The sequence below is a fragment of the Balaenoptera acutorostrata genome, chromosome 8 (genome assembly GCF_949987535.1).
Source record: "Balaenoptera acutorostrata chromosome 8, mBalAcu1.1, whole genome shotgun sequence".
Lineage (NCBI taxonomy): Eukaryota > Metazoa > Chordata > Mammalia > Artiodactyla > Balaenopteridae > Balaenoptera > Balaenoptera acutorostrata.
This window is the reverse complement of record NC_080071.1, coordinates 83,533,266-83,677,444: the sequence shown is the minus strand read 5'-3', so window position 1 is coordinate 83,677,444 and position 144,179 is coordinate 83,533,266. Positions and strand designations below refer to the sequence as shown.

At 38.6% G+C, this 144,179-nt stretch overlaps 1 protein-coding gene across 12 annotated transcripts; it reads right to left on the bottom strand.

The window, feature by feature from the left end:
* Nucleotides 1-26,514: 26,514 nt before the first annotated feature.
* Nucleotides 26,515-96,344, bottom strand: AGFG1 (ArfGAP with FG repeats 1). 12 transcript variants are annotated; one of them, XM_057551310.1, is made up of 16 exons: nucleotides 95,892-96,344; nucleotides 77,168-77,261; nucleotides 61,684-61,761; nucleotides 53,817-53,932; nucleotides 49,976-50,138; nucleotides 48,781-48,934; nucleotides 43,199-43,318; nucleotides 42,468-42,539; nucleotides 40,923-41,132; nucleotides 39,647-39,827; nucleotides 37,120-37,199; nucleotides 36,814-36,906; nucleotides 32,061-32,108; nucleotides 29,992-30,150; nucleotides 29,026-29,117; nucleotides 26,515-28,261 (listed from the first exon to the last, which is right to left on the bottom strand). In XM_057551310.1, exons 1-16 carry the CDS (start codon nucleotides 96,056-96,058, stop codon nucleotides 28,202-28,204), a joined length of 1,887 nt encoding a protein of 628 aa, XP_057407293.1. In that variant the 5' UTR covers nucleotides 96,059-96,344; the 3' UTR covers nucleotides 26,515-28,201. The 12 variants fall into 12 exon arrangements, with proteins under 12 accessions (XP_057407293.1, XP_057407294.1, XP_057407295.1 ...); XM_057551311.1 differs by having other exon boundaries at nucleotides 29,026-29,111; XM_057551312.1 differs by lacking the exon at nucleotides 32,061-32,108.
* Between the last annotated feature and the right edge of the window lie 47,835 nt (nucleotides 96,345-144,179).

The following is a 144,179-nucleotide window of genomic DNA, read 5'->3' as shown; positions in this document are numbered from 1 at the left end:
CTTGGGAGAAGGGAGAGGAAGCAACCCAGGACTCCTGACCAGTGGTCACTCCCTCGTTGTTGCCATTGCAGTTTCCAAATGGGGTTGTCTGGGGTTATTCCTTGTTTACATTCTTATGGACTATATTTGACCCAATACATTTGCTAATTTTAGCTTTTCTCTTTAAAGTTATTTTAGAAACAAACCAAGAGATGCTAACATGTTGGAAGGGATCTTCATTTTCACAGAAACACAGTTGAATCTTTGAGATTTTGAATTAAGAAGGCACTTGATTACTACTAGCTCCTGTTCTGTTTCTCCTCAATGGTTTTCTCTCCAAATATTCAGTTGAAATCACCCTGCTTTAACAGAAACTTCGAGATGCAGATGAGTAAATATGAATATACAAATTGAACAAGCCATTCTCTTTCAAAATTTTCCCATTTGTTACTACTGTGTGCCTTCCACCTCATTAAATTGGCCATTTTAGTTCTTGTGAAGTTACATGTTCACGGCTATATTTCCCAAATTTTTGGAATGAAGTGCAAATAAAATTTTTTAATGAAATGACCCTCTTTTCTTTTTTAACCTCAAAAGTTGTCTATTGAAAGCCTGGATCCAGTGCTCTCCTCTCTCACCCTGCAATCCTTCCCTTAGCGCTCACATCCACACCCATGGTTTCCACTTCCACATGTATGTGCCTGGACTCGTTCCTTCAGTGTGCACGTCCAGCTTGGAATCTTCTCCAGACTCCGAACTTAGCCAACTCGCAGTCTACCTTCTCCCTGCGGGTATCTCAGAGGCACTTCCAGTGTCGATTGCCCCAGACTCAAGTCCTAATCTTCCCTGCCCACCGCCCACAAAAAAGTAAATTTCTCCACTGTTCCTTACCCATCAAATTGGCAATCTATTTCAAAAGTCATCTTTGAATCCTTCCTTTCTCTCAGCCCATATCTAGTCTCTCACCAAATTCTGTTGATTCTGCCTCTTTAAAAGCTCTCACACCTATTCACATATCTCTGCTCCACTGTGCCGCTCACCCCTGTACAAGCACCCCCTGAGCAGCTGAAATGCTCTTTGGTCCGCATACCACAGAAATGGTTTGGGATCATTGATAACACCACAGTCAGCCCTGGGGACGACACAGCATTTCCTCTCACTCAAATTCCTGAAGAACAATCTTACCAGATTGGCAAAATGGGTTCTGAACAGCAAGCCTGTTGCAAATGAAGCTTGGGGGAAAGTCAGCCACCAAATATCCCCACCAAGGTCTCTGAACTCTCAGTGATGTCTAGAGATGCTCCTACACCAGCTTGTGTGATGAATAGCCCACTTGCACTTTCATTTTTCCTACCTTATATTTTTACAGCCTCCGTGTTGGTCACCAACCCTCAAATCTCACCGGGATCCACAACTACATGCTTTACCTCATAGCCACAGACTCCTTTTTTCCCAACTTCCCCTACTTCTCTGGCCTCTGCCCCCGCACTCTTCATGGTAACTGCCCTGCTGTCAGAATCCCCTAAGTCAGGCTACTTAGCAAAGTGTTTCTCTCAGACATCAACTGATGTCGTATCATCAAAGACAAAATTAGTTCCTCATCCAAAGCTAAACATACCAAGAACTACATCATCAAAATTCAGACTCGTCGGAGGATGTATTTCTGTTTTTAAAATAATCATTACAGCCTGGGTGTGAGAAGACAAATCACAATGGTATGCTTCAAATGAAGAGGTAAAGAATAAAAGCTTCTAGTCTCAGCAGTTCCCACTGGTCACAAAGCATGATCAGGGCATCTGGCCTTGGCGGTGGACTTTGACTCTGTTGCCATTTTCACATCCCCATCTCCCAACGTCACTTTATTGCAAACTCTTTGAGGTCAGAGATTATACCTTAAACTTCACTGTACTGACCCCCTTGGAAGCTCACAGACCACCTGGCCTAGGGGCTGTCCAATGATGGGTATGGTCTGCAGACCCCCTGACAGCCCCCACACACAGTAATGTTCCCTGGGCAGTGAGGGATGATAGAGAAGTCTGCCCATCCCTGTTGACAGCCTGGTTCCCAGCATGCTTCCCTAGAACTTTTATGCCTTTTCAAATTGCATTGGAATATAGGTTTATGAAAAAATTAACAAAACTGAAAATGTGATGAAGACAAAGATATCTAAAAGGGAAGTAATAAGAGATGATGGATTCTTCCATGTAAATCAAGCCAAATAGCAACAGGGAAATGGTCATGTGTCTTCCCTCTCCTGTCCGCAGAGTCAGTATATAAGGGCCTCCCCCCGCAGAAGGCGGCATCAGACCTCCCTCCCCTCCTGTGTCTCCCTCCTCACCTCTCTCGCGTCCTCCCTACTTGACGCCGTGGGCAGCTGTGGCTGTGGAAGGTGCGGTGGCTGCGCCCCGTGCAGACGCTCCCGGGTCGCCTGCGGCCCCAGCTGCGGCCCCTGCTGCTACGGCTGCCCTGGGAGCTGCTGCAGCGTCCCCGCGGTCCGCCGCCATCGCCGCACCTGGAGCTGCAGCCCGTGTAGCTGCGGCTGCGGAAGGGCTGCTGCCAGCACGAGAGCTGCTGCCGGAAGCGATGCTGCTGCCAGGTGGGCCAGCTCAGCTGCTGGCAGCATTTGCTGGTATTGGGTTTGTCTGTTGGCAAGTCTTTCCTCCAGCCCTCCCCGTCTCTCCTTCTGTGACCTGCAAGTCACTCCTGTGCACTCAAGGGTTGTAATCTCTGCCACATCACAAATGATAATTTCAAAAGACCCTGCTATTGAGGTGAATAATAACTGTGCAAACAAGACAGCCCAGCCGCTGGAGACAATTCACATATTGAACAAACTTGAAAATCGAATCATAGTTACTTATTTGCTTTTCTGAAATTCTTTTACACAACTTCACTGCCCGCACTTGTTTTCACTGTGCCCGTACATTACATGCCATTTCTTCCGTATTCTGCTCAGCAGTGCTGTACTGCTAAAAATGAAATCTTAAAAAGAATAATGCACCATACATTGATGGCTAAAGATTTTTTTTTTTTTTTTTTTTTACTTTTATTAATTGTCTTGCTATGAAAGGACCTTCTGTGGTCTCTAAATTCAGGAAAGCTAAATAAAGAAACTCTTGTTGGGAAGGATTTCCCCAGTTGTAAGATTCTTTTCTTTTACGATCATAGTTGCACTGATGCGTTATGGAACAATCACAAGCAGGTCTCAGAGCAGCCTGATTTACCCACATTCCGTCTCCTTATCTCATTGTGACACTCATTTCTTTGAAGTCAATGGGAATGTTATTATTCTTTCCAAAAATTCCTACATCTCACCTTGGTTTGAAAGAACATGAACCCAGCTTGAGTTGTTGCCACTCCAGAATAACAGCTGGCGTTTCACCCCAAATCAGCCTACCCCATCCCTGAAAAGGATATATATATATTTTTTAATCAGTCATCAATTTTATACACATCAGTGTATACATGTCAATCCCAATCGCCCAATTCAGCACACCACCATCCCCACCCCACCGCGGTTTTCCCCCCTTGGTGTCCATACGTTTGTTCTCTACATCTGTGTCTCAATTTCTGCCCTGCAAACCGGTTCATCTGTACCATTTTTCTAGGTTCCACATACATGCGTTAATATACGATATTTGTTTTTCTCTTTCTTACTTCACTCTGTATGACAGTCTAGATCCATCCACGTCTCAACAAATGACTCAATTTCATTCTGAAAAGGATATTCTTAAGACAAATGTAATACATTTCCAAATCTGCCTTAAATCTTTTCTTTTCAAATCTCAGTTGGATGTATATGGCCTCTGACACAAAACGCTTATCACAGAGAGTGATTTTTGTAAGAGGCCATGACCATGGATGGCCTCTGGCTCCTACATAGCAATGGCTCGGTGCCAGGATGTGTTGCGATGGATTGGGAAGAGGTGTATGCAGGTGCTATCAAAGTTCACTGACCCAAGGTTAGGCCTGCACCTGAAGATTTAGGTCCTAATCTCTTTGTTTTTACTCTGGTACTACTCTTAGAAATGGTGAAAATGTTTTAATTCTGCATTTGCCAGTTTCTGAGAGAGATTCTCCACCCCATTCTTATGAGAAGAACAAATAAATGAGCAAGACAGATCTAAGATGTTGATCAAGGCCCCCCCCACCTCTATTTATGCACATTAATGTGCAAGAGGATGACGATTTTTGAAATTTCTGTGTGATATGGGGATAAGGATTACAATGACTCTTAGCCAAGCAATGCCAGGAATATACCATGATTACCTGACTGTCAAGACGCAGGAAAATTCTCCTTGTGTGTAACTAAGTGAATGCAAGTCTAACATAGAGAGAAAACGTCTACAAAATTGAAGGATTCAATTACTATACTTAGTAGTTTTAGAAACTGGGAAGAATTCATCTGCAGACTTGTGCCATCTCCTACATTTTTAGAAACTTAATCATTTACCTTTAAACAAGAGACTTTCTCAACAATTCAGAGCAAAGGATGGCCTCTGGCCTATTTTCTTTAGAAGGACTCCAGGTATAGAAAATCCGTGTCCTCCACTGTTGGTCCATCCCAATGCACCCTCACCCTGGTACTTCACATCTTCCAGAGGTACAACTGGAATCTTCCCTGCTTTCATGTTTCCCCTGGTCCACTGTAGACCTAGACGAGAGTCTGTTCATCGTAACTCTTTATAGACCTGAGGACAGTCTTCAGTCTTTTTTTTTCCCCAATAAGCAACAACCTCAAATGTTTAACCTCCAGTAGAGTTAGAATACATTAGTCTATCTCAAAGTGTAGCCCCTGGAGCCAGCAGCATTGGCATCCTGGGAACTTGTTAGAAATGCAAATTCTCAGAGAGTCTGGAGGTGAAGCCAGTAATCTGGTCTAACAAGTCCTCCAGGTGATTCTGATGCATGCTTGAATTTGACACCTTTGGATTGTATCAGTATAGGAGAAGAAGCTTTTTTCCATTTAGATTTAGAGAACCATCTCATTATAATAGGCGTCTAGTTAACTATTTCTATCTCATTTTTCCAGTGAAGTTTTTTTTTAATAGAGAAGATAATCTTTGGAAACTAAGGCTAGATGAAGAGTTCTTAGATTTGACACCAAAAACACGAACAGTAAAATAAAAAATTGACAAATTGGACTGCATCAAAATTAAAAATGTTTGCTCTGTTAAAGACCTTGTTGAGAGGATGAGAAGACAAGCTATAGACTTGGAGAAAATATTTATATATACCACATATCCGGGAAAGGACTTATATCTAGAATACATGAATAACTCTCAAAACTCCACAGTTAGAAAGCAAGCAACCAATTAGAAAATGGGCGAAAGTCGTGAACAGACAATTCACTGAAGAGGATATACAGATGGCAAATAAGCACATGGAAAGGTGTTCTACATCATTAGCCATTAAAGAATGCAAATTAAAACCACAATGAGATATCACTATATACCTACCAGAATGACCAAAATAAAAAATAGTGACAACCCAAAAGTTGGCAAGGATGCAGAGAAACTGAGTCACTCATACACTGTTAGCAAGAATAAAAAATGGTATAGGCATTCTGGAAAAGTATATGGCAATTTCTTACAAAACCAAATATGTGTTTACAATACAGTTTAGCAATTGTACTCTCAGACATTTATCCCAGAGAAATGAAAACTTAATGTTCACAAAAAACCTATACATAAATGCTTATGGCGGCTTTATTCATAATAGCCCCAAACTGGAAACAGCTCAGAAGTCTTTCAACAGGTGAAGGGTTAAACAAGCTATGGTATATCCATCCTCGGAATACCGCTCAGTCATAAAAAAGGAACGAACTACTGCTACATGCAAAATGTGGATGACTTCGATGGAATGATGCTGAGGGAAAAGCCCAGCTCAACAGGATACATAGTGTATAATTCCATGTGTATAACATTCTTGCCATAACAAAAGTACTGAGATGGAGAACAGGTTAGTGGTTACTAGGGGTTAGAGTGGAGAGAGGGAAGGGAGTGAATGTGACTGGAAAAGGGTGATGGGAGGGGTCCTGGTGACAGACAGTTGTGTCTTCACTGTGGTGGTCACACATGTCTACACATGCAATAAAATTGCATAGAGGTAAGTACACGCAAATGAGTGCCTGTAAAACTGGTGAAATCTGAACGCAATGTAATGTCAGTTTCTCAGCTGTGATTCTGTACTACAGCTACGCACGATGTTACTATTGGGAGAAACTGAGTGAAGGGTGTGCAGGACCTCTCTGCATTATTTCTTACAAGTGCATGTGAATCTACAACTATCACCAAATAAAAAGCTTAAAAATAAATAAGCTGCAAAGAACACGTCTAGATCACAGTGGCACCTAGGCTGACTGAGACCCCCAAAGCCCTGCTTTCCAGCTCTTCTCTGGCTACTCCATTTGCTCATTCTCAGTCTAGACTGTGAAGATTATGATCCTCCCACACTTCCTCCTGTGTCTGGATTGTCCTACCTTCACCATGTATACTGGGTGAATTCCTCTTTCAACAACATCCAATTCTTTCTCCAGTACCACCAACCCCGCTGCTAGCCACTGTCTCTTTTCTGAGCTACAGGTATAATCTCCCAATTACTCTCCACGCATCACCCTTATCCCCGATGAATTCCCTTTTCCACACAGCAGCTAGAGTTTGGACCACATCATGCCCGAGCTGACAACCCACCAACGGCTTCCCTTCATGCTCTGGGTTTGTCTTAATCTCTTACCCCAGCCCACAAGGCTCTACATGATTGATCCCTCCCCTTCCCTTCATCAGCCCCACCCACCAGCCACACTTGCCTTCTTTCCATTTCTCAAATACATAAAGCATGTTCCAACTTGCACACTTTTGCCCTAGCTGCTTTCTATGCCTGGAAAAAAGTTTTCCAAATCTTTGCACAATTGATTCCTGCTTAATTTTCAGGTCTAAAATTAAATCTCACCTCTGTAGAGTGATCTTTTCTGATCACGCACTCTGAAGTAGCCCTTAGGGTATGGTGTTTATAAACACCAGAATTTTGCTTCTCCGTTGGCCCTTATTTATTGTTTTTCTCTCTCCCTCCTTGAGAGTTGAGTCCTACCTGCCTATCAGTGCTGTGTGCCTGGTGCCCGCAACAGTGCCAGGTACACCCTCAGTAAACACCCACTCAGAGAAAGAAAGGGAGCTCTGGAGGCTGTCTCTGACCAGCTGTCCTCCTCCCCATCATTCACAGAGTCAATTACTCCCTTACCTGTGCGAGCAGCTGCCTTTTACATGATCCCACTGGTACATCAACACAATCACGCACGTGCTTGTTTACAAGACCTTGCAGTTCTAGATGGCAGGAGCCACATGTTTTGGTTTTGAATTCCCAGGTCCTTTCACAGTATGAGGCATCAATTAATATTTGATGAATGAAGGACCATCCTCTTTCCAGGGGATGACACCAGGTGGTCACGTCCCCAGGAATCCATTTAAAGCCATTTACAAGGCCAGCGAGGGTGGGTATTGAACAGTGTCTCACGTGAGGTATAAGGGTCAGACACTGACGACCTGACACTTCCCTTCTCATTAAAGCACGTAATTCAGCCACGTCCTTAAGCTTCTGGCCAAAGACATTCTTCACAGAAAACTCACAAAATAAAGGAGCAAAGCTGAAAACCAAAAGCACAATTGCATCTTCTAGAAAGATTTTAAACTGGAATGCTTTTTAAAAAGGTACCTCATCTAAAACAGCAGGGAAAGGAAAGCCCCATAATAGTCATACAACAAATTTCATTCAAAATTAAATCAGTGATTTTCATAAGGGATGCCCAAGTGACCTTGCTTCTGGGAGGTCACCAGAGCAGATAATGGAAACTCAGAGAATAAAGTCATCTTAAAAGCAAGTATTCCTTTTTTAAACCCATAAGATCATGCTAATGCCCTTTTAAAAAGACATTAAGATGATCTCCCAATTCATCTAGAGTTTTTGTTTTTATTGTGGTTTTTGTTGCTTGTTACAAAAAAGTGTAGTAATTAGATAGAAGCAAAACTGAGCTACCAAAAAAAAAAAAAAAACATATATATATATATATATAGGCCCCATAGTTGGACAATAAAAAGAAAACCTTTGGAATGAGGTACCTAAAATGTCTAATCTATGTGGATTCTTCTTAACACCCTCCGTCTAAGTGTCTCAACAGGCCAGAAACTCAGCTTCCAGAGAGAAGACTTACCCCCAGTGCTTCCCACCAGCTCCACACTTGCAGACCGAGCTTCACCCAGCCCCACCTAGCCCCAGGGGCAGGGCCGCGGCTCAGTTCCATCACCAGCCTCTTCATCCTGGGGTAAAAAGACTTGCCAGCAGAACCAAGGCAAGACCAAAGAGATATGCCTAATTCCCTGGGACCCAAGATCTTCAAAATGACTTTTGACTATTTTTCAAGGAGAGCATTCGTGGATATTCTTTTCCCTTTGAGCTATTCTGACACAGGATGGAATAAAGAAATTAGAAACTAAGAGCCACTGAAAGGAACAAAAAAGGGGTGTCTGGGACACATCACTAACCCACCAGGAGCCAGCAGAGAGGACCAAAATCTTCATCAAACACTTCTCAACGAGACCATAGGATATGGGGCTGAGAATTTCTACCCAGAAATCACCAGCTCTGTAATTGTTTGTAAGACTCTGGGAATAGAGGGTGGGAGGCTATAATTACCACTGGTGCCTCTACGATGCCTTTTAAACTTGAGGTCAGAAAAGAACCTGAGTGTTGTAAGACTGATGGGCTAGTATGGTCAGGAGGCTGTGAGAGATGGAAGATGTACATTGATTGGGGAGTTCAAATAGGTAATAGAAGGGATAACATAAAGTAAGACCTTAAGGGCAGGTGACCAGTATCACTATTTGTCTTTTTGTTAATACAGGAATTGGTGCCTTGGAACAAGTATTGAGTGGGAACGGCAGGCAGAGCCATCTGGTTTTGTCCATATCGCAGTGCAGCTGTCTGCCTGTCAATAAGTCACTAAACCTCTCTAAACAGCCATTTCTTCCCTTGTAAGCATTGGGCTCAGGCTCTCCCAAGGGTCCGCCCAGCTCTTAATTCTTCAGTGAGTTTAATGATAATACAGAATGATCCATTTTAACTAAACATTCTCTAGATATATGCTCATAAAGGGAATTACTGATTTATCTAAAGAGGGCAGAAGTTACTTTTATTTGATCTGGATTGATGGTTTCATTTTTTTTAACTTAATGTATACAACTATGTAATTGTGAAATGATTTCAGTCAAATTTACTTATATGATGAGAGGTTAAGCAGATGATGCTAGAATTGTAATTTAAGCACATAGACCCAAATTTTATTCTTAAAAGTTAGACCAGACCTAAAAGAAATTTAGACTCTGAACAAGAAAAAACTTGAAAACAAAACCCACGATGATAATAATGAAGGTATAATAATAGTCACCACTTACGGAGGGCATACATACATCAATCTAACTTAATTCCGATGATAATCCTGAAAGACCAGTATCACGATCTACATTTTACAAAGGGAAAAACTAACGTTCAGGGAAATTAAATAAGCTGCCAAAGGTGCAAGGCTTTCTGAGGTGTGGAGCTGGAATTTCGATCCAGATTTGAGAGTTTTTATAGCCCATGTTCTCAGTTACTGCACTGCCAACACCAGCAGGGTCACAGAAACAGTGGGTTGCTCGATAAACTAAGGCAAATGGTGGGGTAGGGGGACCAGATGCCTCCATATATTTTAGCAGTAACTACAAGCACTGTTCATTCTCTCTGGATAAGGACAATCAATTTATCAGGAAATATTTGAGGCCAGCTAAATTCTTTCTTGATTTGGGCTGTCAGTGCTCTATCACATTAAAAGCAGCAAAGAAACATACAGATATCAGGTTCTTTCCAAGCCGAGGACAGGACGATTTTCCCTTTGTACCTTAGCTAGTCCATCCCTTGCTTTTCTCACTGCCACTTGTAGCTTTTCGCGTCCCATGCCACCTCAACCCAAACGTGACCCGGCAAAAGTCGTCAGATTCTTTCATCACAGACACAACCCACCTGGTGTCTTCATCCATGTTATCAGAGCATCTTATATGAAGTCTGAGAATACTCGTCAATAAAGTGCTGAAACAATCAGTTATGGCCAGACTGCTTATCACATCACTTGAGCAAGTGGATAATATTTGGTAAGTGGCTGATGGCAAAAGCCATTCCAGGGGCTTCCCTGGTGGTGCAGTGGTTGAGAGTCTGCCTACCAATGCAGGGGACGCGGGTTCGAGCCCTGGTCTGGGAAGATCCCACATGCCGCGGAGCAACTGGGCCTGTGAGCCACAACTACTGAGCCTGCGCGTCTGGAGCCTGTGCTCCGCAATGAGAGGCCGCGATAGTGAGCGGTCCGCACACCGCGATGAAGAGTGGCCCCTGCTCGCCGCAACTAGAGAAAGCCCTCGCACAGAAACGAAGACCCAACACAGCCAAAAATAAATTAATTTAAAAAATTTAAAAAAGAAAAGAAAAAAAATTAAAAAAAAAGCCATTCCAGGAAGGGAAGCAGTGGAACCGCCAGCCACATCATCATTGGGAAATGAGTCACAGGGACCCATTTCATCACCCCTGCAAAATGAGTCAAAGGAATTCAATTTAGGATGACATATGTATTTAGTTCACTTGTTGAACTGCTCAAAAAAAAAAAGAATGAGAGCCTACTACTTGCTAGCACTGGTTTGGTGCTAGGGATACAGAGGAAGTCCCTATAGTCCAGTTAGGGGAGATTAAATATTTGAATGACTTACCCATGCATACAGTTTTATTTTATTTTTGCATTTTTAATTGTGATATCATTCACATACCCTTGTACATTTTTCCTTTTTAAAGTGTACAATTCAGGACTTCCTTAGTGGCGCAGTGGTTAAGAATCCACCTGCCAATACAGGGGACACGGGTTCGAGCCCTGGTCTGCGAAGATCCCACATGCCGTGGCGCAACCAAATCCGTGCGCCACAACTACTGAGCCTGCGCTCTAGAGCCCGCGAGCCACAACTACTGAAAGCCCGCGCACCTAAAGCCAGTGCTCCACAAGAGAAGCCACTGCAATGAGAAGCCCGCGCACCGCAACGAAGAGCAGCCCCCGCTCGCCACAACTAGAGAAAGCCCATGCGCAGCAACGAAGACCCAACACAGCCAAAAAAATTAATTTTAAAAACTTTTTAAAAAGTGTACAAATCAATGTTTTTTAGGATATTCACAAAGTTCACTATTTTAGAACATTTTTATCACCCCCAAAAGAAACACTGTGCCCATTATCAGTCATTTGCTATTCCTCCATCCCCACAAGCCCTGGAAACCACTCTTCTACTTTCTGTCTCAATGGATTTGCCTGTTTTGAACATTCCATATAAATGGAATCATACATATGTGGTCTTTTGTATCTGGCTTATTTCACTCAGCATGTTTTCAAGGTTCATCCATGTTACAGAATGAATCAGTACTTCATTCCTTTCTATGGCTGAAAATTGTTCCATTGTATGGTAATACCATATTTTATTTATCCATTTACCAGTTGATGGACATTTGGGTTGTTTCCACTTTTTGTCTATTATGAATAACGCTGCAATGGACATTTCGTGTACAACTTTTTGTGTAGACATATGTTTTTATTTCTCTTGGGTATATACCTAGAAGTGGAATTGCTGAATCATATGGTAACTCTATGCTGAACTTCTTGAGGAACTGCCAAACTGTTTTCCAAAGCAACTGCATCATTTCAAATTCACACCAGCAATGCATGAGGGTTCCAACTACATCCTCGTTAACGCTCGTTATTGTGTCTTTTTTATTATAGCCATCCCAATAGGTGTAAAGTGATATCTAACTGTGGTTTTGATTTGTATATTGCTAATGACTAATGATGTTGAACATTTTTTATGTGCTTATTGGCCATTTGTATATTTTTTTTGAATAGAAAAATATCTACTCAGATCCTTTGTGCATTTTTCAGTTGGGTCATTTGTCTTTTTATTGTTTAGTTAAGAGTTGCTCCAAACAGTTAAAAGTACAGAAAGGAATGTATTACACTTATGTTACACCGAGTTTGAAATACATGTTTAAAACTCATTATTATATGGGCATATTTTGTCTTGCAATTTAAATAATTTTTAATGAATATTTAGAAAATTAAGTTCTATCCAGTTATAATAAAAAAGGAAAATATAAGAAGTGCTAAAAGCTCTACCAACTCTTAAACAGACAGCAATAAAAATGTGCCAAATAGGGTGGGAGGGAGACACAAGAGGGAGGGGATATGGGGATATATGTATACGTATAGCTGATTCACTTTGTTATACAACAGAAAGTAACACAACATTGTAAAGCAATTATACTCCAATAAAGAAGTTTAAAAAAAGAAAAAAAAGTGCCAAATAAATTTAATTTTATTATACAAAGATAATTTCTCTATTTTATATACTATTAAGTCACTATTAATCTCTTCATTTGTAGACTGGCCACATGACTTTCTCCAGTGATAAGAAAAATTATCAATGGTTGCAAGATGTCCATCAATAATTGATTACTGTCTTCATCTAATTTGAACCACAAACTGTTGTTCAAATTCAGTAACACTTTATCCCAAGATTCCAAGACAAATGTCATGTGTGTCTATTATATTTCATACCATTAAAATGCCTCATCAGGGATGTGACAATTCCTTTCTAAGAAGATAGAACATCTTCCTCCCATATAATTTTCAACCTTCTAATACTTGAGATATTGTCCTATCTTGGAATCTTAGCAGAAATAATTTCAAAGTTTTAAGATGGTACTTTTTTCTCAATCATCTCAAATAGGGTTAATACCTGTACTTTAGTCTATAGATAATTCTTAATTACCCAAAATGGTTGAGTTTTTCTGCATCATGTCTGCTAGCCACCTCCTGGCTCCCAAGTGAGTCCAGATAAGATACCAGGCAGGGGCTGCCCACTGGGGTGAACAGGGAGATTCTTTTCAGGGTCCAGTCAGATGGGAGAGAGGTGTCCCCAAGATTTCTTAGAGATGCACTAAACCAAGGACAACACATCTGGATGGAAGCCAAGATCAAAGCCCAACGAAAGCCCCTCTCTCACTAGAATAAGTTCCAGGAAGACCGGGGTCTTACTTTTCGTCTACTTCCGTGTGTAGCACAATGTAGGCACATTGTGGATAAACAGTATTTGCTAAATGAATGAATGAACGTCAAGTTAGGAGCCTGGAGTTTGGGGGCGGAGTGTGGGCTGAAAGAACAGACATTTCCCCCCTGCGTGCACTGAGGGTCCAGGGGAGAAGTGGCCAAGAGCCCAGTCCGCGTGTGCTGACATCTGTGGAAGTAGAAACTCCATAATGAGTGGGACATCCACAGTTCACCACTGAACACAAGTCTACATTTGAAAGAACCGCCAGTTCTCCTGTCGACATGTCGTCAACATTGAGTATGGATCACATTTCCCTACTTGTTTATATATTTCAGGGGTTGGCAAGCTATGAGCTGCTGGTCAAATCTGGGATGTAGCCTGTTTTAATAAATAAAGTTGTATAGGAATATAGCTATATGCATTGTTTACATATTATCTATGGCTGCTTTTATGCTACAGGGCAGAGTTGGGCTGCTTGTTGTCAGCCTTGTGTGTACATAATTCAATCAGATGTTTAAGTACTTCTAAAAATAAGTTTGAGGGCTTCCCTGGTGGTGCAGTGGTTGAGAATCTGCCTGCCAATGCAGGGGACATGGGTTCGAGCCCTGGTCTGGGAAGATCCCACATGCCGCGGAGCAACTGGGCCCGTGAGCCACAACTACTGAGCCTGCGCGTCTGGAGTCTGTGCTCCGCAACAAGAGAGGCCGCGATAGTGAGAGGCCCGCGCACCGCGATGAAGAGTGGCCCCCACTTGCCGCAACTAGAGAAAGCCCTCGCACAGAAACGAAGACCCAACACAGCCAAAAATAAATAAATAAATTTATTTAAAAAAATAAAAATAAGTTTGAGCTGCTCCACATGAAGTCAACTAGAGCCTGTGCTCAGGCCAAGAGCTGTAAAAGCAGGAAATTCAGTGTTCCCTTCTTCCAACTGTCAGCTCCTCTCAGTAGGCAGCAGTTTCTACCTGCTATTGGTTGCTCTCCAATGCCTTCAGATAACTGTTTTCAGCATTTTTCCAGAATTCAGTTATTTGTGCGAGGGTTGGTCACACAGGAATTACTGAAAGATGGAAGTTCTCTCATACATTTAATTTACTTCTAAATGCTATGAGTGTCCAGACTCAAGTGCGTATCTCCAGGTGAGACCTTTCACTTGAATCTCTGTAATAACCTATTGGTTATGTCTGCATATAGGACCCTCAGGAACAAATCTAAAACTGAACTCAACACCTTTTCATCCAACTGTGTCTCTAAATCAACAGATGTCACTCCCATTCATCCAACTACCTAAGCCAGAAGTCATGTGTGATTGTTCTCTTTCTCTTAAACCCTAAAACGTACTCCATCTCCCTATTATGCTGGCTCAAGTCACCATCATTTGTCACATAAACTACTAAAAACCTCGTCTCCCTGCTTCCACTTTCGTCTCTTCAGTAAATCATTCTTCACACTGCTGCCTAAGCCATATTTCTTTTTTCTTTTTTTAGCATGGGGAAGTCACTTTTACTAAGCCATATTTCTAAGCAAGTCTGATCATATCATTCATCTCCTTAAATCTCTTAATGCTTAATCACTCTTGTCACCAACTTCTACCCTAAAACAAGTCAAAGCCCCTCAAATGGCATAAGTAAGAAGCCCTTCAAGACCTGGCTTCTGTCTATTCAATCTGATCTCTCACCATTTTGCCCCCAGTCTCTGTATTCCTTATACTTTGAGATTCTCCTCGAGTTTCCCATAGCCCCAGATTTTTGCACTCAGTGATATCAGTGCCTGCATTTCTCTAGGCACTAAACTAGATAACTCTTCCTCACTCTTCAAGTCTCAGCTGGATGTTTATTTTTATAGAAAGCCTTTCTCAAGGCTCTAATTTGAGTTGGGTGTATCTCCTACCTGTATCCATTGCACCTTAGACTTTATCCTAGTTCTTATTTCATTGAGCACTTGTGTCTATAACCCCCACTACACTGTAATTTATATCACACTGTAATTCCAAGTTTCCCTCTAATTTTCAGGACAGGCACTATATGTTATTTACTGTTAATTCCCAGTCGCTAACTTGGTTCCTGGCTTATACTCCATACTTGACATATGTTGATGAAGATAACAAAATTTTCAAAAAGTATGGAGAGGTATCTTTCTAAAGGATTGTTATCTCAACCAGTGCCAACTCTTATTTTCCCAGAAGTTGATCCAAGCAACATTTATTGAATGTTTAGCACGTGCCCAGCCCAGTGGTGGTTACAGTTATCCAGAGGTAACTGAGACAGAGCTACTGCTAGGGAAGAGTCCACTGCCTAGTGGGGAAGCAAGTGAATAAATGAATTATAGATATCATGCTAAAGCAGAAGCATTCATAAGGTGCACTAAAAACACTGCCGAGAGTAATAAAGTGACATTTGGAATGAGCTTTGGAGGATGAATGGTTTCCAAGCAGGAAAAATGTTGCATTTACTAAGCAATTAAGAAACAGGCTAAGGACATCAACAGGCAATCAAAAAAAAAAAAAAAAAAAAAGGAAGCAGAACAAGCAAATAACACTTGGGGAAAAGTCAGCTTCTCTGGCAATTTAACTACAATTTAGAAAATGAGATACGGTCTTTTGCTTATAATAATGCCTAATTCCTAAAAGTCCCACATCAGTAAGGATCGGTGGGAGTATAAACTTGGTAAAATCTCTTTGGAATGCAATTCGGCAATATGAAATACTTTGAAAAGATCAATCCCAAAAAGCCTACTCCTGGAAATATATCTTTCAAATAGTAACATTAATATATACACACAGATTTATAAGAATTTTAAAAAAATTATTTGTAGTAATGCAAATAGGAAACAAACTAAATGGGGTAATGTTTAATAAATTATTGCATATCTATGTTACAGAACACTACATAGATATTAAAAATCTTGTTTTCACAGTATTTAATAACATATGATTATTTATATAATATTGGTTTGGTTAAGAATTTGAGTAAGAATTCAGAATTAGAAATGATAGAAAATATCGACAGATTTGACTTAATAAAAATACAAAACTTCGAAATATTTGCAAAATACCTAAGTGACATAAAACTTCGAAATATTTGCAAAATACCTAAGTGACTTTACTTAACATCAATATACAAAAAGGTCTAACAAAACAATTTTTAAAAGATGCACCTACTAGAATAGAGGGATAAATCTCATGAAACAGTAATTTACAAAGCATGAAAAGATGATCAACCTCACTAGCAATCCAAGAAAAAAATGAAATATTAGATAACATCTTTGGCTTATCAAGTTGACAGGTTTTTAAAGATAACCAGTGTTATCAATGTTCCAGAGGAATAAACACTAGAAAACTTGTGGCAACTCTAAACTGGAGAACTATAACATGACAAGTTAAAGTTTTGCATATTCTTTGGCTCAGAAATACCCATTCCAGGGATTCATTGATGGAACTACAATTGTGCAAAGATGCTGAAAGTACGGTTCATGATTACACAGAATGCAAACAACCTACAGCCTGCAAGCGTGGTTTTGCAGTTTCACTGGGACAGAGCGGAGCCTGCTCATTTACATATCCCTCAGGGTTGCTCTGGTTCTACCAAGGTGGTGTCCAGTAGTTGGGACAGAGACCACATGGCCTGCAAGGTCTTAAATAAATACTATCTGTCATTTAAAGAAAAAGCTTACAAACTCCTAATCTACAGAACTAGCAAAGAAATATACGATCTGTCCAAAAAGAGATATGTATCAGTTACAGCCATTAAAAATGACTTTACACGCCATTTAAAAGGCACTTGTCAATTGTTAAAATTTAAAAGCAGTCAATATACTATTTGCATAAATTGTATACAAAGAGAATTATAGCTAGGAAAAATTCTACACCAAAATTTTGATATTGGTGATCTGAGATAATTGGGGGAGGGGGGGGCTGTCTTTAAAAGTTTTCTTCAGTGGAAGAACAAGTTTTCTTCAGTAAACATATCTTTACTTTTGTAAAAATGGAAGAGAATGAGCTGTGAAGTAATTGCTTTCAAAATGGTTAGGGTGTAAGAAAAACAATTTTAAACACCAGTTCTTTAAAATCACCATACACTGGCCCTCTTTGGCCAGCTTCCCGCGCCTGGGCCATACCTTGGCCAGCAGGGGATGTGACACGCGTGTATCTTTGTCCTCTGAGCCAACCACTCCAAGGTGGACCGGCAAGGTTCAACTACTGCCACCCAGAGATACTTCGGGCGTCCCTGGTGCTTCTGTTCTGTCTGCAGAGCCGCCTCCCCTTTTCCAGTGACTGGTTTCATGGTGACAGTGACACCTGTGCTCCTTGAATTCACCTCTTCACACAAACCTTCTAATGCCTTTATGTGCTATGAGGTCAATACTGGTATGTTTCTTTACTAATCCTTTTTAATAAATAAAATGGCCTCTGCGCTGACTCTTAATTCCTAGAAACTTAGACTGAACAGTCTTAAAAGGGAACTTAATTCAAATGTGCTTCTACATAACATCTTTTGATGAGTTTTTCTTAACCTACCTTTTAAAATTCTCTAGGGCAATTTTTGCGTAATAAACTGACACATAAAGATTTAAAAAGCTAAATACAAAAATGATTTATCTAATACATAGTACCTAAATCAGTGCTTCTTGATCTTGAATATGCATACAAGTCACCTAAGATTTATTAAAATGCAGATCTTTTTTTCTTTAAATGAGGTGTTTTTTTTAAATTGACGTAGAGTTGATTTCCAATGTTGTTAATTTCTGTACAGAATGATTGTTATATTTGTTTATATTCTTTTTGCATTATGGTTTATCACAAGATAGTGAATATAGTTCCCTATGTTATACAGTAGGACCCTGTTGTTTATCCATTCTATACAGACTAGCTTGCATGAAATGCAGATTCTGATTACTATCCTGGGATGGGAATTTACGTGGCTAACAAGCTCCCAGGCAACGTCCAGGCTGTAGGTCCTCAGATCACACACTGAGTACCAAGTGGCCATAATCATCTTTAATGCAATAGGTGCAATATATGCTTTAGAGCAGCGGTCCCCAACCTTTTTGTCACCAGACACGGGTGTCGTGGAGGCCATTTTTTCCACGGACGGGGGTGGGGGGATGGTTCAGGCGGTAATGTGAGCGATGGGGAGCGACGGGGAGCGGCAGGTGAAGCTTTGCTTGCTTGTCCGCCGCTCACCTCCTGCTGTGGGCCCGGTTCTGGTCCACAGCCTGGGGGTTGGGGACCCCTGCTTTAGAGAATTCCAAACTAATACTATTTTACACTAACTTTAAATACAATTATTATTATTGACTCTTACACTGCTTTCCATGTTCTTCATGCCCTAGGAACCCGGAAGTGTTTGCAACAAGTACTCCTACACACACATACCCCATCCTTTATTCAAATGCTGGGAGGACAAATCCGTCCAAAGTGCTGCAAATTGCGGCTTCTCCATCGATACAGAGTTCCCACAACATAAATTCCTCTCTCTCCTGCTTCCTTCAGCTCCTGCTCAGCCTTAGCACTCAGTCTTACATTCTACTATTCTTTCAAGGCGGCTACTCCTTTATATGTCTGCCTTAGGCAGGACTGAGATCCCTCCTACTCTCCAGAGCCCTTTCCCCTGCCCTTGGCTTGCGTGTTTGTATACATCAGCCTTTCCCCATCTAGACGATCAGTTCTTCCGGGGCACTGCGGTGGAGAGGTTCTGAACATCTGCTTGGAGAGTTCTGCCACTTACTTTCCTTGAGCAAGTAAACTGCCATATTAGCCTGTTTCGTCTGGTAAAATAGAAGTCATATAAGGTTGTGAATTACAGGAAATAATGTTTAAAAAACATTTAGCAAAGTGGCACCAAATTAACACCGACTAGATGGAAGCTACTATGACAATGACATACAGCATTCAGTATAATTTCTTTCACATGAGAAATTCTCAAACGTTACTTAAAAAGTCAAATTTGTTCTGCATTTTAAAAGGTATTATTTCTGAATAGGGGAAACTCAAAATATTGGAAGTCTCTGCATGGTGCACTAGGATTTGCAAGGTCCTCTCATCTAAAATTCCCACAGTTTAGGATGCTGGACATCTTATCTGGAAAGCTTGGTAATTCCTCTCTTCTCTGAGGGAGCTACCCAAATATATTTAGTAACTGGAAAGAACAATAAGGCTTGAAAGGAACTGTACGGTTCTAAAATTGTTAACTACTGTATTCTGTAAGTTTACAGTATTCTTTGGTGATAACCTTATGGAAATTTAGTCTGAATTGTTATTTATAACCATAAACATTTCAATATTTGAAATTCTATGATTCCACAAAATTTTATTTAGTTCCCTCATCAAAAATTCTCTCTCTTAAAAACCTTAAAGGTTTTTAAGAAGAGCATACTGCAGAGATAACATTTGAAGACAGAACAGTCAAGAAACTTGCAGAACTGGTAAAAAGAGCGATCCAGACTCAAGAAGCACATCAAATTCCAAGCACAAAATAAAAATAAACACCCACATACAGACACATCGGAGTGAAACTAATACCCGCCCCCCACCCCCCACCCCCGCCAATAGCCATTTCTAGGTTGCTATGTGTCGCAAATACAGGGTAGGGAGAAAAGATGAGCTTCTGAACCTGAATAATGATCAGTTCAACTAGAGTATCTGAATACATTCATCCTTCTCTAACTGGTTTAAAGGGGGAAAAAATTACGGCACTAAAAGGAAATTTCTAGATTTCAAATTCCATTACAGATGACGTTATTCAGCCTGAAAGTTAAATGACATTATTAACAATAGAAAAGTCCTTGATTGTGCCTCTGTAATTTCAAAACAATATAGAATGTAATAAATAAAAATACAGATTTAGGTGATCCAATTAATATTTCCAAGTTAACTTTTAGAACAATTCATAAGTGAGAAAATGCAACTAGTAAACCATGGTAAAATCAACCCCACCAATAAATAAAGATAAAGCATTATTTCATATGCCTTAAATTAGCAATCATTAAAAGGAATTCCCTCTGACAACTGGAGGTTGAAGAAAGAATGGCCCACATGTCTTTTTCGTATTTGTAAATATTAAAATAATCCCTTTAAACAGTAATTTAGTTGAGAGGATAAAATGCTAATCCTTATAAGCCATCAGTGTGATTTTCTTTTTCAGAATTTATTCCAAGAAATAACATAAATGAAAGGTTATATACAGCAAGGTACTCAATTAACATTAAACTATGAAAAATGTTAAATGACCATGAAACTACATAGCAATACAGAAAATATCTGAGACATACCCAAGTTCTTAAGATGTACATTCTTCACTCAGCAATTCCATTTCTAAGAAGCACGACGCCAAACCCCAAGTGTGCAAAAGTATAGGTAAAACTTCTGATGTTGAAAAATTGGAAACAATCTAAATGTTTATCATAGGGATGAAACATCACTGTAAGAGAATACAGATATTTGAAATTGAAAGAAACCCATGATATATTGAGAAAAATGTTACAAAGTAGTAAGCATAGCATGATTCCATTCTGGAAGAAGTCTTCATATTCACTTATACATGGAACAAAATCCAGAAGTACTTACAATATACCTGCACAGGATTATAGTTTTTTAAAAAATAATTTTCTGTATTTTCAGATTCTTTACAGTGAGCATATATTATTTTTACAATCAGGAAAAATAATAAATGTTGTTCCAGTCTGGAAGAAAATTATCTGGGAAAAGTACAATATTAAAAATTAACCAGCTATGATCACAATGCAAAATTTCATATGGGCAAAAAGCAAATACGGAGAGAAAAAAACCAAAATTAGATCACTGGGGATAAGAACTCTGAGTTTGAGTTCCATTAAATGTTTGTGAAAGGTTGTTTTTTTTTAAACTCACAGTGTTCTTATTAAAACTGCTGGAACTAAGAGCTTCAAGGGAGGAATACAATCTGAGAGGATGAATCTTAAAGTCAGGCAGACTTCTAGTCCTGCCACTTACTAAACAGCTGTATAATCTCGGAGAAGTAGACACCTAAATGCCAATTTTCTTGTGACAAATACTGCCTGGAAGTTGTTGTGGCCATTAAATGATATCAATTTTATGAGGTTCACCTCACAAAGTTGGTAATTAACAAATAGTGGCCATAACATTAAACTATATGATGTTGTTGATACCTGGTACTTTCAACCTACAAAAACACAAGTTTGTTATGTTCAACCGAACAGCTGTTATTCTGAAATGTCTCATTCCAATTTCCAAAGCTTAACTGTTCTCTAAACATGTATACCAAACGACTGACGTTCTACCATGTTTTACCATTTGGAAGAGATCTCACTTCAAAGTTGGGGAACTGGCATCTAACTTACCTGCTTGAATGCCAGTTAATGGCAGAATTTAAGACTGAGACACAGGAAACTTGACTCTGGGTTAGTACTTTTCAGACTCCCAATCCTAAAGTTCAGTTAAAAAAAAAAACCAAAAATCATTAGCATACTACTTAAGAAAAAAGTAAGAATTTGAATCTTTCCTCATTAAATAAGTGAGACTAAAATAAATATTAGCTTCCCCCTAGGGGGAGGGGAGGGAAGAGTGGTGGTAGTGGTGGTGGAATTACTGATTCTAAGGAAAGTAAATTTTCTTCTGGGTTCTGGTGATGATTAATGAAAATAATTTAAACAACAAAAATGATAGAATAACTGAGACGGATACACAAAAAATAATGGTGACTACTACCAGGAAATAAGATTAGGAGTGTGAAGAACTAAAAATAGTTCACTATTTACCTTTTAAATTTCAATAGGTAGTAGAGTAACTAAAATCCAATTACAAAAAATACTGTCTTAAAGCCAAGCTAGACCAACATGGATTTCGAGAACACTGAAATATACGGAAAAATAACCAAGTTAAACAAAGAGAACCAAGTTATAAAACCATACATTTAAAATAAGGGAGGACAGTGAGAGGCATTTAGAGAAAGAGGTATATAAAATAAATGTTAACATTTCTGAAAGACTATACAAAAACACAAGAAACTGTATTTCTCTGGGATGTGGGAATCAAGTCACAGGAAGGAGATGTACTTTTTCACTTTGTATATTGTATACTTTTTAAACATCATAAACCTGTATTATTCTATGGTAACATATAAAAAAACCTTTAAAGTCTTTAAAAAACCTGATTGTACCCACAGCATTCTATGAAACACTGTATAACATCAATTCGCAATCCTTTGCTGCCTTTTACTTGATGGTCATTTAGTCAAAATTAGAAGGTTCCTTGGGTTGTTTGCTTTCTCTGTCCCTCCATTCAAGATTGAGGGAAATGTTGAGAATTTAGTTGAAGTTTTAACTCTCATTGCCTAAACTGTAATTAAAGAATTAATCAATGGATATCTGAATCACCAATTAAAATATTTTATCTAGGATCACTTTTCCTTGTTACAAAAGCCTGAATCACTGCACTCTGTTTTCGTTAAACTCTATAGCCCTGTGAGTTGGACAAGCACAGATTTCAAAAATATAGTTAAATATATATTGAATTTTTATCCATTGGCATAAAATAAGCAAAATACATAGAGGTTATCAAGTTTGAAAGGAAATACATTTTTGGCAAGAGTCTTCACCAGAAAATATCATCATAAATTCAAATCCTACAGGACTCCAACATTAGAACAGTTAAGAGGTGGCATAAGAAGAGCCCTTTTATGTCCACTAATGATTTGCCAATTCAAAGGCCTTAAAACATTTCTGAACGTTTGAGGCTCAGAACACTGTGAGTGGTAGGCTAGTGGCCACCATGAGAGTATGAACACCCTTCAAACTATATAAAATTGGAGTTTTTAAAACACTGTGATGGTCAAACAAAACACAACTGCAGACAGAATTCAGAGTATATGCCATGAATGTGCAACCTCTACATTAGCACAATAACTGGACTTTTTAAAACCAGAATTCACAATACTTGGGTCTTTCCAGATTAAATACTTCAGTGCCCAGTACACTTCTAGAAGTAAACTAGTGTTCAAATGTTTTCTGGATTAACAACATAAAACAAAAAGGTTCTTCAAATATTGGATACAATCACCAAATAACCAGTATATTTAATGAACTGGGTTGTGGGATTACACATCAGTGCTGTGTGCTGGAGCTGGCCTGCAAAGAAAGGCTGGTGTGTGTCTCTTTCTAACGCCAAATTTAATATCAGACTGGTAGGTGAAATCAGCCATGGTGAGAGTATTTATAACCACAAATGTCAGTAAACACTACAAAACAGGGCACTTTTTCGTAAGAGAAGAGCATTCACCAGTACAATATATGACCAGTACATCTTGGTCATATTTTCATTTGTTCAAATTTATCACATAAAAAATTTTAATGAATGACATGTTTTAAAATATACAAAGAAAAAATTTTAACTAATGAAGATAAATTCAATACAACAGGCTAATGTAACACAAATGTTAGTAACAGCATCCTTTCAAAAGTAAATTTTACTACTGTGTAGGGCACAGACTTTATCAATAAAGTTGAAATGTTTCACAAAACAGGAGTCCCTGTGATACTTCAGATGTCTCTTTAGTTTAAAACCTGATCCACTAATTATCCCATTAATTTACTTGTGAAGTTTAAATAAAACCCTAGAGAATAAACCGTACTGATTTCAGCAAATTATGAAGAGAACCCAAATTAAAAGTGATTAAGCTTATTTAGGTATATAGGATATAGAAAGCAATTCTCTCAGAATTTCCTAAGATTTTGTAAAAAATCTACTTACACGTAAATGTAGACAGCATTTTAATCCAACAATAAAATATTTGCTCCCCAGAGCAAAAGCTCTGTTAGCCTGTGCCTTGCTTCTTTCATCCTTAAAGTATGAGTGCACTTTAAGGACTGTATGAGATAATACATGAAAAGCATTTAGCAAGTTTCTGATACATTGAAAGGGCTTAATAAGCCACTCTGTAATACCACCACCAGGTTCTTTTCAAGTCATTATTTTTGAAGAAATATATCTTTATAAAGTCCCCTAGAGATTAATTTTCTGATATAAGTCTGAGACTACAAGTGGAGGCCAAACATGAGGTGAGTCACTCTGAACGTGAGTTCAGCAGAGGAACACAAATATATGGACAAAGAGGCCCCAGAAGGAAGGCACAGGCCGGCCTGGGGACGGCAGGCAGGCAGCGTGTTCTGCGGTGTGCCAACAGCAGCAGCAACAGAGCCAGAGCTTTTTGTGGTGACTATGTACCTACCATAAACTACCTTTTACAAAGTCACTCTGTCTTCAAAAGAATTTTAAAACATTCTGTTTAAATGAGAAGCAACAAGTGCTCTCTCTAAAAATGGACAAGGTATAAAAAAACCACTGGGGAGAAAACCATAGCAAACCTCTTTCTTAAGAAGTAAACACATTCCTTTAATTGTAGCCGACTTCCTGGAGGGTAGTGATTTCTGTTAGAGAAATCCAATTCTCATTTAAAACATATATATACATATACAAACAAAGCTAAAATTCTTTGTTAACTATAAGCATAGGAGAGAGAAGAAATTATTCTTCATTTTGAACTTTCTTTAGCAAGGTGTTTTAATTTTTAAATAGCTATTTGATACTCCCCTGAAACAATTAAACAATTTCAAAGTGGTCAGAATAGTAAATAATTCCCAAATAAACACTCATAACCAGGAGTCAGAACTTGTAATATCCCTTTTAAAAAGGAGCTATTCACTAATTTCAGCATTATTGAAATACAGTCAAATAAAAATAAAAGAAAACTCAGAAAACAGTGTTTAAAAAGTTTACAATTTCAACTGAAATTTCAATTCTTCCCACCAAGCCAACAAAAACACTTAGAAGTTCAGGGAGTAGTATACTTACCCTGAAACTAAACACTGTTGTTCCAGAAAATACAAACGTAAAGTGTAGTGTGGTCTCAGGACCCTTGAGGGTCCCCCCCAAAACGCAAGGTCAAAACTATTTTCATAATACTAAAATGTTACATGTCTGTTTCACTCATGGTTTCACAAGTGCACAGTGGAGTTTTCCAGTGCCCACATGCCATGTCATATAAAAAGAACTGTCATGCAGAAGTAGTATGAGAATCCCACTGCTTCTACTGGGCCAGATATTAAAGAGATGTGCAAAATGTAAAACAATGGTCTTCTAAATAACTGTTTGTGGAAAACAGTAATTTGTCATCAAAAAAGGTATTTATGTTAACATGTAATGGGTTTATTATCGTTATATTTAAATGAATAAACATGTTTTAAAAATATCTCAGTATTAATTTCTAATACAATAAATTCTGAGCGATATAAGTTACATAAACAAGAGCTCTTTGGGGATCTTCAATAACTTAAGAGTTAATAACAGTCCTGAGACCAAACTGTTTCAGAACTCTTGGTACTGTGACAGGAAAGCAGCCAGTTACTGCTTCCATTTTACCAATTTACAGGAACTGTACCAACGAGGATGTGTACTGGGAGCAGGGGCAACGCCCAAGTAAAGAAAGCACTGATATGCTTCTTCAAATTTACAGGAAGAATTATTCTACAGAAGAAAGTGATTACCTAATCTCTATTTTCACAAAAATGAGAGTAAAATATGCCTTTAAACTTATCAATAAAGTTTGTCATCCTAAAAGAAAAGAAAATTTTCTTTCCTCAGCAAACAGAGAAGACCTGATTCAACTGGTAAGTCAGGAAACTCGAGTCTTCATCCTTGCCACCTCTGAGTATTTTCTCCTCTTCAGTTCTCAACACAATTCTGATGGTCTGTGCAAAACCAGAAGCAAATCTGAATATGAAAGTCTAACTGAAGATTTTAATCCACATCAAATCTGGATCACTTCTTACACTAAGCATTTCAATTTCACAAGTTTTCATTTAAAGTCAACAAGAGTTCCCACTTAATTACAAACCTCAAGATTTACCCAGAAAAAAATAGTCTTTAAAATTATTTTATTAACAACTGTTTAATTTACTTGTTTCTTAGATGGAAAGCCTGGTAGGTTAACTGAATAATGGCCTACAATTTTATAGCATAACTTTGTACATGAGTTGATTGGGACCCAATACAATCTAAAACATAGGAATTCAAAGACATTTCTTAAGAATTCCCTCCGTGAGAAGGGGTCTGGAAGGACACCCCAAAAAAATGCAGACATTTCAAGTATACACCAACACACACCCAGACCTTTGCAGCATTCATTTAATTCTAAGAGGCATACTGCTCAGAAAAGGGGCAGCGATTTCCCAACTTTCTTACCAAAATAGTTCAGATAACCATACATTCAGCTAGATATGCACTGGACAGCAATGTTTCAAGAAGTCTGGAACTCTACACAGATTTTAATATAGTATGAAAACAACTCCTGTAGTCACCATTCGAAAAGGTATTCAACATGAATAAATAATGTTTGAGGAAACTGATGTTCACCTCTTTTAATACCAAGCTTTAAAAACAATTTAAATCATTACAAGAAAGTTTTTCAAACATGTATCACATATTTATATATGTAATCTCACCTTTTCTTGATGACACAGAGTCACAGTAATAGACAATTATCAGAAGAAGATGTAATATACTGATGCCCTCTAAGCTGGGCTGGCTGTCCCTACGCTAACTGGTCTTTGACAATATATGCTCTTTTGGTCTGGGAAATCTATTAATCAAAACTTCACATAAAGACAAATGCATGAGCTCTAATGTATAGACATTGTGACTTATATGGGCTGCTCAAAGGCATTTTTTAAAAAAACTATTACAAGTTTCTCAGTTGTGTTCTGTTTTGATGAGATTGCCAGATTATCACTGGATGAATGAGGCATTATATAAATATTTAAACAAGTTCATTTGAATATTAACATAAAGCTATAACTAAACATTAGTATTGTTGCCTTTTTAAAACAAAGTATTCTATAACTTTAAGGTAACACTGGGTTCCAGTTTCTTTCCCCCTAGAAATGAACATAAACAAATGTCCTATTAATATCAGTTTGTCCAAACAAAGAAAAAAAAACTGAGGTGCAATCATGTCACAGTTAATGCATGTCTGCTTCCAATACATTCAAAGACAGTATTAAAAAAAAAAAAAAATCAATAGTTAAAATAAGCCTTTTGCAGTCTGAGAATTCAAGATACTTTAAAAATTTTGTAAATACACATACATGCAAATTCTTCATATATACAAATTTTCACAAAATTAAGAAGTTGCAAAGAAATCAGAAGGATTGCGGTGAATCTAACAAGCTACATTTAAATGCTTTACCACTGACATATTCCTGAACATAGCAGTTTTAATAAATTTTCTACATGGCCTTTTTATAAAATTTTCTCTTTTAGACATAAAAGTTAGTCACTAGAAGTCTTCTGAAATTCTAATTTAAGAATTCAAGATGTTCTCAATTCACTACTGATATTTAAGGCCACTTTGGTAAAGGCATTGCAGCAAGAACACAAAAACAATAGCATATTTTCTAGTATTTATTTTTTTTCACCTGCAAACTGTAGCAAAACATGATCAGCTTTATTATGCAGACAGGTATCCCTCTACATTTTTAAAGAATTTAGGCAGGTATAAATAGAAGAGCTCTTTAGAAAGGAAAAATTCAAGAATGAATAAAACCTTCCAATTTTGACTCTAACTTTCCAGAAGCAATGGTTAAAGTGATTTTAGGTCATTCATTCCAAGATATATGACAGCACCTTAAAAGTGGCTGATCCATTTCCCCAGTAACATTTCTCACATAACAATGTGTTAAAGTTACAAATACTGATATGCACAAATAGCTAATTTCTAAGAAAAATATGTACAGTACTGCAGCATAATGAATGTGGTATCTGCAATAACTTAATATTAGCCAATTTTTAATATACATGATACCGCTACTTTTTTTGCCAATTCACAGGTTAAAAGTTGTTACTGGAGCCCTCTGTTTTGCACATATTTCCTGGTGTTTAATACACAATGCAGGCTTTTTAAAGACTTCTCTTGTGTTTAAAGCTAAGATCAGTGAAACAAGACAACAGTGCAAGAGGCGGAGAGATGTAATATGTGACCATGTAAAAGTTCGTTCCAGTAAAGTGTCTATATAAGGCTATAAGAAAGGATTGGTTGATGAGCTTCCTGTTGGAAATTGTCCTGTCGGTGCACCAGTCTAAAGGAAAACATAAGACAAAATAAATAAACAAACAAATAAGAATGTGTGGAGAAAATATGAAAATATTTAATGTTATTTAATTAAACTAGATTTAATTAAATAGTATTTAGATTAGGAATTGTTTCATAATTATTGGCAATCATATTTATTCATTATTGTTATTAGCAATATACTGTAATAAAGCGATAGGTTATCAGGTACTGTGTTGTGCCTCTTATATCCATTATTTCATATAATTCTCATAATAGATTCTAAGAAGGGACCTGGCTCTAAAAAAATGCATTTATGATTGAAACCAAACCTGGCTCCAGGATTCCTTTTTCACATTGTTCACTAAATCTACAGCCTCTCATAAAGCATTATTTTGACAAGAAAGCAGACAAGTTTCATGTCTAAAATAGCTTATTTACTGTCAGTGCTTTGATTTGCAACTGATTAATGTGTTTTCTGGGTTTTTTTTTTTGAATTTTATTTTTTTAATACAGCAGGTTCTTATTAGTTATCCATTTTACACATATTAGTGTGTATATGTCAATCCCAATCTCCCAACCAATTCATCACACCACGCCCCCAGCCCGCCACTTCCCCCCTTTAATGTGTTTTCTTAAATCAAAAAGAGATCGTGCACAATGGCTGCCTCGATTTGTATAACCTTGCAGAATACCAAAGAGCATCTAGGCGGAATCACATCCTGCTTTTCCCAATTTGAAAACAATGCAACAACTTATAAAGTGCTTAAAATTGAATTGCGTCTCACTTACCATAAAAGGATTACTAGATACTCCAGCAGCTGCAACTTGACCGAAAGGGGTTACCACTGGCTTTGTTTGTCCAAATGCTGCAAAACCTGCACCTTGTTAAAAAAACCCACCAATTATAACCATACCTTTGAGACAATCTGATGCTTATAAAGCTTCATAATGAGTTTCAGAAAAATTCCTACCAGAGTAACAATAATAAAAAAATCAATGTTAAACTGTTGAGTCTCATGCTCTTTCAAATAGCAGTTAAACTTCCACTGGCATGTCTTAAAGAGCTTACATTGACTCTCCAGAAATGGTTAATTCCAGTTTGTCTCAGCTATGTGAATTGCTGACAAAGGATTTAATCAAGAGATAAGCTTGTGACTATTTGAGAGGGGCTGTGATCCAGGAATTTCAAACTTTAGCAAATGAGTGAAATGGGCTCCCCCCCACAAAAAAAACCCAAACAAAAAAAACCCTAAAAACAAAAACTGGTCTCTAGTGAATCTTCCTGAAAACAAGTAACAAACTCCAACCACAACAGTTACCTATTTAGAAAATGAGTTTATGTCACACAAAAAACCCCAAAACAACAACAACAAAAAACGTACACAAAATGGAACAAAAACAGTTCTTCCAATGCAAAACAAACAAAAACACTCTAAGTCTATAAAGTTTCCTTTTAAAAGCAAGAGGCATATTAGAACACAGAAGATATAAGAAAGACACTGGAGATTCTGAGAAAGAAGAGGTACTCTTTAGTTCCTGATTTCTCCTAAACCTATAACCTGGTCACAAAAACTTACTAAATCACTCAATTTTCTGTGGCCCAAATCACCAAAGGCTTCCTATATTTGTGTAGTAAACATTCAGCAGATAATGCTAAAGCATTCTCCAGATAAGTCTTTTTGTCCAAACATTCACATTATGATACATAAAGGATACCTGCAGTGGACCTACAGCTAGCCACATGTTAGATCTTACCATTGGGCTGCTGAGAAAAAGCTGTCTGTTGAGGGAAAGCTGCTTGGGCTGGGAAGGCCGGCTGCTGGAAGCTGCCGCTGAAGCTGGTGGGAAGACTGTAGGGAGCAGGAGTCCCGAACCCCGCAGGCATGCTCATGGATGCGGTGCCAAAGGTCGCCGCTGGCAGGAGAAAAGGCAGGCTGATCACTTACAAACGAAGGATAGGTTTTCGTATACTCATACTCAACATTACGAAACAGACATCATTTACCTTAAAAACAGCACAATGTATTTTAAATTCCAAAACTCCCAACAAACTTAATAGTAAGTGTTAGCTCCAGTTTAACATAATCTATATCTGTTCTCCTGAAACCAATGACCAGAATGAAACTAATAAAGCTATCATTTGAAATCACAAGAAAACTTCTCAGAGTAATTATATAGTTTGAGTCTAAACAGCAGTCTACTTTTAAAGTCCATCATCATGCAATTCACATGTACACTAGTATATACACTTTTAAGTTTTGTTTTGCTATATGCAGTAAAATAGTCAAATATTTAACTGTATCCAGTGAATTGTCTGCTATAATGTAATATATGTGTTCCTGGAAAAACATTTAAAACCTCTGCAAAACAGTTCACTATAAATAAAACTGACAGGAGAAATGCGGTCACAGGCAGGCCACTCAAAACCTATGCAGCTTTCTAACCCAAGGCAAAAAAAGGGGTGGGGCGGGGGGCGGTCCTAATAAAAACACTAACACAATTAAACTGAAAACATATGGACTCCCATTCCTTTTTTGGGAAAGTAAATGAACACTGCTTTGGATAACAGGTATAAGGAAGGTTAGGTTAGGACTGATGAGTTACAGAAACTGGGGCAGAGTACATAAAAATTGAACAGAAAGTGAAATAAGCATTCTTACAAGAGACAAAGACTGTAAGGTGAATGACACTGTGTCCAATAACTTCTCCATGGCTTGCCGTGTCCAGCCACCATAACTTGATGGAATAAAGCATTCATTCACAAGTTGGGGAAATTCGTGTGTGAACTACAGCTATATATATACATGGTATGCTGCCATCACTCCCCCCATTTATGAATTACTTATGAACTAATTCACATTATTATCATATTATTATATTATTTATATAAACACACACAGTAGCAGAACAGTATATTACTTTTTGCTAGTGAAGATTCAAAATAGAACCTTCCAACTATATGTTGTAGGAAAGGCCTAAGTGAAATAAGAGCCGATAATGGTGCTTTTAATACAGAACACTAGTAATTACATAGTGAAATATTTTCAGCATGATGCTATCAAAAAACATAATTCACTGTATTTCCTGATTTTAAGAAAAAATTACCAACTTGATTGCTGATTTAAGGCACAAGAAATTAATACTAAAAGTGCTACACAGAATTATCTTTTATTAAAAAAAAAACCTAAAAATCATGTTATGGATGTTGCCCAAAGTAATTCTCATAATCTTAATTTTTACAACAGTGCAATTCTCTGCAATGGACCTAATCAGATTTTCCAATTCTAAATATTACTTTTTATTACTGGTAAGAAAAAAGGGGAACTAAGCCACTGGGAAGCAAGTGAATTAAAGAATAATAAGCACACTGCAAGGGAAACAGGAGGGTTTCAGAACAGACAACAATGCACTGACATAACTTTGACAAATCACTTTTAAGAAAGCAGTATAAAGCAAAAGTTGGATACAGTTAAGCAAAACCAAACTCCATGGAATAATGTGGTAAAATGGTTTGGTACACCGAAAAGGTGTGTCACTCAAAGTACTATGAATTCAAACTTAAGAAAAATAATTGAGAAAGCTATTAACATTCTAATGTGACCATGGAGGTAAGCAATATGCTTTTCAGTATTAAAACGCCACAGAAAATTTTCATGTAACTTTAAATATAATGTATTCCCAATGCCACACATCCATGACCACTCCATTTTAAAACATGGAAAAAACTTAATTCCACATGCAGGGATCCAGAACACCAGCAGAAGCTTCCACAAGCAGGTAGACAAATTGCCACACAAATCTAGATATTAGTTGTGGCCACCTACCAAAATGAGCGTGAGGAAACACTTGAGAATGCATTGCTCCAGAAAGGCCTTATGGAAAGCCATAAAGAGACCAATGTCAATTAACTTATGAATAACTACTGGCAAAATAAAAGTAAATTTGTTTCATTAAAATGTTCTAAAATTAGAATATACTGTTACAAAGTAGGTAGCATCAGAATACATAATAAAGACACATCCAACAGTCTTTTTATTTCAACTATATTCATGACAGTGGTATTTACACTGTTTGAAATAAAGGGGAGATTAGAATAATACCAGAAAAACAAATATCAAATGAAGAAACATTTACGAAATCCATCTTTTAGACAAATAACATTTTTTTCATGTGAAGATACAATAATATCCATAAAAAGACTTTCTAGGCCTCACCACTTACACCCAAAAATGCTATTCATAGGATCATCTAAAATGATCTAGCATCTACCTTTAGCATCTAAAAAGTCAAATCTAAAAAAATAAAATAAAATAAAAACTCAAATCTTGGAGAAAGCACTTGAATAATGTTTGATTGTTTTATTTATGACTCCATACATTAACTAGAAAAGCCTAACGATAACTCAAGTGAACTAATTAAATATTACGTAGGGAAAATTATTCAATGTAGTTCATTAGAAAGGCGAGCAGCACTTTCAGTTTAAAATATGATGGCTAAAAAGAGAGAGAAAAGAAAGATACATCTTGTGCAGATCTTACCTGGCATGACTGAGGTCAGACAGGTTACATATAAACAAATGTAATTAACAGAAAACAAATTTAGGTTGTTAAGTACCAGAACCGCTGTTTTAACCATCTGGAGTGGGGTTGTTTCTAAAATATATGGCCATGCATTTTAAATTAACATACTTAACACCAACTAAATTTGGGGAAACAAAGCGATTGAGAGATTAGAGTGGTTCTTCTGTCTTGGTTCTGTAGTATTCTAATTACAGGATACCACAACTTCTTTAAGCCTCAGTTTCCTCATTTGCAAACGGGGTGGAGGGACAGGGATAGTATAATACATATCTACTTTACAAAGCAGCTGTGATTAAAAGTGCTACAGAGTAAATATCCAAGGAGTGTTATTTTCTCTTGCTAACTTAAAAAGATGTTTACAGTGTGTTCTAAATTCAACAAAAGGTTGATTGAGGGGGAAGGGTTCTGAAACAAGTTTGGTCACTTTATCTCCTTTCCTAGAGCACTTTATAAGCTCTGAGAAATCCTGCATTAATAATACTGGTTAAATTTTGTTTAACTCAGCATTTCCCATATATATTTGGGCATAGAATCCCTTTCCACGAAGCACTGATAACACCATCTCAGGACACATGTTCTACAAAATAGGCTTTGGCAAAAACTGACTTTTAGTCAACAGTGATTGTTAACCAGTATTAATTTCTGTACCTCAATCTGCAACAATGATGCCTAGTCCTGGGCTGCTATAAAAATATTTTAGACTTGTTTTAACAAGCTTTTTGATATATAATTCACATATCATACAATTTGTCCACTTAAAGGGTAGAATTCAGTGTTTTTTTTTAACATATTCACCAGGTGTACAACCATCATCACAATCTAATTTTAGAACATTTCATACCCCCCTCACTAAAAGAAATTCCATACCTATCAGCTCTCCATTTTGCCCCACCTACTTTCTATAGATTTGCCCATTCTGGACAGATTATAAATGGAATCATACATTATATGTCACTCTGTGACTAACTTCCTTTATTTAGCCTAATGTTTTCTAGGTTCATCTATGTTGTACCATGTATCAGTACACGTCGTTACTTTTTATTATCAAACAAATTCCACTGTACGGCTATACCACCTTTGGTTTATCCATCCATCAGTGGATGGACACCTGGGTTGCTTCCACTTTTTGGCTATTAGGAATGATGCTGCTGTGAGCATCTGTATACAGGTTTTTGTGTGGATATACGTTTCATTTACTTTCCTATGAGTGGAATGAGCAGAACCAGTGGAAACAGTGCTGGTTGAGAAGCACTCTGGGTACTAATACTAGATTAGTCATTGATTAATTGTGGACCCTTAAGGCAAATCCATCAAACTGGTTTCCACCTAAGTAATAAAACAAAGACACCTGGCTAAATGCTACCATGATTCTTTCAGCTCTACATTTCTACAAGTTTATCTCCTTGGGGGGGGTGGGGGGAATCTTTTAAAATCATTTTTTCATTAAATGAATGTTAGAAAATAAAGGTACTCATTCAGGGACAAAGGAGAGATTTAAGAGTTACAAGAGAATTTCCTAATAACTGAAAATTATATTAACTTTATTAATTAGATTTAAGGGCTCAAGTGCTCTGGAAAAAGAATGCTAAATATTATAGAATCCTAAAATAAAAAAGGTCTTAGGCCACAATGGCTAGTTTACTGAAGGTTTCTATATAACATGGTAAAAGAAAGCCCAAAAGCTTTGTAAATGCAGGAAAAAAGTTATTATTAAAATGTGCATTTTAAGAATGAAATGCATCAGTAAAACTTTTTAAATAGTTCACATTGAACTATTATCAATACCCTCTTTCAAAAGCTACCTCAAATGGAATTTAACAATACTAATATATTTGAGAACAACACAAAATATTTCCTAAAGAACTAATATTAATTTTGATGGTATAAAAACACTGGAAATACCTAAGCACAGTGTATTTGTCAAAGTGTTGTTTATATTTCAGCTTCAACAGAAACATGTTATATAGTTAACATTTACTTTGACTTAGTCAATTCAATAATAACCTAGTAAAGATGATCAATGTGATAAATCAAAATGGTTTATAAGGGGAAAAAATCTTTTACCTTGAAATAAAAATTTGTGGACACAGTAGATTTACCTTTCAATAAATTTTGCTTAGGCTAATATTAAAATTACTTTATATCATCTGAACATACTTTATATTATTTCACATCCCATGTAGAACCTTAACTTTAAAGGACTTTCATACTCCAAATAATTAGGGTGGGGGGGGGCCCTTAGCTCTAATAACAGAACCAGTCTGGAGGTACAGTCATGAAAGGAAAATAATAGGAATGATTTACCAAGTATACACAATAATGCAAAGACCATGCATGGTGATTTACATCACCTAATTCTCAAAATATCCCTGCCAGAGAATAGTGTTCACATCTTACAGAAAAGGACAACAATAAGGTTCTGAGGAGTTACATCAACATAACCTTGGTCAAGGTATAACTTGAGTTTCCATCCTTCAGTTGTCAAATGGGGTTATAATAGCTATAAACATCTCAACAGTATCTTGCAGATAATATATCTTCCTATCACTTTTCCTCCATTCATTAAAAAAATAATATACAGAAAGCATTTTTAGGATTACCTAGCAAGTAAATCTAAATCAGGATTTGAACACAAATCTGGCTGTACCCAAAACATACGCACTTAACTTTTCTGAGCCTCAGTTACCTCAGCTGTCAAAGAGTGATTAAAACATTTATTAGATGAGAGTTAAGAGGACTAAATGAGAAAATGTAGAAAACCCTGTGTCATGAGACATTTTATAAATTCATTCCACGAAGTCAAAATAATATGCTTAGAAACAGAAATATTACATATATCACAAGTGATGTATAAATATTTTGTCCAAAACACAACAGAAATTTGAAACAATCGCTGATTATGTATATTTGAATTAAAATAAACCATTTTAAAAAATCAAATTATGTGCAAAATTCAAATAGTTATTAAACATCTATTATGTGAGATATCAACAGATTATGACTGAATACATTTATATGAAAAGGAAAGTTATGGTTCAAACTCCCAATATCACATATTCTCAACCTTGCCAAGCACAAAAAGATATGCTAGTAATTACCAATTCTTAATGGTGCAAATTTATTGTGATGTTACAAACACCTTAATCTCTCAAAATACCACATCAACAAAGGCTATAACTGAAGTTCAAGGCTTTAGTTCTAAAATTATCTAAATCTAAAAACAAAACTGACAAATTCAGTTTAATGGGTATTGGGCCATACCACATGCACTTGCTAATATTCCAAGGTACTGGCAAATAACTCTGGTGTTCAGGGTAATAAGACAAAAATCAGAGAGGTATAATACAAGAAATATGTAGCTGGCTTACACTGTGAACCAAAAAGTAAAAAGGGGGGAGCGATAAAGAGGATTTTAAAAAAATTATCAGAAGAGACAATATTCAAATGTTATACCACAAATTAAACCAGTTTCCCACAACCTAAAAAAATGTGAACACCTAAAAGAAATATGTACTAGAAAAAGACCTCATTATTAAGATCTCATGTAATAATGCCCATCCATTCCTTGCAATCCCATGAAAAGGAAAAAAGCAAAAAAACTTACACATTTTTTCTATTAAGATTGAGTTATAACCAATAATTGTGAAACCAGACCAACAAATAAGCCAGAATTACAATGTTCAAGTACCATCTCTGTCATATATTGGCTGTGGGCTTTAAGGCTTTAACTCTCATCTCCATGCTAGGGCTTCCGCACCTGAAAAACGAAAGCTTTGACTGGTGGGTGCTAGATAACTTCTCCGGTCCATTTTCAAATATTAAATTCAAGGATTCTATAAACTTTCAGGTACTATATGTCTTTACGGACAAAACTAATCCACTTTACAGTCACTTCAGTAAGAAAGGAACCTTATTTTCTGATGTTCTTCACATGATGTCTTTGCAATATATACCTTTTCCAAAGCTTACTGTTCTATAATTTATATTTATTTCTTACCTGTTGCTCCTCTGGCATTGGTCTGAAATGGATTTGTAGAAGATGCCACAGAAGGACCAGCAGCAGCAACAAATGGATTTGTGGAAGGTGTAGCTTTAAAAAATTATAAAATACACTATAAAATCCTAATGCATTTGTATTCAATTATTTAAAGTATTTGTTCATATATTTATGAAGATAGAAAACTAGAGCTTTCTGATAATAAACTGGTGCTTTGATTGTCTTCTGGTATCCCTAAGAAAATGCGATACAATATGTATTAGGGTTCTTTATAAAAACCAGTATATACACACCAGAAACACGTACCTCCAAATGGAGCAGGCACACTTGAAGAAGCAGGCTGTGTCTGTGCAGAAGCACCCACTGGCACTGTTCCAAAAACATTACTGAAAACAAGTATTGAAAGAGTTCATGTTTTAAGGGGGAAAAAAAGCAACGGTAATCTATCTACAAGGTTGCCATAAAATATGGAAACAAATAATATTGAACATATCATGTATCACATCAGTTCTCAAACTTTAAGTCTCAGAACTCATTCACATTCTAAAAAATTACTGAGAACCCCAAAGAAGTTTAAGTTGCTATATTTACCAATATATATTGTACATCAATTAAAACAAATTTAAATAATTTTATTCATTTAAAAATAACAATAAAGCCATTACATGCTAACCTAAGTAGCATTTTTATAAGTAAATATATTTTCTAAAACAAAAGGAACCTAATGAGAAGAGTAACACTGTTTGATACTTTTACAAATCTCTTTAATGGCTGGCTTAATATAAGATCAATCTGTTGTGATATGTTGTTTAGGTTGATGCATATGAAGAAAAACTGGCCTCACATGGTAACATAGTTGAACAAAACAGGAGAATTTTAACACCTTTTCCAGATAACTGTGGATATTTTCCTTGACATCATACAAAAAACACCAGGGATCGTTTCCTAAAGGTTAGTTGCAATGTGGAAGTTGAAACCATATCAATGGACTTCTATGTAAAGTAACATCCACTAGTCTATCTTACACTTTAAATGAATCTTTTACTAACTTTATATCATTTGGAAAATACTTGATGCCAACCTTCAAAATGTCAACATATATCCCTATGCAAAATAAAAAATTACAATCATTAATATCACCATCCATCTCATCAGAAAAGTAATGGGAAGCTTAATTTTAAGCCCACGGTGGCCCCTAAATTTTCCAAAACTCTACTATTTGCTTGAGAGTATGTATTTTAAGTAGTTATTTTCCTTAAAGTGACAGACTTAAAATTTCATTTTTGAGAAAATGTCTACCAAATATCCAAATCTGAATAACCATGGTTTGTCTATCAATCATACTTTCAAGGAAAAATGGTGTTCCATAAAACAAGTGGCTGGTTCATTCCACAACTCAAACAACCACACAAACTGATTTTTTACTCAAGACAGCTTTATATTTCAGTATATAGCAGAACTACCTGATGCATACCTTACTTCAACACACAGAAAATTAAGAAGACATATTTAAGGGTCAAGACTTAAATTCCTTTACTGCTTCATAAAGCATATTCATAATAAAAACTGCATCAAAAATATTCCTAAGTAAAACTGAATGTGTGGTGGTAAGGAATATAATGACTATTAGATGACTGTACGGCTTGGTGCCAAAGCTGTAAATCAATGCTAAGGCACCAGCAAGTTTTACCTGTCATAGTTTTTGCACCATCAATACAAATGTCAATTACTGAAAACACAAATAACCCCTCAGAATTATTATGAAATTAGGTTTTAACCTCACAGACCTTTTGAATGGGTCTCAGGTACTTCAAACATTCCATGGGTTACACTCTGGGGACCACTTATGATTATAATGTAATACCAATAAACCATTTCATTACATATACCTGTCTATGCTTCCAGACTTTACGACCACCTTGCTATAGTCCACTATTATATATGTGTAATGTAGACAACATTAATAAAGCAAAAAATATATAAATACTCTAAATTTTATTCTTTGGATTCAATTTTTCCCATCTGCCATACAGAAAATTTGTTACTGGAGAGTGAGCCAAACTAGTTAATGTTACAATCCTACCATTTCTCTCTGGAAAAGGTGCTAAAGGGAAATAAAAAGCTACTCAGATAACAAAAAAAGAAGAGACAATCTGTAGGAATGGAAAACTAAGAGATGGGTAAGACACTGTACAGGTAAGTCACCTGTACTTCTAGGTCTGCTTCCTTGACCCAAAGATGAAGAAGTCAAAACTAGAAGAGTTTTTAAAGACTGAACACTGTTAAAATGCAGTAGACTTTCTGCTGCCAAGAATTTCTTACACCAGATCTATCTGAACACAGTAACAGATATGTCTATTTATAAATACCAGTATGACAAAAGAGATGTAGAATTGGTCTTGGGTTCTGGTGCAAACATTTCTAAAACTGCTTATTTACAACTAAGGCTATAACATGCTACTTTCAGTGTTTAATCTTCATGACTGAGAACTGTACATTAAAAGCAAATAATTTTGTAGATGGATTCTCTGCTGAGTACAATTAAGTGTGTATATGACTACCCATTTCAAGATGTGCACATACTCTGAATTACACTTTAGTGTTCAAGGGAAAAAAGTAACAAAGCCTTCGATTAAATAAAAAAATAAAACTATGGCACTTACTCAAGGATTATATTTTAATTAGAAAATTTAAACAGTTTCCTCAAACTTACAAAAATATTCAGGAATCTTTAAGCCCCAAATGATCATTACTTAACAGCATTATTATTCAGAGTTGAAAAAAAGTTTAAAAGATAAAACACAAAGCAGGAACACAGACTAAGACAAGCTACCTGCTAGCATTACTTGTGGAAGAATATGCGTTACTGGAGGTGGCCGCGGAGCTGAAAACGCTGTCCAGTTCTGCCAGGGCTGCATACTTGTCTGAAGATGCACTTGACTGACTGGGAACTGAAACCACAGAACCAACAGGAGCTTTACCTGTGGTCCCAAACCCACTACCCTGATCACCACCTGTGAACAAACAAAAACATATTACATCAAAAATTTTAACTTATGCTTCACTTACACTTTCAACTTACAACCACATTTGCCATGAAACACATGTAAATTTAAAACCGATCTGGAGCTTAGCAAATAAATGGACATGATTCTAGAGTCTTATCCAATAAATAATCCAGAAAATATTGGACAAGATTAGTGCTATACATACCACTCTGATAAAGACAAAATACTGTTTCTGTAACAAAAACTAAGATCCAGTACCAATAACATGTCTAGATTACACATAAAGAAGAAATTCTCAAAGTGCTACATTAAATCTGCAACATGGGGACATCTCATTCAAGTGAACATATACACTCATAAAATGCTTGAACTATGTGAACAGTCTATTAATAATATCATTTTCCCAGGGTTGTTCATGAAAAAATTAGAGATAGTAGTAAGAGGAAACATTCACAGAGCACTTAACAACGTGCCAGGCACTGTTCTAAATGCCTCGCATGCAGTAACACATATAATACAACTTTTTAAGTTCAATGCTATTACTACTGCCCTCGTTTCGGAGGGTGGATGAGAAATCAGGCTCAGAGATCAGGATGCAGGACCCAGTCTGAAAGGAGACCCCCTGCTGTTCCCCCACTACGCTACGCACTTTGAGAGGCAAAAAAACTAGCCTTAAGACCAAAACTAGGTATAAAAACACACTGTAAATATCTTGGTTTTTTTAATAAATACTAAAATATTAATAGAACATAGTTCAAAACAAATATATCGTGGAAACTACCAAATAATCCTCTAGTCGTCTCTATTAATAGGATTTCTTGGCCCTTTATGGCCTTAGAACAATAAAGCAAGCTTTCTATGACAAAATTAAATTTTTGTCAATTATTTTCTTTTAAATCTAGACGTTTACAAATTAGTTTCTAGGCCTTCCATTGTGTAGTTATTTCAGATCCAAAATATGCCAAATAGTCATGAACATTTAGCGTAAACTAAACGGCTATATAACTAAGGAAAGCACATCCTCAGATTTTAATAAATACAACCAAATTTAGAGGACTGTTTAATATACAAATTTGTATTCGTTTGTTTAAAGCTTGATACCTTGCCCGGCACTGAAGATATTGTCTAAATTAGCAAGTGCCGCATATTTGTCTGTAGTCTGTAGACCAGCTTTGTTCGCTGAAACTTTACTAACAGCTGATGCTGTCTGATGACTCTGGGAAGTATTGAACGTTCCAAAATCAGCACTGGAGGATTTGGGGAAGTTATCAAAATGAGCAAAATTAGCATTTACTGATCCAGCACTTCCACCTGTAACAGAATAGACAGAAAACTTGAAATTGCTAGACTTTTTCCAATATCCTTTGATAAAGATTATATGATCATTTCTTCCTAAATTAAGTGTTCTAGAAGCAATCCTAAATTCCTAAAATTAAAAACTGGCAAGTGGCATTCAACTTTAATTATCTACACGTGACTTTTCATAATTTACAAAACTAGATTTTCAAAGGCCCTGGCAACATATAGGGCAACAAGTTTCTGTGTGTAATTTTCTACCCTGGAATGAAGAAAATAATTCACAGGAGAGTGTCTCCATGCTACCTAATTTGAAACTCAGTTACTTCATAGAACATTCAGCTATGTATACTATGACTTTTTACCAATTCTCCCTAAACAAACTCTGTAGGCAAGATGCAAAATATCTTACACTACATAAGTTTTTGTAGTTACAATGGAGACCTGGTTGAAACAAATCCCAGGGTAGAGATTTAAAATGTTTACAATGTACTATTTTGATCCAAATTTCTTAAAAGGTGGTTTTTGAGCTTTAGACTTATTTTTACTTGAAGAGCTATTACTCAATGCCACGTAATAATTTAATGTACACACAACACCACAATGTCTTCAGTAAAATTATGCCCTAATATATAGTTCAAGGAAAAAATTATAGCACATAATATATAAATAATATAAATATTACATCAACTTTATCCTGCTAAGATTTTAAAGACTGTTCTGTATTCTAGAGTACTCCCTAAGGTACTACTAAAATACTAAGACCAGTATATATTCATTCTACACTTTTGGTGCTACACTTTTGATGTTGGTTCTTTATGCCTAAACATTAGTCTCAGCAATCAAGATAGTAGGTATAGATATAGATATTTATATATTAAAGTGAGAGCAAAGCACACTTATAGGTATTTCAGAAACAGAAAGGTTACACCCTATTTTTTAAAAAACCACAAACACTTTCCATCAATCAGTTTTTTATGCATTCTAAAACAAATATATTTCTTTCAGGAATTAAACTCTAGTTGTTTTCGATTAAAACTAAGTAATGTTTGTATTTAAAAGACTGTGATCTGTTACAAGGAGCTGATGAACAAAGTACATACTGAGCTTTCAAAATCTGTATGAAGAAATTTATTTCAAATTAATAAAAACTGAATTATTAAATCAACTAACTCTGCTATGGTATACTACTGTGTTCTCTGAGTTTAGCAATAGTGGAGAGAGTAAAAGTGAGAATTTCTGAAGGATTATCGTTAAAAGATGATTAACATTCTATAATTGAAAAACCTATAAAATATAGCACAAAACATACAAATTAGTAAAAGATGCCTACTTGACAACAGAACTTACTGTTGGAAGCCTGGAGAGGAAAAGCTGAAGTAAATTCACCAAAACTGCAGCTAGATGAAAGCATTCTAAATGCTGGACAGCCAGATATTATGTAAATGATGAAATTTAAAGGAAAAAAAAAAAAAAGAAAATTGAAAGAAAAGGCTTTAAGACAATACAGAGTTAAAAGTTGAATGAAAAATAATCAGCCAAAAGATCTAAACAAAGGTTCAATGAGTTTCTGAAAACAATACAGTTTATGGGAGAGTATTCAATGTTTAAAGACCAATTCCTGCACAGAAAACTATTTAAAGTTTATTGAAGTGATTGTTAAATAATCTACTCAACTAATAATATTTATTTTCTGAAGGCTGTCGCCCTGAAAATTACTTAACGTTTTTAGTTCTATGGAAGCAATCAACTAGCTTCCTTTATTCAGAGCCTAAATCGTAATGTGTTTTGTGAACCTAAAAAACTTTTAGTACTTTAATACCTCTGTGCCTAAGAAATTTAAGGAAGATTCATGTGCAGGAAAAGGAGAATAGATGTGAATTAGACAAAATACTAGCGTTCAGAAAAACGAACAAAGAAAAATATAAAGATTTCAGGTTTCCCCAGAGCTTTGTAAGACAGAACTATTTTAGAACCAGATAATCGCAGAATTTAAGTTTAGAGTAAATTTCCAAAACTACCTCTAGAGAGTTTTTTATTTTTTGAAGTAAACATTTAAGCATAATGCTGGAGAGCTCTACCTGTAGATTGGGGCTGAAAAGAAGAGTGGCTTGCTGTGGGGAAACCTCCAAAATTACTCGAACCACTAGACTGTCCAAATGCATCAAAGTTTGCAAAATCTGCATTTGCAGAATTCTGAGCTGTAAATGGTAAGGAACAATATATGTTAATGAATATGAAAATTATAAATGAAAAATATGATAAATGAATTTAAGAATTTTATGAAAGTTTCTATGTCTCACAACTTACTTTAAAGAAAATTCATTTAGAAATCAGATTTTAAATTCTACCAGTGTTTATTTCACCCAACTTCAAGCAATTTATTAAAGGGTATCCAGGAATTTCCAAAAACGCTTTGTACAATGATAAATTTGTACACAATAGCCTTTGAGTGACCTCAGGAATAGTACTGTAAAGTGCCTCTATTAAAGGAAACTCTGAATTAAGAGCACTAAATATTTAGTTACAGTAAAGCAGATAGAGATGCAGGATACAGGATACATTTGGAAAATTCAGATTTAAAATAGTGATAAGTGATTCATCAGTTATGTGAATCTAAAATAATGACACAAAGATGGCTTAATTACATTAAATCTTTTGGTTGCTTTTTAAGTTTATAACTATGTCACACCACAGCATATTTAAAAAAAGAAAACTCGAGTGTATAAAAAGAAGGACATGATCACCAAATAAATTGAAGATACTCATATTTTACTAGGAGCCTGCCATTTTAAAAAAACATAGTAAAACTTAAGAAACGATAGAAACGTAAAAATCATAGCATAAATGCACCTCATACCCAGTGAAAAAGACCAACTGGTATTTCCCAACTGGTCACCAACCTAAGAGCAAAATTCTAGGCTTCCCTAAAGTTAAAATATGTAAGTAAAACGAAATAACTCAAAAGACTTTTTTTAAGGCCAAAACAGATGCTGGGTAAGATTTTTATAGAGGATAAGATAAGAATAAGAAGTGGTTGGTATGCAGGAAAGGGAATGCTAAGTGGTAAGAACGAAAAGCATGTCCAAAAGATGGAGAAAGGTTATATGTCACCAACAAAGTGAGTGAGCCACTTAAACCCTCTGCAGGCAATTCTACTTCTAGGTGGTTTTTGTAAAGAGATAATATTGCAAATGAGCATGGCTGAATCTAACAGCTAAACAATGTGTTTTTTATAATAATGAAAAACTTAGAAACTCAAATGGCCAACAAGAGATCACTTAAATATATTATGGAACATCATACAATGGAATATAATGCAGCCATTTAAAAAATTCATGTAAAAGAATATTTAGCCCTATACAAAAATACTTACAGCAAAGTAAATAAGATAAACAGATTAATAAATTCCAGATACATTTTCATCTGCTAATTTCATTAAACATGGCATCATGTGCATAGAAAATCTGCATTTTAGTTAAATCGAAGTAGTGAGATTTCATGTAGGTATCATTTCCTTCTTTGTTTGCCTGAGTTCGCCAAGCTTTTTCAATGAATATGTACTCTACTTGTAAACAAACCAAAAGAAGTCACTAAGCAAAAAAATTTTCCATTAACAAAGTAAAACATTATTCTAGGAAGAAAATCAGGAAAACTTAACAGTATTTCATGTAATTGCTGTTTTATCTATCTAAATGGATAAGATGGGGGTGGCTGGGGGCAATGTACCTAGAGTAACCCCCTTTTCCTACACACCTGTGCCACTTCCCTTCTAGTGTCTTCGAACCCACCACTTCTGACGAGTGGAGTGCTATCCCCACATGTCATTGCTCACACTGCGTTCTTGAAGACTTTTTTGAAACACATCTGACCTGGCCCTTAAGCACCATACAGAAGAACCTAAATTAAAAGGCTGCTTACTGCTTAACAATATAAATTCTGTATTCTGGACTCCCTACAATATTTTGTCTGTTTTTACTTAATATGATAAAATTCAACTTCTTTACAGGCTGAAATTTTACTTTCCCCAAAAGAAATATAATGGAAGAAATACTAATAGGTAAATAATAAATTTAAAAAATTAATTTCCTAAAAAATATTTTGAAAGGAATATCTATACCAGTTTAAATATAAGCTTAAATACAGTTACCATTTAGCATTGCTGAGAACACCAGTAAGCAAGTACAGTTTAGTGAAAAGGGAATCTAAGATAAGAATCAGGGAACTCCATCCTAACATAAGTAACTGTAAACCGTTGGACGAGTCCCTCAATTGTTCGGGCTCTACCAATATTCTCACTAACAAAATGAGAAGATTTGCTAGACGGTCTCTACTAGCAAACCAACAAACACTATGATTCTACAACTTATGAAACAACAGAAATAAATTTCTTAAGAGCTTTGAAATACTAAGCCAAAGAGAAGAAAATTCTACTAAAAGACAAAATGAGTTTAAGGCCAAAATAGATAATAAATAGATAATATATACAACTATAAACCAAATGAATAGAGAACATGATATAGGAAATTCTCAAATTTAGAGTGGATTATATTCCAAAACTCAAGTTTCCAAGTTTTTTGAACACTTAGCTGTACAGTTGAGAACAACAAATGAAACATCTGTCCCTTGCAGAAACAAGAACTGGATCCCTAAGCTAGTTTGTGGCTTATAACCTCGAACATATATGTAGCCTATAATAATAACATACTCTACATTTAACTTATATTTAGAACATCATATGGGAAAATTTTGCATTTAACATGTTTCAAACATCATCGGGGAAAAAAATCAGTTCAATGCAATCCATTTTGTTGGGCCAGCCTATTTCGTCACATTTATATTTTCCCAGTGTTTTCCAACCAGAGCAGCACACACACTCCTCAAGTACCTACTCACTACAGCAAGATAGGGCTTTGTAATGCTACTATCCGTTTTTATTTGTAGACACTGAATTTACTGTCTTCAACAACTGATTATAGTAACTTTCTAAATTTTTAAAGTGTTGTGGAATGAAAGTTTGATAAACACAACTTTGGAAATTAAACACTAATAAATTCAATAAACAAAAATTACTATCTGGAACCTCAATCAATCTCTACACAAAGAAATCCAAACTAAAAAGAATGTGACAAAATAATAAAGATGCTTTTTACATAGTCTTATTCAAAAAGTACAAAGGAGTCAACTCAGAATTTAGAATTTAAGGCACCAAGTTCATGAGCCTGAATCTTGCCAAGAGTTGTCTTTACTCTTCGTTGAGCAACAGATACTCATGAGAAAGGAAAAAAAAAAAATGTAGAGACCAGAGGATGGAAACAGGCAACCCTCATCAAATTCAGCTAACCAACAGACTTTGTTTCACCTATATGATAGTTTATTTTCATTAATTCCTAACATTTAAAAAGAGAGCATTTCACATTACATAACAAGTTTTCGTACTTCTCTTAAAAGAAAATCGGTGTATTTAGTAATCCTGAGCCTGTATTTTCATGTGGCAACAGGAGATTATAGACCATCCCTCTTTGAAAGGGGCACTGCATTATATTATTCATTTGTGTTAACTGGGTGGCAAGGCAATTGAGTTTGACATCCCTCATATAAGGTGTGGCCAAAATCAATTACAGTTTACAGTTCACAGGTTTTGTGATACGTTTATTACCAGGCAAAATAACTATTACATGCTGTAGTAAATTATGTTTCTAACTGCATGCCTATTTCTGTAGAAGATGACTTTTCCTGAACGTAATACTGACCCCACCACTGACACATATCCACACACACACCAACTCAGCCAGAATGTTCAAATAAAGAAGGGTCAAGACTTCTGGCTTTTAACCCATTTGAAACTGCAAAAGAACAGTTTTCCCTTTAAAACAATGCCAGCCAGATTGGCGTATCTGAATAATTACTGTTTGCTATTTAAAGTTCCATTTGTCACATCAATGTGCTCAGGAGAAAATTTTCACCCAATGTGTTTTTTTTTTTTAAAAGTGATAATTTCAGGGCAAAAACTCAGCTATCAATGACTTTGTATCTATGAACCATGTATGGAAAAGTAAAAATTCAGAGTGCTTGCAAAGGCTCCGGAAAAAGACATTTCAGATTGAACCGTGACACCAATTTAAAACTTACTTAAGGTAAAATGTGAAAGATGGTATCAACTATACTAGAAGGAAAATAAATGGGTAATTTTATTAGCTTGTTCTTGCAATATCCATATATATATTTTATGCTCCTGGGATCAATCAAATGAAGTAAGAAAAGAGTGATGTAAGTAGTCATCTGTAAGTACAAAAGAACTTCAGGCTAAAATACTATTACTCTCAGGCAACCTGACCTAATCTACATGGTTATTCAACTACTTCCTCACAGACACATCTGTCCTACCATTTCTGCCACGTGTGGAAAAGAGACAAAATAGTTAAGATATACTACCTTCTATCAATCTGATAAAATCATACATTTCTCTCTTTTAACATTTTCTACAATCAAATAATGACAATTATTTTCAAAAAGCATTTTAAGGGAGTTATTGAAAGTATGAGGGTAATCACGGTACAAATTAGCCTGTGGAGCTGCACTGTCTTGTCTATTTTTGGCTAATATGATTACACAGAAAAGTGTAACATCAATTCCCTGACTTGCAAATATTCACAAATTGCGTTTAGAGACAAAAACACAAAACAAAAACACACATACACACACACACACAAGGGAAACATGAAATAAGTCATGAAATAAGCTGAAAATTTACAAGAGTTTGGCAGTTACTTTTCCATCATTTCAAATTACATTTCCATAAACCTAAAACTGAGATAAATGCAGAATACTCATAAATTACAGAAGGTTCACTCTCTATTCACTGAGTCTTCCACCAACTCTTTTGGCCACCATTCAAAAAGCAAGAGGGGAAACAGAGCTAGAGCTCCTGTCTGCTCAGAGAGGGAACTGGCTTCCCACCTACAGTATGAAGGGAAAAGAGTCTCCTCAGTCTCCTTCTGGACTTCTGGGCTCAGCTAATGTAAAGCAGATGGAAACCTACCACAGCCCTAACAGCGTGAGCCTCCCGATTTTTACCCTTCTCAGTATAATCTCTCCTGAAAGAAATTCTCATCCTAGAATCCCTTCTGAAAAAGCAAACACACACACACACAAACATACATAAGTTGCACAACAACTTCCTTCTGTAGCATATTCTTACAAAATGTTTCCACTGGTATTTAAAACAAAAAATTCCTTCAATGCTTGATAGAAAGAAATGTGGCTGAAGAGCAGGTTTTCTATAATTTTCCAAACTATCTCAAAAGGCACATTTCTGGATGCATATATACATGACATACTTTGTACCATTATTATCCAACTATAAGCCACGACATGAAATTGAAAGGAAAAAAAAAAGTGGGATAGCATCACAATTTCATAGGTGAATAAAAGAAGGTAAAATAAATCCCAAAATACAAATAGGAAATCAATTCAGTAAGCACTGGCTTCTGTTATGCTTATAAACCAGTGAAATATATACACGCAAAAAACATAAAGCAAAGTTTCAAATTATCAAATAAAACTGCTTCAAAATGACCAAATCAATTCTTAAATTAGTGTACAACATTTAATGTGATGATTATTCACTCACTCTGGCAAAAGCTGCTGGGAAAAAACTTACCTGCATGACTGTTGAAATGTGCAAAGTTTGCAAAATTGGCTGTAGCTGTTGACTGAGGTGCTGGAGCAGCAAAGATGTCTGAGCCAAGATCACTTAAAAGGTCAAACTGCTTCTTTTCCTGCTGCTGCCCTTGAGAGCGACCTACAACAGGGGACTATAAACCACATATTAGCTATAAAGAGCTTCCAGTCAGATCTGCTGAATTTTTATAACACTATTTCCAATTCACCAAGCTTAAAACACAGTTTAAAGATTACATAATCTTCCATTTGTAGAGTTTTGAGTTCTTTGATTTTTGAAAAGCACAAATTTTCAACATCTATTCCCATATTATCTTTCAATGTTAAGTACAGAGTCAAAAGCAATGAAATACAATTACAACAGTTGTTACACCTCATGACACGAGACAGACTTACTGCTAAGACAGTATGATGATAAGGCTTTCACAGAACAAATCTTTTATCCATGGGAAGAGTTACAATATACTGACTTTACCCTTCTCTTCATTTTCTACTCAAACCTTTGATGAAAGTGGAGCAACTTATCTAGATGCCCTAGTATACGCATTATTAAAAAAGGTGGAATTTAATTCAAATAGTACCATGCCTCAGAATCATTCTTGTGTGTGACAGACATTGTAACGCCACACAGTAACAGATCTGTCACAGCTCCCTGGCTATCATGAAGTACATACAGAAGCATAAACTCTAGACACCAACTGCTGAAAAGACTTCAGTATTTTAGAATAAGCTATGTAATGCAAAGCCACCTGCGTTTCAACGATAAACACGCTTCACAATCAGGATGGAGAAAAAATTCTATGCTTGAGAAATCCTTTCCTGTAAAAGAATATCACAGAGGCCATACTGTTCTAACTCTGATGGTCACCACAGATTCATGTTTTACCACTGTATGTTATATGATACATATGATACATATATGTTGATAGATAGCTGTAACAATGTTCCTGTACAGCTTTACAAACTCGTATTCGCAATAGCATTCGCAATAGCAAAAAGAACAAACATAGACACATTCTAACCACTTAACCAAGTACCTTTTAATGTATTATAAACCATTAGGACATAATGCTACTGGTATACAAGGTTATGCAACTGTCTTAATGAATTTCCAAATTCATGGTACTCAATCCTCCTTAAATAGAAGCCTCTGCAAAGACTTAAAAACTACTCACCTGACTAGGTGTGCCCTTATTTAAATGCAGTGCTGGTGCTGAATCTCCTAAAAGAGATTTCAGTGGTTTGACCTCAGGTGTGCTGCTTGTGCTACTGGCAGAGGACCCTGAAATAGATGCATGAACTGATGCCACCACTTTGGCTTGTTCTGGTGGGACATACCTAAAACATACGCAAAGTTGAACAGGCAGTTAACTAAGGAAGATGTAGGGAACACTAAGCTCAAAATGATAAGCTTAGTTCTAATTTTGTACAAGACTGTTTTGATATTAATCTTATTTCAAAACCATCTTAGAATTGATAGCTTAAGACTACACTTAATTAAAATATTCAGAGAAAGGGTAATAAAGACTAAACACAAAACTTGTTTCGATTATTTACTTACAGTTTTTCCAATAAATACAATATATTAAATAACTGCTTTTTTAAAAAAAGAGAGGACTCGTAGTTAATCATGACGATAGTTAATAACTCTAATTGTTAAAAACCAAAGTACCATAAGCTCATAAATAACGTTTGAAAACAGAGCAGAAGGAAGGAGAAACATTTATTATATTACAGTTAGTAGCCCAAAATATAAAGGTCTATTACAAATCTGTAAGATTAACAACCCAATTTTTAAATGGACAGAAGCAATTCACCAAGGGAGACAAAGAAATGAAAATACTTGTAACCGAATAAAAATGTAAATTAAAATGACAGTCGCATTTGATCTGAGTATAAACTTTACAAACTGTGTCACTCTCTATTAAAATACATAAATAGGTATACTCTGTGCCCCAGAAGTACCATTTCCAGTAACTTATCCTTAGGAAATAACTGACTAAGTGTACACAAATAAATGTATACGTAGGTTATCACAGCACTCTTTAAAATTTCAAAAAATTGGACAATAAACCAAAATCCACCAGGAGAAAAATGCTTAAAAGGATTATACTACCATCTATATAATAGAATTAATACATAGCTACTCTGTCTTGACATGGAAAGATGTCCGTAAGACTTTACAGGTCTTTCACATTTGATCTCAGTCATGTAAGAATTCATGGGATCAAGGGAGTAAAGGAAGGAAAGAGAGGTAGTAAGAATATAATGCCCAAATATTGGCAACACTAATCTCCAGAGCTGGGATTATGTGAGAGTTTTTGCTCTCTGTATTTCTGGGTTTTGTTCTACCTACCCTCCCCTTCCCCATATCACACAGGTGGGAGAAGTAGAAAAACAGAGCTTTTCTACTCTGTTCTAGAATCTGAGTTCAAATCCCAGCTCCATCACTCGATAGCTATGAAACGCAGGGCAAACTACTTCAACTCTCTGTGCATCCAAATTTTCTTCTAAAACACTGACATATGGTTGCTATGAGGTATAAACAAGTTAACATTTATGGCACTTAGAACCGTTTTCTGGTACAGGTGTTAGCTACACAAGTGTTGGCTATTATCAAATTATATAATAATCACGAACAGTAAAACTGCTTTGTTTTTTCCAGTATATGGGAGAAAACAGTAAGTCACACTTTCCCATAATTTTTGGTCTATCAGTGATAATGCCCATTTCTGAGTATAGCCAAGTCTTATTAAAGGATAAAATCAGATAATAGTCTTTGGCTCAAAGTCTTGCTTAACTAAAAGTAAAACAGCTAAGCATGTATAGCATAGGAACTGAGTCTGAAAACTGGTTAAAAGAACAATTTCAAAATCCCTTTAGATGATGGCAACAGGCTCAATGTTTTAAGTGTAGTTGCCCATAGTCAGGGTTTTTAGGGAGACTGCATTTGGACAGTGCTTATGTCCTGTTAAAAACCCACTGCACCACTCTAGTTACATGTCACAGGTATGCAGGTATGCAGGAGCGTGAGTTTAAAATGCACAGGTCCCAGCCTCGCTGAATGTTGGTCACTCCCTCTCGCCTACCCACCAACTGAAGTTTGTATTTGTATTACTCTTATTAACTATCCTGTTTCTCAGGACAGAAAAGATAACACAAATTATAATTATTGGAGGTTTACAATTATTGGAGGTTTACAATTATTTGCTTACTGTTTGAATGAATAATTTTTATTATTATTTTTATTTTGTTGTTATTATTATTCATGTGGGGGGGGGTTCCTGGTTTTAATTCTATAAACCTTATTCACACACACTTTTCTCTTACTAGTTGAAGCTAAACTACCTGAAATCCCAGCTAAGTCCTATTCAAACTAACTCTGAGCTGGTAAAAGTAAAACTGTTGGGAAAATCAAAACTTAGACCAAGGCTACCAAGCAGAAAGGTCTTAACCACAGGAAAGGGTCTGGGAAATTAAGAACTAAAATGATAAAAGGATAATTATGCACTTCGTCGTAAGAGGGTCATTTACGGCACCACGTCTCGACTATCACCGCATCTGCTAAGTTTCTTCTTTCCTGAACTAAGATCTTACTGATATGTTTTCTTCTACATTCATACTTAATGTTTCTAGTAATGCTGAATATAGAGCCCTGGCAAAAGTTAGTCTCCTCTAGGGAACAGCAAGAATACAAAGTTCACAGAACATACAAATCAGCGCCACTTCTTTCTACTATGCTCACCTAATGAAGGTAGAGATACCTCACTCATAACCACGGCAAGTATTCCCTCAACCAAAACAAGCTCTTGAAGATATTCTCTGGGTTCAAATACAGCTCCTCGGGGAAACAAGAGGCCATGTACTTCCTCATTACCTATTCCTTCTATTTGTGACTCTCTCATCTTCTTAACATCCCAAGAAGGAAAATATACACTACTGAATATTGATAAAGAAACAACCAAGAATTCATCATTAATGAGTCTTAGGAAACTGACTTAAATTGTACTCATACAGGTAAAAATGAAGAGCTCAAAGTAACTGAACACTACTAGTTCTACAAATATGCCCCCGCTCTGCTTTAAAAGGCTTACTAGCCAATATATACCTGTTTTAATTCCTTTTTAAAAATTAACATCTGGGCTTCCCTGGTGGCGCAGTGGTTGAGAATCTGCCTGCCAATGCAGGGGACACGGGTTCGAGCCCTGGTCTGGGAAGATCCCACATGCCACGGAGCGACTAGGCCCGTGAGCCACAATTACTGAGCCTGCGCATCTGGAGTCTGTGCTCCGCAACAAGAGAGGCTGCGATAATAAGAGGCCCGCGCACCGCAATGAAGAGTGGCCCCCACTTGCCGCAGCTAGAGAAAGCCCTCTCACAGAAACGAAGATCCAACACAGCCATAAATAAATAAATAAATAAATAAATAAAAATTAAAAAAAAAAAAAAATTAACATCTGACAGATTTAGTTAAAAAGGTATAAAAAGGTATAAAATCTTCCTTCTTAAACAGGTAATAAAATGACTTCTTGGTTGGGCAGTGAGTGATATTTTGAGCAAAGAATTACTACAACATGCAATTAAGTGAATGAATAGATTGCTTCATGAGTGCTTTAGCATAGTGCCTAGTATATAAAAGATACTAAATAAACACTTGCTAAATGAAGGAAGATTTTAAGAAAGGAGACTTTATAAGACTAAAATGTCTAGAGAAGCTAACAGGGATAGAGAAGGTTTAGAAGGAAGAATCCCTAACTTCCCAAAAAAGGGTAGGAGGCCTGGTGATAAGAAACAGGCTATTGCTAGGCACAGATGAGTTAAGATAAAGCAGAAGTAAAGGTCTGTGGAAACCAAATTCAATAAAAAGCCAAAGTATAATGAGTATCTACCTATTTCCTTATTCCCTATCTACCTACCTACCTATTTCCTTCCTTCCTTCCTTCCTGTTATACTAATCTTACCCATAATTAATGCGATTTGGGGCAGCTTTGCTCTAAATACAAACTATTCACTCACCATCTTTTCTTTTCATATTTTTCTTGTAGGAACTCTTTCACTTTTTGTGGATCCCTGAAGTCTGGAATTGCTGAAGATCTATCATCAAATAATCCTAGCCAAATCTGTTTACAGACCTTTGGAAAGAATTAAAAAAACAAAAGTGTTAAATTCGACATCTTAACTTAATGAAATTTTAAGAGATAATTAAGATTCTCTCAGAAAGATAACCAACTTAATTTTAATAATGTTGCTTTCAATGAGGATATTTATCACAATGAGCAATGAAAAAGCAACAAATGAAGGAACTGAATTGATGTTAATGTTACAGCAGTAAAATCTTACCAACAGCATCACAAAGAGCTGCTCCTCACAGGGGAACAAACAGTGAGATGGCATTTAAGAGGACCTCAGATTGCTTGGTCTTAAAATAATCATACACTGTAAACAATTAGCAAAGTCATGCAACCTTTATGAACCTCAGTTCCTTCACCCCGTAAAACAGGAATTAGACCAGTGAGTGGCAATTTCCTGAATCCTTGACAAGTTTAAAAATCAACCAAAAAGAACAAATAAAAAGTACTAGAATCATACGTAATTTGCTATTAAAATATAACATAACACAAATACAACGCAGATACAACTCTAGCTTTATAATTACCTCCTATGCTTTTTTTCCCTAATGGCTAAAAAATGAGAATCTGAGATTTAAGTTTTCAGTAAAATCAAAGAAATGAAATGATGCAGAACTCAAATAAGACACAAAGCATAAAGAGAACTGTAAAGAAAAAATTTATAAGGTGGGCTTCATCAAAACTTAAAACTGCTGCTCTTCAAAAAAATTAAATGAAAAGGCAAGCCACCAACTGAAAAAAGGTAGTTACAAAATGTATAAAACCTTGAATTCTTAAAACTCAGTGATAAAACAGACCCCAAATCAGTATTTTTTTCAAAGAGTGGGCAGAAAAGTTGGCCACTTCACCAAAGAAGATATACAAATGGCAAATAAGCATCCCAATATCATTAGTCATGTAGAAAATGCAAATTTAAAAAACACTGAGACCCCACTACACAGACACCCATACATACCACTAAAATGGCCAAAAACAAAAAGACTAAAGGAAGGCAAAGCAAGGATTTTTTCATGAACTATGTTAATCAAAAATGCCATGGAGAAAATGCTTCATTAGAATTTCCCCTAGAATAATTTTCCTTCTCTCCTCTATAGACCATTAACTCTCTTGTGCCATTTGTAAGTTTTTTTGATACATAAGAACTTTTAGAAGTTCTTATGAATGAAATAAATGTATGATTATTGAGATACTTGGTGTTTTGACAAATATTTATTACAGTCATCCAGAAATAACTATTCTAACCACCTCAAGTTACATTGGATGGTTATTTCTGAAATAATAACGTTTCTAGCCAGGAAAAGAAAAAAAGACTGACCATATCATATGTTGGTGAGAATGTGGAACAACTAGAACTCTCAAGAATGTAAAAATGGTACAACCAGTTTGGAAGACAGTTGGTAGTTTCTTAAAAGTTAAACATATACCTACGATATGACCCAGCCATCCTACTTTTAAGTATTTACTCAAGAAATATAAAGGCACATGTCCATACTCAGATTTGTACACAAATGTTCACAGCAGCTTTACTGCTAGTAACTCCAAACGGAAAACAACCCAAATGTCTATCAACAGGTAAATGGATTAATTGTGGAATATCCAAGTAAGATACTATCCAGCAATAAAAATGAACAAATTATTGACACAAGAAACTACGTGCATAAACCTCAAGACAATTATGCTGATTGAGAGACCTCAGAACCACCCTCTACAAAGTACATACTATGTAATTCCATTCATTTAAAATCTTAGAAAATGTAAACTTATCTATGGTGATGGAAAGCAGATCAGGAGAAGCATTACAAAGGGGCACAAAAAACTCTTGGGGATGATGAAAATGTATGTTATCTTGTTACTGTAATGACGGTTTAACATATGTCAAAACTCAAATTGTACACTTTATATATACACAATTTATTATAATTATTCCTCAGTAATGCTATAAAAACACATCCACAAGTTTCCAAAATTATATTACTTTAAAGAATAACCAGTTGTAACACTGTGAAAAGAAGGCAGTATCTAACTTCAAAAGCCTGACAAAGATTTGAGAAATCAGAGACAGAAAGGTAGCACCCTTCTCAAGCTTACCTCCTCACTGAAGTGGGTAAGAGAAATAAAGATAGGAAAAAAGGATTCACCCTTTTCCTCTCTTATTATGTACCCCAAGCATGTTTCAAAACAGCATTTCTTGTGGTTCCTTCCTACTCCAGGCTCAGTACAGATACTACAAAGTCATTAAGGCAGTACAACTGACACAAGTGAGGCCTAGGTGAAGGCACAATCTCATTATAAAAACATTTCAGTGGCAAAGCCCAAGAAGTTCAGATACCCAGGAATGGTAATGCAACTTATGCTAGAAATACTATGTAAACCCTGTAGAGGGCCAGCTTCTCCAATAAATATTTAGCTACTTTTAAAAAACCACATGATCCAAAAGGATACATGCACCCCAATGTTCACTGCAGCACTATTTACAATAGCTAAGATATGGAAGCAACCTAAATGTCCATCAACAGAGGAATGGATCAAGAAGATGTGGTGTGTGTGTGTGTGTGTGTGTGTGTGTGTGTGTGTGTATATATATATATATATATATATATATATATATATATACATACATACATACAATGGAATACTATTCAGCCATAAAAAAAGAATGAAATAATGCCATTTGCAGCAACATGGATGGACCTAGAGATTATCATACTAAGTGAAGTCAGACAGAGAAAGACAAATATCATATGATATCACTCATGTGTGGAATCTAATTTTTTTAAATATGCAAATGAAGTTATTTACAAAACAGAAACAGACTTACAAATATTGAAAACAAACTTATGGTTAAAGGGGAGAGGGGGGATAAATCAGGAGCTTGGGATAAACAGACACACACTACTATATATAAGATAGATAACCAACAAGGACCTACCGTACGGCACAGGGAACTCTACTCAATATTCTATGATAACCTATATGAGAAAAGAATCTAAAAAAGAATGAATATACGCATATGTATAACTGAATCACTTTGCTGTACACCTGAAACTAACACAACATTGTAAATCAACTATACTCCAATAAAATTAAAATATTAAAAAAAAAAAACCAAACCCCACATGAGACTCTCCTCAGGAAAAGATTCTGTGGCTTTACAATTACATTCATAAAGCGAGAACTGGTAGTTTCTAATTCTTTTATTTTAAAAATTCCCAAGTGAGAAAACAAGAGAAATTTGCTCTAAGACTTATTAACTGTAATTGACAGAATTAGTTTAGGACGGACATTTAGTCCTTCACGACATTTAGTCTTTGCATTCCAAAACCCCTATTAACTAACATATACAATTTTTTTAACTAAAAACAATTAATGAATAGTAAATAATAAACATATTGATACAAACAAATAAAAAGGAGATAGGTTAAAGACAGATCATAAAGTTACTGTCTTGGCACTCATCATGGGAACACAAAGCAAAGATGGAGTGCTGGATGATACATTTTATAGCTATTTGACATTAGCAGCCTGGACGAGTCACTCAAAATTCTGTACTAACTGCTGGTGGTTCTGATCCTTCTCTCTGACAGCTCAAACTGCTGGGGAAAATCATTAAAACTCACTGCTTGGGTCCACTACAAATTCCTGCTATCCTACTATCAAAGTTCCATGCTGTTGTTAGTCAGCTCTTATTTCTTCTGACTATGCTATCCCACAATAGCTATTTGCTATATTGCTCAGAATCCTAACTCTACCTGCCACTCTTGGCAGCTGAATTCTTACTCAAGTGAAGTGACTCTCAAAATGGGATTCCCCAATTTCCTGGACTGGCGGCATCAGTGTCACCTAAAAACGTGTTGTAAATGCAAATTTTTAGGAGCCACCCAAGACCTGTGAAATCAGAACCTCTGGAGGTGCTACCCAGCAATCAAGCCCTTCAGGTGACTGTGAAATAGGCCAAAGTTTGAAAACCAATGCTTTAGTAAAATCTAGGCCAGCAAATGGAAACTTCCTTTCCATATAAATACTATATAGTTTTCCGCACTTCTCCAATTTACTTAGCCACTAAACCTCTTCTTGAGCAAGATTCATTAAATAAAGACAGTGTTCCAGAGATACATCTGTGAAAACGTCACAGTCTCTCTCTCTTTTGATCCATTCACATTTTAGTCCCTGAAAAGTTGGCTTCTGCTCCCACCATTCTCCTGAAACGGCTCTTTCAGGTTTGTAGATCTGCTGATAGGAAAAGATAAAGTTCTCTTTTCTCCATGTTTGTTTTGGGTTTTTTTTTTCTTTTAAAGTAAAATAATAAATACCACCAACTGAAAAGGGAGGGTTTTTCAGAGCTGAAGAAAAATGGGAGAGTGAACCAACTAAAACTGCAGGCAGCACTAAGGTTTTGAGGTCACGAGTATTTAAAGTCAAACTAGTCAAGACAGTGGTGTGTTTTCCACCAGTCTCATCTGGTTGTTTAGGTACAAAGTAGGTAGAGTATTGGCTTTAATCAGGTAAAATACAACAGGAGTTAAAGTGAGTGGTTATAACAACAGACCACAGAATCAAAGTTAGGTTAAGAAAAATGACAACACAGTAAGGATGCTACACAAGAAAGAAATTCAGCGTCAGAGGACTGGAGGCCTCCTGTGGTTGACCCAGAGCTGCTGGAGTAAGAAATTAGAGGGAACGAGCTGGGAGGAGAGAAGCAGTGATGGTCAGAGAACAGGATGCTTACACCTGAAATCTGAGAAGTAATACAGTTACTGCTAAATAAAGTCTAAAACAGAAGGAAGGATTACTGGACATAAGAAGTCCAAGAATTCCAGAGGCTGAGTTACCTGTGTAGACACTAGGATTGGCAGAAATGATTAACACTACTGGAAGAAAGACACTCACTACGTGAAGTGCTGAAATCTATACTGAATGAGGGGGGCTAACTGGTATGACTGCAACAGATGACAGAGCAAGTCTGCAAGAGGAACACAGGGCTGCGGGCCTTGAAACATCACCGAGGAGCAAGGAGGACGCCTAAAAAGCCAGCATTTGAAAGGGCTGCATATGTGATGGATTCGTTTTGATGATCTCTCTGGAGAGGTGGATAATTAGTTTTAATTAGAGAATAATATTGTAGGTATGGTAGTTATGAGCCTAGACTAGGAAATCAGACTGCCTTAATGTGAATTCCAACTCAGGTAAGAGAACCTGCTGCGTTGAGATGTTGGAAGGGTTAAATGAGTTAATATGTTGTCTACTCAGAACAGGTATATGTAAGTGAATTTTAAACAATATTAGTTATTATTACTTTGGGGCCTGGTATCTTATGTGGTTTGCATTGGTGTGTTATGGGGTGATGAAGTAAGCAAGGAATGGGAAATAGAGGCCTTACCAGAAACACAGGAAACTGCAGGTCTCTCTTCAGTCCTGCTGCAGATGGAATCAAAGTGGTCTTAATGGAACAATCACCCTCTCTGAACTACTATAGCACTTTGTAATTCTCACATGAAACTCACCACAAACTGCTTTTTATTGAAATTACTGAGCATGTGTCTCACCTACTTCTGAATTCCCCACAATACTGAAAACAATGGGTTGTGCCACATTAAGTGTTCAGTAACTAGGCCGATACTACTCAAAACCAGATCTTATGGAGGAATTAAAAATAAAATCACACATCAACCAACAGAATAAATTCATGAAACTGTCAGAATAATTTTTTCCCTTATTCTAGTGTTAATCCACTTTAGAATTGCAATCACAATAACCACTGACGGAATCTAAAATACTTTAAAGTATATTTATCAGTCAGGGTTGCCTTAGGAAACAGATGGCACACTCAATTTGGGTAATTTGAGAAGTTTAATAGAGACTGTTTAAAGCGTAGGTAGGCTGTAAGGAAATCACAAGTGAGAGTATAGTGTCCCAGGGTTAGCAACGGGAGGACCTGCCACCACCCGTTGGCAGTGAAGGTAGAAGGAGAGGAAGTGGTTGGCAATCTTAAAACTAAGAGGGCTACTTGATGGGAGTTTTGACCTTCAATGAAAGGAGGCAGCCAGGCTACAGAAATCCCACATGAAAGAAGTTTAGAAAGTAAATATCTTAACCTTTCCCTCCTTCCTTTCTTTGATCTGCTGACAACATTCTCCCATCAGCGGAACCCCCCCCTCCCAGAAGCCAGGAGGCAAGAAAGCCCATTCGCGTATCCAGACAAACCAGGTGCTTGGAGACAGAGCAGGATAAAAGCTAGAGTTAGAAGGGCAGCTGAAAGCTATGCAGCACTGAACCTAAATCATGATAGTAAATACATGCAGTGCAAGCAATTTAACAAACTCAATTATGAACACCAAAAATAGGGAACATCCATACTAATTCTCAATTACTCACATATAAAAGGAAGAGTAAGAAAACAGTGTTGCATCAGACAAATAGATATGAATAGAGATAACATATTATAGTTTTATAATCCTCTCAGGGACAACAAAATAGAGTGGTGGAAACTTGCTGGAATAGATGCTTACCTTTAAGATTCAGACAACCCCTTATTTTCATAAAAGAGATACAAAGAATAAACAATGTGACATGACCTGCTTGCAACATCTAGGTCCAAAGATATAAAAATAAGGAAAGGACAGAAAGATGCTCTGGAAGTAGAGAAACTTTTTTCATTAAGCCAATCTATACACATCAACTAGAGTTCAGACTCTTTTCTGTCCTTTCTCTCCTCAGTAGAGAGATGGAGTGCCTTTTTCTGTAAGATATAATTACAGCAGTTAACAGTACTGCCCATAAAATATAGGAACAAATAGGAGACTTAAAGAACTGAAAAATTCATGAGCAAGTAACTAACATCCACTTTTTGGAAGCAGAAAGAAAAATTTAACAGAAATAAATATTAACATTAGAAGCTCTCTGGAGAGTTATGATAGACCTACACAAATTCTATCAGCAACATAACATTTTTTCCTAAAAGGGAAAACAAGGTTTGTTTTTTTTTTTTGCCTTATTTTGTCCTAAAAACTAACAATCAGAAACAATATCTCATATATATGTCATGATTTAAGTTAAATACTGAAAAAACAAGTACATTATTAAAATTTTCTACACTCACCGAAGTCTACATGAGCATGACTATGCTAGTAGTCTAGGTCAACAGCTGACAGGTTATTTCTCAGTGATGACCTATCTATAAAGGATTTATACTCATTAATAATGCTTAAAGAAATAACACTATCCATGTGCCTTATGCAAAGAAACAGACAGTCTTGCAATTATTTACATCTTTTTAGGACTGTATGGTATATTCCATCTTAAAATTTGGTTTTAAAAAATGTTTTAGCAAGAATTAGAACATATGCAACTGAGTCATTGAAAACAGGCATGCACAAGCTGTATGTGCAGGCCACTGAGACACCAGAGCCTTTGTGAACCAGACAGATAATTTGGGTATGTGAGGGAGTATCAGATTTATGAGACATCAAATCCAATTTATTTAATCCTAGTTTGCTGTTGTTGTTATTTAATTTAAGCACGAACTACCTTATAATGGCTTCCTTAGCCTAAGAATCAAATTCTTCATCACCACCTGTTTAGGCCCCATAGGATCTTACGCCTGATTAACTCTCCAAACTCATCTTACATCATCGCTCTTTCCAGCCACAAAGGCCCCCTCATAAAGTCTTCCCTGACCACCCATTCTAAAGGAGTAACATTCCCCACACCAAAACTCATATACACGTTATCACAATGTATTATTTATTTTCACAGACCTTTATCTCACTTCTAAATGTAAATTTCACGTGGCAGGAACCTTCTCTCCGATTCGCCACTATCTGTTTTCTCAGTGCCTGCCAAACATAGAGCAGACACTAAATAAATATCTGGTGCATGAGTGGAAGCAACTTCCTAACAGCCCTGAAATAGATGTACAGTAGAAATTATCTTTTTTCCCCCTTCGTTCCATCTAAAATATACATGCTGACCTAGAACATTCAGCTTACCAACTTACGCAGAAGTAATAAATTCACTGATCCAAATTCTCAAATCAAATTTAGGCCAGAGGTTAGCAAATTATACCTCCCAGGCTAAATCTGGCCTACAGCCTGTGTTTATAGCTGAAGTTTCATTGGAACACAGCCATGTCCGCTTGTTTATCTATTGTCTAGGGCTGCTTTGCTAGGTAGTTGCAACAGAGACTGTATGATACAAAAGCCTAATATTTACTATCTGGCTCTTTATAGAAAACGCTTGCCGATGCCTGAATTACGTGCAACGTGGACTTACTATGATACCATCCCAGCATCCAAGAATAATAATGATTTAAATAGTATAATAAATAAAAGCCTGTTTTTGAGGTGTGTGTTATAATGTGCATGGGGAATAACAACAGAGAGATGAACATAAAATGAAAGAAGCCTTTCCCTGCAGGAAGAACTTTCCAAGAGTGAGGACTATCTAAGGGCCAATTTATAATACATACCCATTCACTTGAGAATAAAGGAGAAAAGTACCAGAGTTTAAGTTTCAGGGAGAGAGTAACACTTTTCAAAATAACTGATAATTACAAAGAAATAGAAAAGATAAAAGAAGAAAATATTTAGGATACTAGACAGAAATTAAATGAAGTGGAAATAGCAATAAATCTTAATTTCAAGTGTTTGTGAGTTGTAAAGGAGACCAGCAGATCTAATTCAGACACCTATGGTAAAAGTCAGTATATACGACTCACAGCACACTCCCATGCCTTGTTTCATTTAATGTCTCTAATGTCAGAATTGCATTCCAGGTAGGTTGCAAAGAACCAAAACTCAGCCACATTTGATCAGATAAAACAAGTCTATGCAAAGTGAACAGTAACACTTAAAACATGGGAACCTGCGCTGCAAACAGGAAGCCATCTGGGACCTAGGCAGTCTGATAACCTGTTTCCAAAGCCCTTCTCCACAATCCGCCCCCTGCAAACACATAGTTTATCGCTTTTGCTTCTCATACTATGTCTAATCCCTGCTCTTGCTTATCTTAGTACAATTTGTTTTTTCCTGTTTACTTGTTAAGACTGCACATGGCCCAACTACATACTGCCTTTTCGGTTAAGTGATTCATCTTTTCAGTCCAGCCTCTGTGAACCTTAATTCAATTTCGTAAAAGAGAGAGGATCTGATTAGTCCCTGGCCCCTAGGGTTAGGCATCCATTCTTCCTCCAAACAGCTGTGTGTTTTGTGTGTTGTGTGTTTTGTGGTTTTCCCAGGAGAGGGGGCCTTCCCCCCTTTCTTCAGTAAGGAGCATGAGCTTGGTAAGCTGCCCCCCACCTCCTAAACACACGTTTATTCATGAATGTGCTTTATAAATTATAAACAGCTTTATAAATGTAAGATTTCGTATATTAGCAAAGGGACAAGTAGTTTGGAGAAAGATTATCAACTGCCCTATTTTATCAAACTAAGATGACATATGTAAATTACCCTGTACCCTGTATTGCTCTTTCAATTTTGTATGCTATTCCATGTTTTAGCTAAATTTGCCAATTTTTACTTTTGTGATTTCTTCTATTGCTTTTAGTCTATAAAGTCTCCACACATTTAAATGTTAAATATGTAGTCAGCTAACCTTAAACATTACCATTTAGTTTTGCCTGCCTTTTAGTTATGAAATAATCTGTTTTACAGAAAAGTTGCAATTGTAGTGGAAAGAAGTCCCATGTACTGTTTACCTAGAGTCTCTAAGATTAACATTTGCTTTATCATTCTCTCTCCAAAAAAAGTTTTGGAACCATTTAAATTACAGACATGAACCTTTTACCTCTAAATGTGTATCTCCTAAAAATGAGGACATTCTTTCCTATAACCGTAACACAATTATCAAAATCAGGAAATTAACACTTTATACTATTACTATCTAATCTACAGACTAACCATTATCTTAACAGTATCCTTAACAGCAAATGGAAAAAGTTCTCCTGGTACAGTATCCATAACTGTCTTGTCTCCTTTAATCGGGAACCGTTCCTTAGTCTGTTTTTGTCTTTAATGACCTTGACATCTCTGAAGAGTACAAGTCAGTTATTTTATAGTATGTTCCTTAATTTAGGTTTCCTCATAATTAAATTTGTTATGCATTTTGGGAAGGAATACCACATAAGTGATGTTGTATCCTTCCCAGTGCATCATATCAGGAAGCACATGATGTCAGTTTGTCCCATTCCTGGTGATGTTAACTTTAATCACTTGGTTAAAACAATACAGGCCAGATTTCTCCACAGTAAAGTCACTATTTTTCCCCTTAAGATTAATAAGTATCTTGTAGGGAAATACTTTGAGACTATTTTCTATATTTTTATGGCTTCCTAACTCTAAAATTTTTCTGAAATTTATTTTGGCATACCATGTCAGTTAACATTCTAATTGACTCTCCATTTATTGAATAACAAATTCCTTCCACAGCAGACTGCTGAACTTAATTTATTTTATAATAACTTCATATACATATTTAATATACATAAGGATTATAGTATATCTCAGGATCTATTCTACAGATCTAGTCTACTAGGCCCTGCACTAGCTTCAGATTACTGTAATTAATTACTTCAAGTTTGCATTGCAAATTATTGCCTACAAACATAGACACACATTTAGTATCTACTAGAGCCAATCCTATTTACTCTTTGCTTTATAAATTCTTTCCAGCTAGTTTTACTTTTTTTGAGCTTTTGGATAAACTTCAGAACCATTTTCTAAAATGGTATTAAAAAAAAAATTCCCACCACCGTTTTGGTTCCATTTGTTCTAAACTTAATTTGTGAAGTCTCTTAAAGCAAAGCATTCTCATTCCCTAAGACAGTATGAATCTGATAAGCAAGCTTGCCAAGAAGGAAAAATTACCAAAGGTTTATGTTTCTCTCCCTACAGGGCAAGTTTTACATTTTTTACATTTTTCAGAATATAACAAGAATAAACACAGAGGTGAGAAAGGGAGGAGAATGGGCAAGTTGGTCTGATACTTCATTTAGAACTGAATATTAAGAAGTTTTATTTACTTGTCTTGATATGAAGTAAGAACTGTTCGTGGATTATCAATGTTTAGGGATAGCATCAATACCAGAGCACCACCTCTAGCATGAACACTACTCATCCACTGTTCAGCTTCATCTAAGGCTCAATAATAGTGATTGATTTGGACTGACACTCTATTGTCTGGTTGTCCTGGTGACTGAAGGTATGCATTTGCCAGGCAGTTGACTAAGGTTGGGAATGTAGCCCTTGGCAAAGGAACAGAGAGATTAACTGGCCCAAATGCAAAACAAGTCTCTGAAGTAAACGTGATCTGTACCATATTCTACATAAATCAATCATGAGAAGAAGAAACATTTAGTTTTCTTTGAATATTTGCAAATAGACAGATGGCTCACAGGTTAATATAAAAAGAGGAAAAGGAATATTTAGGGAAAGCTCTTCTAAGTAAAAATGAGATTTGCAGAAGTGGTAAGTTATAGTAGGTTTCCAAAACAGATTATCTAACTGTCCAAAGGGGACAACTGAACATCAACAAGAATAACTGCTACTGACTAAGTCAAATAAACAATTTCACAATGATGTATATATGACTAATTTATTGTATACACACACACACACCCTGATTGGTCACTGTGGGAGATGCTACAGAACTAACTCTTTTTGAAAACAGTTAAATGTTGAGGATCATAAATGGCTTTGTTTGTTTGCACTCTATCTACTGATATTTATGAAAAACAGTTTTAATGTACTTTTTTTTGACTTTTTAGAAGCTTTATTGAGATATAATTTGTATAACATATAATTCACCTATTTAAGTATACAATTTAATGTTTTTAGTATATTCAAGAGTTGTGCCACCAGCACAGCTCAATTTTAGAACATTTTTATTATAGTCTAAAGAAATCCCATATCCATTAGCAGTTGCTCTACATTACCCCTACTCCCACATCCTAGGCAATATTAATGTACTTTTAACACAATAAAACTATTGTATGTTAATGTAACTAACTTTTAATCGTAAAAATAGCTATATTTTCTAAAGCAAAAATTAGTGAGAAGAGTGGCACTGCTTTACATTTTTGCAAATTTCATTAATACCTGTTTAAATAGAAGACAGCTGATTTCTGATCAGTTTCTGCATTATGTTATGTAGCTTCTGGAAAACTCCACTGTATACTCATGAGACTGGGAGTAAATACAGCAAATCAAGTCTTAGAATTATTATTAAAACTTTTTCTGACCTCAGAGAACCCCTGTAAAGGTCTTTAGGATCCCCGTACAGGTTCCCAGACTAAGTTATCACCCTTTTACAATCCCTACTCATGGACGTAGGCACAGAGTAGTAGCCACCCCCTCTCAACACAGACAGAAACACGAAAATGTGTTTCTCCACAAAAGAACACACCACCCACCCTATGAAACACTCAGTCTTCCCTCTTCCCTCAACTAAATGTGAATCTTAGGAAGCTACTAGATCCGACTATCAATTTATAGGGAACTGAGATGACAGAGGAACACTGACACTGCATGGATGGAATCAGCAAAATCGTGATACTGGGACACTACTGAAAAATGACTGAGCTGAGAGAGGGAAAAAGGGAGGGGGAGAGAGACTAGGAGTAAATAACTGAAGGGGAAACTTATAGAATAAAAAAAACTTAAAAGACAAGCAGAGCAGGTTCCACTTCCAGTAACGTCAGTATAGCTCAAATTAAAACCCAGCTCCCAGAAATTAACAACTATAAACTCAGCACACATTATAAGAATTATCAGAAGACACTAGAAAGCAACCACAAGGTAAACAGATTCTGGGGAAGAGTCAACACCTGTAAGAAAGAAACAGCACTAAGTATCTACTCTTTTTTTAAGGATCATCATTTGAAAGCAGAACTCTGCCAAGCAGATCTGCCAAAACTCAAGGAGAAATCCACAAATCTAAAAGCTTAAAGACAGTTCACAACCACAGCAACTGGAAAGTGAAGGGTATGTCCAAGAAGGGAGAGCTGCAAAATTTGCATAACAACTTTGCACAAATCTCTGGCTCACCCTTGATCGAGGTGTGTACAGGGACAATTCAAAGCAGTTCAATTAAGGACTAAAGAACTGAACAGAGATTTCAACTGGCTCCCACCAGGAGAGGCAAAGTTTGCTAAAGTAAAAAGTGAACAAAACAAACAAACAAAATCAATACTTTCTGGACAAACAAAACAGAACCCAGAGGCTCTACAACCTACCATTTGCCGATGCTCTAGACATAATCCAAAATCACTAGATACACAAAAAGAAACAAGAGAGCGTGATCCATAATCAAAAGAAAAGGCAATCAGTAGGTCCTTGTTGATTATCTATTTTACATATTACAGTGTGTATATGTTAATCCCAAGCTCCTAACTTATCCTTCCCCCTCACCTTTCCCCTTTGGTAACCATAAGTTTGTTTTCTAAGTCTGTTTCTGCTTTGTAAGTAAATTCATTTGTAACATTTTTTTAGATTCTACATATACTTGACATCATACGATAAGTCTTCTGACTTACTTCACGTAGTAAAATAATCTCTAGGTCCCCCATGTTTGCTGTAAATGGCATTATTTCATTCCTTTTTATGGCTGAGTAGTATTCCATTGTGTATATGTACCACATCTTTATTCATTCATCTGCTGATGGACACTCAACGTTGCTTTCATGTCTTCGCTATTGTGAACAGTGCTTCTGTGAACATAGGGATGCATCTATCTTTCTGAATTATAGCTTTGTCTGGATATATGTCGAGGAGAGGAATTGCTGGATCATAGGGCAACTCTATTTTTAGTTTTTTGAGGAACCTCCATATTGTTTTCCATAGTAGCTGCACCAATTTACCTTTCCACCAAGAGTGTAGGAGGGGTCCCTTTTCTCCATACCCTTTCCAGTATTTGTTATTTGTAGAACAAAAAAAGCACATTCTTAATTATTTTCTTTATACGAGTATGAATAAAAATCAAAACAGTGGTTGCCTCTGGAAAGGGGAGGGATTGAACAGGAAGAGATGTTAGGGGGACTCTGGGGGAATGATGGTCATGTTCTGTATCTTTATAGGACTCTGGGTTACCAAACTGGATACATTTATCAAAACTCTTCCACAGGTACACTTAAGACTTTTACATTCACTGTGCATAAATTATACCTCAAAAAAATCTTAACAAATATCGAATTCTAATTAATGATATACAAAAGATTTTAGGGGTGATATGAACTAATGTTTGCAAATTACTTTGAAATGCAAGAAAAATATAAGGTGGATGATCAAATGGAGACACACACAGATATTTGCTAGTGCAAATACAGCACCGTGTTTAACGTACCTGCATACTTTTTAAAGTTTTATGTATCTCTCATAATAAAATGTTGAGAGGTGGGGGGCAGAAGACAGCCAAATATTGCCATTGTGCTGTGGCTTTGAGCAGCCTCTGCCGGGCCATCCACGAGGGGGTATGAGAGGCACCTCAGCAGATAACCCGAGCGGGCCCGCCGCACGCAGAGCAGCGACAGCGCTCACGCTACCAGGAGACCCTGCTCACCTTCAGGAAGACTTATGGCACCGTACTGCGGTTAGGTGGCACAAAGCGGGACAGGCTCTGGTGCCAGAAGATGACTGCTCACAGCCACCCCATCCTTGGAAAAATCCTAGCATCACAGGCCAGTAAGAGATCATCCCTGGCGAACTGGTGGAGCCCATCATCTAGGAGAAAACTGACAAAAGATACCATCTAAATCTCTAAGAAGTTCCTGCCAGGCATGGCCTATGGCTACTACTACCCAAAGATGATCTTGCCTGTGCAGGATGGCTTGAATTTCATGAAACAGAACCAAAAAACCTTCGATGTCATCACCAATTCCTCAAAAATCTATGGCTCCAGAGCTTGTCTTAAGTTCCTTCTTACCAGCTCATAAAGCACCCTGCATCCAGATGGCATCTTCTGTTGCCAAGATGAATGCCAGTTGTTGGTTGTTGGTTGGTCCTAGCAACCAACTAGCATTCCTGCTCTATAATAAGAACCCAACATTGATTTTCAGCAGCCTAGTAGCAGGTGATGCTGGAGCAATGGAAGACACACGTGAAAGACTACAACTCAGATATGTACCGGGGGAACTTGTACTACGAGTTTCACTGCAAAGCTTGGAATTCACCTCAACTGCTATGTTTCCCAGGGACTTGAGCTGGCAGGGCCCCCAGTTACAGGTTATCCAGCCCCAGAGTAACCACCTGGTCTGAGGCCCCCACTGTCCTGGCACAAACCTGACTCTAACCCATAGACCAAGTGGTACAGGCCCCAGGAAGTTGCCTGGTCCCAGCCAGGCCTAGGCAGGCCAAAGTCTGACCCATCTAGCCTCCAATCCTTTGTCAGAGTTTCAAAACCCATATTAACCACTCATAACATGTGAGCCTTACTTGCATCTCTATTCAAACATATGCTTAAGGGAAGAGAAAAAAGGAAATTTATGAAATAAAAGGAAACTTGAACACTAGCTATGTAATTAGATTACTATTAATTTCTATGGATATGAAAACGATATGGAGTTATATATTCTTTTAGAGTCCTTTTTTAGAGATAACATCTAGTTCCTGAATTTACAGAGGAAAATTGTATGTATCAGATCTGCTTCACATAATAAAAAAGGGACAGGAGTTTGGTACATTATTCTGTCTACTGTGTAGACATATGAGCAGCTCCACAACAGAAAGTTTTAAAAAGAACAAAAAGAATGAATAATTTTATTTTTAATTAGATTCAAGTAAGATTTTTTTTTTAAAAAAAAAAGATAACATACTTAATGGCAAGAAAGAAAGAACAAAAGCTGACAGATAAGAGGAAGCTAAAATGGCTGAAGCAAGGAGTTAGAAGGAAATAAATAATGTGACCTGGGATACAAATGCAATAAAAAGTTAAATAAATGCTCAGAGTAGTTACAAACTACCTTCCAGCTCCTTCTACAATACTCTAGAGTTTTCAGTCATCATTCAGAAAGATCCACATGCTACAATATGTACAAAACAAAGATAACATTTCCAACATTCTTTTTGTTAATTAGTATTATTAGATATTTCTCTGAAAGCCAACAACTAATATCAAAGAATACACTCTGAATATTTTAAAGATTACTATGTCATTACTGATTTGATTCAGCAGAATTTTTAGAAACTCTTAATACCTCGCCTTTCTTTCAAAATAGAGGCCAGACTTTAAAATATGTGTTTCTTCATAAATATGCATAAGTTTAACAAATAGCCTCTTTAATACAGAACATGCTTCGATATTTTAGCTAGATGGTTTTAAACCTCAAATATCTCACTAGGAAGCTAGTCTCTCAAATAATTACATATTTTTAGTTAAAATTTTTTGAAAAAAAAAATTTTTTTTTGAAATGTTACTATTATTGAATTAACTTTTCATACTGATTAATACCATCATATTGACTGTAATTCTGCAAAAATCTCCCTAAACTAAATTCAGTTCAAAGCACACCATTTTCCTATATGATACTTTTTTCCCCCCTGAGCTTAGAAGTCAATGAAAAAGTACATCTGCACTTAAAACTGACATCTTACATCTACATGATACATCAGTTTTCAATATGTTTTCACATATACTACCTTCAAATCAACCTCATCAAATAGAGGCAGGACAGGTACTTCCCATAGAGTACAAAGGAAAATGAAGCTCAGGGAAAAGTAGTTTCCCCAAGGTAACAAGGCTTATCAGTTAGTGGTGCTGAAACTAGACCACAGATTATTTTGAGTCTAGACAGGATGGAGCCTTTAGTTACTATACTGGTTCTCTCAAAAGGTGGTCTGTAGCCATCAGCAACAGAATCACATGGGGCTTCTGGCTGAAAATGCAGACAGACACTCCTCTGCCTCACCCCACACCCAAGGTCAGAATCTCTGAGGAGTAAAGCCCAGGAATTTTTACAAATATAATAATAATAAAATAAAATAAAACAAATAAACTAAAAATAAAATTAAAAATAAAATAAAATAAAAACACACACATTTACATATACATATATGTACACACACACACAAACACACACATTCATCATTCTCACTGCTCTAGGTATAATGAAGAAGTATATAAGATTATGCCTTGGAAATGTCTATAATGTTTTGAGGGTAATAAGACCAATACAGAAGAAACTATGAGAGCAATAAAAAAAATCTGTGTAAAATCTTAGAGTCAATGCTATATTAAAAAAAAAAGTTTAAAGTATGGAGGGGGCGGTGTTAGTCCCTGTGGGCTAAAATACTCCTGAAAGACTTGATGGAAGGGTAAAAACTTTGATAGGTCTTGAAAAAAAGATTCAGGATAAATGATTCAGCTTGAGCAAAATGGCAAGAAAAGTGGGATACAGACAGCATATATAGAACACAAACCAGAAACCACTGGCGTTCAAACATTTCTATTGGTAATGAAGCAAGAAAAAGATTAACTAGGAAAAGAAGCAAGGTTATAAAAGAATTTATATTGAGAACTGAAAACTTTGGAATTCCATAGACCAGGAGTCTATAACCAACCACCTGCAGATCAAATTTGGGTCACCGGCCTATTTTTGTACTGCCCCTGATCATTTGGTTTATGCATATTTAAAGGGTTACTTTTTTTAAGATTTTTTCTAACAAGAATATACAACAGAGACTGTACGTAGGTGGCCTTCAATATTTACCATCCGGCCATTTACAGAAACAGTTTTGCCAACCTCTGTACAGACAGCAAGGTAATTGTAGACCCTGGAGTAATGAGTATGTAACTTAACTCTGCCACGCAATAATGACATTTAATATGCTGTTACTAAAATAACTGCCAAATTTTACTAATATTTTTTAAGCTCAGCATATAATTAAAATGCTCCAAGAGTTTAAATACATAACCTAAATATTAATGTAAATGATGCTACTGTAGTCTAAGAAAAGTGAAAAATTCCCCTAATGAAACCACTCTGAGCAAAAAGTCAAAAAAAAAAAATAATATTGATAATCCTTCTATACCTTCTACTATCTTAGATTCTGATTCAACAAAAATCTGAATATCTATATTATTCTATAAGAAATATGCTGGGAACTTTCACAGGTTGCTTGAGCTCAAATTACTCTAGCCTTTCTATGTTAAGACACTGTTATAATTTTACACTTATAGAAACTGAGGCTCAGAGGCATCTTGTCCATCGTTCTCAACCTGCCAAGTCCAAATCCTATCCTTTCTGCACAAGACCACTGCACTTCAAGGACTCTTTTAATAGGCCCAGCCCAAATTTTATCAATTTCCCTACAGAGCTGCAGTTTGGGTTAGATTGTTTAGTTTTTAATCAAACTTAGAAGAAATGAATACAACACTTTGAAACTCCCTGACAGTTCCATGCCTTGATTCAGGATTAATTCAAAAGCTCACTGTCTTTACTACTATGATAATGGCCTACGGGCTCTTTCTGATATTGGCCTTCTACTTTACAGAGTCCACTGTTCTGTACTGAGAATGACCATCACTTATTATAGTTTATAAGACAGGATGATTTAGGAAATAACCACTAGTGTCCAGTTTAACAGCATAATAGATTGAGTATAACATATCATAAAATGATACCTGAATATTCCAGCAAAACTGTCACAGCATGTGGATTTGGAATTTTAAATTTTTTAGATATCAAAATATTTTTCTTTGTGGCGATGCTTGTTTCTGATTATAAAATAGCTCTAATCTTCCCAAAGATGCAATTTAACTACACAAAAGGCCTAAAGAGCTGTCTCATAAAATAAAGCCTATTTAAGCCATAAGTGTAACTTCTTGAAAAAAACTATCTGCATAATCCCAAGCATTTACAACTCTAAACTGAAGCCCCTTCTCACTCTTATACCAAAATGGAACTGAAAAAAATGATTTTTACTGTCTCTCTCCCCTACTAGACTGTAAGCTTTACCTGAGGGCACGAATCATGGACAGTATCCCTAGCACCCAAGGACAATCCCTGGCACATGGTAGATGATTAATAAATCTCTGCTTCAAGAATGAAGAATGAATCAATCATGAATGTTAACCAGGGAAAAGCACACCTTACCTTATGGGTCTACTGTTTAAGAAGGATTTTTTTAAAGCTTTAGCTTCTGGGTTGGGGCTTATTTTTTTTCATCTAGCATAAAGATGATCAAATACTGTCAATCAATGCATGATTTTATTTCTACATGTAGATTTTATGCCTGTGGAGCATCAGCAGTAACCCTTTTACTCTCAGTCCTGAAACATAATTAGGAAGATTAATTTATTACTAGAAAAGAAAAACTGTATGGTTCAAAATAAAATTACTTCTACATTTTCCTTTTACTGAATTATCTATAGCACTGTTAGCCAGCCTTCCTTCCATTAAGTTTGATAATCAGAAGTTAACCCAATAGTGAAATTCCTTCAACTAGAGGACCATGGTTGACCCACAACATCATAAAAGAGGACATATGGAGCAAACCACTAAAGATTTTTTTAAAGTAACATCATGATACAAAAGAAAGCATTACAAGATAAATACGTGAAAATTTTTTGTGAAATATTTGACTTTTGGAAAAAATGTCAACACCAATAAACACAAAGTGCTTTGCTATAAAATATTTTACTAACATCTGGCAGGTATGTTCTAAAACCTGATAATGTACATATCTCCTCCAATGAACACACTGTAGGAGTCTAAGAATTCTAAAGTAATATTCAAGTAACTTATAAACTATATCTGTAGATACTAATGATATGTTATAAACATCAAGGGTGTCCGTGATACATATTTATAAATACTAATAACATCATCTGCTTACCACAGCTACCAACTCAGACCAATTCAGATGTACTTTATTAATGACTCAAATATCGTGAGTAGTGCTGCCATCAGTTTTGTGACTTGCCAGAAACAGTGAACAATTCTTAGTAAAGTTCTCAATGAAAAGTGAAATCTTTCCCAGATATACAAATGTGTCAAGTCACTGCATCAATGGTCTCAATTAATGGCTTCCTGTATCCAAGCCCTCTGCCCTGTAACTTGGTAGTCCCCTCCCACACTTGATTCTGGACTTGGCAGCATGACTTCTGGCAATAAGTTGTTCACAACTATTAATGAAAGCATATAAAACAGATTTAAGTTATACATGCAGACCGACTGTAAGAAGGTTTTTCCCACTTATAAATGTCTGGAGGAACATCCAAAGCATGTGGAATATAGGTTAACTCTATTCAACACCTTGTGAATCATCCAGCAACCAGCAGGTGCTTGCCTGCTTAAGCCAGCAACATTTCCTAATCGTGACAACCAAACATGCCCCTCACAACGTTAAAACTTCCTCATGGGGGTAGAAGATCCAAGACTTCTGCCAGTTAATATACTTTTTGATCTTTTAACTTCGGGCATGAATCCATTCATGCACAAGATGTATGACAGTACCTTCTTTTTAATCCAAAATTTATATGATTGAGTATGATCCCTTCCAGACTACTGAGAGATAACACACAGTGCAAATATGGCAACATAATTTGAAACAAAAAATAAAGATCTGTATTTTTTCTCTATGCACGTTATACTTAAGATTTAAATGTTTAACTAAGATAAACTGATAATAAAGCACTTGCACTTCAAGTCTATAGTTTTTTATTAAGTTGTACCAATCATCCTGCATTTCATATCAATCCTCACCTTCTATTCATCTCTTGAAATTTTAAGAACACAGATGTTGCTAATATTGTAAAGAATCAAATATACCTAGTCCAATATTTTGGTTCTAAGATGTCCTTAGGGAAACAAGAAAGTATATTTTTCTCCCTTAACAAGTAATTAAATGGTTGGTACACTTTCTAGCAGTAAGAACCATTGCAAATTTCTCTTTTTCTTTGTGCACTGTGTCTGCTCTGCCTGCAATATCTTTTCCTGCCAGCCTAAGTCCTAGTCACCCTCAAAAGCCAGCAAATGTTCAGCCCCCTCTGTGAGATCTTCCCAATCCTCTCCTTTTCACCAACAGATTGAGTCCCTCCTTCCACATTACTTCTGAAACTTCTTATTCTTTATCATTAATTATCTAACACACTGTTGTAATTATTTGTTACATACCTGTCTCCCTAACTAGACCATGAGCTCTATGTCAGCTAAGCCTATGTGACATTTCTATAACTGTATCCAAGTACCTAGTACAGTGACTGCCATGGTGAGGGCTTTAAATGGCCTATTAATTTGCATGACTCCTTTTAGGATTTAAGATTCATAAATCCATTCCAGTCATCTCTATTGTTTGTATTTTGTTTCTACTATTTGATATAATGAGTTACCTAAAATTTCTTTTCATATATTCTAAATTTATTTTGATATTACAGTCTTAATAACTGTTCCTTCAGAAATCCTGTCATATGCAACAGCATGGCTGAACCTTGAGAACATTATGCCAAGTGAAATAAGCCAGTCACAGAAGAACAGTACTACGTGACTCCACTTAAATGAGGCAACTAAAACAGTCAAACTCACAGAAGCAGAAAATAGAATGGTGGTTGCTATTCAATGTATATAAAGTTTAGTCATGCAAGATGAGTAAGTTCTAAAGATCCATTTACAACACTCTGCCTATAGTTAACAATACTACATTTTACACTTAAAAATTTTTTAAGAGAGTAAATCTCATGTCAACGGTACTTTCCACAATTTCAAGAAAAAAAGGTCCTTCAATCGTAGTATTCGGGAACCAGTCTCCACCTAATCTTATCTACTGACAGGTTTGAATGTTTTTTACTTACTTCTCCAATGCATTGTTTGTTACCTCTCCAGTTCTACTACTCTGACTTTATCTACTGTCAATAGATTTTTAATCTAAGAACAGATAATATTTTTTCATTTCTGACTCCACTCTGATGTCCAAAATTTTGTATAGAAGGCCAAAATTCTAAGAAAGTAATTTAAAATATGCACTGCTAGGCTAATCCCAAACTTTATACAAATAGTTCAAATTGTCCTTTAATCCAAAAATACATTTCTACACTTACTGTCATTACACACCTTCTGCCCTTTCATCTTGCTTTAGATTTTCCTGTAATGTACCTACATCAGTCTGGAACTTGATTACTCAAGATAATTTTTTATCGGCAAAATCTGGAAACTTCAAAGTGTGTGCTCAATTCTCTAAATCATGTATTTAAAAATATTTCATAATCTTAAATTTACACTTCTTTACTACTTTAGAACCATATACACACATGAATCACAAGTAGACAAGCAAGTTCAAGACGCTACTATCAAAGTGTTAGGGAAAAAAAGAGGAAGAGTACAAAACGCTTGCACATATCTTCTGAGGGTGAAAAAGAAGATTGAAATTAATAAAATCTTAACTTAAATTCTTTTCTGTGTCATATCAAAAACATGCAAAAAAAACCCCCAAAAAACAAAAACATGCAACCACTGTAGTACAACTAAAGTAATATTTCCTTTCTAGGAAGTGATTAAAGTGTCTATTAAATAATAATGGCTATTACTGATCAATTGGGTTGACTGGCTCATCCTTGCCCCAAGATTATAAAATATAAAACATGCTTGCTTTCGCTGTTAATTTTATAGATTTTTAAAAAAATAGTAGACCACCACTTTTAATAAAAAAAACATGTAACTAAAATAAGAAAGCAAACAAACAGAATGGAATTTCTGGAAGCCCATTAAAGCAGAGCAGGAAGAAAAGGCTCCCCCGTGAATCTTTACCCTCCTGAGTTCCTCGTGACGCTAGGCTGCCCCTCAGAACTACGAGCCTCCTCCCTACTGAGCACCTGCTCAATACTAAACATCACACACACCTCTAAAGTTAAAAACATAAAAAGGAAAGAGGGGTCCTTAAGTGAAAGCGGATCATACAACAGCCTAACAAAAGTTTACTACAATACCATAAGGTTAATTCCCTTTCTCCCTCTCTTTTTTTTGTCTTTTAAAGCAAAAACTAACAGTTACTCCAATACTAGATGTCCTCCAAAAATGCCTTTTACATTCAATACTGACAAAGTTTACACACAGGTTTCATCTCAGGTTTAAGGCAAAGTATTTATGTAGTAGACATTAATTCTAAACACATTATTAAATGAGTACTTTCTACAACATCTAAATATACAATAAAAAATAACTTTTTAGACAGTGAAAATTCACCATTCTAAACAACTTATTAAATCTTATTAAAATGACTACCAACAGAAAAGTTGAAAATTGTAAAAAACACTTACTTCATTTCCATGTTTTTGAAGGAATTCAATTTCCTGTTGTGTGAATGTTGTCATGGAGATGGATTTCACCCTGTGTGGTGGATTTAACCCTCGCCTGAAAGATAAAATATTTTACAGATTTACTATTACAAACTATAGTATTTTAAAAATTATGTATCAGATAATTCAAAACATTTTTAATTAGCACATTTAAACTTGGAACAGTGTTTTCATTCCATAAACTACAAATATTTAAAAATTATCTTAAACTATTAATCCCCACAATAGATATGTCAATGTAAATTTAGTCAGACCCACACTAAATAATATATTTAAAGATAAATTCAAGTAACCACCTAGTTAGAAGCAAACAGTACCTGTAACACATGAGCTTCTTGGAAACACAAATATTGCTTTAGTGTATGTCTGATGGAAGGAGAATAATATATATACAACGGGCTCAATGGTAAAGAATTCAAAGTTATTAATTATTAAATATTTTCATATTTCCTAAGAAAGTGACAATGATATGTCAGGTTTGGACGTTATCTGTTTCACATTTCGAAGTAGAGAAACGTTAAGTTAGGTTTTGTTGTTTTGCTTGAAGTTTTAAACTAATAAATTACTTTCCTTCCAGCTCTTGGTAAGTCATAAAATACAGAAATGAAGATTGCACCGTAGGAAAAACTGAACACAGCAATTTCATCCTAGTAAAACTTCCAAACTTAACTATGAAGAAACAACTACCATATGAATTACTTTCAAGTACCTTTACAACTAGCAATCACAAATTAAGGCTTTAACGATATCATCTAAATTTCCGAAAGTGAAAATTTAGCAAAGTCATTATTATTCCTTTAAAGCAGGACATTTTGTTTTACAAATTCATCTGTATTATGAGAATAAGACTAAATTCATCATATTCACAGCTTATTCATTTATGATATTTATCCTAACAAGTCCTATCTTGTTCCAAAACAATTTAAAAAGGAATTGACTTATTATTGTTCTCTCAAATTCCTCTGCTCCCTCCCTCAGTTAGCATCTTTGTCTCTCCTTATTCCCTAATACTGCCTCCTTGTTCCAGCCAACCCTCTACCCTTCCATCTCCCTTATAGTATCCTTTCAATAAAAAAAGCAAATAACTTTCTAACAAGGTAATGTCAAACACTGCTACAAGGGTGTATGTTTTGAATAAGAAAGTTGGAGCAATTAATTATATCCCTGTACTTCTCAAATCATCAAATGAGGGAACCCCCTGACTCTTAAAAGTTACATACAGATGTAATCTCATGAAAGCACTGAACTGTATAGCTTATTCTCTCATACATCTCAAGGCCCTACCATACCACAATGTCCATTTTTGCATAAAGAAGGTATTCATATTACTTAATTAAGTGAACAAAATTTCTCACTTATGAAACAAACAAAACCATAACATACTCATAACCAAAATATGACAGGACATTTTCCCACTTAACAAGAAGACCTATTACAGAGCTTCTTTAAATGCGCTCTCTCAGTGCACTTAAAATAAGATTCAATTTACAAAACTGGTAGACACAATTTTGCAAGGCCAGATTACTTACATAAATTGAGTAACTCCAAGGAAATTTTACATTTGTTCATATTGATTTCTCTAATTACTCTTTTATATTCCATTAATTCTGATAGATTAACTGTATTTTCAGTGCAAAAATTTTTCCTTTTTTAGCTTCCAAAAGCTTTGTATGTGGATATAACATGACTATAAAATAGTTTGGTGGGCTTCCCTGGTGGCGCAGCAGTTGAGAATCTGCCTGCCAATGCAGGGGACACAGGTTCGAGCCCTGGTCTGGGAAGATCCCACATGCCGCGGAGCAACTGGGCCCGTGAGCCACAACTACTGAGCCTGCGCATCTAGAGCCTGTGCTCCGCAACAAGAGAGGCCACGATAGTGAGAGGCCCGCGCACCGCAATGAAGAGTGGCCCCCGCTTGCCGCAACTAGAGAAAGCCCTCGCACAGAAACGAAGACCCAACACAGCCAAAAATAAATAAATTAAATAGTTTGGTAAAAAAATAGAAGGCTGACTCTATCAATTTCTTAAGAAGAATGCAGACTGATGAGGCTGTAGTAAAAAATGTAGTCTCATACACTGATGACAGTAGGATAAATTCACCAACCTTTGAATAATCCTATTCATGCGTTTTGACCCAGTAATAACCTTTTAGGAATCTATTCTAAAGGAGGAATCTGAAACTTAACTATGTATAAGATGTTCATCAAACATCACTCATACGAAAAAAAAATAAATAAATAACATAAACACTTCATTATCAAAGGGGAAGTGGTTAAGTGACAATAAAACTGTACAACTATGCATACTTACGCTTGCTTTTTTTTAAGACGAAAATTATATAATATTCTCAAAGCTATATTAAAAATATCTTCAAAGAAAACAGACAAACTAAATACCCCAAAATGTTAACAGTCTTTGCTTATAGATTATGGAACTGATTGATTTTTTTTTCTATTTATAATTTTCTATTCTCTCCAAGTTTTCCACAATGAAAACTTGTTACTTATTCTGTTACTTATTCTGTAACAGAAAAAAAAAAAACTGCAAGAAATAATAAACAATTCAATTAACTAGTAGTAGTCAAAAAATTTGGACTTTTAGTCCTGGTTTTATGGATGTGAATGTCTGTGCTGAAGAATTACAGAAAGAAAATGAAAGAACAGTTCTTAAGGCTTTCTTTCAGTTTTTCTAAAAAACCTGGAAAACTTTCCTCCCAAATATAGCCACCAGCATCAACAATTTATCTTTACCTCATTTCTCTAAATCAGGCACTACTGACATATTGGGCCAGAGAATTCTTTACCATGAGGGGGTTGTCCTGTGCACTGCAGGAGATAGGGCAGTATCCCTGGCCTCTACCCACTAAATGCCAGAAGCATGCCCAACCCAGTAGGAATAATGAAAAATGCTTCAAGATACTGATAAATGTCCCTCAGGGGTGTGGGGTGGGACAGCAGAGACCTTCTACTTGAGAACCACTGCTCTAAATATACCAAATATGTTAACTACCAAGTGAAGAAAGAAGCAGAATTCCTTTGGATCACTACTGAGATATAAATTCTACCTAGGTTCAATCTTCTACAGAACATTCTATACATTTACCTCATATACAACAAAAAACTTAAATTTTCCCATAAATTTACTATTTCCAGAATAAAAGAAAATAGAAACCCTTAGAAGAGATTAAGGAAAGTGTCCACAAAAAGTAACCATATGATGTCAAGCACTTATACAAATTGGTAGACAAAATATAATTTAATAAGACAGAAAGAAATTAATATTTGTAAAGTAACCTAGACTGGCACTTTGCATATCTAATCTCATTAATTTCTACTTATAATAGTATAGCAGACTAGATATTTTGAAAGGTTCCTCTGCTAAAACATGATACCCCATAAATTATTTAAAAGAAAAAAAAAACCCTAATTGTTAACATTTCTAGAAAGTAAGGGGGCTCTCAAAGAATTCCCCCTTCCCAAAAGAAAGAAAAAAGACCAAAAAAAAAGAGTGAGCTGAAACCAGAAGAGTGGCCCATGTCATACAAGAAAATTCAGTGTTGCTCAGAAGGCAAATACCAACAATAACTAAGACAAGATGAGAGGTAAACCTGAGATATCCCTGTTAAACCCAAGACCCTGGATGGAGAATTAAGTAGCTTCAGGGTGGTAGTATCCCTAGATCACAAAGAATATACAAATCCTCTCAAGAGAAATGCATTTCTAATTTATGAATTATGCTATCAGGATTTGGAAATATTAATTTCAATAAAAGATGAAATTATAATAAAAATCATCACACAACAACAAAACAAATCACTGAGCTTGAGTCAGTAGAAACAAAAGCTTTATGCCACCTCTTCTCAAGACTTTAGCCATTGGATTTATCAAATACAAAATACAAAGTAAATATAGCATGTAGGAAACGTTAAAACAAACAAAAGATGGAATAAAAATGAAGAGGAAATGTGTAATTATCAGAATAACCATTAAATTTAAAAGTCAGAACTTTCAGAAATGAAAAATTATAAATGTGGAAATTAAAAATTCAACAAATTAGTTAAAGAGCAGATAAGACACACCAAAAGAGAGATTTGGTGAATTAGAAAACAGAAATAAGAAATAACCCAGAAGGCAGCACAGACACTTAAGGAGATAGAAAAAGCAAGCGTTTTTAGAAAAGGAAAAAAAAACGGCGGTGGGGGGGCTATTCTTGCTTTTGAGAGACAGAATTGAAAGAATGAAGGAGAGGCAATATTTGAAGAGCTAATGGCTGAGATTTTTTAAAATCCAATGAAAGTCATGCATCTACAGATATAGGAAGCACAGCTTATCAAAATCAGGACAAATAAAATTCACACTTAGAAACATTTGGGTGAAACGTCAAAGATAAACAGCACATCTTAAAAGCACTCAGGGGCTTCCCTGGTGGCGCAGTGGTTGAGAGTCTGCCTGCCAATGCAGGGGACACGGGTTCGAGCCCTGGTCTGGGAAGGTCCCACATGCCGCGGAGCAACTAGGCCCGTGAGCCACAACTACTGAGCCTGCGCGTCTGGAGCCTGTGCTTCGCAAGAAGAGAGGCCGCGACAGTGAGAGGCCTGCGCACCACGATGAAGAGTGGCCCCCGCTTGCCGCAACTGGAGAAAGCCCTCGCAGAGAAACGAAGACCCAACACAGCCATAAATAGAAATAAATAAATTTTTTTAAAAAATCATTTAAAAAAAAAAAAAAGGGGGACTTTCTAAAGTCTTAAAAAAAAAAAAAAAGCACTCAGAAAGAAAAGACAAAGGAAACAAAATCTGACTGAAAGATTTTTCAATGGAAACCAGAAAATAGTGGAATATTATTATCTTTAAGTAGTTAAAAAAAAAAGTTGTGAACTCAGCAAAAATATCTTTGAAGTCTAAGATCAAAATGACATTTCCAGATAAACAAAAACCAGAGTTTACCCCCAGGAGATCTTCACGAAAGAAACATGCAGTTGGCTCTCTGTGTCCCTGGGTTCTACATCCAGGAATTCAACCAACTGCAGATCAGAACCACTGGGGGAAAAAAATTCCAGAAAGTTCCAAAAAGCAAAATTGGAATTTGCCATGTGCCCAGCAACTATTTACACAGTATTCACATCGTATTTACACCTATTTACATAGCATTTACATTGTACTTACGACCATTTACATAGCGTTTACATTTTATTAGGTATTATAAGTAATTAGAGATGATTTAAAGTAAACAGGAGGATGTGTATAGGTCATATGCATCTTATATAAAGGACTTGAGCATCGTCAGATTTTGGTATCTGTGGGGCATACTGGAATCAATCCCCCATGGATACTAAGGGATGACTGTATACACTTTAAGAAGAAAAATAACCCCAAGAAGGTCGTGGAATGCAAAGGGGTGAGCAAAAAAACTGGGAAACACATTGGCAAATCTAAACAAATAGCATCTGATTTCAAAATGTCCTATGTATGGTGGAGGGGAGGGCGCAAATTTAACATTTTACCAAAAATAACACTTAAGTGAGAGTACTTTGTATTTTTAAAGACTTTGTATTATTAGGGGAAGGTTAAAATACTGATTAACTCTAGAATGTTAGGATGGATAATAAAATTTCAACAGTGAACATAAAATAACATAGAATTTACAGCTTCCTAACCAGTATAAAGGGCAAATCAAATCAAAACAAACAAAAACAGTCTTTTTTTTGAAAAAAATTAAACATACACTTACCATAAGACCTAACAATTCTACTCCTAGATATTTACCCAGGTGAAATGAAAACTTGTGTTCACCAAAAAATCTGTATATAAATATCTGTATGAAACAACTGGGTTGTTTCATATGTATCAAAAACTGGAAACAACCCAAGTGTCCCTCAAATGAGGAATGGGTAAACTCCCAAGCAACGACATACTACTCAGCAATAAGGAGAAATGGACTACTGGAATATGTATTGGGTGGGCCAAAAAGTGCCTTCAGTTTTTTAAGTAAAAATAGAAGACACATTTTTCATTTTCACCAAGAACTTTATTGAACAACGTATTCACCCTTTTGTTCCACTACCTTCTGCCATTTTTCAGGCAACTTCGTAATTCCATCTTCCCAAAACTTTTAATCTTTTTGAGCAAAGAACTGTTCCAGGTGCCTTTTACAGTCTTCCAAGGAATTGAAATATTTTCCATTAAGAGAATTTTGTAAAGACCGAAATAAATGGAAATCCAAAGGTGCAATGTCTGCTGAATACGATGGATGAATCAGAACTTCCCAGCCAAGCTAGAACAGTTTTTGCCTGGTCATCAAAGAAACATGCGGTCTTGTGTTATCCTGATGAAAGATTACGCGTTTTCTGTTGACTAATTCTGGACGCCTTTTGTCGAGTGCCGCTTTCAGTTGGTCTAACTGGGAGCAGTACTTGTTGGAATTAACCGTTTGGTTTTCCAGAAGGAGCTCATAACAGAGGACTCCCTTCCAATCCCACCGTATACACAATGTCACCTTCTCTGGAATGAAGACCGGCCTTCGGTGTGGTTGGTGGTGGTTCATTTCGCTTGCCTCACGATCTCTTCCATTCCACATTGTTGTACAGTATCCAATTTTCATCACCAGTCACAATGTGTTTTAAAAACGGAATGTTTTCGTTACATTTCAGTAGAGAATCGCATGCGGAAATACGGTCAAGAAGGTTTTTTTCACTTAACTTATGTGCAACCAAAACATCAAAGTGATTCACATAACCAAGGCTGGTGCATATGATTTTCAACGCTTGATGTGGATATTTTGAGTATCAGCCATCTCCTGCATGGTATAACGTAGACTGTTCTCAATTATTGTTTTGATTTGGTCACTATCAACTTCAACTGGTCTACCTGACCATGGAGCATCGTCCAACGGAGAAACCTCCAGCATGAAACTTTGCAAACCACTTTTGACACGTTCGATCAGTCACAGCACCTTCTCCATACACTGCACAAATCTTTTTGTGTGTTTCAGTTGCATTTTTATCATTCTCAAAATAATAAAGCATAATATGCCGAAAATGTAGCTTTTTTTTCTTCCATCTTCAATATTAAAATGGCCAATTTTGGTAAGTCTTTTTAAATGCATGCTGATATGACAGCTGCCACATATAATCTAACAAAATTGTTTCAAATGAAATTAAAGACAACTAAGTGCTACTAGAGCCACCTTACAGAAAAAATGGAACAAACCTTTTGGCCCATCCAATAACAACTAACCTGAATTAATCTTAAAGGTATTATGCTGAGTGAAGAAGGCAATCTAAAAAGGTTATATACTGTATAAATGACATTCTCAGAAAGAAAAACTATAGTTGTTGGAGAATAGATCAGTAGAGGCCAGGGGTTAAGGAAAGACAAGGGTTAGAGAGTCTTGAGGGGTAACTGAACAGGTCCATTCCATGTTCTGATTGTGGTAGTAGTTACATGAATCTATACAGATGTTAAGACTCCGAAAACTACACAACAAAAAAGTTGGTTTTAATGTATGTCAACTTAAGAGTCCATGTTACTATCTATAGAACCACAATTTTTACACAAACTAAATTTTTTTCATTGACAGACTACCTTCTCCATCTACCAAATTTGATCACTTAAATGAATGAAATCCTCAATCAAAACTGAATTATTCATTTATCTAGTTATTTTCAAGATATATTCCTGGAAGCTGGTGCCACTTCCCCTTTTTTGCTAAGCCAAGTTTAGCTATCGTGTGAATCCAGTGTTTATAAGACACTTTACTGTAATGACATTAGTCATAACTATTGGATGAAAGTGTTAGGCAAGTAAACCACATCATTTTTACTGTGCCAATATTGAAGTACCACCCATTCTGGATCCTAAAATACACGTTTTAAGTCTCCAGTTTAGTGCAAAAAAATTTTTTTAATGACTCATTTAATAACAGCAGTATTAATATTTTGAAAGCATGTCTGTCACTTAATTGGTTTCAAGAAGTTCCAAAGTCATCTACTGGTGGAGCCCAATATGCTTCTGCAGTATAATTAAGTCATATGCAGATTCCCAGGAGTTTTAGTTTTAACGACCACCACCCAGGTATGACTGCAAACAGATGGTGTGACTCATGCCATATGTCCACCAGTATGCTACTCTTAACTATGCCTCAAACAATCTTCCAAATAGCCATTTGTTCAACTCAAATTACAATGTGTGCTAGATGAACAGGAAAGAAAGCTTATTTAGCTAGTTTTATTAATTGTTTTTCTCCTGCTGGGGGAAAAGCTGGTTAAAATATTTTACTAGGCTGTGGAAATTTAGGTGGTTGTTAATGTTGGCATAAAGTAATAAAGCTAATCTGACATTTAAATCTATTCCAATCTTAGTTATTTAGTAAAAATATTACATACAATGTTTCATATTATAAAAATTATACATTTAAAATCTACAACAAATGGAAGATGCCTTTAACAGGTTATCAAAAATCTACAGACTTTTGATACCAAGATATGTATGTATTAGATAGTCCAGAATATTAGTTTATCCAGAACCCAACTTTAAAACACTGAAAATACATACACACACACACACACACACACACACACACACACACACACACACACCCCCATGGTGCAAACTATAATTGTTATTTTGGGTTTTGGTTTTTCAAAGCCAGAAACACTACACTGTAAGGTCCTTGTAACATTTAGGGCAAGCACCTAAAAAATAATACCAAGCAACAATTTAAACCTAATTAAGGTATTCTTGCTAAAAGTGGACAAAACCCAAGAATGTCTTTACTACCTCTCTAAACTCTACTGAAATGATAGCAAAGTAATAAAAAGGCATTAACCCACAAAGAGAAGAACAGAGAACAAAGAAGGAACCCAAAGGCATACCAAAATCTAGAAAATTACCAACAGTAACTGACTGTGCAAACTAAAGAAAGCCAAAACAGATGCTCCTGTAGAGGTGGGAGAAGCCAACTAAAGATGATTCCCACCACAGAACCCCTGGAAGATTCATGAAAGGAATCAAGCCACAAGTTGGGGGATTTACATAGGGTCAAAAATAGATTCCCAGTTTCCCTACTTCCATAAGACTACCCCTAAGAAGTCCTAGGCAGAAGTCTGAAGGAAAATCTGATCTGGAGAGGCTAAACCAAACAGACTCTGGACTCAGGCACAGCTGAGGATCACTACTGGGTACTATGCTAAAAAATGGAGGCTTATCTGAGACTCTACACACTGAATGATAATAGGTTCTATGCCCCCAGTTCCCTCCCTCAACTTGCGCCTAGAAGAATGACAGCCAGGTTTTTTTTATTCCCCAGTAAGAAGACTGGAGAAAAAATATCTATAAACTAGCCAAGCGTAAGTTTCCAATCCGACAAGTCCAAAATAAAGCCCAAGGGCTTCCCTGGTGGCGCAGTGGTTAAGAATCTGGCCGCCAATGCAGGGGACACGGGTTCGAGCCCTGGTCTGGGAAGATCCCACATGCCGCGGAACGACTAAGCCCGTGAGCCGCAACTACTGAGCCTGCGCGTCTGGAGCCTGTGCTCCGCAACAAGAGAGGCCGCGACGGTGAGAGGCCCGCGCACCGCGATGAAGAGTGGCCCCCGCTCTCGCCGCAACTGGAGAAAGCCCTCGCACAGAAACGAAGACCCAACACAGCCAAAAATAAATATAAATAAATAAATTTACAAAATAAAGCCCAAGACATTGAACAAAAAGACCTATACCAAAATACTTCAATATAGGTTCAGAATAGCAGGGATAAAAAGATCATATATACTCCCAAAGAGGGAGTGGAAAATAGGGCACAAAGAATGAGGAATAAGAATAGAATCAAACTTCTCAATAGCAGTACTGAAGGATTAAAGACAATTAAGCGGGACTTCCCTGCTAAGAGCAGTGGTTAAGAATCCGCCTGCCAATGCAGGGGACACAGGTTCGAGTCCTGGTCCGGGAAGATCCCACAGGCTGCAGAGCAACTAAGCCCGTGAGCCACAGCTACTGAGCCTGCGCTCTAGGGCCTGTGCTCCACAACAAGAGAAGCCACCGCAATGAGAAGCCTGCACACCGCAACAAAGACCCAATGCAGCCAAAAATTAATTAATTAATTAATTAAAGACAATTAAGCGATGCCTTAAAAATTCCAAGGGTAAAGTATTTTCACCTTTATGAATGTGAGGGCAGAATAAGACATTTTCAGCCATGTAGCTCTCAAAACTGATCTCGCATTAACCTTGAATCAGGAGGCTGATGGAAATGCGGGGGTCCTGGAAAAAGAGGTTTCAACACAGGTTAGGCATGAAGGGAATTTCCACAATGAAGGCAGGAGAAAGTCCCAGGATGACAGCTGTGGAGCAGGCCTAGAGAGCAGCATTTCCAGACCAGAGGATGACAGAAGTACCCAGGAAAAAAAGAAAAAGTACCTGACATATCTGGTCATATTGAAAACAGTTATATACCTCAGCCAGAGATAATTTATCTGGGGATATATTAATGATACACACATGGAAAACAATGCAAGTGAAGAAACCTAGACAATTACAAACTTCAGGGGGAAAAGGCTGTACAAGAAAGAAAATGCAGTAGTAATATACTGTACGACTTAGCTGAGAACAGTATGTACATAATGCAATAAGGTAAATACTAAACAGTGATTTAACCAAAAATTGTGATGTTATACTGAAGGAGTAGATGCAGAGTATAGGTGGAGAGTGAGAGTGAGAGGAGTGTTAAGAGGGCCAAAGCCTTATCTTCCCTCTTGTACAGCAGAGAAGTCAACAGATAAAAGCAAAAATTGAAAAATCAAAAAATTGCTGTAAGCACGTTAGCTAGAAATACCAAGGTTAATAAAGAACAAAAGAACCGACTGTCTATGGTAATCAGAAACAGAGAAAGGGAAGAGGCGACTGCTGCTGCTCGCTGTAAGTCCTGGCCTTTTTAAACTACGTGCATATATTCTTCTGATAAAAATTAAAATTCATTTGAAAACTAAACATAGGGGCTTCCCTGGTGGCGCAGTGGTTGAGAATCTGCCTGCCAGTGTAGGGGACATGGGTTCGAGCCCTGGTCTGGGAAGATCCCACATGCCGCGGAGCAACTGGGCCCGTGAGCCACAACTACTGAGCCTGCGCGTCTGGAGCCTGTGCTGCGCAACAAGAGAGGCCGCGATAGTGAGAGGCCCGCGCACCGCGATGAAGAGTGGCCCCCGCTTGCCGCAACTAGAGAAAGCCCTCGCACAGAAACGAAGACCCAACACAGCCAAAAATAAATAAATTAATTAATTAATTAAATTAAATTAAATAAAAAACTAAACATAAAAAAGAATGGAAAATAAATGGTTCTTTCCCTTCAAAATCAAATTTAACTGACATATACGTAGGCTGGTTTCTTTGATGAAAAAACATTCCTAGAAAACATGAGGAATTTTTAAAATTTTAAATCCCTCCTATTTCAAAAATATCAGGTCTCTTTACGAGAAACTAGCAATCTTTTTATAGAAGTACCTACTGAACACAACTGTTCCAAGTTAGAGCCACCAAGATTCACAGAGTAAGAGATAAAGGTTAGAAGAGAGAAATGAGGAAGTTTTCACATCTTCCCACATTATTAGTTCTGCTGATTTTCATACTTCCCCCATCAAAGATCTTGCAAAATTTAACCAAAAAATGGGGGAAGAACAAGAATTTTTAGAATCTGACACTACAAGGAAAATTCCTCTTCCTTTTCTAAACATGTATGTTTCTCTGTAACTTCCATACCTGGTCTTGTATCTCCCCCTACAGAATAAACCTACTACCTTTTCCACATAAAGGCCTTAATTTACCCAAAGACAGTGACTACATGAACAGCGCCCCACCCTCACTCCCTAGTTTTTTCTTCTTTAAGCTAATAACACTTCTGGTCCCTGCAAATATTCCTCTCATACAGAATTTCAAATCTCCTTATCCTAATCAACTTCCTTACACCATGCTCCAGTTTGTTAATTCATCTCTTAAAATAAGCAACTAGAATAAAAGCAAAGTGTAACTATGACTTCCCTCCCTCTAAAAAGCAGTTATGGTACCAATCAAAAAGAGACCATGTCTTACTCAGGAGTCTTTGGAAAAATATGTTCTAACTTAAAAACAAACAAAAACTCATTCCCCATACATAGAACAATGCAAATAAGGTTCCTATCCCTCCTATAAGTTAATAAATTTCATTCTAATCATGTCCAATCAGGTGTCTTTAGGGCAACAGCTCTAATGTGTGAGGCTGTAAAGAATGTCACGAGGAACCTATCAACAAAGTACCCAAAGTTATGAATGATTTACTTTTTTAATATACATTAGAAGAATCCAAGGTTTATATTCCTGGATAATCATCGATTTGACCACGTAGATTGGGAAAGGCATTACTGAGCGGAGGAAAACACAGGAAGGGTAATGGCACCTAGTCCTGAATATCTCCACAGACGCTTCTCAAGAATGTAAGCATTATGCATGTTGCACAGAGAAGACCGAAAATTATCAGTCTGGGGATTTGCTTATTTTCCAAAGAGTGTACTGAAATTAGATACAGAGGTTTCTAAAGAGGCAATAAATTTTCAATTGAGGTCCAGAGATCAGCAAGTTCCTTAAAAGAATGTTTTAATTCTTTTTATTTGTAATCCAACTCACAAAATTTTAATATAGATTTAATCTAGACAAATTGTACAACCACTACTTTGAAACTGACTAAAGGTCAAAGTGTTTACAATCACACTGATCCAAATTCACAGACAAATGAGAGAAGAACAGATACAAACTTGATATAAAAGTGCCTTGGGGGCTTCCCTGATGGCGCAGTGGTTGAGAATCTGCCTGTTAATGCAGGGGACACGGGTTCGAGCCCTGGTCTGGGAAGATCCCACATGCCACGGAGCAGCTGGGCCCGTGAGCCACAACTACTGAGCCTGCGCGTCTGGAGCCTGTGCCCCGCAAGGGGAGGGGCCGCGATAGTGAAAGGCCCGCGCACCGCGATGAAGAGCGGTCCCCGCACCGCGATGAAGAGTGGCCCCCGCTTGCCGCAACTAGAGAAAGCCCTCGCACGAACCGAAGACCCAACACAGCCAAAAATAAATAATTAATAAATAAATAAAGTAGCTATAAAAAAAAAAAAAAAAAAAGTGCCTTGGTACCTAAGTGCCAAACTCAAAACACTCAGTATCAGAACCAGGCAGCACCATATCCCATTACACTCACAATACACAGCAACAGTTTCTAAATAAGTCAATGAACAGACATTTGAAGCTAACTAAAACTATTTAAAGAAAAGCATGACCTAACTATAAAACAAAAATGCATGATACATCCGTAAAGTACCTGTTCTGCCTTTTAAAATCCAATGAAGTAAAATCCACCATTTAAATCCCTCAAATATAGAATTCACAACAATTTACATCAAGCTGTAAGTTCTTTAAATTTAAAGAACATTTAAATCAACTGTAAGTTCTTTTACATTAAGAGTGTAAGCTACATTTTACAATTTAAAGTTGTGGAGAATAACAGTACTTTCCTTATATGATTGTTACCAGAATAATCCCTGACACAGAGTGAGCACTCAGTAATTCTAACTAGTAGTTATTATTATCTTATTTTTCATTTCTTTAATTTTTGTATCCCCAACACATGTACTGGTGCCTGGACTTAATGAATATTTGTTTAAAAAAGAAAAAAAACCTCTGCCCTTCACAACTGAAAAAGTATCAGTTTTCCCACTCACACTAAATGGAAGTTGTCAAAATATCTCACTGAATGTAGCCAGGTTAGAGTACTAAAAAAAGTGAAAAGGGAATTAAGGATATAAATCACCGCCAACTGTGAGCTCATGTAGTACTGAATATTATAAACAGAGTTCCAAAAGGGTATTTGATTGCAATCCACTCAAATGCTAATGAGTGTATAAAAACAAATGCCTCTTTTCATCTGTCCAACTTTAAAGTCAAAATTCTTATAAGATTCACCAAAAGACTCAAAATGCACACAAAATTAATAGAGTATAAGTTACTATCTGTCTACATTTATCCTCCTGTGAAATTCCAAGTTTAAATGCACTGTTCACATAAAAGGGCTGGTATTAAGTGGGACACGGTGTTTCTCAAATTTTTTATTTTTATCTAAACTCTCTCTGAAAAGTTTATGAATCATTTTTAAAGGATAGAACAATTCTCATATTATTTACTGTTACACAAATGCTAAAACTCTGCACAAAATAAATAATTTGGTCTAAACGTAGTCTTTAAATCTACCGTAAGTTCTTTAACATGAAGGTAATATTTTATGTTGGCTGTAACAGAATGCCATTCATAATTCTAAATATTTCTGTAGACAGAAGCAGAAAGAGTGACAAATCAATCTGTTAGAACAACCCCATTCTACCTCAGTGATTAACAGTTTAATACATCTATCTCAAGTCTATTTTAAAGTTTCACGATCGGAATTCAGTTACATATTCTAAATAAGCATCATACAAGCAAAGAGTGCAGTCATCTGGAAAAAAAAACAGGAAATAAAAGATCAGCTGAGTCTAGTAACATTAACAATAAGATACTTGTTCGATTTATTTAAACAAAGATACTGCTAAATAAATGATAAAAGGCATGTGACTATCCTAAAATTTTAAATTCATGATAGTAGATACTCTTTACTGTGTATCAGCATTTTTTAGGCACATCAAGGTTTCTGACCGGCAGCTAACATGACTCAGTTCATATATGTATATCCACTGCTTAGCCCCATACTCAAAAATAATATATGTTCAATAAATATTCAATGGATTGTACCATTTAATCCTCAGAACAACCTTAAGCTATATATTATCATCTTTTATCACAAATAAAGAAACTGAGGCTGAGAGGATGGGTCCAGGCCAACCTACACATAGTGGCCTTAATACTTTGCCCTAAGTCACAAAGCTAGTGGCAGTGTCAAAATGTGACTTCAAAATTCATATTCTTTCAATTATACCATGTCATCTAAATAGCAAAGACGTGATTATTAAATCCAATAGTTATATTATTCTTAAAGTATTTTCCTGTATTACTGCTTTCCAAAGAAAAAACTCCTCAGGAATTACTGTCCTTTCAATATTTCTGCAACAGACATTTGATCCAGGATCCATTCTTTCCTTCACAAGGATCCCAGATTTCTGATTTGGGAACTCTATTTGGAGTTTCTTGTTGTTCCAATAACGTCATCATAGAACGCATCCAATGAGGGCACTGGTTCTACTTAGCCATATGACCTAAGCTAACCCAGACGGAATCACAACTTCTGGAAAAGTTGTAACAATGAAATAAATTAAGGCAGTATGTAGCCCCAGGAGCTGGGAGCAGCCACCTTTGGATGAGGAAAATCGAGGCAACATCATTAACCGCTGGATAAAGTCTTATTTAAAAACAAACAATAAATTCCCCTCATATTTTTAAAGACTTTTTGATGTGGACCATTTTTTAAAGTCTTTATTGAATCTGCTACAATATTGCTTCCGCTTTTTGGTTTTTTGGCCTGGAGGCATGTGGGATCTTAGCTCCCTGAGCCGCGATGGAACCTGCACCCGCTACACCGGAAGGCGAAGTCTTAACCACTGGACCGCCAGGGAAGTCCCTCCGCTCATATTTTTAAACCAATTTGAGTCAGGTTTTGAGTTACATCTAAAGAATCCAAACTGATAGATTTTTTTATAAAGCTGCTTCTCATTTCAGCATCTTTCACATACTGTTCCCTACTCATGGAATATCCTGTCCCCCTTGTTAATAATGCCCCTCATATACTGGGGAGCTATTGATATTATATATCCCAGGCATCATGTGAGATGTCAAACATACAATATCTCTAATATTGAAAACTAATCTACATCCCAAATGTATAAGGTAAACCTTATCCTCACCTTGTCATAGATGAGAAACTTCAAATTCAAAGAGACTAACATTCTCAGTACCACACAGTTAATAACTGGAGCCGGGATTCAAAACCAGGTTTATCTAGCTCATAAGTACTCGTTCTTTCAACTACATGAAGCCACCTGCCATGTGGATCTTGTCTTTAAAGGTCTTTGCTCAGGCATCAAATCTTCTGTGAAGCTTTCCCTATACATTTACATATTTCAGGGATAGCTCAAAGATATGAAATATTACAGTGTATCATAACTATGTTTACATACTTAGAATGCAAGCTCAAGGATAGTGGGATCCAAGGACGATCAGTGCCTCCCACAGTACATGATAGACGCCAAGTGAGCAATAAATATTTGTAGAATCACCACTAAACAGAGATGTGGAGTCCTATCTGTTACAGATTAAATTCCAATAAAATAAACAACTGTCATGTATAACGAGATATCCTTTCATATATAATGTTTCGGAAATGTGACCTCTAGGAAGAAATTTGTAAATATTTTTCATATTACACATTTGCTGCAATAAAGTAAATTTATACTTGCAAATGGCTACACAGAAATGTCAGAAATCCAGAAGAGTAAATATATACATACTTTTCAAACTAAATACTTTAAATGTATCAAAGGACCTTGTGTTTAGTAAAAACACTGGCATACTTATTATGCACATAATAAAAGTATACTCAAAACAAACTGGACTACTGGCTTCATTTTAAAACCAAAAGTTACCCACAAACTAAGTCTTTACTTGTAAATGAAAAGAATGAACCAGACTATCTCCTAAATACCACCTAGCTCTAGGATTGTGTTGTACTTCAATAACATCACTAATTATCAACTTCTCAGAGTGCTTTCTTGACTCTAAAATCTAAAAGTAACCTCTGCGGCTTCCCTGGTGGCCCAGTGGTTAAGAATCCACCTGCCAATGCAGGAGAAACAGGTTCAAGCCCTGGTCCGGGAAGATCCCACATGCCGCGGAGCAACTAAGCCCGTACGCCACAACTACTGAGCCTGTGCTCTAGAGCCTGCGAGCCACTACTGAGCCCGCGTGCCACAACTACTGAAGCCCGCAGGCCTAGAGCCCGTGCTCCGCAACAAGAGAAGCCACCGCAATGAGAAGCCCACGAACTGCAACCAAGAGTAGACCCCGCTCGCCGCAACTAAAGAAAGCCCGCGTGCAGCAACGAAGACCCAACGCAGCCAAAAACAAGATGAAATAAATTAAAAATATATATATATATAAAATAAAAGTGACCTCTCTGAGAAGGTCTCTCCTATCATACTATTTTAGTGCATACTTGCCCCTGACATTTTTCTCATTTGATTACTTATTATGTGTTCCCATCTCCTCCACTAGAACGTAAGCACCAAGAGAACAAGGATTTTGCTCTAATCATCAGCACAGCCCAAGGCTTTACAAAGAACCTAGTAGGCACCCAATAAATGTTTGTTGAAGAAATAGTAGTCATGGAAGAGTAATAATGCTTCTTTGCCCAACTTAAGAAGAAAACAAAACAAAAACAAATCGTACACTACTAGGCATACCTTGCATTTTCCAAGAATGAGTTTTCTCATATATCCATTGCCTCAGTATTACTCTTACAAAGTTTTTTGGGGGAGAGGTGGGGTACCAAATTACTTTATTTCAAAGAATGGTACAAGTGAAAGAACTTAAGCAGATGTTTGGTAAACCAAAGGTTTTACGAACATTTAGTAACTACCAATTCATCAATACCTTAATACAAAATAATTTAGCATATAAAAGCAACTTATTCGGTTCCAAAATCATCTGCAAACTCTCCAAAAGAAACCTTCAATCACAGCAACAAAAGTCTTATGAAAACGCAGCTTAATGGAGCAAAGAGGAAGAAATACAAACCATCCCAGTAATTCAAGACGGTGGTCTCCCTTTTTCTGAAACAAAGCTGTCTTTCCGTCTCTCCTCATTTCTGTACACAGCCAGGACACTTAGCTATTGACAGAGAAATCTTACAGATACCACCACCATATTTACAATGACACAGCTCCGAATCAATACCTTATTTCCACTAAAACTTCCCCCAAACTCCTCAAGACTCTCTTTGGACCATAAAGCTAAAGCCCCGCAACCTCACGTCTGCTTTCTCTGCCTCTCTCTCCCGCAATTAATCTTAGCTAACTTTTCCCTTGGGAATCACATCTCTGCCATCAAGACATTTTAATCCCGCTACTATTCCTAAGTGCCGGCTTCCCCGCACTGACCTAGGTACTCTCGACCCGAGGGAAAAAAGCCCAAGCTAAGCGTCCCTGCTCTCTCCCACCCCAGCTTCGCCCCCCACCCCGCAACGGCGCCCGGCAGGTGTATCGCTCGGGACCGCCGCGCCCCGGCGGAGAGGCGGGGCACACAAAGGACCCACACGGCCCTCCCCAGCCTCCTCCCGTCTTTCCCCTGCAGCCCCGTCGGGTAAGCGCCCGGGAGAGCCGAGGCCCGAGGGAGGCGGCGCCGGCTCCGCGGGGACCAGAGATGCTCACGCCGGGAGCCCCCTCCGGACCCCAACCCCGCCCACGCCCCACCCACAAAGGCTGCCCCGGGCCTGGACCCTCGCCCGGCGAAATCGAAAGCGCATCCCCAGCCCGGCGGCCCGGGCCCTGCGCATCCCGGCCCCTGGCCTCAACCGCCCCGCCCCGCGAGCCCGCGCCCCAACCGCCGCCGCCGGCCGGACCCCCGGAGGACCCCCACCCAGCCGCCCGCTCCCCACGCCCGGGGAAGGGCCCCTCGCCCGCCCGGCGGCCCCGCACTCACAGGCTGCCGGAACAGGAGGTACAGACGAAGGAGCCGACCGTCATGTTCACGTAGGTGGGGCCGCGCTGGTCGCAGTCGAAGCACTTTCGGTTGTGCGGGAGGCCGGTCATGTCCCGCAGCATCTTCAGGTGCTTCTCCTCCTGCTTCCGCTTCGCGCTGGCCGCCATGGCTGCGGCGCCGAGAGAGGAGGCCGGCAGGGCCGGGAGCCGGGCGGCGCTGCGCCGGGGACCCGCGGTCCCACCGGCCGCCCTGGCCGCGGCCGCCGCCCTCCGTCAGCGCGCGCCGCCCGCGCCGGACCCGGCCGCCGCGGCGGGACTCGACTGGGCTGGGCGCGGCGCGGACGCTGCGGAGCGTGGGCTGACGGGCCACACCAACCGGCCCGGCTGGGACAACCGCCGCCGCCGCCGCCACCTTCCCGACTTCTCCTGAGGGGAAAAGACAAGGAAGGAGGACGGCAAGAGAAAGCCCGCCCCGGGCGGCCGGAGGCCAAGTGTCGGCCGGCGCCCTCTGCTGGCCAGGAGGAGTTACTGCGGCCACGCATACAGGGCTAAGCGCATTACTTGGGTTGCCTTCCCCCGCTGCCTAAAGCTCTCCAAGGGCTGCCCACTGCTTTGGGGATAATTCCAAGTTCCTCACCGTGCGCCCTAAACAGCGCTCCATCATCTAGCCCAGGCTACCTCTCTCACTTCATCCTGGTTTATTCAGCCTCAATGGATTTCCATATGTATCCCGAACACAGCAAGCTCCCTCCTGACTCAGGACACTTGCCCTTGCTGTTCTCTCTATAGCGGGGTTTCTCAACCATGCCACTGTTGACGTTTTGGACTAGTTAATTTTTTGGTGTGGAGGCTATCCTGTGCGGTGTTAGGATATTGAGCGTCATCCCTGGCCTTTATCCACTAGATGCCAGAACGACCTCCCCATCCCTCCCACAGCTGTGGCAACCAAAAATCCCCTGACATTGCTGTATGTGGAGCGATGATAGAGGGAAGTGAAATCAACGGGGCTGAGGACCACTGCTACACGTGGAAGGCCACAGCATCCATGCATCCATGCAGCCTGGAAAGTGCAGTATTTCCATGTGAATATTTCCACGTTCCTGGAAAGTCACTCTCCATGAAATGGCTGTGTTGTATTGTCTTCATAGTTCTAGCTGTTTAAAATCCTACTCCTTTAGTGTTTACTATGTTTTATCTGGGATCTCCCTTCAGGCTCCAAAAACAGCCTGCACCCCAGTGTTTTCTTCACGACTCCACCCTCTGCCCCTCCCAGAGCTGGAGGCTAGGTGCTCAGTATTTATGGAATGAATGCATTATCTCATTTAATCTTCACAAGATCTCTTCGAGGTAAGCATTATTGTTCTTTCCATTTTACAAATCTGGAAGCCAAAGCTCTGGAGGATTAAGTAAATTTACCCTAGGATACACGTGGGTTGGCCCAGACAGTCAGACTGCCGGACTCAAATCTCTTAATCACTCCAAGAATCCACAACCAGCAGGACGTTAAAAATCATCCCTGCCCCTCATTTCCCAAAAGAATACAGGGAGACCCAGTGAGTCCAAAGTCATTCAGCCGGTGAATGACTGAAAGTAAGATTAGAATCCAGGTTTCCTAATTGCCAAGGCCAGCCTCCAGATCTCCCATGAAAGTGACTGGATAAATCAACCAAATGAGACTTCATATTAATATAATACTGAGAAATGGAATATTGCCTGCCATATCAGTAAACAAAGGATGTCACTGTCATCAGTGATTGCAGCCACAGCCGATGGTGGGCTGGTGACCCCTGAGGAAACTCAGGAAGGAAAGAATACCTGCCGTCTAGCAGCCATCAGACTGCAGCCACTCCCTACAGGGAGCCCTGAGGAAACTGAGGATGTGACAACATGGGATATCGGCCCCAGATAGCTGAGGTGCCTATCAAAGGAATGATTTCAGTGAGCCCAGACTCTTGCCTTTTCCCATACATAGAAAAGCACTAAATTCCTTAAATTGGGATATCTGGTATTCTTTAACAATAATTTTTGATGTTCAGACTACCTTCCCTTTGTTGCAAAACTCCTATATACCCTGGCTTCCCCCCTCGCCTCCTCGGAGCAGTTCTCTCAGGGTTACTTGAGATGCTGCCTCCCGAGCTTGAAGTCCTAAAACTTCCCGCTGAATAAAACATAACTCTCAATTTTTAGGTTGTGAATTTTTTTTCAAGTCAACAATACTATTAATAATAATCTTTTTAATATTAAAAGAAAGGGATCGACAGATTTTGGATTGGCCAATGGATTTTTAACTTAACCACAATACCATTAACACACCTAAAAAATTAACAATAATTCCTTAAAAACCATCAAATATCCCATCAGAGTTGAAGTTTCCGATTATCAATGTTTAAAAAAGGTTTTTACTGTTTGTTGGAATCCCCACCTTGCAACTGGGTAATATGTCTCTTAAAATCTCTTTTAGTCTACGGTTGCCCCTCCGTCTCCTTTTTCCTTGCAATTCGTTTTGTTTTTAGGAACTGGACCCTTCGTCATGTCATTTCCCACAGTCTCTGTCATTTAACATTTTTCTCTGTCCTCTCTGTTTCCTAAGACTATGTTGTTGGATCCAGTCCACGTGTATCCAGTTCGATTTTTTTTGCTGTTGTTTTTTGGCCAAATTTTATCTTTGTGTTCTTCCGTCAGGAGTCACATAACGGGGCTGGGGGGGGGGTATCTTTCTATCTTTTTATGACATTGGCAGCCATTGATGATTCATGTCTAGATTCATTAATTCATTAAGGGTTCAAAAATGGTGATATTCTAACTCTGTTGTTCCTTCTTCATGTATCAGCTGAAGGAAAAGTTTTCCTGTAAAGAAAAACTCTCCCTCAGCTGCTCTTTGGCACGGTTCACATCAGAAAGGCAGGGTGAATATTTGATTCCTTTCATTTATTCACAAATTTTCAAAATAATACATTGGTTTCCTAACACCTTGCAATGGTGATCAATATTTTTTCAGTGTCGTTACAAACTCAAGAATTTGAAAACATATTTGATATATTTCACATCCTTGGCACTCACATTGTCTCAACATCAGATAGGGGGAGCCTCTTAAAGTTGACTCCCGAGTCTTTTTGACAAAACCCTTTAGTTAAGGTCAACTGGAGTGTCATTGCCACAGGATCCCTGGCTGTTTAGCAGAGGAGAGTACTGAAATGTTCAATCCTGAACTGATCAAAACAAGGCTTACTCAGCCCCCTCTGACTAAACGTGACACCCAGCAACCTCTTTTTCATCACCAACAAATGCACTCAACCCACAGCCAATGGCTTACTTGTTTCTATGTTTATAACGCTCACTTGTCATTTGTATGTTTTCTGTTTGTTCACCTGTGCATGGTCTATCGTCTGATAAATGCCAAAATCAGAAGGCGTGACCATAGCCCCGGTACAGTTTAATACATGGTTGTTGTATTATTGTGTTGTTGTTTAGAGTCAGAAGGTACTTCCAGACTGTCATTCTGTAGGAAGGTGAAGTTCAGGTGAAGTCCAAAATGTTTTCTCCAAATAAAGCCGAAAGTGGTTATGACCTGCTGAATTTTAGCTTTCTTATACCCCATATAATATCAAAGTAGGCTTCTACTTTCTCAGATCCCAAGGAGAGTTTGCAGCGTGTCAAGCAAAACTATTTTCTTTAATTTTCTTAACCCTCACAACAATGCAGAAGGAGGTATTATTATCCCCATTTTATATACGAGGAAGCTGAGGCTCTGAAATGCTGGCTTGCCCAAGGCCTCGCCATAAATGAAGCATGAAGCTGGAATTCAAACCCAGATCCGGCTGCAAGGCGCCACCTTCTTCTTCCAGTAACTGAATACCGATCCTGCATATTGGATTTGCAAAGCAGAAGTTACCTTCAGAGAAGTTAGCTCTGCAGCCAGAGTGATCTTTCCAAGTGCAAATATGATTCAGGCATCCTCAGTCTCCTCCCCCTGCCTTTCAGAGACTTCGCATTGCTGACAGGAAGATAGAGACCCTAGGAGACCCAGAGGCCCTGTGGTCCAACCCAAGTTCCTGTGCCCGATGCACAGTGAGGCCAAACAAACTGAAACGTTGAAGTCTGGAGCAGGGAATAGTTTATTGCAAGGGACACGCAAGGAGAATGGGTGGGTCATGCCCAAAAGACCTGAACTCCTTTTTTTTTTTTTTAATAGATTTATTTATTTATTTATTTTTAGCTGCATTGGGTCTTTGTTGCTGTGTGCGGGCTTTCTCTAGTTGTGGCGAGCGGGGGCTACTCTTTGTTGCGGTGCGTGGGCTTCTCACGCGGTGGCTTCTCTTGTTGCGGAGCACGGGCTCTAGGCATGCGGGCTTCAGTAGTTGTGGCACGTGGGCTCAGTAGTTGTGGCTCACGGGCTTAGTTGCTCCGTGGCATGTGGGATCTTCCCAGACCAGGGCTCGAACCTGTGTCCCCTGCATTGGCAGGCAGATTCTCAACCACCACACCACCAGGGAAGTCCAAGACCTGAACTCTTAATGGTTTACAGGGAAAAGTTTTTATAGGCAAAATTTGGGGGGAGGTCTGCAGGGTGCATGATCTTCCTCTGACTGGTTGGTGGAGAGGTAACACAGTGGTGTTCCAGAACTCTCAATCATCAGCCTTCTGGTTCCTACCAGTCTGGGGTCCATGTGCTTGTGTTCAGCCTGAAGTTACCATCCTCCACGTGGGTGGTGGCCTTAGTTCCTGTAGAAGAGCTCAGAGATTCGTATCAGATTGTTGTGTATATCCCTTAAGGAGGAACTAGGACCCTGCCCCATCATTGCAGTATTGTTTCTTGACTGCCTTTCCCTTGTTTCTGCATTCCCTCACACCTCTAATTAGTAACAGCATGAATTTGCCCTTTGGAACTCAGGAAAGATCTAGGAGGCTGAAACCTTTTTCCTACAAACAAGGAATAGGGGACAAGCAAAGGCTTTTGTGCCCAGCAGGGCCCCACAAGGTCTTGCTCGGTTTCAGCCTCCTTCCTGCTACCCATGCTGGTCTCCCCGACCCTGCCCCAGCTCCACCCTAAGTCTCCACCAGTCTGCTCCAACCCCCCTGCCTTCTGAGTTTTTTATATTCTCTTCTCTCCCACTGCAGGGGCTTTGCAAATGCCATTGATGCATCCCAAAACAGCCTTCCCTCTCCTCTTTCCCTTCTCATTTCTCAGATCCAGCTCAATATCTGTTTTTCAGAGATCCTTCCCTGTCCTGCCCAATCAAGTCAGACCCCATAATATGTGCTCATGGTAGTGAAACAGGAGGGAAGGGGGCAGGGCACAACCTCTAAAAGAATGACATAGCCCTTGAGGATACGACATAAACTGGTTAGAACCCACTAGGTCCAAGATGGCGGAAGATTCCACTTCCAGTGGACCTTGAGCCTCATTATGCGCTCACTGTTATACATTAGCATCGAAATTACATGCCTACAGGTGCCATGACAGTTCCTAGGCTAACCATAAAAGGTCAAAAAGTGGGCAGTAGCCCAATTCCTGGAAATATCCGGCCCTTCCCCAAAATACTTGGAATAATCCTCCCACTCGTTAGCCTATGAAATTACCCAGCCCATAAAAACTGCCCATCCCATGTTTCGGGGTCTCTTGCCTTCTGAGTGGCCCACACTGTCTGTGGAGAGTGTTTCTCCCAGGACCGCTCTTGTGTTTTTAGACAGACTACATTCTCTCTATGGAACGTGTATCTCTCTAAATAAATCCACTTCTTACCTATCATTATGCCTCTCGCTGAATTCCTTCTGTGCTGAGACATAAAGAACCTGAGCTTCATTTAGTCCTGAGACTAGGTGTGCGATTTTAATTAAAAGACAGTGGGTTTGGGCTTCACTGGTGGCGAAGTGGTTAAGAATCCGCCTGCCAATGCAGGGGACACGGGTTCGAGCCCTGGTCCGGGAAGATCCCACATGCCACGGAGCAACTAAGCCCGTGCACCACAACTACTGAGCCTGCATGCCACAATTACTGAAGCCCACGTGCCTAGAGCCCGTGCTCTGCAACAAGAGAAGCCACCGCAATGAGAAGCCCGCGCACCGCAACAAAGAGTAGCCCCTGCTCACCGCAACTAGAGAAAGCCCACGCAGCAACGAAGAGCCAGTGCAGCCAAAAATAAATAAATGAATTTATTAAAAAAAAAAAAAAGACAGAGGGTTCAAGTCCCAATCTGGGTTTTGGCTGGGTTCGAGTCCCATCTGAGTTGTGCGGTTTCAGTACCATGTACCTCGCCTTTAAAGTGTTTGCTGCTGTGACTGCTTTGGGATTTTCAGGTAGGGTTTCTAGCCCCCCTCCCTCCCCAGTACACTGTGGGTTTCATCAGGATGGGGACCCGGTCTGTGTTTGCTCACCACTATTTCTCAGCTCTTAGCACGGGGCCTGGCACTTAGAAGGGGCTCAGTCAGTATTGGTTGAACGAACAAATAAATGCAACAATGGGAGTCAGAGAATAAAGCTTCCCTCAGTCTTATGCAGTGGGTTCCACGTTCTGTTTATTGCTGTCTCTGCTGCTTTGGCTCCCAGAATGACTACAGTTCTGCCAAAGCGACAATAGTTTTGTTAAGGAACTTGCAAATTCTGAAATCAAACCTCTGAGGGTAAGAATCTAAAACCTGACTTGCTTAGAGGCTCCCGCCTGTCTTATCACCAGGGGTGACTCAGAGAAAATGTCCTGAACAAACCCTGGTGTTTGGAGAGGCCCCATGGAGCCAGCGTTAGAGCTGCCAACTCATCCTAGGCCGCCCCACCCTCAGGGCCTGTAGGCGAGGCCCAGAGAGGAGGCCCATCTGAGTCTTCCTGGGAGCAAAGCAGGACAAGCAATTACAAATATCAGAACAGCGGTGGCTTGGTCGCTCGGGGTATTTGAGTGAGGAGAGAAGAGTCCCCCCATTTTTATGTGAAGGACTCAAGTTTAGACTACTGACAATATACCTAACTGAGTTACACACAGTGTCGAAGAGATCCACTGACAGCATAGAAAGAAAATGTTGCCAGAGATACACGCATGGCCTGTGTGCGTCTTCACAACCTGCAGTGCACTCTGAATTCATACTTTTATTAAGTCCTGGATTTACCTTGTGAATAACTCAATTGCTTTGTTTGCTTGTATATTAAAAGTGCTAATCTGTTGAGTGTAACTATTTAAAAATACGCCACAGTTTTTGTGGTCCTGTTTTGACAGCTTTCCATGTTTTGATATACTGGGAATTTTGAAAAACTTGAAGCAGACATGAACCCTCTCTGAAGCGAGCCCCCTCTCTCTCCAAGCCCCCAAACCCTCAATCGGCTCTGCCCAGCCCCAAACCTCAGAAGCTCCCAATCCTCCCTCAAGGCAGCCCACTTCTCGATGCCTAGGGTCTTCTGACCTTCCTTCCCCTCAGGATCCCTTGATGCCTGAAGCTGATTTTCTTTATGGAGAGGAGTTACCTGATAGCTGTGATCACTTCCAAGGTAGGAAACTGGAGCTGTGGGCCTTCCCCTTTTATTAACATTCTTCCCTCTCCAGAGCGTGAATTCTTCCAGCTTGTGACCAAGGAGCCAATGCTAATTTTTATGGCCCATTTAAGTAATGGCAAAGGAAAGTCACATCGGCCCATTAACTTCCCCAGACCGCAGCAGGTTTCACAGAGTGAATAATCACAGGGCCTGGGTATAAAGCACTGTGGAATAATACTCAACTCGATTTTTTCCCCCTTTTCTTCTTTTGATACTGCCCTCCCTTAGCTGTGGTTTGATTATTTTTACATTGCTTCCTGCCTTGCTTTTTAACTTGCAAGAAACAGCAACATAGAAAGGGAAGAGGGAAAGAACCTACAGAGAACAAGCAGTTGGTGCACACTTCCTGGAAACATCGGCGTGGTTTCTGAGTACACTCTGCACAGAGCCCCGGGAAGCCACGCACCTGACGGGCGACGCCGTTGAGCTGACAGGCAGTCGGTCAGCTGGCCTCCTCCTCCCGGCAGATCTGCCCCCGAGCTGTCCCCACCACCATCGAAGCCCCGCTCCTCTGCCTGGGTTCATCTTACTCTGTCCTCTGTGAGCTTTGTCTCACCAGCTGAATGGCATCTGCCCATAGAGCAGGTCCTGAGCTCTGTGTCCCTAGTTTGCCGGGCCACAGAAGGACCGTTCCCGTTGGTTGACTGCTCTAGCCTCAGGCCATTCTGGAAACCCAGAACAATTGCAACTGGACTTCAGTTATCCATTTATCAGAAAGGCACTTTCTGGATGTTAGAGAGAAACCAGAGGCAGTTTTCAGACATCATCCACTTATTTATTCATTCATTCATTCAATTAATATTTCTTGAGCACCTACTGTGTGCCAGGCACTGGGGACTCAATAATGAATAAGACAGAGTCCCTGCTCTCCTGGAGCTTGTGTTGCCCGTGAGACGGAGACCAGACCTTATCCATATTAATAGAAATGGGCCAGGTGACGCTAAGTGCTCTAACCCAAAGTGAAGCAAGGGAGAGGAATAGGGTGTGAAAGGAGAGGATGCTGCCGGGTGGTCGGGCAGGCCCAAAGGTCGGTGAATCAGGGAAAATTCTAGGATGTGCACCTGTCAGAAATCACAGGACAGATATCATATGATATCGCTTATATGTGGAATCTAAAAAAAATGGTACAAATGAGCTTATTTACAAAACAGAAGTAGAGTCACAGATGTAGAAAACAAACTTATGATTACCAAGGGGGATTGACAGGGGGAGGGATAAACTGGGAGATTGGGATTGACATATACACACTACTATATGTAAAATAGATAACTAATAAAAACCTACTGTAGCACAGGGAACTCTACTCAATACTCTGTAATGACCTATATGGGAAAAGAATCTATAAAAGAATGGCTATATGTATATGTATACCTGATTCACTTTGCTGTACACCAGAAACTAACACAACATTGTAAATCAACTGTACTCCAATAAAAATTAATTTAAAAAAAACGAAACCACATGTCAAAGGGCCTGGTGTGGAGACCCTGCAACTGAGCAGCCCCCTTCCCTTTGTCAGTTTGTGCCAGAATCAGGAGTCCTGGCCCCCCGGGGGTCACCTATAGAGAACGTGAGTCTTCGGAAACCAAGGGAGAGAAAAAAGGTCCCTGCGTCTGCAGCAGCAAGAGACTCTGGGGTAAGAAACGTTCCATTCACAGCGTCAATGGAACCTTGTTCTTGCCCATTACTGAAAAGAGAAAGGGGACCTTCCCTTCTGGTTCAGGGTAAAGAATGGGGCTCCTGTGGGGAGAGAAACCTGCTCTGGCTTCAGAAAAGAAACACCAGCAGGGCTTGCAGGGCTGCCCAAGAGGAGAATGGACCCTAGCAGCAGCCGTCCATTTTGAAGGGGTCAGACGGAGATGTTGTAAAAGTGGGTCTCTAAAAACACTCATCTTCTTCCTTTTCCTTTTCTCACCAAATGCCAGCAGACAGGTGATGGCTCCTACGACAGGGGGTGATCTGAGCGCAGAGCAGTTCTCTTGAGCCCAGCTGACTGACGTTGCCATCACACCCCAGCCCCTGAGAAGGGAAGCGATTGCACAGAATTCCCTGTTGATGCCCAGTAACGATGACGAACATTTCCTGGGACTAAGCACCAGGCACTATGCAAAGCACGCTCTGTAGAGTGACTCCATTTATCCTCACACCAGCCTTCAGCGGTAGGCTGTATTAGTTATGCCCATTTTACAGATGAAGAAACTAAGGCTGCCGAGTGGAGGACCTTGCCAAGGTCCTACGACTGGGAAGTGATGGAGCTGGGATTTGAAGATCAGTGGGGTGACTTCAGAGCCTAGGATTTAATGTCTACAGTCAGCACTTCGCTATCTGTTAGATGCTCTTGTCAATCAAACCTGGCCCTACATGAGAGCAGGAAAAGATAAGAGTGTGTGCTTTCCTGGTCTTGATCTGGCCTCTGGGGGTACAAACTCCCTGGAATACAACTGGGATGGTTTAGCCCAAGGTTTCTGCTTTGGGAGGATGCCACCCCACCCCCAGAGCTTCAGGCTGTGCACTTGAAGGACCTATTTTCAATCAAGAAGTTATTCAGATGAGGGAAATTACCTGAAAAGTTATACACATCAAGCTTCCCCCAGTGAAAATGTCCCAAATACTCATTTAGGTAGTTGTTGCAGTACAGATTTGTCCTCACAGAATGTGCAGACAGCCACAGAGCAAAGTCTGCTTCGGAGGTGGGAGAGCCCCTGGACCAGGTTTACAGGAACAAGCCTATAGCCTTTTGTACCATAAAGAAAACCTACTGCTTTATTACTAGTCACCCTCCCAGACCTGGGGCCAGCGATGATTCAGAAGGTTTTGGTAAGGATTGAATGAGAAAAAATAGCACAGCACCTGACATTTTAATGTAAGTACTACAGTCATTCTTATTATTTTAAAGATGCCTATTAATTCCCTTTTCTTCACTCAGTGAGTATTGCTTGTGATGTACAAGCAATGCAGTTTAGCTGCAGTTTGCTAGAAGCTACTGTAAAACCGTAAGTGAACCCCCCTTGGGTACATGGCTACTTTGACCACAGCGACATTGTACTCTGACTGGTTGAAATCACTTGTGGTCTGAGTGGTCTGCAAAGCAGTCGGTGATGCTCATGAATAACTATATTTCATTCAGTTCATACTAGTCTCTATTTGTTCTAAGTGAATATCTGACAATGTCTAGTTCAATGGATTCTGCCGGTGCAATGCTCCAAACACATCTAACCATAGAAGCAACATGTTCCTTTATTATTGTTGTATTTGGAGGGAGGAGGGGAGGATGTGGGTCTGTGTGTGTTTAGGTGACAAGTTTCTTTAATCAGACCCCTATCTCCTATGTCTGTCTGCACGTGAAGAGACAGTACAGCAAGGGCTGTTATAAGCACAGCTTCTGAGTCAGACTGTTTGGATTCCAATCCTGGATCTCCCCTGGGACCTTAGGCAAGTAACTTAAGTCTTCTGTGCCTCAGTTTCCTCATCTGTAAAATGGAAATGATTGTATCACCTACTTCATAAGGTTGCTATGAGGATTAGGTGATTTAGTATATAAAAAGCACCTAAAATAGTGTCTGGCAGATAGTAAGCACTCCATAAGTGTTAGCTGTTATTATAATATTCCTCTCTTCCCATCAAACACCTCCGCTACAATCCAGCCAGAGTAAGCAAGCAAATGTGTGTGTGCGTGTGTGTGTGTGTGTGTGTGTGTGTGGCTTCTTATAATACACTTTGCTGTTGTTGTTTACTTTTGTTTTTTTAACTAATTTATTTATTTATGTATTTGTTTATTTATTTTGGCTGCGCTGGGTCTTCGTTGCAGCACGCGGGATCTTCATCGCGGCATCTTCATTGCGGCACGCAGGATTTTTATCTGCGGCATGCCAACTCCTTATTTGCGGAATGCGAACTCAGTTGTGGCATGCATGCGTGATCTAGTTCCCCAACCAGGAATCGAACCCGGGCCCCCTGCATTGAGAGCACGGAGTCTTACCCACTGGACCACCAGGGAAGACCCTCCTTTTGTTTTTTAATATCCTAAGTAATACATGGATACAACCTCTTTTTTTAAAAAAAAGGAACTTCAAACATTGCTGGTACAGTGGTTGAATAATGTCCCCCATTCACCCAGAACCTCAGGATGTGACCTTATTTAGAAATAAGGTCTTTGAAGATGTAATTAGTTTAGGATCTCGAGGTGAGATCATCCTAGTTTAATAGAGTGGGCCCTAAATCCAATGACTGGTGTCCTTGTAAGACAAGGGGACACACACAGACACACAGGGAAGAAAGCCATGTGACAACAGAGGCAGAGATCGGAGTGATGCTGCCACAAGCCAAGGAATACCTGGGACCACCAGGAAGCAAGGAAGGACCCTTCCTTAGAGACTTCGGAGGAAGCTTAGCCTCTGCTGACACCACCATTTCGGACTTTCAGCCTCCAGAACTGTGAGAGAATAAATTCCTGGAGTTTTCAGCCCCCTAGCTTGTGGACATCTGTTACAGCAGCCCTAGGAAACGAATACAGCCAGCACAGCAAGCGTTCTCCCGTCCACGGCACATGGCCCCCATCCACGTCCCTTCTCCCAGCACAGTGTCATTTTGTTACCTTTGCAGACCTTTTCCCATGCCCTTACACACATAGCCAACATATTTTGTCTAATTGACAACAACATTTGGCAACTGTGGCTAACCGTTTTCATTACATTCTGCAGCCTTGATTGCAGCCGAGCGGCTGGACCACGTCCAGGGTGAGGATTGCTGCTGTGCTGACTCTCCCAGGGGACCGCAGGGACCATCTCCTGTGTCTCCCCTGAGCATTGCCTCTGACTGACAATCATTAAAAGACACGGGAATCCTCTAGAACAATGTCTCCTTTTTCATAACTCGTGAGCTCTCAGGGAAATTTTTAACAACCCTACTTCCTCTCATGCAGGTTACATTTTTGTCTACCTTAGTCATCTTCTACAGATCTGATTAATATGGGTCCATTAACATTAATATGGGTCCGTGCTCTGTAAGAACTGGAAGTTGCCGTTTGAAGAGTGCTTTGCCATATCTTCAGGTGTGAGCATGATACAGAGTTATCAATTACATGAAAAGGGATCTTCACATACAAAGTTTCAAGTTAAAAGAATATTCAAAGTCTCCTAACTCTTAAGAATCTTATAGGGATTTCCCTGTGGTCCAGCGGTAAAGAATCCACCTTCTAGTGCAGTGGACGTACGTGGGTTGGATCCCCGGTCAGGGAACAAATATCCCACATGCCACTGGGCAACTAAGCCTGCGTGCCACAACTACTGAGCTCGCGCGTCTCAACTAGAGCCTGAGCGCCGCAAACTACAGAACCCACGTGCCCTGGAGCCTGCGTGCCACAACTGGAGAGAAGCCTGCATGCCGCAACGAAGAGCCCACGCGCTGCAACGAAAGATCCCACATGCCTCAACGAAGATCCCGCGTGCTGCAACTAAGGCCCGACACAAGCATAAATAAAATAAATAAATAAATAAATCTTTTAAAAAGAAAAAAAAATCTGATAAAGATGCCAACCCCCTCCCCTGAACTATGCACCAAACATATAAACTAGAATCTCAGGCCAGTCCTTGCACCCAGGTTAAAGTCCCCCTCATTTTACAGTTGAGAAAAATCAGACTCCGAAAAAATAAAGCAAAAAAGGTCTCAGAGGGATCTGGTGGCAGAACCAGGATAAGAACCCAGATTCTGCATGACCTACCATCTCCCTGTGACCCTATGTTTCAGTCAGAAGACCCCTTTGCCAGCAGATAGGACAAAGGTGGGGAAGAGGGCATTGTGGGAAGGAAGACCCTGATTGAAGGAGCCAATGGTCAGAAGCAGGAGAGAGAGTTCAAGGTCTCCACAAAGATGGGGGCCAGGACACCACGGTGGGTTCCTCAGACATGGTATTCTTCCAGTGTCCACCAAGGCCAAGACAAAAGAAAAGAACTTTACATTAAAGCAGCAAGGCCTTAGCTAACGCAAGGAAATTTATTTTAAGTAACTATCTTTGCATTTCTAAAAGAAATTTATATGGTGTCCTCTGCGGGTCTCAAAAATAGAATAGCATCTCGTCTATCTAAGATGATTTGAATGTAGATAGATATGGAGACAAGAGGCTGGTCAGGAATGTTAAATACATTGTCTGGGCACACCATTCCTACTTCCTTAGCCCTGAGCAGACATCACTCACCCTCATTGTACTATTTCTAAACCAACACCAGGTGTGGCCTCGGAATCCTTCACAACTCAGTTCCTCCTAGTTGGCAATAAGGTCTGCAACCTATATGCCATCCTATGGCTAAATGACCTTCCAATGTTCTTTCTAGTCTCTTGTGATTAGGGATTTCCCTGTAGGGATTTCCATTTAAACTTTCTGATGGCTTTACTCAGTTCAGCAGAGGCCTAGGGACCTCCCTTTCTAGGGCAGGAATCTCCCCTAGGATTTCTTCTAATAGCTGTACTCCTACATTCTCAGTCATGTGAAATAATTAAGAGAGCCCTAAGAATCCTTGCTTATAACTTATGTTTACATAGACTACAAAGGCAGCTCTTTAAAAGTTTCAAGTTCAATATTATTATTGCCCATAGAGCTTGTGTCTTGATTTCAAAACCCTCTTTTGTATCAGTGCTCCCTCTCTACCTCTCTCTCTCTCTCTCTCTCTCTCAACTACATCCCTAATGTTAGATTTTGAAAAAGAAACAAGTAGACTGATACAAATCTAAGCTGCCTCATGAAGTTCAAAGACAACGACAGGGTGAGGTACAGTGTGGGATTTTACATCTTGTCACCCTAAACATTAAATGGGAGCTCTCTGCATCCATGACATTGATTAGATACATAGAGGGTAGAGCCCAATGCTGGGCCCCTTTCTTGCCTCTTTTCTTTGCTTGCATCACCAAGCATTCCAGAACTACTTCTGGAACTTTCCAACCTTGTGTTTGCCTCAGTGCCCCTTGACTTGACGATTTGCCTTCTGCAACACAGCAGTACTGCCCCCAAAGGGAACAACCAAGTTAACTTATATCTCCAAACTGGAAGAAGCCACGTGCCAGGAATGTCGAAACCTGTGATGGGAGGGTGGTCAAGTTCTCTGTGCAAGAGAGGGACTGAACAGGAGGTCGTGTTGTGTTGTGTTTGGTTTTCTAGTTGTTAAGTCTAACGTAAACCAAGAAGGTTTTAATATCTTCTGATGTGACTTTGAGAAATCCTTTCGTCCCCCTGCTTCCACACTCATGTTCCTCTACTGTCCATCCTCCGCCCAGTACGTGGGGGACGGGGGGTCCTTTTTAAACCATAAGTCGTACCACATCACGTTGCTACTCAAAATCCCGTAATGCCCACCTCCATGCCTGGCTTCCCCTTCTACAAGGCTCCTCTTCTTCCTCTCTCTGCCCAGCCATTCTGACCTTGCCACAGGGGGAAGGCAGCAGGCTCTTGCCTGGGGCGTTTCCTCTAGCTGTTGCCTCTGCTTTAAGCCAGATGTTTGTTTGGCTAACTCGCTCATCTCTCTCCATCTCACTTTCTCAGCAGGGCGTGTCTCGATGACCCTATTAAATATGGCAACCAGCCTCACACATACACACGCCAGTTCTCCATCTCCTTAAACTTGCTCGCCTTTATTTTTATTTTTATTTTTTAGAATTTTTTTTTCCAGAGCACTTATGAACTTCCTAAATACTATATTGTTCTTACTTAGCATATTTATTGTTTATTATCAACTATCTCCCATGAGAATGTAAGCTGGAGGGGGGTGGGGTGGCAGGAATATTTTACGCTAATTGTCTTTTTCACTAATGTATTCTAGGTGTCTTGAGTTGTACTAGGTAGTTTAGGTGCTCAATTAATAGTTGATAAATAAATGGTTGAATGAATAAAGAAATGAATGAATAAAGCCTTTGTTCTGGGATGACCACCAATTAGTAGCATCTAGAAACATCACCTCTAACAGCGTTTCTAGAGTAAGGAAGTGGTGGGTGAAATCAACATTGTAGAAAAGTCTGAACACTGATGATCGATAGCATTTATTTCTCTGCGTAATACATATTCACTGGTGGTGGTGACCTATTTTTATAGAAGCAAAACTGACACAACTTCCAGCAGGTAGTTTTAACAGTAATTTTTTTATAGAGTGGTAATTTTAATATTTGATTTTGTTTTATAAAAGAAGGCTGCAGCAGTTCTCTGGGTCTTTCTGGCAAAAAACAAATGGTAGCCTGGACTACTCTAATAGCACTTCAGGTTTTCCTTCGTTGGACAGAAAGCAGAAATGCATGTGCAAGGAAGTTACTTAAAAGGCATAAATATTTTGCCAGAAGAAAGATGCTTTTGTGGTTGAATGATGGAATAATTTATGCTAACTACCTTTCAGCGACTCTATTTTTGCATGTGGAGGTGAGCTCATGTCACTAGGAGCCAAAAAGCCTTAGTAAGACATGCTCTCTGGACTGTTAATGAAATGACAGGCCGAAGGGTAACACCAAGGCAGTGCAATGCATCATTATCAAATAACCATCATCTCATCCAATTAATTTTTACAGAGGAAGCAACCTTGAATGTAAACGCTAACAATAGTGGGCTGTATAAAGACAGCATGATTCTATTGAAAAGAAAGTTGACACTTGAGGCCCAATGAAACCGTGTCCATAAAACTCTGAATTTGAGAAAGGAGAGGAAATATCATGCAAAATAAGATGACAAAGTAAATGTACCCTGAGTCTGTATGCTTCAGAAGGAAAATGTGCGTTTTTATGGCAATTTGGGTTTTAAAGACTAACGGGTGTTTATTGTTTCCTTCAATGCACTTTGCAGAAGTGCTTTTCACAGTCTAGATGCCGACATGATTAATTAAACATACACAGAATGACATTCTACTGTGTGAGCTTAGAAAAATTGCAAGGCTAACCTTTTTAAAAAGTACACCTAACCGCCAACACCTAATGAGAGGCGACACCAATGAAAGATTTTCAGATGAATCTCTGGTTGAAGTCAAAGGTCACCAGCATTTCGTGAGCAGAGAAGGGATTAACCTTGGTTTCTTAGACAAGAGAGCTTCCTAAGAAAACCTCATGCCGAAAACTCAGCTTCTGTGGACCAGTGCCGAATCAATTCTCGGAGACAGATTCTCAGAGACAGGTGAAGTAGAAAAGAAGAGCTTTTTTGCTTTGCCAAGCAAAGGGGGACACAGCGGGCTCATTCCCTGAAAAACTGTATGTCCCAACCTGGGAGGATTTGGTGAGGAGTTTTCTAGCTATGGTTCAAGGTCCGGGCTGCTGATAAGGATGGGGTGTGTGCAGGGCCTGCACTCCTTTAATCTGGCCTCAGGTGGTCTCCTAATGAGCTTCTCAAGGTTATCAAACTGTTCCTTCTCTCCGGAACATCTTCCATTTGGCCGGGGCTTTAGTTCCACAGAAGAGCTTAAAGATATTGTTATGTGTATCCCTTGAGGCGGAACCAGGACGCTGCCCCAAGGCTGCACTATTGTTTCTTGACTGTTCCTCCCTTTTCTCTGTATCCCTTCCCTTCCCTGATTAGCAACTGTTGAAAGGCTTCCATGCCCAGGAGCCCCAGAGGGTTCTGCTCAGTTTCAAACCCAGGCCACGGGTTTCAATATGGCCTGGATTTGCAAAATCTGGAACCCTCCTTCTTGCTGCCTTCACAATCAAAAGGCATTAACCGGGCTCGGTGCCAGGCTGCTCTGTGTGACCTCTCTGTGTCCACTGGGGCAGCCCTGTCCCTGTTGCCCTTTCATCCCTAAACTTTTTCATCGCACAGGGTTTCTCTCTGACTGTGCCTCCTTCTCCTCTTTACACCACTTCTTGTCAGGAGAGGAAGATCCTAAGTTTTCCTTCATCGTCTCTGTTCTTGTGATGCTTCCTGTCATCCCCATCCCTTTTACCCCCTACCCTGCCTCTTCAAATTGCTCCCTCAAGACGCTCTCTCCCTTCCCCAAAGAAGGAGCCACAGAATCCTAAGGTGAATGTGCCCTAACCTACCTCCATGTGCCCAGACCTTATGCATCCCCTGAGTGACTCAGCCCCCCAAGCCCCTCCTGGCTCCTGGGGGCCTCTCCTACCCCCATCGGCATCAATAAAACCTCCTGTCTCCAGTGAAAACAAACAAACAAAAACCTGTTCTGTGCCCAGGTTATGAGCTGAAGCTCAGGAACCAGACTGCTTGGATCTAGCCCCTGCTCCACCCCTAACCGTCTGTGGGACTTTGGGTTCATCACCTCAACTCTCTGTGCCTCAGTCTTCTCATCTGCAAAATAGGGATGACCACACTAACCATGTCTGGCTGGGTATTAAATGAGACAATACATGGAGAGTGCTTTGAACAGTGATTGACACATACGCTGAAAGCTCAGCCTCTGTGCACCAGTGCTGAATCAAATCTCGGAGACAGAGTTTTGGGTGAAGGAGAAAAGAAGAGCTTTATTGCTTTGTCAGACAAAGGGGGACACAGCAGGCTCCTGCCTGGAAAAACTATGTGTCCCCACCTGGGAGGATGTGATGAGGAGTTTTATAGCAATAGTTCAAGGTGGGGTTTGATGATAAGATTAGGGTGTGTGCAGGGCCTGCGCTCCTTTAATCTCATCTCAGGTGCTTGGTCTCCTAATTTTCATGAGCTTCTCTGGTCAATTTAATCTCGCCTTAGGTGGATTCTTGGCTACTCCTCCATTGATTAGCGACTGTTTGAATTTGCCCTTTGGAACTCAGGGAAGGTCATGGAGGCTGGAGTCTTGCCTACAAGAAACGGGGGACAGAAAGGCTTCCATGCCCAGGAGCCCCACAGGGTCCTGCTCGGTTTCAATACTAGCCACTTGCTACCATTTTCTTCAAAGGCAGAAATCGATTTATCCTTCAAGCCTCAGACCAGATTTTAATCTTCTGTGAAGCCTTGCCAGATTTTTTTCAACCAGATGTAATGGTTCTTGTTTAGTTATTTGAACCCTTGTAATACTAGGTTGGTGCTTTTCTTATCCCCTTGGAAAGGTACCACTTAACTAGGTAACTAGATATGTCGGGTACTGAGCTCAGCACTTCATGTGTATTGTCTTACTTGCTTTTGAAGAGTATGTATTACTACTTGCATTTTACAGATGAGGAAACCCACCCTCACAGAAGATAAGCTACTTTTCCAGATGCACAAAGCAAATGTGACTAAACTTATGTGTCTCCTTAACTTCACTTCTAGATTAAATGCTCTCTGAAGGCAAAGTCAGCATCTCTTACTCAACTTTCCACACCCCGTGCCTCACTTGGAGAAGGGGTTCATAAACACCAAGCATTGCTGATTTGAAGTGAACATATGGTTTGGATACCAGAGGCTGGTGATGTAGTAAAAAGACACAGCAAACATAGCATTGTACGCTTTCCAGTGCATTTTCACATACGTTATCTCATTAAGATCTCTCAACAATTCTGTAAGATACGTATTGTCTCCATTTCTCAAGTGGAAGACTGGGAGGCTAATTGGCTTTCCTCAAACCAAACTGCCAGTTGTGGCAGAGCAAGGACTCCAATTCAGGTGTCCATCCATATGCCATCCACTAGAGCAACATTACCTTCCCCCGAGTCCCATCTAAAATCCAACCAATGGCACAATATCTTGGAGGCAAAAGAACCTTTATATGAATCTCAAATCCTGCAAAAGAGGCAATGACCACAAATTAGCAGAAAACCTGAAACTGTCTTGCCAAATTTCAGTTCTTTAGAAGGAAGAAGGCAGATAAACCCAGAACCAGGCCAAATGCAAGAAATCTAATTCTCATTCTGTGGGAAGAAATAGTCAGCTCAAATAACTCCTTTAATCTAACTATGGATTTATATAAAGTAACAAGACAGCAGGTTTTTAGGAACTCTGAATGTTGAACATTCTCATTTGTAAGAATTCAGTTCTGGAGCATTCTTCCTTTTCTTTCAGGAAGGTCAGGCGTGTCATTTCAACATGTCCCTGGCAGTTGTAGCCTTACAAAGGGGTTGGGCTAGGTGATGTAACCGTTTTTATATTTCTAAATATGAAAGCACAGGTTGGTGTGTTATACAACAGTGAAAGAAAAAGAACGGCTGTGTCTTTAGTAACGTGTTCCATTTCAAGAAGCAGCTAGGGGGCTTCCCTGGTGGCTCAGTGGTTAAGAATCCGCCTGTCAATGCAGGGGGCACGGGTTCGAGCCCTGGTCTGGGAAGATCCCACACGCCGCAGAGCAACTAAGCCCGTGCGCCACAACTACTGAGCCCACGTGCCACAACTACTGAAGCCCACGCGCCAAGAGCCCGTGCTCCGCAACAAGAGAAGCCACCACAATGAGAAGCCCGTGCACCGTAACAAAGAGGAGCCCCCGCTCACCGCAACTAGAGAAAGCCCGCGTGCAGCAACGAAGACCCAATGCAGCCAAAAATAAATAAATAAAATTAATAAATTTATATTAAAAAAAAAAGAAAAAAAGCAGCCAGGGTTTATTAGGGAGTTTGTTCACCATAGAAAGATAGAAAGAATGGAAGCAAAAATGCTGACACACATTTGCAAAGGGAATGATTGCAACATTAGTCCAGGTAATTGAACGATAACTGGACTTTGTCTTTCTTCAACCTGATGGGGCTGGAGAGGAGCTTGATTGCATTATCTTGCTGTCCAGAAAGACTTCCTCAGGGTAGAACAAATATCAGATGTGGACTCTGTATCTAAAAAGTCATTTACTTAACGTGTGATCTGAATGCAGTGTACAAAGTCCTAAGTCACATGGTATGGGAAATACAACAAGGAACTAGAGGCAGATCCTCCCCTCAAAGGGTTTTCTGGTTAATAGGAAGGGAGCATAAATGACCTCAAAGCAAGACAGAAAGTGAAGTGTCACAAGAGCGGTGAGATACTGTGCTAACGCAGTTCAAAGGAAGGTGTGATTCCCTCGGTCTGGGAGAAGAAGAGAAAGGAGACTTCACAGAGGAGTTGGCAGTTGAGGTGGGCAGGATTTGGAGGGCACGTGGCCCTGGGAAGAAAGAACATCCCAGGCAGAGGAAACAACCGGGGCTAAGGCTGAAAGTAGGAAATACAAGAGGCAGAGCCAGAACAGAGAATTTACTTCATCCATGATGTAGGATGCTTGAAGGTCAAACTTCTTTTAACAGTAATTTCTGTTAATAAGGCTTAGAAGGCATTATGAGGCTGTCTTTCAATAAAGTGAAAGTCTTCTCAATTACCCAGTCACTTGTCTGACCCTCTCTTAGCAATCCTAGTAGGAGAAGATTTTTTCACACATGTAAAGCTACATGGATGGAATAGCCAGTGGGCCAGGCACCCACTAGGAAGCATTTCATGGAATAATATTTAGATTTTACAACCAAGTACCTGTCCTTGGTTCGTACAATATGAAAAGTTCTGCAAGCTACAAGGAAGTGTGTAAAATCCACACTTCTTTATAGAACTTGCTAAGGCAGCTGTTCGATTTTAAGTGTTCAATTGAACATTAACACTGTGCAATACTTGTACTGACACATCCATGCCTCATGCTTGATTTCATAATCCAGATGTGTTGAATCAACTTTTCTGATATGCGTGAACACTGTAATAAGAAAAAAAAAAAAAGGGAAGGAAGGAAAGAAGGAAATAAAGAGGGAGAGAGGAGAAAAGAAAATTGGCTTCCTTTTTATCTCCAAGTCTCAATTTCTGCATTTCATAATTCAGCTGAATCTAGGAAGCATAGTGTGATGTCTTTCCCAAAAAAGAAAGAAGGTATTTTCCTGCCAAATTGAATATATAGATTTGACTGTGATTTTTAAGCCACGTGGTAACATATTTCAAGAGTTCTCCTTTTGTGACTGTATCTTAGCTCCATCTATACACAGATGTGTACTGGACTTCACTACAATAAAAAGGAGGACTTTTTATTTCGTCCTGAGTCTCTAACATTTTCTACCTTATGAAACATGTACACTGCAATGTTGTGTTTGGCCCAGTCTACTAAAAAAACACAAAATCTTTCTTCAGGAGAATCTGACCCTGTTCCCACTGTTTTCTCAGCATGTTTTCAGCATCAGCACATTGATTGTGCTGTCATTAGCCAGAATACTGAGACAGGAAAGAGATCTATTAGATCATCAAAGTCCATTCCTGGAGTGGGCCTAGGTCTCCTGGGAGAGACTGTGACATAGCATCTTAGGCAGATGACCAAGGAGAATGTAGAGGCATGTAAAATTTTACCTGCTACAGTTTTTAATTTTTGAAAGTTTCTGAAATAACTCCCAGAGACTGAAACAACAGCTCAAGCTGAATTTAGGTCAGTGGTTCTCAACTGGGGGCAATTGTGGCCCCCAGGAAATATTTGGCAATATTTGGAGACCTTTTTCATTGTCACAGCTGGGGTGGGGGGGTGCTACCGGCACCCAGTGGGTTGAGGCCAGGATTGCTGCTAAACTTCCTACATTGCACAAGACAGCCCCCCTACGTTGAAGAATTATCCGGCCTCAACTGTCAATAGTACCCAGGTTGAGAAACCCTGGTTTAGGTCCTTTTCTAACTCTTTTTCCCTGAAGTTTAACTGTTTACTCAGCTCCAAGCAAGTCAGATTGCCTGACGACGTGGCACCAAAGAGCACACACTATTCTGAAATAAACTATTTCAAATAAAATCCCTACTAATTCCGGTTCTTCTTCAGAATGCAAGCAAGTATCAAGAATCATACGGAGAAAACAAAAGCACCTTTTCTTGTTATTTCAAGAGTTAGATTGTGTTGAATTTCAGAAGGCTCCAGATCCAGTAAATAACATTCTAGAGACTTGAGGAAAAGGAACCATTACACGCTTTAGGAAAAAGAAACCATCATACTTCCCTAAATCATGAGAGTCTTATTGTTCATCAGAAGCTTATATTTTTGTTTCTACATATTCGTCAAATGTTTATAGGCAGAGTAGATCTTTAAACTCAAAACCTTAGGTGAAAAACTTTTGGTAACAAACAAACAGCTCAGAGTACTCAACAGATACCCTCCTGCCCTTACCCCAAATCATATCCATCATTCATTCTTTTTTAGGAAGTAAAGAAAGGAAAAGAGAATATAAGATAGAATGGAGGGATAGAATAAGGGCAAGGTAAAGAAAAGAAAGGAGAGAGATAAACCAAAGTTTTGTTTCTGCAGGTTCAAAAGGACCTTGGCTGACAGAAACTTCCTGATGGGTTATTCAACACCCAACTTTCTGTGCGATGTAGCACTGGCCTTGGCCTTACCTGTAATGTAGATTTCAATATTGCACATCAGGGAAGTTTGTAAAGGGAAAAAATGGGTAAAACGTTTAAAACAGTTATGAATTGTTAACAAAATACTAGCACCGAAAAAGTAAGCAGTATTACAAATATATCAGCTTAAGTTTATCCCATGTCGTAATATTTTTGCTTGCTTTGAGTTTCTAGTTTTGAGAATCTAATTTGAGCTAATATTTTCAAAGACCGAAGGAGTTGTTACAAATTCCAGATTAGCTCAGAGGCTTTGAAAGTGTGAGAAGCAAGCCAGATCCACAGCAAATCCTTTTTAAATACATGGGGCTTTGTTTAGTGCATTGATTTCAATAGCAAAATGACACCTGTGCATTTGAAACATGAACGCCGGTTACTCTTTGCCTATTGTGGAGTCATTCCTTTTTTGAAACTGTGCCTTGACTATGACATTCATCCTCCTCCCCTGCCCCAAACAGAATCAAGGTTGAACCTTTCTGCACTATTAGGATAACTTTAATTAAAATCTGTCACTTGTGTTCAGTTACAATTCTGTTACATTTCCTAATGAACTGTGTCTGATCTTCCTGCATTTCCTAGGGAATTTATGAGAATGGTGCAACTAAGGCTTAGTAGAGACTTCATGGTGCTATTTAGTATGTGAAGCATCTTTACAAAGCATACAGTCTAGAATCTTCATTCTTTTTTGTTATTAAAATCAGTCACCCACACTCCTCTCCTACTGAATGAGTCACGCCCGGGATAACTCAAACACGAATTCTTCACAGGGATAGCACTGATGGTAGCAGAACTGGGAACTGATAAATCCAGTCCTAACTTTCTCTATAAACCAGGAATACATTTAATAAACTCTTTTCCTTTCCTTTTATTTTACTGAACTTGTACAAATTACAATAGTCATATAAGCTCATGATAAATGAAAAAATATCTACCACACAGAATGGTAGTGAAAACAAAATTTCCTTTCTCTACCTGCCCAACCTCCAGCCCCATTGCTCAGAAATAAGCACTATTAATAGTTCCTCATGTGTTCTCCTAGAAGTTTTCAGAGACAAGAATAGAGAAAAAAAATTTTTTCTGTGCCCCAATTCCTTTTTTTTTTTTTTTTTTTAAGAAATTCACGTTCTTTTTTATTTTTTTATTTATTTATGACTGTGTTGAGTCTTCGTTTCTGTGCGAGGGCTTTCTCTAGTTGCGGCAAGTGGGGACCACTCTTCATCGCGGTGCGCGGGCCTCTCACCATCGCGGCCTCTCTTGTTGCGGAGCACAGGCTCCAGACGCGCAGGCTCAGTAATTGTGGCTCACGGGCCTAGTTGCTCTGTGGCATGTGGGATCTTCCCAGACCAGGGCTCGAACCCGTGTCCCCTGCATTGGCAGGCAGACTCTCAACCACTGCGCCACCAGGGAAGCCCCCCCAATTCCTTTTTTTTTAATTTTTAAATTTTTTTTTTTTTTCAGAGCTCACAGTACTTTATATCACCACTAAATCTTTGCCAGGTCAGTCCCATAAATATCTCAGGCAATTCTAAATAAATTAGAGAGATAATTAAAGAAAATAATTTCTTAATATTAGTGGCAGACATTAAATAACATTTTCCTCAGCCTTCAATGGTTTCTCTCTCTGTTTATCTGCTTTTTAATTCAAGTCCCCAAGTTCATTTTGAATTTTGTAGCTGTTTTCTTTCATTACACAAAGGGCTTCATTTAGTGAAATTAAGTGGAGACAAACTAACATTGATCCTGCAAACCCATGGAGACAGTGTGGAAATAGGGTATTCAGTAGCAGGCCCACAGACCTGAATGTGGTACTCTGATAGCCTTGAGTATCCTGTTGCTTCAAGATGCTGTACTGGGCTTCCCTGGTGGCGCAGTGGTTGAGAATCTGCCTGCCAATGCATGGGACACGGGTTCGAGCCCTGGTCTGGGAGGATCCCACATGCCGCGGAGCGACTAGGCCCGTGAGCCACAATTGCTGAGCCTGTGCGTCTGGAGCCTGTGCTCCGCAACAAGAGAGGCCGCGATGGTGAGAGGCCCGCGCACCGCGATGAAGAGTGGCCCCCACTTGCCGCAACTGGAGAAAGCCCTCGCACAGAAACGAAGACCCAACACAGCCAAAAATAAATAAATTAATTAATTAAAAAAAAAATGCTGTACTCTCCCTATTTTTATTAAATCCTGAAACAGGAATGCACGCCCCTGGTCTGTCTTCCTGGCCGATTTCCTGTTCTCCCTGGATATATCTTGAACCTTTTACGTTTTTAAAACACATACCACTACTGTATCTAGGTTTGACCCCAGCCTTTTTGTGGAGTCATTCTGGCCTCCAGACTACTTTTAGGGAAACTCACCGACTTCCCCCAAGGCACTAAGGGGCTGCCACTGGTGATAGGCCCCTGTCTTCCTGTTACCTGCGAGGCACTCTCTGGCTTTCCGTCCACTTGGAATTGGAGCTGCCCCTGGGTCATCTCCCCACGGGCCTGTGCATCCCTCCTGGTGACATTTCAGTCAGTAACATATCCCATCTGGCTCATCTGGCCTTTTAGTTGTGGACAGAAGACACGTGCAAGAAAGTTTTTCTCTTTTCTTAAATCCAAGTCAGCCCAGAATTTTTTTTTTTTAATAAATTTATTTATTTAATTTATTTATTTTTGGCTGCATTGGGTCTTCGTTGCTGCGTGCAGGCTTTCTCTAGTTGCGGCGAGTGGGGGCTACCCTTCGTTGAGGAGCATGGGCTCTAGGCGCGCAGGCTTCGGTAGTTGCAGCACGCGCGGGCTCAGTAGCTGCGGCTCGCAGGCTCTAGAGCTCAGGCAGGCTCAGTAGTTGTGGCGCACAGGCTTAATTGCTCTTCAGCATATGGGATCTTCCCAGACCAGGGATCGAACGCGTGTCCCCTGCATTGGCAGGCGGATTTTTAACTACTTTGCCACCAGGGAAGTCCTAGCACAGAATTTTAAACCCCGGGTACCACCCCATTAATAGAAAAACAAACAAACAAACAATAAATTTGCAGAAAGAGAGAGGCATAAGTAAAAGCCACAGCATGAGGGAGGGCTGACAGCAAGATCAGGATGGACTTTATTATTAGCCCCCATCACCCCTCCTGAACAACCCCAGTTTTGCTCAGGACAACCCTCAGGTCCTTGGGAGCAGCTGAGCCTCCAGGATGGGAGAAGGGCCTAGTTGGTCTGTCAGGAATCCCATCCCCTCCACCAGCAGTTGGTCCAGTGATGGGCTTGTGAGAGGAGAGGTTTCCTGCAGCATCCTGTAAAGTCTCCTCACTCTAAGGAGAAAGGGAGAGGAAGAGAGGGTCTTTCTCTTCCTCTGGAACGTCTCAATATTCGCCTACAGATGAGTTCAGCCCACAGGGGAATGCAGAGCCCGAGGGAATGGAACTAGAGCCTGTGGATTCAGTCAACCCTGACCGTGTCCTATCAACGCTCCAGTTGTGGGAACCAAGACAGTTTCTCATTGTATAAGCCAGTTAAGTTTAGTATGTGTTACCGGACACCGAAAGTGTTCTAAATGATACAAAAATAGGGAAGCCAGCATCAAAGGAACAAAAACAGAATGTCTACCCCACAAACCATATTTTGTCCTCTTGGGCAAAGTAACTGCTTTGGAAAAAAGCACACTGTGGGTACTTGTTAATACCCTTATGGTTTCTTTGAATTTCTATAACATGTATTTGTTTTGGCCTGCTGTGTTTTGTTTTGTTTTCTTTATGAAATGAAGACTCAAATTGTGTGGATTTTTTTTCTTTCTTTCTTTCTAATTTAGAACCATAGGACACAGCTAAATGTATATGTATATTAATATCAGTAAGAATAATAATTGCATTTAAAGCACTGGACTAAATATAGGGGTTATGGAAAGAGGTATAAAGAAAGATAAATAACATGGTGTTAGACTTAAGATGTTCTCATTCTAGTCCTATCCCCAAAGAATCATGGAGAAAGAGCACTTAATGTAATTCTAACTGACAATAGCCTTGAGCAGAGGTGACATTTGACCTGAGCCTTAAAGCTTTTTTTTTTCATAAAGGAAATTCAAACATAAAAAATACGGAGAATTACGTACTAAGCACTTGTGTCCTCAATAAACTTTTTTTTAATAAATACTAACATTGCTGTTTTGGCTTTAGATTCGTTTTTTAAATTAATTTTTAAATTTTGAGATAATGTAGATTCATATGCAGTTGTAAGAAATAATACAGAGATTGTTGGGGTAAGTTACACGTTAAGCTTTACTAACGACCAGGGAGATTGGCAAAGAATACCAGTTCCCCAGTTGGGTGTCTCTATGTAAAGGGAAACTGTTGGAAATTATAAGATGCCTTGTTTTAGAAGTTATGTGATACCTTTAGTATGAAATAAAACAAATTCAAATTAAAAAATAATAATAATACCAAGAGATCCCAGCTCCCCCAATGGTAACATCTTTTTTTTTTTTTGGTGGGGGGGTATAGTTGCTTTACAATGTTGTGCTAGTTTCTGCTGCACAATGAAGTGAATCAGCTATAAGTATACATATATTCCCTCCCTCTTAGGTCTCCCTCCCACCCACCCCGCATCCCACCCATCTAGGTGGTCACAGAGCACTGAGCTGAGCTCCCTGTGCTATACAGCAAGTTCCCACTAGCTATCCATTTTACACATGGTAGTGTGTATGTGTCAATCCCAATCTCCCAGTTCATCCCACCCGCCCCCCACCTCCATGTCCACATGTCCATTCTCTACGTCTGCGTCAGTACTGGGATTGCTGTGTCATATAGTAGTTCTATTTTTAGTTTTTTAAGGACCCTCCATGCTGTTCTCTGTAGTGGCTGTATCAGTTTACATTCCCACCAACAATGCAAGAGGGTTCCTTTATCTCCACACCCTCTCCAGCATTTATTGTTTGCAGATTTTTTGATGATGGCCATTCTGACCGGTGTGAGATGATACCTCATTGTAGTTTTGATCTGTATTTCTCTAATAATTAGTGATATTGAGCATCTTTTCATGTGCCTCTTGGCCATCTGTATGTCTTCTTTGGAGAAATGTCTAGGTAACATCTTGTAGATGTAGGTAATACATTATCACAACCAAGACATTGACATTGATACAGTCAAGATATAGGACATTTCCATCCCCTCAAGGATCCCTCCTGGTGTCCTATTATAGCCACACTAATATCTCTCCTATTAGGAGAGGACCCTCTCCTTAAATCCTGGAAACCACTAGTCTGTTCTCCATTTCTACGCTTTTATCATTTCGTAAACGTTATATGGATGGAATCATACAGCATGCAACCTTTGGGATTTTCATTTTCACTCAGCATAATTCCCTGGAGATTCATCCAAGCTATTGTGGGTGTTAGCAGTTCATTTCTTTTCATTGCTGAGTCACATTCCATGGTACAGATGTGCCACAGTTTGCTTAACCTTTCATCTGGAATGTTCCCAGTTTTTGGTCATTACTAATAAACTTTATTATTATTGCTACAAATATTCATGTACAGGTTTTTGTGTGAACATGTCTTTATTTCTTTGGGGAAAAATGCCCAGGACTGCAATTGCTAGGTCATAGTACTTGCATGTTTAATTTTTTAAGAAACTGCCAAATTGTTTTCTAGAGAGGCTGTACCATCCTAGATATCCACCTGTAGTGGATGAGTAATCAAGTTTCTCTGCATTCATACCAGCACCTTGAGTTGTCACTATTTTGTAGTTTAGCCATTCTAATAGATGTTTAGTGATATCGCATTGTGTCTTTTTTCATTGAAGTATAGTTAATTTACAATGTGTTAGTTTCAAGTGTACAACAAAGTGATTCAGTTATACGTGTATATATATTCTTTTTCAGATGCTTATCCATTATAAGTTATTACAAGATACTGAGTACAGTTCCCTTTGCTATAACAGTAGGTTCTTGTTGTTTACCTGTTTTATATATAGTAGCAGGTATATGTTAATCCCAAACTCCTAATTCTCATTGTGGTTTTGATTTGCATTTCACTAATGAATAATGATGTTGAACATCTTTTCATATGCTTATTTGCCATCTGTATATCCTCTTCTGTGAAATGTCTCTTCCTGTCTTTTGCCTAGTCTATAATTGGATTGTTTTTTGCTTGTGTGTTTGTTTTACTTTTGAGTTTTGAGAACTCTTTACATATTCTATATAAAAATCCTTTGTCAGATATATGGTTTGTGAATATTTTCCCTCATTCTGTAGTTTGTCTTTTCATCCTCTTAACAGGGTCTTTTGCAGAGAAAAAGTTTTTAATTTTATGAAGTCCAATTTATCAATTTTTCTTTTCAGGGATTGTGCTTTAGTTGTCAAATTTAAGAATGCTTTGCCTAGCCCTAGAACCTGAAGACTTTCCTATACGTTTTCTTTAAAAATTTTTATAGCTTTATGTTTAACATTATGTCCATGATCCATTTTGGGTTAATTTTTTATAAAGTTTGAGGTTTACGTTAGGTTTCATAGTTTGGGCTATAGATGTGCTCCAGCACATCTGGAGCTCCAGCATCATTGGTCGAAAGGGCTATATTTTTCCCGTTGTACTTTTGTCAGACATCAGTTGGGCATATTTGCATGGGTCTATTTCCGTTACCTTGATCTATGTATATATCCTTCCACCAATACCACACAGTCTTGATTACTATAGCTATATAATCAGCTTTAATATCAGTTAGGCTTCTTTCTCCTACTTTATTCTTCTTTTTCAAAATTGTTTTAACTAATCTGGTTCCTTTTCCTTTCCATATAAATTTTAGAATAATCTTGCCTGTATCTATAAAAAAATCTTACTGGGATTTTGATAGGAATTGTGTTAAAACAGTATATAAATTTGGGGAGAATTGATATCATCATCTTTTTTTTTTTTTTTTTTGGCCGTGCCACGCAGCTTATGGGATCTTAGTTCCCAGACCAGAGATCGAACCTCAGACCCTCAGCAGTGGAAGTGCAGAGTCCTAACCACTGGACCATGAGGGAATTCCCCATCATTATCTTAAGTATTCCAATTCATGTACACAGCGTGCCTCTCATTTTTTTTAGATTTTTAAAAATTTCTTTCATTAGCAGTTTTTTCAGCATGCAAGTACTGTACATGTTTTGTTAAATTTACATTTTTTAATCTATTGTGAATTGTATTGTATTTTTAATCTCAGTGTCCATGTGTTCATTGATAGCATATGGAAATACAATTGATTGTTCTAAATTTATCTTGTATCCTATGACCTTTCTAAATCCACTAATCACTTCTAGGAGGTACTTTTTTGTTTGTTTTTTCCCTGCAATTTTCTACATAGACAATCGTATGATCTTCATGGGGACAAATTTTGATATGTTGTTTTTCCATTTTCATTCACATCAAAGTGTTTTTTAAATTTCCTTAGAGACTTCTTTAACCCATGGATTATCTAGCAGTGTTTAGTTTCCAAAAGTTTCAAGATTTTCATATTATCTTTCTATTTTTGATTGCTAGTTTGATTCCATTGTGGTTGGAAAACACACTTTGTATAATTTTGATTCTGTTAAATTTTTGAGGTCTGTTTTGTGGCCCAGGACATAATCTATCTTAGTATGTGTTCCACTGGTACTTGGAAAGAATGTGTATTCTGATGTTTTTAGGTGGAGTGTTCTATAAATGTCTGTTAGGTCCTATTGGGTATTGGTGTTGAGTTCTACATCACTGCTGATTTTTTATTTAGTTGTTCTATCAATTGTTGAGAGAAGAGTGTTGAAGTCTCCAACTATAATTGTGGATTTGTCCATTCCTTCTTTCAGTTCTAATGTTTTCTGCTTCACATATCTTGCAGCTCTTTTGCTTGGTGTGTATACATTTAGGATTGTTATGTCTTCTTGGTGAATTGGCCTCCCCCTTTCTTTTAGTTATATAATGCCCTCTTTATCTCAGGTGATTTTCCTCTGAAGTCTACTTCATCTGATATTGCTATAGCCACTCCTGCTTTTCTTTGACTAAAGTTTGCATGACATATTTTTTCCATCCGTTTACTTTCAATGCTTATATCATTATATTTGTAAGAGCATATAGTTGGGTCATGTTTCTTAATACAATCTACCAATCTCTGTCTTTAAATTGGTGTATTTATATCATTTATTGACATGTTAGAGCTTAAATCTGGCATTTTGTTGTCATTTTCTCTTTGTTCTATCTGTTTTTGTTTTTGTTTTCTTTTTTCTATCTTCCTGTGGGTTACCTGAACATTTTTTAGAATTCCATATGTTTTTGAGTATATCTCTCTGTTTAGCCTTTTTAAAGGTTTCTCTAGGTGTTGCATTATATATAGTAACTTATCACGGTCTACTGGTGTTGTCATCTTACCAGTTTGAGTAAGGTGGAGAACCCTAACCTCCCTTTATATCCATTTCTCTCACTGTTTACATTATTATCTTAAATATTTTCTCTACATACATTGCAAATATTAGACAGTGTTATAATTTTTGTTTCACTTGAAAAACATAATTTAGAAAACTCAAGAGAAGGAAAGCCTCTTATATTCACCCATAGTTTATTTACCATGTTCTTTCTTCCTTAAGTTCCAAGGTCCCTGCTTTTATCATTTCCTTCCTTTAGTCATTCCTTTAGAGTAGGTCTGCTGACAATCATGTCTCTTAGTTTTCTTTCATCTGAGAATGTATTGATTTCCCCTTCATTCCTGAAGGATATTTTTGGTGGATATAGGACTTGGGGTTGACAGTTCTTTTCTTTCAGCACTTGAAAAACATTGTGCTTTTTCTTCTGTCCTCCATGGTTTCTGGTGACAAATATTCTGCCTTCCAAATTGTCTATCCCCTACAGGTAATGTGCCATTTTTCTCTGGATACTTTCAAGATTTTTTTCTTCATCTTTAATTTTCAAAATCTTAATTATAATGTGTAATGGATTACTTTGGGTCTATCCTATTTGGGATTCAGTCACCTTCTTGAATCAGTAGGTTTATGTTTCTTGCCAAACTTAGGGAGTTTTCAGCCACTATTTCTTCAAGTATTTTTCAGCCCTGTCTTCTTTCTCCTCTCCTTCCAGGACTGCAATGACATGAATGTAGAATCTTTTGTTATAGTTCTAAAGGGTCCTTAGGCTCTGTTCATTCATTTTTTCAATCTATTTTGTCTCTGTTATTCAGATTTGGTCATTTCGGTGTTCAATCTTCCAGTTCACTGATTTTTTCCTCTGATCCCCCCATTCTGTGGTTGAATCCATGCATTTGGGTTTTTACATTTGCAGTTATTGTAATTTTCTCTTCTAAAACTTTTATTTGGGACTTCCTGGGTGGCATAGTGGTTAAGAATCTGCCTGCCAATACAGGGGACACAGGTTCAATCCCTGGTCCAGGAAGATCCCACATGCTACGGAGCAACCAAGCCCGTGCACCACAACTACTGAGCCTGCACACCACAACTACTGAAGCCCGCACACCCTAGAGCCCGCATCGCAACTACCAAGTCCACGCATTACAACTACTGAAGCCCGTGCACTCTAGGGCCCATGCTCTGCAACAAAAGAGGCCACCACAATGAGAAACCCACGCACTGCAACAAAGAGTAGCCCCCACTTGCTGCAACTAGAGAAAGCCCACGTGCAGCAATGAAGACCCAACGCAGCCAAAAATAAATTTTAAAACATTTTTTAAAAAATAAAAAAACTTTTATTTGACTCTAGTTTATCTTTTCTAATTCTGAGAATGTCTGTTTCTTTCCTGAGGCTTTCTATTTTCTCATTTGTTTCAAGTGTGTTAGTAATTGCTTGTTGTTGCTTGGTATGATGAGGAGTTTCTCATTAGACATTTTGTATTCTGTTATGGGACTCTGGATCTCATGTAGACCTTCTGTTTTAGCAGGTTTTCTGTGACACTGCTAGGGCAAGGGACAGGGGGATGCCACCTCATTGTGCCAGGTGGAGATAGCAGTCCAGGTTGCCCATTTGGTTTCCATTGACACCTGAGTGGGGGTTCCTTGTTACTGCTGGTCAGAGGGGGGAGTTCTGGCTCCCCACCTTGTCTCCATTGACACTTCAAGGATTGGCGAGGAGGGGCATGGCTCATGACTGACTGGCCGGTATGTAAGTCCCAACTCCCTACTTGGCCTTCTCTGACACCATCCCAGTGGGGTGCTGGGCATGTGGTTACAGGCTCACAAGGGTGGAAGCCTAAGCTCCTACCTCAACCTTTGCTGCCTGGTGGAGACGGGAACACAGTTTTCTATATGGAGCTTGGCTGGAGTAGAGCAGTTGCTGTCTAAAAGTTTTCTGTCCTCCTAGGCTCCCCCTTTCCAGGTCCTTTGGCTAGGGTGAGAAGGCTTTTGTTGGGAATTTTTCTGTATGTGCCTGTTGGCATTTCTGGGTTACCAACTACTTCAGTTCCAAGTCTGCCATATGCATGCAACAGAAAGAAGACCCGGAGAACTTATCACGGTATTATTCCTTGGGCCCTGAGATTCCTAGCAGTTCTGCCTTCTCTCTACCTTTCAGGGTCTTCTTTTGCTTGTTTTATATATAATTTCTAGGGTTTTTAGTTATACTCATCTAGGGGAATACGGGAAATTACGTGTACCCCCAAACCCCAAGATATTTTTAAGGAAATAAAATGTTATAGTTCCTATTGGACACTTCTTTGTAAATTTTACTTCATCTTATGGTCTTGTCTCCTATTTCGTGTATCTATCATATTTGCTTTTATTTTCATAAAGTGACATTTTTATGGTTTAAAAATTTACATGCCATGTCTTACACAAAAATGAATCCAAAATGTATGATAGACCTAAATGTAAAACATAAGTTTATAAAGCTTTTTTTTTTTATTTTTAAATTTTATTTATTTATTTTTGGCTATGTTGGGTCTTTGTTGCTGCTCACGGGCTTTCTCTAGTTGTGGCGAGCAGGGGCTACTCTTCGTTGTGGTGTGTGGGCTTCTCATTGTGGTGGCTTCTCTTGATGCGGAGCACAGGCTCTAGGCACATGGGCTTCAGTAGTTGTGGCTCACAGGCTCAGTAGTTGTGGCTTGCAGGTTCAGTGGTTGTGGCTCGTGGGCTCTAGAGTGCTGGCTCAGTAGTTGTGGCACACGGGCTTAGTTGCTCCGCGGCATGTAGGATCTTCCCGGACCAGGGCTCAAACTCGTGTCCCCTGCATTGGCAGGCGGATTCTTAACCACTGTGCCACCAGGGAAGCCCTATAAAGCTTTTTGAAGACAACCCACATTAAAGTGTTCTTAGACTTGATGCAAAGAGCAATCATCCATATAAGAAACAATTAGTGGGGCTTCCCTCGTGGCGCAGTGGTTGAGAGTCTGCCTGCCAATGCAGGGGACACGGGTTCGAGCCCTGGTCTGGGAGGATCCCACATGCTGCGGAGCAACTGGGCCCGTGAGCCACAATTACTGAGCCTGCACGTCTGGAGCCTGTGCTCCACAACGGGAGAGGCCACGACAGTGAGAGGCCTGCGCACCGCGATGAGGAGTGGCCCCCGCTCGCCGCAACTGGAGAAAGCCCTCGCACAGAAACGAAGACCCAATGCAGCCAAAAATAAAATAATTAATTAGTTAATTAATTAAAAGAAAAAAAATTAAAAAAAAAAGAAACAATTAGTAAGTGGTACTTCATCAACATGAAAAGGTTTTATCCTGTGAAAGACACCTTTAAGAGAATGAAAAGAAAAAAGAAAATGGAGAAAATACTTGCAAATCATATATCCGACAAAGGATTTCTGTATAGACTATATAAAGAACTCTCAAAATTCAACAAGAAAACAAATAATCCAGTTTTTAAAAATGGGCAAACGATTTGAACAAATACCCCACCAGAGAAGATATACTGATGGCAAATAATTACATGGAAAGGTGTTCAAAATGTTAGTAGTTAGAAAAATTCTAACGACAATGAAATACTACTATACCTATTAAAATGACTATAATAAAACAAAAACTTGACCATGCCATGTACTGGTAAGGAGGCGAAGCAACTAGAACTATCACACGGTCTCTATGGAAAACTTGGCAGTTTCTCATAAAGAAACATGTTTACTACAAGACCCAGCTATCCCACTTCTATGTTTTTACCTAAGTGAAATGAAAACGTATGTTCACACAAAAACTTGTATGCAAATGTTTATAGCAGCTTATTTATCATTGTCAAAAACTGAAAATAACCTTAAAACCTCTCAACTTGGGATTGGATAAACAAACCAAGGTCTGTCCACCCAATGGAATACTGCTTAACGATGAAAAAAAACAAAACAAAACAACTATTTGATACACTCAGTGACTTGGATGGATTGCAAGGACATTCTGTTGTGTGAAAAAAAGCCAGTCTCAAAAGCTTATATTCCCTATGATTCCATTTATATAACATGCTGGAGAAGGCTACAGTGACAGTTTACAAATCAGTGGCTACCAGAGAGTTAGAGGAGGCTGTGGGAACAGGGTGAGGTTTGAATATCAAGAGGCAGCACAGGGACTTCCCTGGTGGCGCAGTGGTTAAGAATCCGCCTGCCAATGCAGGGGACACAGGTTCGATCCCTGGGCCAGTAAGATCCCACATGCCACAGAGCAACTAAGCCCATGCGTCACAACTACTGAGCCTGTGCTCTAGAGCCTACGAGCCACAACTACTGAGCCCGTGAACTACAACTACTGAGGCCGTGTTCCACAACTACTGAAGCCTGCCCACCTACAACCCGTGCTCCACAACAAGAGAAGCCACCGCAATGAGAAGCCTGCGCACCGCAACGAAGAGTAGCCCCTGCTCACCGCAACTAGAGAAAACCCACGTGCAGAAACGAAGACCCAACGCAGCCAAACATAAAGAAAGAAAGAAAAGAGGTAGCACAAGGCAATGTGTGTGTGTGTGTGTGTGTGTGTGTGTGATGAAACTCTTTTGTATCTTGATTGTGGTTGTAATGATATAACTGTATGCATTTGTCAAAACTCAGAACTGTAGGGACTTTCCTGGCAGTCCAGTGGATAAGACTTTGCACTTCCAAGGCAGGGGGCATGGGTTTGATCCCTGGTTGGGGAACTAGGATCCCATATCCCAAATCCTGCATGCCACGCGGCACAGACAAAAAACAAAACCAAAAAACCCACTCTGAACTGTATACCAAAAAAGAGTGAATTTTACTATATGTTACTAAAAAGTAAAGAAAAATGTTTACATGAATGTTGTCATCCTTTTGCAACATTCTTATTCATTCAATATTGTTTTATATCCAGATCTACCTATGTCTTGGAAAAATTCCAGTATGTAGAAGAATGCATTCCAAGTGGTAGGACTATTAGGAACAAAGATTCAGAATTGATATGACCTTGGAGCCATCTATGCACTTGATTCTAAAATGAAAAATATCATTAAATGGAGCAGGTTCAGATGATCCCCTGGGGAACATCACTTTGACAAGAAGGTTGACAGAGGTTATCCATCACAAGCCATTGACTCTAAACTTAAAGGCTGTTATTCTCAAAACGTGAATTCTTCCAGGGATCTCAGCTATTTCAACATTAAGTTAAAAACATGGGGGAACTAGTCTCTACATTTTCTCTCGTTTGTTTTTTTCCAATCCTGTAAAAATCAAATTTATTTATCCATACTGCATTGGAAAAAGTACCCTATAAGTCTTGTCCTATTTTACCAGCTAAATAGTTGGTGACGTTGGCAAGTCATTTAACTACTCAGAATCGCTTTCCTCTTCCTTAAAAAGTTGCATTGTGCTAGATTATTTTAAGTCTCTTCCACCTATAAAATACTATAGGATATTAATCAAACCTCTGAAGTATTCAGTTGTCCAGTCAACTGCCTGATGTGTCTCAGGAACTTATCTAGGTGCCCTAGATACAAATAAGAATAAGGAAGAGTCCCCAGTTGAGTGTGGACAACAGCATAGCCATAGTACAATGGGTTGGTTGGTCAAGGTCTTGGGGGAGAACCACCAAGAGAGCAGTTCATGGCCATTTTGAGAGTGGGGAGAGGATGTGAAGGATGAGAATGCCAAATAAGTATCCAGACACCCCCAAATTCACTGCTGCTTCTCTGCTCTCCACATCTGATTTCATTTGAGAAAGAAAGGAAGAGGACTTTCCTCTGCTTCCATTGGTCTGTCCATGGATGTAAAGGAATAAGAAGCTACAGACTTTCAAACATACTTAATGCCCAGATGCATATCCTCTCAAATCTTCATTTCTTATTTAACTAAACATATAATGAAAGCATCTGAAACTGGAGGACCTAGTGCTTCAGTAAATGTAAAGCTCTAAAAGCTTTCCCAGTGATGAGTAAGCATTTAGAATCTGGTTATTTTGCTGGGGTTTTTTTTGTAAGTGGTAACAGCCTAGCTTTGAGAAATGTGTGTAGCACATTTTCCCACACTTCTTTTAAAGAAACAACAAAATAAATAAATATTCCGGAAGATGATTTTAGAGAATGAATATAATTCCTGCCCTTTAATTACCACATGATTTGACGCCAGGAATGTTCATTTAAAAACAGTTAACCCAAAAGCTTAAATGACAAGGAAAATTATTGTGGTAAAAATCTAGTGGTCCATTAATACAATCTCACATGTATGTGGAAAAGCATAAAAAAATTAAATATGGAATAAATGTTACATTAATACTAGGAATATATTTGTCAAAGATTAAACAGGGTTTCTGTGCATGCTAGAGAAACTCCATTAATCAGAAAGCTTCCATTCAAATTTAAATAGGAAATGGGAAATTTTTTTTTAGCACTTTTACATCTATTGTTGAAACTCTTTCTAAAATATATAAGCTTTCCTTACTTTCTAAGCACAGAAAAGTTATCACAGTTGAGTTAACCCTTGAAGATTGAGATATTGAAACATCTGTGATGATGGCTGAGTACAGCAGATGCCAGGATTGAAGACCAGCCCTCAGAACCTCAGGTGAATCCTAGAGAACCCTTTTGGAGAGATGAATTCCTGATCCCAGCTTTACAGCATTAAGTTCTCTCCTTTCACCAGGGTGTAGGGATCCAATACCTAAAGTTTGGCAAAGGAAAACTTCCACTTCATCGACCCTGGCCAACTGAGATTTTACTGTCTTCAGAGAAGAAAGCTCATGATTTGAGACGCTGAATAATGTACTGGATCTGAAAGAATATTCCCTCGAAATATTTTTTCATTATAAAGGCTAAAATAGTAACTTTACAGTGGGGAAACCTGCAAAATAACACCTTAACCAAATGACCAAAGATAACCTTGCAGCAGTGGAACAAATCTACAGCATGTGTCTACTAATAGGATACTCTAAGAAGAACTCAGCATCACTCCTGTGGGATTCTTGTCCAAAGTATATTACCTGAATCTAGTCATGAAGAAACAACCAACAAACCCGACTGGAGGGATGGTCTACAAAACAACTGGACTATACTCTTCAAAAATGCCAATGTTGTAAGAAAGAAAGACTCAGGAAACCATATCCGATCCCAGGAGACCAAAAGAGACAAAGGAGACAAGATGACTGAATTCAAATGTTGGATAGTTTTTACTATAAGAAACACTGTAGGGACAATTGACAAAATCTGTAGATTAGATAATAACATTGTTTCACTATTAATTTCCTGATTTTGATAATCATCCTGTAGTCATGCAAGAGAATCCATGTTTTTAGGAACTACCAACAAATATTTTGTAAAAATAGGGAGTAAAATGTCATCATATCTAAATTTACTCTTAGGTGGGCACAAGAAAACTTTCTGTCTGACAAAAGAGTTCCATATCTTGACCGTGGTGATTACAATGGTTACATGAATGTATTTATTTGTCAAAGGTCATCAAACTTAAGTGCATGAATTTTATTGTTTGTAACCATATCTCAATAAAGCTGATTTTGTAAACTGCTGTTCATTTTGATACTGCATAATCTTGTTCGTAAAGTAGTTATATAGGTAATAAGTCACATGAACTAAGTTTCTGTTTTTTTATGTGTATGATTTCATAATGATTGATTGATTGGTTGCCTAATCTGATGCATGAAATTCACTAAGATTGTCACTGAACTTTTACAAGCCCACCCTCTCCATTATGTCATTTTGTCTGATCTATTTTAAGTAGTTTGCAACTACACATGCAAGTTCTCATTCAAATCTTGCTTGCTTTTTATTTTTTATTTATTTAATATATTTATTTATTTATTTATTTTCGGCTACATTAGGTCTTCGTTGCTGCACGTGGGCTTTCTCTAGCTGCGGGGAGCGGGAGCTACTCTTCACTGCGGTGTGCAGGCTTCTCATTGCAGTGGCTTCTCATTGCGGAGCACGGGCTCTAGGCGCATGGGCCTGGGCTCAGTAGTTGTGGCATGGGGGCCTCAGTAGTTGTGGCTCGCAGGCTTAGTTGCTCCGCGGCATGTGGGATCTTCCTGGACCAGGGCTCGAACCCGTGTCCCCTGCATTGGCAGGCAGATTCTTAACCACTGCGTCACCAGGGAAGCCCTTGCTCCCTTTTTAAAGAGCTGCAAATATTTTCTATCTAAAAACATGTCTTCTTGTCAATCAAAGATATCTCCAACATAAAACAATTCCTTTATTTTGTTTTATATAAAAGTGAAAAAAGAAGAAAAGCATGTTGGCTGCTTCAAAGGAAATGAAAACTAGTATTGGGGCCATTTCTGATCATTAAATAATAGGCACAGGAGCTTAGCTATTAACTCAACTTAGGAAGAGGATTGCAGAACGGACTGCTTCTCGTTGTGAAGAGATTCTGATGCCTTTACATGGCAGTACCAAAGGCTTGAAGAAAGGTGAACAGCCAAGGTCAGCAAACACCATAGAAATTGGCTCTCAAACCTCAGGAGGGAAATACTGTTAGCACAAGTTGAAGCGATTCTGACCGACACGTGGATTTGGACCTGACCCACATTAGCAAGGCAGGGGGAGGCTGCAGCCTACCTCCAAGGGCCAGAGCTTAATGAGAAGTGAGCTGAAAAGGTGAAGGCTTTCCTTTGTCCTGGCTCTACCAGGTTAACCAAGTGTCCTTATACCATGTTCCTTCTCTGTGGCTCAGCTTCCTCATCTACAAGATGAAAGGCTGCAGCAAATGTTCTTCACAGTGAACATCCTTTGATTCTGAATCCCAGCATCTTCGATGTGGAACACAGAGGCTTTTTTCTGCTTCCTAACTTCTGCCTCTTCTCTCCCCTTGCTTACCAAATCTGACAACATTGTTCATGCTCATTGTCTATAGTGCTGCTTGGGACGTTCTTGGGATAAGAGGAAACATTTAAATTGTTTCCCTTGTGGTTTTTGCTTACTGGGAGATAGAAAATATTTCTCTCTTTGTTTTTTTCCCACTAATTCCTGGGAATACCCATAAAACCCTCCACAGCATGTACAGACATGCTAAGAAATAGAAATAATTTATGTTTGCTTAACTTACATCTCCTGGAATTTCTCAGTAGTTGAATAACCTTAACCAGCAGGTAGTAATATTATCTATGTGAAGGAGCTTATAGGTTCTCTTATCATCATTTACAAATTAACAGATTCTGGATTTGAAATTGAGGTGCTTAATGTGGGAATATTCTTAGCATATAATCAAGAAATGCATCGAAAAAACCATTCCAGGCAATGTAAGAGGCCAGTTCAAGCTCCAGCTTAGACTTCACACAGCTCTACCTTATGGTGAAAATGACTACTTTAAATATGGACCAGCTTTTGAAGCTGAAAAGTGCTGAAGGGTACCACCCCAAAATATAACTCTTTGGCATGTGGATTATTTTAAGAACCACAGATGCAGGAAAAACAGGGCACACAGCTTCCTTTTTTAAAGGAAATTTACATTTACAAAGGAAACTTCCATTTGTAGAGATGTTTCCCTCTCCTGCGCCAGGAAGAAGAGGACTCAACTTATATCAGTGGAGAAGGCACCATAATAAATGTTACAGCCCTTGTCTTTGCCTCTCCATAACTTGTCTCCCCTGCCCAGAAGCCCAAGACCCCTTTTTCTTGGTTTGGCCTACAATGGTTTATAAGCCCAAGTTCTAATCACCCCTTTGGGTTACTCATCACTGGGTGCTCCCCTGCATATGCGTGATGCACATGTTAATAAATTTCTGTTTGTTGTCTCGTGTTAATCTGTCTTCAGCCAGTCTAATTTCCAGGCCCCTGTGGGAGAACCTAAAATGGGTGGAGGAAAAGATTCTTTTTCCTCCCCTACAGTGCTAGAGTATTAGACTAAAATATTAGAATAAACACTTTGAACCTTAAAGAAGAGAAATGTGCCCAGACTGATGGAAAAAGCCACTTTTCGTTCCTTTTGTGATTGCACTGGGGCACTGTTTGTCAAAGCGTCTTCCTGAGAACAATGGTCATGGAAGATAGATGTGCAGAGAAATAGATTCTGAGATCAAAGAGGCAGAGAAATACTGCATGCTCTACCCAGAATGGGAGAGTCACAATCCACACTGCCCGTGCAAGGCTCTGAGATGTTCTGTATTCATTAAAATACAATTAACTTTACCATTAACTTGGAGCATTTCAAACCTAAGTGACCTCAGAACCCTTTATCCACATAAACCTTTCCTGTTTTGCAGAACACACTTTGGGAAACCCAGCATCAGGGTTCATTTTACTGAGGAAGAGTCCACTCAAGATTTGGTAAGAAAATAGGGTTGCTCATGGAATTTGGGGTTGGGCCCTGAGTGGGTTCTGCTTTTTTAGCCTTTTGAAAGTCATATATTACAATCAGGGAATATGTCAAAAACTGAACTCAATTTTCTTTGCAATATTGCTCCTCCTGTTCCTCCCCCGCTCAACCCCACCTGGCCCCCTTTCTCACCTACGTCCTTATACACATATACACCTGTTAGAAAGTTTACTGATAGAAAGAATGTGTGGCACACAATTTACGAATATAATAAAACACGCAATAGTCTTTGCTGTAGGTTCCATGTGGTCTATCTATTCTTACCAAATGCTTTCATTGACTTTTACTGGCTTCTTGTAACCACAGCCCTCCTATGGTACAACTGCTGAAGGAGTGTGGCCCTGTCACCCATGCTATGCAGCCCAGGCCCCAGGCACAGAAACGGTGTTGTTTTTTTTTTAACCATACACGCTAGTTGTGTTTTATCGACAGGATGCCACAAAGGCCCGCGACAAAACCAGGCTGAACCAGCTAGATCCAAGATGGCGAGCAAAGTAGGCTAAAGGTCCCTGCTTTCCTTGCCTTGATTTATCTCTGTGTTTCCATACCAACCCTTGAGAGCTAAGGGACACTTACCCTGATTTATTTCTGTGTTTGTTTTCAAAAGTACCTGGTGTCTGGCAGAGATGCTTTGCAGCTGTACTTTAAGAAACACATGCTTTGAGAGGTATAGGGTGGTCAGCTGCCTCAAACCACATCTGACTTGACCACAGGAACGCACCTGTGCAGATGAAAACTGGAGGTGTCTGAGAGTTACCTTTGCTTCATTACCATGCTAAGATCTCTACCCAAAGTGGGCATTTGCACTCTGCTAGGCACAATTTGTGCCGTGTGCAAAGAAGTGTGGAAGGCTGTGCATGCCCCTTTCCTAGAGCCCTGATGACCTGTCTGCCTCCTAACCCTAAAAATTCCCTTACTCCCATCCCTTTTGGGAGAAGGAGCTTCTAGAGCATGGGGTCCCCCTCTCCATCCTTTGGCCATTGAATAAAAGCCTGTCTTGCTAGCACCAAACTCAGTTTCATCCTTGGCACTGCAAACCTGAGAGGGAAAGAACTTCGTGATGGAGCTAAGGGCCTTCAGTCTAATTTGGTAAAAGCCCCAAACGAATGCTGGCTAATACTTTTGTTTATAACAGTGAATATGAAGCAGAAGGCATATATTGAACTTCACTTGTTCATCAGTGACACAACTCACTTCTTAGCTGAATCAGATAATAGATCTAAACATTGGAAGAATATTTCAAGTTTTTACACTATTATGTCATGGCTACAGACATAAAACCCTTTAAGGTTTAACTTACATTATTAACACTTTCTGTATCACTTTCTAGTCTAGAGCAGGAGTTGGCAAACTATGGTTTGTGGGCAAAAAACCAAAACAAAAAAACTGGCTGCTGCCCGTTTTTATCAATAAAAATGGACTGGAACACAATCACGTTTATCTTTTATGATTGTCTATGGCCACTTCCGCATGACAACAGCACAGCTGAATGGTTATGACAGGGACTGTGGAGCCCAGAAAGCCTAACATATTCTCTACCTGGCTCTTCATAGTAAAAGTTTGGTGACCCCTGAGCTAGAAAATCAACAAAACAACAAATTGAGCCCTAATTTGTAGCTTTGACCAACCTTCTGTGTTTATATATTTCCACCATGGCAGATTTCAAGCTAGTAGGGTGACATCAGTGATGGAATCAGGAAGAGAGACGCAGAAGTGCACCATGAAATGGTGTGTCCATCAGACAGATATGGTAGATGCAAATGACCTCCAGAGCTTGGAGAACAGTAGAATGTAGTAAAATAATTGAGGTGATGACTTCTGAGAATGTGTTACCATTGCTTTGAATAAAATTAATTCTATTGTAAATGTATATAATTTAATTTTTAGTGACGGCAATGTAAACTTACAATTGGATCGCCTGCTGCTTCCGGCAGGCCACTGCTGAAAGATCACATGAGCATCCCATCTCCCTCACACCAGCCCATCAAATTGGTCCCCAAGTCCTGTAATTCCATCCCCTAAACGTCCGTAACATCTGTTCTCCTTCCTCAGTGCTAATGCTTTTTACCTCTGGGCATCTTCGTCTCTTGCCCAGACTATTATGATACTTTCTGAAATTCTCTCTTGACTTCAGGACACACACCTCCAACCCATCTTCTAGACAATGCTTCTTAAACTACGAGGTGCGCCTGAGTCATCGGGATCCTTATTAAAATGCAGATTCTGATTCAGCAGGTCTGGGAGGGACCTGAGATGCTGCATTTCTAACAAGCACCCTGGCAATATTGGTTCTCAGATCACACTTTAAGGAGCAAGGCAGCTAAACACTCCTGCAAAAATGTGAATCTGACCGCATTACTCCCCTGTATAAAACTATGCATAGTTCTCCAAACATAACAGGCTGTTTCACACCTCTGTGCTTTATTAACATTGCTCCCACTGCCTGAAATCACTCGGCTCCCTCCCGCATCTACCTGGGAAACGCCTTCTCTCCCAAAGCACAGCTGTGTGGCAGCCTCTTCTATGACACCTCTTCCGATGAGTACCCTCCCCTCCGTCCCCCGCCCCCTCCCCTCCGTCCCCCGCCCCCTCCCCCCGTTCCAGTCAGGGCATCCAGCTTCCTGACATTGTTGCATTTATTTGTTTGCATGACTTTCTCCCTCATTAAACTCTGTGAACCAAAATGCCCTAAGCCATATTCTGACCTCAGCTCAAATGTCATCTCCTCAGAGAGTTTCTCTGACATCCCCAAGAAGCCCTCCACCCCTACCTCGTCACTCTTTACACCCTGCCTGTATCTTTCAGAGCGCCATTCAGAGCCTGTGATTCTTAGTTTTTAGTAGAAGCAGCCTTATTTGACACAATTGACACCAGTAGTTGGTAAGTTGATTAAAAGTTAGACACTAAAGTTGAGGAATCATAAAAAGTGACATATGTGTATGTTAAATATTTTTGTGAAAATATAAATAAAGGCACATTCATTTGCCACGGACGAGACCATCATCCTGGATGTGAGTTTGTTGATTCAAGTTCAGCATCATCTTTCTTACATAAACTATATCCATAAAGCATCATCTACAATTTCCAGTTTCAGTTTCTTTAAAGTGGAGCATGAACATATGGAAACTTGTAAAGCAAGATTGAAAAAAAATTTTTCCATATCTTTTACAATTAGGTCTTGCCCACGCCTAATTTAACAGCATTGTTTGAAAGCAACCCATCATTATCTAATCTTCCAAAGTGTGTAATTTAGTATTTTTTTTAAACAGACATTTTATTTTGGGTTAATTTTAGATTTACAGGTAAGTTGCAAAGATAGTACAGAGAGTTCCTGAATACCCCTCACCCAGTTCTCCCGTCTTTACCGTCTCCATTTGTCAAAACTAAGGAACCAACATTGTTACATTATTATTAACTAAACTCCAGGCTTTCTTTGGATTTTACCACTTCTTCTACTGTCTCTTTCTGTTCCAGGGTCCAATCCAGAGTGCCACATTGCACTCAGTTGTCATGTCTCCCCAGTCTCGTCTGGTCTATGACAGTTTCTAAGTCTTTCCTTATTTTATTTTTAATTAATTAATTAATTTATTTATTTAGGCTGTGTTGGGTCTTCTTTGCTGTGTGCGACTTTCTCTAGTTGTGGTGAGTGGGGGCTACTCTTCGTTGCAGTGCACGGGCTACTCACTGAGGTGGCTTCTCTAGTTGCGGAGCACAGGCTCTAGGCGCGCGGGCTTCAGTAGTTGTGGCGCACGGGCTTAGTTGCTCCACAGCATGTGGGATCTTCCCGGAACAGGGCTCGAACCCGTGTCCCCTGCATTGGCAGGCAGATTCTTAACCACTGCGCCACCAGGGAAATCCCAGTCTTTCCTTATTTTTCATAACCCTGACAGTCTTGAGAAGTACTGGCCAGGTATTTGTAGAATGTCTCCCACACAAATATGATATCTAAACTAGTAATTTTGAGAGGAAGAGAGTACAAATGCAGGATATTTGAAATTAAGAGATCAGCAACTTAAAACAATCATGTTTATTTATAGACAGCTATATCAAAACCTCATGGTAACTGCAAACCAAAAATCTATAATAGATATACACACAACAAAGAAAACAGAATCCAAACACAACACTAAGGAGTCATCAGATCACAAGAAAAGAGAACAGAAGAGGAAAGGAAGAAAAAAATACCTACAAAAACAAAACCAAAACAATTAACAAAACGGCAATAAGAACATACATATTGATAATTACCTTAAGTGTAAATGGATTAAATGTTCCAAGCAAAAGACATAGACTGATTGAATGGATAAAAAAACGAGACCCGTATATATGCTGTCTACAAGAGACCCACTTTAGATCTGGAGACACATACAGACTGAAAGTGAGGGGATGGAAAAAGGTATTCCATGCAAATGAAAATCAAAAGAAACCTGGAGTACCAAAACTCATTATCAGACAAAATAGACTATAAAATAGACTGTAGAATGTCTCTCAATATCTGATGTTTTTCTCATGATTAGACTGGCGTTATGGATTTTTAGAAAGAACACACAGAGATGAAATGCTCTTCTCAGACACATCATACCTTCTTGCGTCACTATTGCTTGTAACCTTCACCTAATTTAGTTTTTATAAAATAATGCTCATCCTTTGAGCACTTAGTTTTATTGGTTTACATATGATTTCATTGAATAATGTAATCAGAGATATCAATAAAAATGGCAGACACAGGATTGGGAGCAAACACAACTGACTCCGGATCAGTGTGGGTTTCCACAAGTGGGAGTACAGCGTTTGGCATCATGCCTGTCAGCCTGACAAGGGTATCCATCAGTGAGGTTTATGATGATGTGGAAAGCAATGGCGACTTCAATTTTAGAAACGCACTGAGAAGCTAAAGGATCATTAACCATTTACATTAGAAATTAAGAGTGTAAATCTGTCCCTGCGGTAAGTGGAAGTGCGTTAAGAGATTCCCCCATGCTTGTCAATTGCGTTGATCTCTCTCCCCCTGAAGCCAAGGAGCTTGTCTGGGTTATTCATCTCAGCGTCCCCAGGACTTAGCACAGTGCCTGGCGTCCAGTGGGAACTGATTACATGCTTGTTGAATGAATACACGAACAGAGCAAACTTTAAGAGTAAGTCAGTCAGGTTCCAGTTAAGAAATATTTGAATTGAGAGGGCTTAATTGTTAACAAAGTACAAATTTGTGGACTAGAAACCAGAAATGGCAAAAAGATAGCACCAAATTATCAGGGAAGTAGCAACTGTAGGAAACAGCTATGACCCCTAGGGCTTGGAGAACAAAGAGAAGAGGCTGAAATGATTGAAACGTAGATGCTTGGAGGAAAAGCCCCGCAGAGCTGCAAACCAACCCTCAAAGAAGGATGCCAGCTGGCTGGTGCTGATGTCTCTGAGGGCATGTGATGAGACCAGCTCTGTAAGTGTTGAAAATACCGCAAACTGGATTTGGCAGTTGCCATGGGCAGGAATTGCTGCTTCCAGGGTGAAGAAGCGTTGCTGGGGTGCTGCTCCCAGGAGCAGGAAGTGGTCAGGAGGGAGCATGACCTTCTCCATCCTCCTTGCAGTATCCCCCTAGAATCCCCCCATAGGCACAGCTTTACAGGGAGCCATCTCCAAAGCAAAAATGTGGTTTGCAGATACCCAGCCCCAGAATAACAAAGCAGAATGGAGAAGGTTGGGTTTGGAGCCGAGAGAAGATAGCTTTAGTGATCACCTGGGTACAAATTAGGTTGCAGTAATTTTTTGGGGGGGGTGGGGCATGCCGTGTAGCTTGCGGGAAGTTCCCTGGCCAGGGATCGAACCTGGGCCCTCCACAGTGAAAGTGCATTGTCTTAACCATTGGACCGCCAGGGAATTCTCACAGTAATTGTTAATACAGCATTTCACTACCTCAGTTTCCCCTTCCTACCCATGTCAATGCAGGGCATCAACCTTATTTCTTGGTTCCTTTCCCTTCTGGTATCTTGGGGGTCTCTAGACGTGTCTCAGCTACTGTCGGAAGATTTCAACCCTGCCCTTGTCTCCAGGTCAATGACCAGGGTTATGATGATCCTGGCCAGTCTCATCTCATTCCTCCCATTACAGAGCCATTCCTCCTTTTCTGGGTTCTGCTGCCTTAAATGAGTTACTTGCACCCAAGGTATAACATGGTTAACTACACTATTCTTTTAATTTTATATAAGGTCCTTTCCTCCCCAGGCCATTAACGCACCTCCATTTTCTGACTGGGTCAGGTATAGGCTCAAGGACAGGTGACTCCAGATTTAGGACCTACTTTGTTTCTGGATAATAGTCACAAATGGAACAGGCTGAAGTCAAACCTTGACTATCTATCCCACTTCTGGAAGCCCATTCAAACCATGAATCTATAGATATTTATTTTGACAATAAAATAAAATCCAAGTTGATGCATTTGTAAACAGTTGAGAATGTGAACCCACACATTTAATATAAAAGCTGTTTGGCAAATGTTTTTGGAGGAGATTTTTCTTAACTGAGATCTCCTAAAATATAAATCCAGTAGACTTTGGACTGAAGATCCCTTTTTTTCCTGGTAAATCTGCTCAGCAAATATAGCTGTTACTCATTGCAACAAGGACTTTCAAATTGAATTAAGAATTAGGATTATCTTTCTTGAAAAAAAATGGGATTGTCAACCTGTTGAGCACTAAGGCTTCCAAGTATTTTGAATGGTAAATGCTGGGAGAAAGGATTGGAGGGGAAGTACTAATTCCATGAAGTTCCATGGCTTCACTAATCCCTTGCAAGCTGTTTCATCAAGGTTAACTGCCTAATGCTATTCAATAATTTTAGTAACCTCTGGAGGAAATCTTCTTTGCTCCTATATCAGAATCTGCAGT

What these genes read in the sequence shown, in the direction of transcription:
- AGFG1 (XM_057551310.1), bottom strand. Translation starts at nt 96,058, where the DNA reads ATGGCGGCCAGCGCGAAGCGGAAGCAGGAGGAGAAGCACCTGAAGATG. An exon ending in AAATATGAAAAGAAAAGATG is followed by an intron (nt 50,139 to 53,816) that starts GTGAGTGAATAG and finishes CGTATGTTTTAG; the next exon opens with GTATGTCCCACCAGAACAAG. An exon ending in ATAAGGGCACACCTAGTCAG is followed by an intron (nt 48,935 to 49,975) that starts GTGAGTAGTTTT and finishes TGTGGTTTATAG; the next exon opens with TCCCCTGTTGTAGGTCGCTC.